This window comes from Mesoplodon densirostris, chromosome 1 (assembly GCF_025265405.1).
Source record: "Mesoplodon densirostris isolate mMesDen1 chromosome 1, mMesDen1 primary haplotype, whole genome shotgun sequence".
NCBI classification, from domain to species: Eukaryota; Metazoa; Chordata; class Mammalia; order Artiodactyla; family Ziphiidae; genus Mesoplodon; species Mesoplodon densirostris.
Genome location: NC_082661.1, coordinates 70903613 through 71025508, shown reverse-complemented (window position 1 = coordinate 71025508; position 121896 = coordinate 70903613). Strand labels below are relative to the sequence as shown.

General features: G+C 42.5%; 3 protein-coding genes across 3 annotated transcripts; 1 reads left to right on the top strand and 2 right to left on the bottom strand.

Annotated features, from left to right (window-relative positions):
* Nucleotides 1–1051: 1051 nt before the first annotated feature.
* Nucleotides 1052–50831, top strand: SLC9B1 (solute carrier family 9 member B1). Its single transcript, XM_060087954.1, has 11 exons — nucleotides 1052–1129; nucleotides 3470–3608; nucleotides 16093–16245; nucleotides 17440–17582; nucleotides 18648–18775; nucleotides 32240–32415; nucleotides 36443–36549; nucleotides 37435–37584; nucleotides 47493–47601; nucleotides 48379–48515; nucleotides 50619–50831. Exons 1-11 carry the CDS (start codon nucleotides 1061–1063, stop codon nucleotides 50829–50831), a joined length of 1524 nt encoding a protein of 507 aa, XP_059943937.1. The 5' UTR covers nucleotides 1052–1060.
* On the bottom strand, nucleotides 11664–12246 carry LOC132482525 (microtubule-associated proteins 1A/1B light chain 3B). Its single transcript, XM_060087873.1, has one exon. The coding sequence runs from the start codon at nucleotides 12107–12109 to the stop codon at nucleotides 11732–11734; it is 378 nt and encodes a 125-aa protein (XP_059943856.1). The 5' UTR covers nucleotides 12110–12246; the 3' UTR covers nucleotides 11664–11731.
* Nucleotides 50832–55758: 4927 nt separating the features above from the next.
* On the bottom strand, nucleotides 55759–69227 carry LOC132488211 (uncharacterized). The gene is made up of 7 exons (XM_060096154.1): nucleotides 68701–69227; nucleotides 65925–66033; nucleotides 62903–63106; nucleotides 62121–62212; nucleotides 59302–59418; nucleotides 56830–57004; nucleotides 55759–55763 (listed from the first exon to the last, which is right to left on the bottom strand). The coding sequence occupies exons 1-7, from the start codon at nucleotides 68848–68850 to the stop codon at nucleotides 55759–55761; spliced, it is 852 nt and encodes a 283-aa protein (XP_059952137.1). The 5' UTR covers nucleotides 68851–69227.
* Nucleotides 69228–121896: the final 52669 nt, after the last annotated feature.

Sequence of the window (121896 nt, the reverse complement as noted above, 5' to 3'; positions counted from 1 at the left end):
GGTCTAACAGCTAACAGGTAGTCATTCTAATAATTCTGATATTTCCTTTAACTAAAATGGAGTTTTACTTTAAAAGGACTTAGAGATCTAATTTTTTCATCAAATTAAAAAAAAATAAATGTTATTTTCTGTTTTAATATCATAAATTCAGTTATGATTCCTTATAGGATTTTACACACTAATATTTTACTTCATAAAGTGAGACAATATATGTAAGCACCCAGCATATGGTAGGTACTCAGCTGTTAATGTACCTTTTCATTAAAAACTTTCATTATTAAAATTGCTTGTCTTTTAAAAAAATATAGATACTTGAAGCACATTATTATCAAGTACTTAAAAATTAAAACTTGAAATCTTTAATTTTGTCCTCAACAGTAACTCAAGAATTGAAAGATATTTTTAAGGCAAAGATACTCTCCCTCTACTCAAAGGCAGCAAAGATCACAGAGAAGGTAGAAACAACAGATATTTTAAAATAAATGTTTCCAGAACTAATTCTCCTCTTGATATGGTTCTAGTTCACTGTTTTTTCCTAGTTCATTCTTATTCAAAATAAAACCTATTTTATTTTACTTAAGTGTTGAACCCACAGACCTTTCTAATGGACCATGTATAAAGACAGCATGCTTATAGATGTAGTTTTAATGTAGTTGATCGCATTTCATTTAAAATTTTTTTGAAGTCTCTTATGCAGGAGTTGACTGACTAGAGTAAATCAGTGATGGAAATTAGCTCAAACATATTAATTCAGTGCATGAAATAAAGAACTAAGTTTTCTGATATATGCTTTTAGGATATGGCCCAGGAGTATGAACTACTGAGAAGTATTAAATTGTTTTGTGATAATGATTTTTAAAATTTATGCACATGACTTTGGTTAATAACTTTAAAATGAATATTTGGACTGTTTTTACTATAAAGATATCTGACTTGACTGTGGTGAAACTTTATGCTAAAAAATTATTTAAAAATTAATCCCACCTAACCGTGTTTGTTTTCAGATGGACTTATCGTCCTTTTTTTTTTTCTTTCTTTCAAATTACTTTTAAACATTAGTATGTACACCACAGATCCAAAAAATGAACATTTGGAGGATAAAAACATCCAATCATCTACAACTCCTCAGGTAAAAAATTAAAACTATATTGTAACATATGACATGAAAACAATCTGATGCTAAAATTTATTTTTAAAGTTTACTTAATAGTTTTTTTATATGTTTGGTTTAAAAGTGAGAAGTGGTCATTTTATACTATGAAACCATAGAAAATGAATTCATAGCCCTATACTTATTGTATGTGAAAGATATCCATAACATATTGTTAAGTAAAAAAGCAGGTTATGGAACACTAGTATATTTACATTTTTATTAATAAATAACACACATACTCTCTCTCCCTTTCTCAGTCACCCTCTCTCTTTTACATACATGCACACATTTCTAGATAAATATATATCAATATGTTAGCAATGGTTAACTCTGAATAGTGGGATTTGGAATGACTTTATTTTTTCCTGCTTATCTATATTTTTTGTTTTTCTAACATGATCATGTGTTATCTGGGTATTTAAAAAATAAATGATTCATGCTAAAAAAAAGTGATTATTTTAAAATAGCTAGTTTTAATATGGCCCAAGAAATGGGCAAAAGGAATGAAAACATGGAAGGGGCGACTATAGATTATTTTGGAACCAAAGAGGCAGATTTTAGGAATAATGAAAATTTGGCTTACTATTTCTTGCCATGTCCAGAATAAAGTTAGTAGTTTAGAGTATAAGAGGTAAAGAAAAATCTAAATTAATTAAAATGTTGTGCTGTACATTCAAAGGAGACCCAGGTTTTTATTTTTGCAAGTATGTAGAGTAAGTCATTAGACCTTTTGTTGACCTAGTTTTACTAAATATTAATCGCTCATAATTAGAATTATAAATTGTTTATTTTTATTTTGTTCCTCTCTTTTTTTTTTTTTTTTTTTTTTTTTTTTTTTTGCGGTACGCGGGCCTCTCACTGCTGTGGCCTCTCCCGCTGCGGAGCACAGGCTCTGGACGCGCAGGCCCAGTGGCCACGGTTCACGGACCCAGCCGCTCCGCGGCATGTGGGATCCTTCCGGACCGAGGCACGAACCCGCGCCCCCTGCATCGGCAGGTGGACTCCCAAGCACTGCGCCACCAGGGAAGCCCCTAAATTGTTTATTTTTTAAATAGAGGTTTCTACAGTTCTTAAGGGCCAAAAAAGTCCTTTTTAAAAAATGTTTAAAATATTCACCATTGATTCTAATTACTTTATCTGTAAAGACTTCATCTTACTCTATGTAAATTTATTATAAATTCTGAAATAATAAAACTTAAAATAATATGGTTTTATTGTATATGACCTTTCACCCACCCTAATCAAAACTCACCTTTGTGTCTTTACCCTGGACCTTTTGTATAGTGACAGACTTTCCAGAAAAAGGTCTCTATATCAGAACTCCAAAAGATTAATCATGATCCAGTTTAAAGAACTTTGATTTTAAAGAGCTACATAATTCGTTTACACCAGCTGCTATGGCGCCTCTGTCTCCCTAGTCATTAAATGCTTCCTCTTCCTTTCCTTAATCTATCCAAGCTCTCTAGCCTTTGTTACCATTTCTTGTGACAATGGGATGTTCTCTCTCCACTGCACTCAAAAATATTATCAATACACTCAAAGCGTTGGCCTGCATGTCCACACACGTACCTGCATGTGCGCACACACACATGCATCATGATAACAGCAAGGATGTTTGAATATCGCTATTCCATGGTTAACTATTCTGTTCTGTTTCTTTTTAATCTTTTGTTTTGGTTTGGTTTTTACCTTGGGAGAAGCCTTTCAATATTCTCACAAACTAAGGGTGTCTTTTTTCCCCCTAAATCAGCAGTTTCATTATTAGACTAACTACCATTAAATACTGGAAGACTGAGGTATACCCATAAACCATCTAAATATGTTAACTATAAATAGTAGTGGAAAAAGCATGAACCTTGAATTTCTGAAAGCTTGATCTGTTTTTTTCTCATTTTTCTTTGTTATATAATTTTTCAAATGAAATGAATCCAAGTTAAATTATATTTCACCTCCTTTCCAATTTAGTTGCATTTTAATTCTACAAAAGTTTTGTTGAATGATCTTTGGGAGTTAGACTAAGTAGGGACAGTTTTAATTATTCTGCCTGCACTATAGGCGCACTTATTCAGTATACATAAATCACAACTGAATATGGCAGGGAGGCAGGTCTACAAAAGGCTAAATCAAGGTGCCCTACAAAATACACTGTTGTTACCTCCCCAAATACCTATTGATATAGAGCATGAATATTATTTTGTATGTATAATTCTCCATGTTCACAGTAATAATATGAATTTAATTATGAAATTTGGTTGTCTTTTACATTCATAAAATTGTACAAGTATATTTCTTAAAAGACTCTTGTTTTTCCTTCAGATCCTCAAAGCTAGTGATACTAATGAACATGAAGAAACTAAGGAAACTGTCTTGTCAAAAACAGAGGAAACAAAACCACAGATGGAAAAGAAGTGTTCTTGTCCTCCACAAGGAGTGCTGAATAAAACTATTACAAATGGTATGTGAAATAAGATATGTAAATGGATAGAAAATGAGAAATATATTTGATAAGTATTAAAATACAAGCCAACAAAAACACTGCTTAATCTATACACTCTAGATCAGATGAGCAGCCCTATTTACAAGCAATATGTGGACAAAGAAGAAATAGTTCCTTAAATCTGTCAAAAATAATAATTGCTTAACAGATCTATATTTTAATGTTTTTCATGACTTTTTATGTTAAATTTTGGAAATTAGAAACAGAAGTGATAGAAAGATTTTTATTTAAAACCTACTTTTGACATTTAGTTTTAAGTAGCTAGAAGGAACATTATACTTCTGCCAATATTAAGGTTCTTATTTAAATTAAGCCCCAAATTTTATGCTGTCTTAAAGAGTTGTGTAGAACTTGCTTTCCCACTAAAATTTTAAAGCATCTCATTGTCACCAAATATTTATAGAAGGTTTTTTTCCCCTAGATTTCTATATGATTAAACTTGAGAGTGAGAATGACCTTTAGAAGTACAGATCTCACAGAGAACAAAAATTAGATTAAAATATGATGAAGGATTAGTATTTAAAGTTTACATTGTTTTTCTTTGCTGCTTGCTAACTTTAAACTGAAAATTTTATTAATTGATGTAGTAAATTCATTTAGCAAAAGTTGCTTTTTAATTAAAATCAGTATTTTTAAGGCCCTGAATCTAAAGTAAACTTGAACATCTGCCAATGTAAGTGACTGGACTCCTTTGTAAATATAACTTCTGCACATAGGTCTCACATACACATCCCCATGACCTTATTTTGGGGGCAGTTTCTATACAGCAGTTGTTAGAAGTAGGGCCAGTGCATGTGGAAGAGAGGGAAATGTATTGGTCACCAAAGATTATCCATTGAGGTTGAGGACTGTGGTTTGCTCAGGAACTATTTGAGGAGTTTTATAACAACAAACTTTGATACTTGTAACTGGTTTCCCCCTTTGTTTTCCTTCATTTTTGATTTTGCGAATTTAGAGAAATTCATAGGAAAAGGAGCTTCATGTTTCTATCTTGAGGGTCTATATTCTTGTACTCTCTTTTTCAATCTGTCTCTCTGTCTCTCTCCCTCTCACATACACACCCTATTTTCAAAATAAACAAACTCTTAAAAGAGTGTATACTCTGGATAATACAAAGAAATAGAGCTGCAGTTTGTCAACAAGTCATGTTTAATTCAGCAATCCTGCAGTGTACACAGGTTAAATTAAATAAGAAATCTAAACTTTCAACCACATGTAGAAATCAGTCTCATCACTTTTTTTTTTTGTGGTATGTGGACCTCTCACTGTTGTGGCCTCTCCCGTTGCGGAGCACAGGCTCCGGACACACAGGCTCAATGGCCATGGCTCATGGGCCAAGCTGCTCCGCAGCATATGGGATCCTCCCAGACCGGGGCACGAACCGGTGTTCCCTTCATCGGCAGATGGACTCTCAACCACTGCGCCACCAGGGAAGCCCAGTCTCATCACTTTTAATCACACTGTTTATATCTTACTTGGAGGTTGGCTTCCCTAAATGCAAAGAAATGGATACTCTAGGGCAATAAGTTTAGGTTTTAGGCTATTACTCCTTTTTTGTTTCTTTTTAGTTTACTTTGAATAAAGGTACTAACTTATTTCCATTAAGTTATTTTTCCTTTAAATAAATGAAAGGGAAGCTTTATTATACATCCAACTAAGATTTTCAAATAATCTTGGAAGCAAATTTCTGCATTAAAGTCTTACCACTAGTTTCATAAAGTAAGCAGTCTTGGAAGTTTAGAGCTCAAAAATTATATCCCAGGCAATTCCAGTTTCTGGTCCAGCATCATCACTCCATCCTTACAACAAATAAAGAGCTGAACAAACTGAAAAATCACCAACTCTCCTTAGTTCCATCAAAGAAGTGAGGTCACAGGGCAAATTACCACCCCCCAAATTAGAGACAGGTTGATACAAAGGATCATAAGTTAGAGCAGAAACCTCTGCGGGAACCAGTAGTGAGGGTAGAAGATTTGTCAATTAGCTGGAAGCTCAGTGTGGGCAAGTCTGAGAGTTAAAAACTATAGGAAGAGCCCAGTCATGGTGTTGGGGGACATCCTTCTGTGAGTTGTACCTCCAAGAGCCATCTGTCAGGGAGAGAGAAATGGTAACCACTGTGAAATACACCAGAGATCCTGTTCTTAATAAAACCTGCCCTCAAGAGAAACTGTTTTATCAGAGTATAACCTTTGAGGACTTTATTAGCTAACCAACTAAGGAGAAGAGAAATACCCAACTCCAGCCCTCTCTAGCCATACCATACAACCTAAGGGGGTGAAAAAAGAAAAAAGAAAAAGAAACCCTGAAAAGAAGTTGTGAAATTTACAGCCCAGGGCACACAGCCTCACTAAAAGACTGAGGCCTAACCATAGGACTATAGAACTCTTCTTCTCCCCCTACAACTTACCGTCACACTACCATAGGTCCTTTTACCAGAACATCATGTTCCCCTTTAAACAAAAATATATAAAATGTATTAAAAGGCACAAAACACATTTTGAAGAGACAGAGAAAGCATCAGAACCAGACCCAGATATGGCAAGGGAGTTGGAATTATCAGACCATGAATTTAAAACAGCTCTGGCTAATATACTAAAGACTCCAGTGGAAAGGTAGACAACATGTAAGAACAGATGGGTAATGTAAACAGAGAGATGGAAATGCTAGAAATCAAAAACACTGTAACAGAAATGAATGCCTTCAATGGGTTCATTAGGAGACTATGCACAGCTGAGGAAAGAATCTGATCTTGGGGATTTGTCAACATAAACTTTCAGACCACAATGGACTTAAAAGTATAATTTATTAACAGAAAGGCAGCTAGAAAACCAAAAAATACTTGGAGATTAAACAATATACTTGTAAATAACACATGGGTCAAAAAAGAAACCTCAAGAGACACTTTTAAACATTTTGAATCAAATGAAAATGAAAATACAAGCTATCAAAGTTTGTGAGATGCACTGAAAGCAGCACTTAGAGGGAAAATTATAACATTGAATACATATTTTAGAAAAGAAGAAAGGTATAAAATCAGTTATCTAAGCTTCCACCTTAGGAAACTAGAAAAAGAAGTAAAATAAATTCAAAGTAAGCAAAGGAAAAGAAATAATAAAAATTAGAGCAGATATCAATAAAATTGAAAACAAGAAATAGAGAAAATCAATGAAACCAAAGCTTGTTCTTTGAAAAGATCAGTAAAATTGATTGCCTCCAGCTAGGCTAACTAAGAAAAAAGAAAACATAAATCACTAATATCAGAAATGAGAGAGGGAACATCACTACAGATTCCATGGGCATTAAAATGATAATAAAGGAACATCATAAACAACTCTAGTTCCACAAATCTGATAATTTAGACGAAGTGGACCAATTCCTTGAAAGACCCAATCTACCAAAAGGCACACAAGAAGAAATAGATAACCTGAATAAGACTATACCAGTAAAACAGATTGAATCAACCATTAATAACCTTCCAAAACAGAAAGTATCAGACTCAGATGATTTCACTTATGAATTCTACTAACTATTTAAGAAAGAAATTATACCAATTTTCTACAATCTCTTCCAGAAGACAGAAGCAGAGGTAAGCTTGCCAACTCATTTTATGAGTCTAGTATTACTTTCATACCAAAACTAAAGACATTAGAAGGGGAAAAAACCCAATATCTCTGATGAACATAGATGCAGAAATTCTCAATTTGTTGTAATTCTCTATATTAGCAAATAGAACTCAACAACATATAAAAAGAAGTATACTTTACAACCTTGTGGGATTTATCCTTGGTATGCAAGGTTGGTTCACATTTGAAAATGAATTAATGTAATCCATCACATCAACGAGCTAAAGAAGAAAAATCACATGATTATATCAATAGATGCAGGAAAAGCATTTGACAAAATCCAATACTCATTCATGATAAAAACTTCAGCAAATTACAAGTTCTTTGTCAACTTGACAAAGAACATCAATTAAAAATCTATAGTTGCCATCATACTTAATTGTGAGGAAATAGCTTTCCCAGTAAGATCAGGAACAAGAAAATGATGCCCTCTCTCACCACTCCTTTTCAATATTGTACTGGAAGTCCTAGCTAATATAGTAAGACAAGAAAAGGGTATAAAAGGCATACAGACTGGGAAAGAAGAAATAAAACTGCCTTTGTTCACAGATGACATGATTGTCTATGTAAAAAATCCAAAGAATCTAGGGGAAAAAAATCTCCTGCAACAACTAAAAAGTGAGTATAATAAGGTTGCAGGATACAAAGTTAGTATACAAAAGTCAGGTTTTCTTTCCTTTTTACCAACAATGAACAAATGGAATTTGAAATGAAAAATGTATCACCATTTACACTAGTACTCCCAAAATGAAATACCTACATATAAATCTAACAAAATATGTACAATATCTACATGAGGAAAACTGCAAAATTCTGAAGAAAGAAATTTAAAAACTAAATAAATGTATAGATTTTACACGTTCATGGAAGACTCAGTATTGTCAAGAAATTAGTTTATCTCAACTTGATCTATAGACTCAATGCAACTCCAAATAAAATCCCCACATGTTGTTTCATGGTGTTGACAAATTCATTCTAAAGTTTATATAGATATCACAAAAGAACAAGAATAACTAACACAATATTGAAGGAGAAAAATTAAAACGTGAAGAACTGACACTACTCCCCTACAAGACTAACTATAAACCTATAATAATCAAGAGAGTATAATTTGGTGAACAGGATGTAAATATATTAGTGGAACAGAATAGAGAGCTCAGAAATAGATACACATAAACATAGTCAGCTGACCTTTGACAAAGGAGCAAAGGCAACCCAATGGAAGAAAGGTAGTCTGGTGCTAGATCTACCGGATATACACATGCAAAACAAATTAATCTAGATCAGACCTTATGCCCTTCATAAAAATTAACTCAAAGTGGGACATAGACCTAAGTGTAAAATGCAAAACTGTGAAACTCATAGAAGTTAACATAGGAGAAAATCTAGATGACCTTAGTTATGGTGATTACTTAAAAACAAAACAAAACAGGAAAGGCACAATCCATGAAAGAAATAATTGATTAGCTGAACTTATTTAACATTAAAAACTTCCACTCTGTGAAAGACAATGTCAAAAGAATGAGCACACAAGCCACAAACTGGGAGAAACTATTTACAAAACACACAACTGATAAAGAACTATACAAAATATACCAAGAACTTTTAGAACTCAACAATAAGAAAACAGGCAACCTGATTAAAAATGGGCAAAAGACCTTAAAAGGCACCTCACTGAAGAAAATATACAGATGGCAAATAAGCATATAAAAATGTTCTCAACATCATATGTCATTAGGGAATTGCAAATTAAAACAACAAAGTACCACTGCATATCCATTAGAATGGCCAGAAGTCCCAAACACTGACACCAGATGCTGGTGAGGATATGGAGCAACAGGAACTCATTCATTGCTGCTAAGAATACAAAATAGTACAGCCAATTTGGAAGACAGTTTGGCAGTTTCTTACAAAACTAAGTGCACTCTAACCATATGATTCAGTAGTCACTCTCCTTGGTATTATTTACACAAATGGGCTAAAAATTTATGCCCACAAAAACCTGCACACAAATGTTTATAGCAGCTTTGTCCACTGCCAAAATTTGGGGGCAGGAGGTGCTTACACTGTTTGTTGTATCATACTCCTGTTTTTCTTCCAAACTCTCCATCATCTCCTAAAATTTTTGTTAACAGTACTTTATTGAATTATAGTCAACATACCACAAAGTGCACAGATCTTAAGTGTACACAGCTCAATGAATGTAGACAAATGTATACATTTGTTGAAAGCCATCGCTCATATCAAGGTAACATAGAAAAGTCTTGCAACAGTATGACTTTATTTATCCCTCTTCTGCCCTTGTGCTAGATTTATCATATATTTTACTTCTACATTCTTATTATTTTTGCTTTAAAAAACCAAAAGTCTTTAAGTTTAAAAAAAATTCCCTTATATTTGTTCACATGTTTATATTCTCTAGTTCTCTACATTTCTTTCTGGCAATCTGGGCTTCCATGTGGGATTCTTTCCCTTCAGCCTAAAAAACTTCCTTAAATGTTTCTTGTTGTGTAATTGTGCTAGTAATTAATTCTCTCAGCTTTTATTTGTCTGAAAATGTCTAATTTGGCCTTTTTAAAAATTGAAGTACATTTGACATATAACAGTTTCAAGTGCATAACATAATGATTTGATATTTGTAAATATTGCAAAATGATCACCACAGTAAGTCTATCATTCATGGTTAAAATTTTTTTTTTAAATTGAGAGCTTTTAAGATCTACTCTTAGCCTATTTTCAAATATGCAATACAGTGTTCCTAACTATAGTCACCATGCTGTATATTACCTCCTCATGACTTATTTTGTAACTGGAAGTTTGAACCTTTTGACTCCCTTCACCCATTTACCCACCCTCTTACCCTATGCCTCTGGCAACTGTCAGTGTGTTCTCTACATCCATAAACTTGATTGTATTTTTTTTTAATTCCACATATAAGAGAGATTATATGGTATTTGTCTTTCTCTGTCTGACTTATTTCTCTTAGCATAGTGCCCTCAAGGTCGGTCCATCTATGTTGTAGCAAATGTCAAGATTTTCCTCCTTTTCTATGGCTGAATAATATTTCATTATATATACATATATATACTATATATAGTACTATATATATGTATATGTATCTACCATTTTTAATCCATTTATTCATTGATGAACATTTAAGGTGTTTCCATATCTTGGCTGTTGTAAATAATGTTGCTATGAACATGGGGATGCTTACATCTTTTTGAATTAGTGTTTTCTTTGGAAAAATACCCAGAAGTAGAATTACTGGATCATATGGTAGTTCTAGTTTTAATTTTTTAAGGAACCTCCATTCTGTTTTCCATAGTGGCTACATCCATATACATTCCCACTGACAGAGCATGAGGGTTCCTTTTTCTCCACATCCTTGCCAACCTTTATTACTTGTGGTCTTTTTGACTATAGCCTTTCTAACAAGTGTGAGGTGTTATCTCATTGGGTTTTGGGTTTTTTTGTTTTTTTTGCGGTACGCGGGCCTCTCACTGTTGTGGCCTCTCTCCCATTGCGGAGCACGGACTCCGGACGCGCAGGCTCAGCGGCCATGGCTCACGGGCCTAGCCGCTCGACGGCATGTGGGATCTTCCCAGATCGGGGTATGAACCCATGTCCCCTGCATCGGCAGGCGGACTCTCAACTACTGCGCCACCAGGGAAGCCCTAGGATTGACAGGTGGTTTTTGTTTTTTTTTTTTTTTGTACTTCTGAAATGTCACTTCACTGCCTCTGGCCTCCTTTTTTTCTGATGAAAATGTTGCTATTAATTGTATTATTGTCCCCATATGTAACGAGTCATTTCTCTCTTGCCACTCCCGAGATTTTTGCTTTGTCTTTGGCTGTCTTTGGTTTCATTAAATTTGGAAATTTGGACATTATATTTTCAAATATTTTCTCCCCCTTTATCTCTCTCTCTTCTCCTCCTGGGACTCCCCTTATGCATATGTTAATACTCTTGATGGTATTCCATTGCTATCTGAGGCTCTGTTTATGTTTTTCTTCATTCCTTTTTTCTTGTTGTTCTTCAGATTGATTAATCTCTATTGATCTATTTTCAAGTTTGTTGATATTTTCTTTCACAAGCTCAAATATGCTGTTGAACCTCTCCAGTGAATTTTTCATTTCAGTTGTTGTATGTTTCTTTTTTTTTTTTTTTTTTTTTTTTTTTAGAATGCAAAGTATTTTATTTTTAAACTTCTAAATTTGAAAACAAGACAGCCTAGGTTAAATAATGAAGTTTCCCAAAGCTGAACGTGCTCATTTGGAGCTCAGTTTTTCTGCCTGAAGTACAAAAAAACAACTTCCTAAAAACTCCTAGGCAGGAACACTACTACTGTTTTGATGATCTGTGATTAGGTGAACTGATCAATCTCAGCTGGTAACATCCCTTTTTTATTCCTTGGTAAGGGTTTAAATTCTAGAACAGACACATATTTTTTTAGTCTTACACAGACAGTTTCATTCCAAAAGTCTCCTGAGAGGCGTATACCATATACAGGAATCCATCTTCATCCTTCTCGCTTTCATACACTTCACAAATTGGCGTGGACACACTCACCATGCTATGTCCATTCACTAACAGGAAGAAGGCTTGATTAGCGTTGAGCTGTAAGCGCCTTCTAATTATCTTGATGAGCTCACTCATGTTGACATGATCAGGCACCAGGAACTTTGTTTTATCCAGGACTGGAAGCTGCTTCTCACCTTTGTATCGTTCTATTATTACCGGGATTTTGGTGGGATGCTGCTCTCGGATAAGTCGGACATCTTCTACTCTTTGTTCGAAGGTTCGGCGCTGTTTGAAGGTCTTCTCCGACGGCATGGCGCGGCAGGCTGGGCGGGGGCGGCGAGGTGGAGAGTCCCGGCGGCTCCAGGCGGTGGCTGAGACGGCTCCGACTGTGGCGACAGCGACGGCTCTTGTGTCTTCTCAGCCCGCAGCCGCGTCAGGTGACCGGCGCGGCGTCCCGGGAGGCGGGGCCAGGAGCGGGCCACCGCCGCCGCCATGGCGGGCGTGGCGGCCTGTATGTTTCAATTCTAGATTTTCTTTTATTAAAAAAATGGAAGTTGGCCTGCCTAAAGTTATGGATCTGCATTAGATAATCTCTTATAATTTTTTAAATTTAATTTATTTAAACTAAAAACAAAAACAGTTCACCCATTTCTCCCATGCCCATTTTCATTTTAAAGTAAATTTTATCTCTTTATTGATATTCTCTATTAAATGGCACATTTTTATCATATTTTAATTATTTTTACATATTTATAATAGCTGTTTTGAACACTTTGTAAATCCAACACCTGGACTCACTCAATGTCTCTTGCTGTTTTCCTGAGTATGTATCATACTTTCATGTTTCTTTGCACATCTAGTAAGTTTGGTTGAAAATTAAACATTTTAATTACACATTATTGCAACTTTGAATTCAGTTTTATTTTTTAGGGTTTTTGTTGTTATTATTATTGTTGTTTTGGTAATTCACATGTACTTAAACTGTGGATTTTAACCTGCCCCATGGTTTGCAGCAGCCAATGGTTCTTATCAGTTTTTTCTTTGTTTATTTTTTTGTTGTTAGCCTATCTTCCTAGTGGTTTCCCTTTTGTCTGCATAACTTAGTAATCACCTAATGATTTGGGAGAGACATTGTGTTCAGGCCAATAAGTCTTCCACCCTCTGCCAGGTGATCTGTAGGTGGGTTGAAGAATGCATTTAAAGTTGCTGCTAGTACTCAGATCTCACATCGTTTTTCACTTTTTGCCGTACTCCTTGAGTCTTCCCTGCATTTGCATACTTGCCCAACTAGCCATGGATATGTAGAGAACTTATTTCAACTATTTGATACCTTTTCATATCCAATATCTCCCAGTCACATTTTTGGCTGGTCTGCCACTTGCCTCAACTTGGACTTCAAACTCAAACTAGCAAAACTGCATGTTTTCTCTGTCCATTCCCAAACCAGTCTGCCACTTCTAGCCAGCAAGGTCATGGGTTTTCTGCCTCCACTCCATATCAAATCCACTCCACCTCCTCTGGCAGGAAAGCTGCTGGTTTTTACTTCCAACTCTGTTCTGGTATAACTAGTTTTTCCCAACTGAGCTGAAGCTGGGGAGAAGGGTGAGAGGAATGGTAGCAATACCAAGCAGGAAGGCCTCAGACTCTCAGTGATCCTACCCAAAACTCCAGCATTTTTTTCAAGAATAAATGCTTCTCAATTTGATAACTGCCTTTGGTCAGTTTCCAAGGTCCTGAAATGGGTGCTTTTATTATTTTATACAGTTTTATATGTAGACTTTTTTATTGAAATAAACTGTCAACTTCTTCATGTTATCATTGTTGGAAATCCCATATCCAACTTATTTTTATATCCCCTGATTTAGCAACTTTGATTGGGTATTTGTTATATAATCAAACACTTGTTTAGACCAACCTACATGTTTACAATTTTTTTTGTTCATTTTTCCTTCCTTAATAGTACTATGTCCTTATTCCTAAAGCATATCTTCTAATAGTTTTTCTGCCAGTAAAAATGGAATATATTCTTAGGTATGTTTGCTTGACAATATCTTTCATTTGTCCTTTTCTTGAATGATAGTTTAACTTGCTGCAGAATTCAACATTGGATATTTTACTTCTGTACTTTGAAGACCTTATTTCATTATCTTCCAGCTTCTGTTGTTGCTATTGAGAATTGAGAATCTGATCTAATGTTTATTTCTTTATGACTAATCTGTATTTTTCCCTCTAGATTCTTTAAGACATTATTTTTGTTTGTGGTGATCTGTAGTTTCTCAACATTGTGTCTAAGTATTTTTATTTAATCCCGGTGAGAATTTATTTTACTTCCTGTGTCCAAATCAATACAGAATTGATTATGGTTTTAATCAATTCTATAAATTTGTTAAGCCAATTTTCTTCTCAAATATTGTATCTTTTTCACTCTTTCTATTCTGTTTCTGAAATTACTATTAGATATATTTTATATCTTTTCCAAAATCTAAATATCTCATATTTTTCTTGTTATGCTACACTCTAGGTAATTTCCTCATATCTACCAGTTTACCATATTTCTCTTTTCAGCTGTATCTAGCCTGCTGTTTAAGGTATCTAATGATTTTTTAAATTTCAGTAATTATTTATGGTTTCTTTCTAAATGTTGTATTTGAGTCTTTTACAATGCTTTCAGGTATTTCTTTTCTTATGTCTTAAGTATTTTTTTAATTGTCTTGAGTTTCTTTGAAAATACATATTTTATATTGTCTATCTACTGGTTCTTTTAGCTAAAGTTTTTGGATATCTAAGCCCATTCTTTGTTGTATCTATCAACTTTTGTTCATGGGGATTACTTCTTATTTTGTAAGTTTTTATTATAAATTCAGATTCAGTGGGGTTTTGTCTTTGAGACTTTATGCAGTCTGGAATCAGTAGTGTCTATTAGGGATATTTTGAACTAGCATCTGCCAAGTGCCCTAGGGATAGTTCTATGGGAAGATACAGTTTATGCCAAATTCAGGGTTTGGGGGTTCCTAAACCATACAAATCATGTAAATTTGAGCCCAAAACATAAGTTAGTTGAGGCCTGTATGAATTCTCAGAAGTGATTTTGCCACCCAGAGACTAGCTAAGACAAACAATCTGGTTTGTCTTCTCTCTTTGTCAGTAGAATGATAATTTCTGGTTCATTCTTTTAGTAAGAGTTCAGTCCTTTAAGTACTCCAATTTTGTGGAGTGGTTTTAGTCAGAGAGGAGAGGACAAGAATCTTATTTCTAACTTCCTGCCTTGAGTTTGTCAAAATTCTCCTCTTTTACCCTTGACAGATTGGTGCCACCAAAAAGGAGTCACAGCTAAAGAATACACTTATGCTGTTTCAAGGACCTGAAAAAAAAATTAGAAATTATGATTCATAGTAAATGAAGGTAGCTATTTAATTTGCAGATGGCAGTTTGCAGTATCACCTTCTGTCCTTTACAGAAATCTATGAATTCTCTCTGTGAGTAGGGACTTTCCTTAGTATGTAGTTGACAGAAATAATATGTATACTACCTTATCATTACTCATCCTGTCCACCTTTACTTCCTATACATAATCTAAGATACTTTACATTCTCCCAAAGACCAGGTTTACTTTTTTCTCAGCCTTTGTCCCCTTTAATAATTTACACCCAAACATCAACTGAGTTATCCTTTCAATACAAATACTTAGTCTGCTGCCATTAAAAAATGTGGCACACTGTTTGTGACCACCTAGAGGGGTGGGATAGGGAGGGTAGGAGGGAGGGAGACGCAAGAGGGAAGAGATATGGGGACATATGTATATGTATAACCGATTCACTTTGTTATAAAGCAGAAACTAACACACCATTGTAAAGCAATTATACTCCAATAAAGATGTTAAAAAAAATGTGGTACACTGCCACTGTGAACTTCAATAAGTTTGAGAACTCTTATCACAACAAATCATCTTATTCCTGGTGAAAAACTACTTTAAAATATAAAATGAAGTAAATCTCTTCATATTGCCATGACATTTAAAAAATGTCATATATTATGAGAAAGCTTAGCACTTTAAAGGATTCACATATAGTTTAAAACTATTTTTTAATAAAATAGTTTTTCTTAGGTTGACAAAGACTTTGGAATATATGTTAAACAGACATTTCTTTAACCACACTAGCAAGCAACATTAGTGTACATTATGTATCATTATATAGGATTGGCTATTAATATATTCAATGAAATCAAATTCCTGTCTTATATGTATATATCTATGTCTATGTAGATATATAGACATGCACCTTTTTATATTTCAGGAGCTATACTTTTTATGATATGGTGTGTAACCTGGTCATTCTCTGATGGAAGTTTATTTGGACTGTTAATTATCTTTTATGGTGCTGTTATTGGTGGGAAACTTTTGGAAATCATTAGAATACCTTCAGTGCCTCAACTTCCCCCTCTTCTTGGTAAGTGAATAATTAGCTCTCATTTTTTTGTCATTGACCACATGTAAATTATGACTATATTCTAGTCAGAGTGGATATAATTTAGAACTATTTCAATGTAATATGATCTATATAGCTTTTTTATATGTGTACTTATTATATATGTGTATATATAGCTTGTTTATAGAAGTATGTATTCTCTATACACACACATATTTTTCCTGAAATATATTTTTAAATACTTTAAATATACTCAGTATATGATTCTTGTTGCTTTATCATTTAATAGGACATTTTTTACTTAACTTTACATATATTGTAGAAAAGGAAAATTTTGAAAAAAACTGAATTTTTCTGTAGATAACCTAATTCAAATACAATTAAAAGATTCAAATGTTATAGTGACTAGGGCACCAAAGGTTTTATAGTTTTTGGGTGAGCTGTTTGAGCATCTCCACTATGTATATTCATCGATGCATCATCTGCCTAAACAATGGTACCCCCTATTTCTTCATCACCATTATTATAATTCTCCAGGTAGAGGAAAATTAGTGGAAGACCTTCTATCAGAGGTGTATTATATCTTCTAAGTATTCAATACATTCAAATATTTAGTTACTGTCAATAGAGGTAATCACTCTCGCTTATCTCTAACACCCTTTCTGTGTTCATAACACCCATTCAGCAACTCTTAAGTATTTACTGAATCTTTTTCCCTCCTCTCCAAAATTTCCGCTTTTGTCCTAGCTCAGCCTCTTTGTTTCTAACCATTCCATGGACTAAGGCAGAGCCTTCTATCTGGTCTCTCCTTCAGTTTTATGTCTATCTAATTTGTCAAGACCATCACATAGAAAATACAAGACTCATTATCTCACTTCCTGCCTAAAACTTTCCCATGGTGCCTTACTCTGCCAAAACAGGGGAGGGTAGAGGGTAGGGGTAGCTTTCCATGATCTGGCCCCTCCAGCCCATTCCCCACTCCCATCCTAGTCCTTTATGTTCCGCAATACTGAATTGCTTGTTGCACCCCATTGACATATATCATTTCTTATATCCAATCCTTCATTTATGCTGTTTCCTCTACCTGCATGTAACCTGCCCTTCACCAAAGTAGCGAGAGACATAGTGTGTTTGAAGAAGAGAAATTAAACATTTCTGTTTTCTCTCTTGGGAAAATGAACTGAATCAGACATGGTTTATTTTCTTTCTTCTAAGGGATGTTACTGGCTGGTTTTACCGTTAGGAATGTTCCATTCCTCAGTGATCATGTCTATATTAGTAACACAATGTCTTCAACTTTAAGAAACACTGCCCTTACCATTATTCTAGTGCAAGCTGGACTTGGACTCGATCCACAGGTAGATTTCCAATTATACCTTGAGTATAGTTATTTTCAATATTAGAGGCTGGTGGAAAAGAAAAAGAGGCAGAATTTTTCTTACAGCTGTTCCAGGTAGAGCAAAACTAAGACGAAGAACAAAGATTTTACTGAAACATTGACACCTTAATTTCTACTTCTGGTTATATTACTGATATGAAAATAAATCTCTGTGATATAAGATCTCTATTGGAGGTAATCTTTAATTATTTACATAGAGATAAATGTCCCTTATGCAACATTTGTATCATTTGAGAGTTGTGGCTCTTCTGTGGAGAACTATTTACTTTTCTGTTAACAAAGGATAAGCTCATCCTATAAAAGGTTATTGCTTTTGTTTTGTTTTCTCAGAATGATTAAGAATTTCAATAATATTATTGTTTCACGAATTTTTCCCACAGAACTTGTTCCTGATTATCTTTACATTTTTGTAAAAGCTAATCTTTTCAAATATTTCTTAAAATATTACTGTCTAAGGATCATAAATCTACTGGGGTTTTTAAAGATGGATATTCATGAATATACCAGCTATTCAGGATATAACAAATGTGGCAAATATATGACTGGTGGAAGTATCTTAAGAGCATAAATAATTATAGACAGTGATAATTTATTGTATTATCCAGTAGAAAATTTGAACCAATAAGAAAATTTAAAAGTTTTCCCTTTCAGTTAATTACACAGTTTTTAAGTGATTTTCTCTTTTGGCATAATTACTACTGCTAATCAAACAGTTCATCCCTACAAGTTAACTGATGGAGGTAAACCTACAGGATACTTTCATTATACTGTTTACTAAGAAGGTTAAGGGAGGTAGAAATAGTTATTTAATCACAGAGAAATGGGTCTTTTTTAATAATTAAAATACAAGTGTTTTATAAACTATGAAATAGTTTATAATCCAATATATGACGACATATAAAATGAGCTGCATTAGCATTTAAAGCCCAATGGGACATCTGGAATGTATTTCAATATTTGCTTAAAATAATTTTCTTATTGGCCAGTATAGGTTTGTCTAAATGTTACTATGTTTATATTTCAGTCTTTGAAGCATTTGAAAGGAGTTTGTTTAAGACTGTCTATGGGTCCATGCCTCATAGAGGCATGTTCAACTGCTGTTGTTTCCCACTTCCTTATGAACTTTCCCTGGCAATGGGGATTTCTATTAGGGTAACTTTTTCTCATTTTTCTCTATGAAAATATTCAGTTAAAATTCTTGGTTTTAAATTATTGAAATATTCAGAATATTGTATAGACAAGCTTATCATTAGAATTATTTTCACAATGATAGAAAATCTTGGGAATCAGTTGGTCAGAAACAGAGCCATGTCCTAAATCTACTATATCCTTAACAAATATTCATAGTCTCTAAATGCTTAATGCCAAGATAATTCATGTCATCAATTTATTTTTTCCTCCTATACTGTAATCTATCTTTATTTTTAACCTATCTAATGACTTCTTCCTTATATACCATATGTACATAGATATAAAATCTGTATCTATTATATGTGATATATGTATTATATATGAAAGATATTTTGTATAAATATAGATATTAAAATAAAAAACAGCAAACACTATTTTCCTACTTCCAATGTCCCATCTATTTTTATCCACCATCCATTTCCCTTCATGTCCAAATTCCTCAGAATAATAGTCTATAATCATTATCTCTATATCCTGAGCTTCTTTTCATTTTTCAATCCATTTAACTTTTGCCTCCACTTATCCATTCCAGTGGATGCCATGTGCATTTCTAAAAGATAAGGGCATTTTCTAACTAAATTAACAATAATTTCTTATTATCCTTAGGTGATTTTTTAAAAAATTTTGATTTACTCAATATTTGGTGGAATCTTTGAATCAATCAAAGGATTGTGTATCCCTTTTTTGTCCAGGTCTTTAATATATCTTTTATCTCTCCTCAGTTTTCTTTTATTATGTCCTTTTGTAACTCCCTCCTCCATATCTATTAAGTTTTTCTTTATACTTCTCATCTGCTTGCCTTTGCAGTACACACTGGAAAATTTTCTCTGCTCAGTTCTCTAGCTTATTAACTCACTCTACAGTTATGTCCCTATCACCTATTTATTTATTTAACTTTGGCAATTAATTGTTAATTTCTAAGAACAATAGTTAAATGTTATGAACAGATAGAGTATACTTTCATGATTCTGAGGATATTTAGTTATTCTGAAGTCTTGTTCTTGTTGTTCTCTTTTTAGTATATCTCTTTCCTTGGGTATAAATTATTCCATTTAATGAACATGGTGCCTCAATTCAAAGTGTTGGCTTTCCCCAAATATTTGGTGATACTTTAATGGATACTCATTTTTTTAATTGAAACTTCCTATTAACCTGTGTTTTGTTTTATCTGTTTGCTATTGCCTTCTTGCAGGAAGTAGGCCAGTCATGCTACCAAGCAAGTTTCCTTAGAAGCTCAGGCTGAGATTAAGTTTTTTCTTTGGCCACACCTCGTGGCTTGTGGGATCTTAGTTCCCCACCCAGAGATTGAACCTGGGCCACAGCAGTGAAAGTGCCAAGTCCTAACCACTGGACTCCCAGGGAATTCCCTAAGATTCTTATGCAAATGATTTATTAAGGGAGCTCTCAGTAGAAACCTCTGAGTGAAGAAAGCCAGATAGGAGTGTGGGAAAAGTCAGTGGTTCCAAAACTTTGCTACCCGTTAAAATCACCTGGGGAGTTTTTGAAAATCCCAGAAATTAGAGGAGTGATGTCAGCAAGATGGCAGAATAGGAAACTCCAGGCTCACTTTCCCACATGGAGACACTCTCATAACAATATGAGGACAAGATTACCTTTATGGTAACTCCAGAAACCATTGAGAGGTTATATATAGCATTCCATGCAGGCACAATGCCAAGAAGAGGCACAATGGAGCAATTAGAACATTCCATTGCACTTACCCACCATACCCCACATCCCTCCTAGAGAGCAAGGGCAATCAGGAGGAAACTCCCAACTTTTGAGTTCTCCCTCAGGAGGAAAAGAAAAAGCTGGAACATGTGTCTTATATTCTGGCTTTTAAAGAGGCTGCCCAAGGCACTGATTTCTGTCTCATCTGACTTGGAACATTGACAGAAAAGAGAGTGGCACATTTTAGATGCCCGAGGTCCACTGAGAACAAAGGTGAGTCTTGTGCATTGTTATACTACAGAGATATCGATTGCAGTACTGCTGATAGATACCTGGGGTTACTCTGGAGTAGGAAAAAGCCAAAGTCCAGCTGGAGATAATGCACCAAAGCCTGGAGAAGGCACATTTCAGAAAGGTTTGAGAGACTCCCAGAATCTTTAGCTGGGATGATTGGTGAAGGTCTTTCCCTAGTGAAGAATTTCATAAAGACCAGGAGAGGTGGCTGTTTTTTCAAATATCCAATTTCCAACAAAAGATAACAAGGCATACAAAGAAACAGGGACTCAGGGCTCAATCAAAGGAACAAAATAAAATTCCAGAAACCAACCCTAAACAAATGGAAATGTATTACTCAACAAAGAATTCAAAGTAACCATCATAAAAATGCTCAGTGAGCTCAAAGATGTTGCAGACATCTAAAAAAACCAGGAAAATGATGCATGAACAAAGTGAGAATACCAACAAGGATATAGAAACTATGAAAAAAAGAACCAAAAATAAATGCTGGAGCTGTAGAATATGATAAATTGAAAAATTGACTAGAGGGGATCAATAGCAGACTGGATCGGATGAAAAAAAAGAATCAGTGAACTTGAAGACAGGTTATATGAAATAATAGAACCAGTGGGGCAAAAAGAAAAACAAGGAAAGTGAAGACATCCTAAGGGACTTGTGGGATGCCATTTAACGGGCCAACCTATGCATTATGGGAGTTTCAGAAAGAGAAGAGAGAAATAAATGGTCAGAAAGCCTATTTGAAGAAATAATGAGCCAAAACCTCCAAATTTGAGGAAGGAAATGGACATACAAATTCAAGGTGATCAAAAAACTCCCATTAAGATAAAACCAAAGAAACCTACACTGAAACACATTGTACTCAAGCCGTCAAAAGTCATAGAAAGTGAGAATCTTAAAAACAACAAGAGAAAAGCAAGAGCTCCCATAAGATAATAGTTGAATTTCTCAGTGGAAACCTTGCAGGCCAGAAAGGAATGGGATGATACATCCAAAATGCTGAAAGGAAAACAAATGGCCAACCAAGAATACTATATCTAGAAAACCACATTTAAAAACTTCATGATGTTGAATTTGACAATGATTTCTTGGATATGACACTAAAAGCACAGGCAACAAAAGCAAAACTAGGTGGGACTGCATAAAACTTTAAAACTTCTGCACAGCAAAGGAAACAATTAACAAAGTGAAAAGTCAACACACAGAATGGGAGAAAATAATTGCAAACCATATATCTGAAAAGAGATTAATATTCAGAGTATGTAAAGAACTCCTACAACTCAACAAATTTTAAAAAAATAACTAAATAATGGGCAAAGGATTTGAATAGACATTTCTATAAAGGACATATACAAATGGCCAACAAGCATCTGAAAGTACTCAACATTTATAATCATTAGAAAAATGCAAATCAAAACCACAATGAGATAACACCTCATACCCATTAGGACGGTTACAATTTTTTTAAAAGCTAGAAAATAACAAGTGTTGACACAGACGTGGAGAAATTGGAACATTCGTACACTACTTTTGGGAATATAAAATGGGCAGCTGCTATGGAAAATAGTTTGGAGTTTCCTCAAAAAACTGGAAGTAAAATTACCATTTAATCCAATAATGCCACTTCTGGGTATATATCCAAAACAACTGAAAGTAGGATCTCAAAGAGATATTTGCACACCCATGTTCATTACAACATAATTCACAATAGCCAAGAGGTAGAGGCAGCCCAAATATCCATGGACAGATGAATGGATAAAGAAAATGAGGGATACACACGCACACACACACATACACACACACACAGAGGAATATTATTCAGCTGTAAAAAAGAAGGAAATCCTGTGTCATTCTACAGCATGGATAAACCTTGAGGACATTATGTCGAGTGAAATAAGCCAGGACAAATACTGTATGATTCCACTGATATATCTAGAGTAGTCAAAATCATGTTAACAGAAAGTAGAATGGTGGTTGTCAGGGGCTTGGGTGAGGGGGAAAAGGGTGTTGTTCAATGAGTATAGAGTTTTGGTTTTGCAAGATGAAAAAGTTCTAAGTATATGTTACACAACAATGTGAATATCATTAGCACTACTGAACTGTACACTTAAAAATAAAGAAAGTTAATTTTATATCATGTATTTTTTATAACAATTAAAAAACTTTACAGTATCCCAGTATTTAGGTCAAACTTCATCCTAGATCAGATCAGAATGTCTTGGAATGTGAATCCAGGCATCAGTATTTTTAAAAAATCCCAAGTACATGGTAAGATCAGTGTCAGTGATCCCTGCTTTCTGATATTTAAACTTTTGTTTAAATGTGGGCTGGACTTACTGACTTGCTTCTAGTGGACAGAATACCGCAGAAGTGATAGGATATTTCTTCTAAGAAGATGAGGTCATAAGAATACAATGGCTTCTGTCTTCCTTGTTCTCTCTTGCACTCTCTTTAATTGCTTGTCTTGGGGGAAGACAGCTGCCATGTTGCGAGCAGCCTTGCAGAGAAGCCCTCATGGCAAGAGGCTGAACCTATCAACGGCCATGTGAGTAAACTTGAAAGCAGATCTTCTCCCATCCACCTCATGAGAGACCTTGGATAGGAAGAGGCATACAGCTAAGCCATATCCAGACTCCTGACCCACAGAAGTTGTGAGATAATAAATGCGTTTTGTTTTAAGCTTCTAAGTTTGGGCATGATTTGTTAAGCAGCAACAGATAAATAGGTGGTTCCAAAGTGCAGTAAAGTTCAGGAACCACTGAACTGGGCAAATATGTGTTTTCAGAGAATTCTAGGTTCTTCTTGAGTCCCTAGGGAAATCTTGATTGTAAACTGCACCAGAGAGGTTGTACAGCCAGAGGCAAAGAAGCTAAACTGTTAGACACTCACATCAGTCAGTCACTGGCAGGAGCTGTCTGGAAGGGGGAAGTGGTGAACCTCCTTAGCATCCACGGGTAAGCTCTTGTTATCAGGGCAAGGCTCCCAGAAAGCTGCAGTTGTCAGTGGTTAGCAGGCAACAAGCAGCAGATGGTGCACATGTACACTGGCCTGGCAAATGGGTTCTGGTGGGGACCACGCGCATCACTACTGCAGCATTTAGAAGGTGAATGTGGAAGAGACAAGACAAGGTTCTGGATGGGATATACGAACAGAAGGTATTCTGAGCAGGAATTTCCCTATTCCTCAGGGGTGTCATCAACCACCCCAGAAATTTTCTCATTTGCCTTTGTGACTTAGGTGCCTACACTCATTGTTCCTTCTTTTGGGCAGATGTCTTCCTTGCTGACTTGTTCAAGAGGTAGGAATAGTGTGGAGACTACATCTGACTGACCATTCTTATGGCGGTACTCTAAGTAATTACCATTTGATTTCCTCAGAGGTACCTTCTACTCCCAGCATCTGCCATTTCTGGGCTTGGGACATTTTTAGAAGTACACCATATCTTCTGTAGCAATCTTATATGCTTTTTGGCTTGTGGTTTCCTTTCTCAATCCTAAACTCTCTGTCTCTAATCTTCCTGTATAAACTTAGTTTCTTGTTCATTGTGGATTCCCCTTCTGTCTTCTAGCTAGGTTATGGATTTTCCTATTATTTTCTTTTTTAAAAATAATATATATTTAATAAAATTAGGGTTATATCATATATGCTGGGTTTTTTGTTTGAATTTCAAAATTATATTAAATATCACAATTCTAATAATTAAAGATTAAAAATGACAAAATTAAATGGGAAATAATTTTGAATCTTAAATAGTAGTCCACGTTTACTTAGAGGAGGATGAGGAGGTAGTTTGAATTTTTCTTCCCACCCCCCCACAGCTTTCCCCCCTTGGTGTCCATACGTTTGTTCTCTACATCTGTGTCTCAACTTCTGCCCTGCAAACCGGTTCATCTGTACAATTTTTCTAAGTTCCACATACATACGTTAATCTACGATATTTGTTTTTCTCTTTCTGACTTACTTCACTCTGTATGACAGTCTCTAGATCAATCCATGTCTCAACAAATGACCCAATTTCATTCCTTTTTATGGCTGAGTAATACTCCATTTTATATATGTACCACATCTTCTTTATCCATTCATCTGTCGATGGGCATTTAGGTTGCTTCCATGACCTGACTATTGTAAATACTGCTTCAATGAACATTGGGGTGCATGTGTCTTTTTGAATTATGGTTTTCTCTGGGTATATGCCCCGTAGTGGGATTGCTGGATCATATGGTAATTCTATTTTTAGTTTTTTAAGGAACCTCCATACTGTTCTCCATAGTGGCTGTATCAATTTACATTCCCACCAACAGTGCAAGAGGGTTCCCTTTTCTCCACACCCTCTCCAGCATTTGTTGTTTGTAGATTTTCTGATGATGCCTATTCTAACTGGTGTGAAGTGATACCTCATTGTAGTACTGATTTGCATTTCTCTAATAATTAGTGATGTTGAGCAGCTTTTCATGTGCTTCTTGGCCATCTGTATGTCTTCCTTGGAGAAATGTCTATTTAAGTCTTCTGCCCATTTTTGGATTGGGTTGTTTGTTTCTTTAATATTGAGCTGCATGAGCTGTTTATATATTTTGCAGATTAATCCTTTGTCCATTGATTCGTTTGCAAATATTTTCTCCCATCCTGAGGGTTGTCTTTTTTTTTTTAATATCTTTATTGGAGTATAATTGCTTTACAATGGCGTGTTAGTTTCTGCTTTATAACAAAGTGAATCAGTTATACATATACATATGTTCCCATATCTCTTCCCTCTTGGGTCTCCCTCCCTCCCACCTTCCCTATCCCACCCCTCTAGGTGGTCATAAACCACCTAGCTGATCTCCCTGTGCTATGCAGCTACTTCCCACTAGCTATCTATTTTACATTTGGTAGTGTATATATGTCCATGTCACTCTCTCACTTTGTCACAGCTTACCCTTCTCCCTCCCCATATCCTCAAGTCCATGTTCTAGTAGGTCTGTGTCTTTATTCCCATCTTTCCCCTAGGTTCCTCATGACCTTTTTTTTTCTTTCTTTCTTACATTCCATATATATGTGTTAGCATACGGTATTTGTTTTTCTCTTTCTGACTTACTTCAGTCTGTATGACAGACTCTAGGTCCATCCACCTCACTACAAATAATTCAATTTCATTTCTTTTTATGGCTGAGTAATATTCCATTGTATATATGTGTCACATTTTCTTTATCCATTCATCTGTTGATGGACACTTAGGTTACTTCCATGTCCTGGCTATTGTAAATAGAGCTGCAATGAACATTTTGGTACATGACTCTTTTTTAATTACGGTTTTCCCAGGGTATATGCCCAGTAGTGGGATTGCTGGGTCGTATGGTATTTCTATGTGTAGTTTTTTAAGGAACCTCCATACTGTTCTCAATAGTGGCTGTATCAATTTACATTCCCACCAACAGTGCAAGAGGGTTCCCTTTTCTCCACACCCTCTCCAGCATTTATTTTTTCTAGATTTCTTGATGATGGCCATTCTGACCAGTGTGAGATGATATCTCATTGTAGTTTTGATTTGCATTTCTCTAATGATTAATGATGTTGAGCATTCTTTCATGTGGTTGTTGGCAATCTGTATATCTTCTTTGGAGAAATTTCTATTTAGGTCTTCTGCCCATTTTTGGATTGGGTTGTTTGTTTTTTTGTTATTGAGCTGCATGAGCTGCTTGTAAATTTTGGAGATTAATCCTTTGTCAGTTGCTTCATTTGCAAATATTTTCTCCCATTCTGAGGGTTGTCTTTTCGTCTTGTTTATGGTTTCCTTTGCTGTGCAAAAGCTTTTAAGTTTCATTAGGTCCCATTTGTTAATTTTTGTTTTAATTTCTATTTCTCTAGGAAGTGGGTCAAAAAGGATTTTGCTGTGTTTTATGTCATAGAGTGTTCTGCCTATGTTTTCCTCTAAGACTTTGATAGTGTCTGGCCTTCCATTTAGGTCTTTAATCCATTTTGAGTTTATTTTTTTGTATGTTGTTAGGGAGTGTTCTAATTTCAGCCTTTTACATGTAGCTGTCCAGTTTTCCCAGCACCACTTATTGAAGAGCCTGTCTTTTCTCCATTGTATATCCTTGCCTGGGCTTTCTCTGGACTTTCTATCTTGTTCCATTGATCTCTGTTTCTGTTTTTGTGCCAATACCATATTGTCTTGATTACTGTAGCTTTGTAGTATAGTCTGAAGTCAGGGAGTCTGATTCCTCCAGCTCCATTTTTTTCCCTCAAGACTGCTTTGCCTATTCAGGGTCTTTTGTGTCTCCATACCAATTTTAAGATTTTTTTGCTCTAGTTCCGTAAAAACTGCCATTGGTAATTTGATAAGGATTGCATTAAATCTGTAGATTGCTTTGTGCAATATAGTCATTTTCACAATATTGATTCTTCCAATCCAAGAACATGGTATATCTCTCCATCTGTTGGTATCATCTTTAATTTCTTTCATCAGTGTCTTATACTTTTCTGCATACAGGTCTTTTGTCTCCCTAGGTAGGTCTATTCCTAGGTATTTTATTCTATTTGTTGCAATGGTAAATGGAAGTGTTTCCTTAATTTCTCTTTCAGACTTTTCATCATTAGTGTATAGGAATGCAAGAGATTTCTGTGCATTAATTTGTATTCTGCAACTTTACCAAATTCATTGATTAGCTCTAGTAGTTTTCTGGTGGCATCTTTAGGATTCTCTACGTATAGTATCATGTCATCTGCAAACAGTGACAGTTTTACTTCTTCTTTTCCAATTTGTATTCCTTTTATTTCTTTTTCTTCTCTGATTGCCATGGCTAGGACTTCCAAAACTATGTTGAATAATAGTGGTGAGAGTGGACATCCTTGTCTTGTTCCTGATCTTAGAGGAAATGCTTTCAGTTTTTCGCCATTGAGAATGATCTTTGCTGTGGGTTTGTCATATATGGCCTTTATTATGTTGAGGTAGGTTCCCTCTATGCCCATTTTCTGGAGAGTTTTTATCATAAATGGGTGTTGAATTTTGTCAAAAGCTTTTTATGCATCTATTGAGATGATCATATGGTTTTTATTCTTCAATTTGTTAATATGGTGTATCACATTGATTGATTTGCGTATATTGAAGAATCCTTGCATCCCTGGGATAAATCCCACTTGATCATGGTGTATGATCCTTTTAATGTGTTGTTGGATTCTGTTTGCTAGTATTCTGTTGAGGATTTTTGCATCTATATTCATCAGTGATATTGGTCTGTAATTTTCTTTCTTTGTAGTATCTTTGTCTGGTTTTGGTATCAGTGTGATGGTGGCCTCATAGAATGAGTTTGGGAGTGTTCCTTCCTCTGCAATTTTTTGGAAGAGTTTGAGAAGGATGGGTGTTAGCTCTTCTCTAAATGTTTGATAGAATTCACCTGTGAAGCCATCTGGTCCTGGACTTCTGTTTGTTGGAAGATTTTTAATCACAGTTTCAATTTCATTACTTGTGATTGGTCTGTTTATATTTTCCATTTCTTCCTGGTTCAGTCTTGGAATGTTATACCTTTCTAAGAATTTGTCCATTTCTTCCAGGTTGTCCATTTTATTGGCATAGAGTTGCTTGTAGTAATCTCTTAGGATGCTTTGTATTTCTGCGGTGTCTGTTGTAACTTCTCCTTTTTCATTTCTAATTTTATTGATTTGGGTCTCTCCCTCTTATTCTTGATGATTCTGGCTAATGATTTATCAACTTCGTTTATCTTCTCAAAGAACCAGCTTTTAGTTTTATTGATCTTTGCTATTGTTTTCTTTGTTTCTATTTCATTTATTTCTGCTCTGATCTTTATGATTTCTTTCCTTCTGGTAACTTTGGGTTTTGTTTGTTCTTTTTTCTCTAGTTCCTTTAGGTGTAAGTTTAGATTGTTTATTTGAGATTTTTCTTCTTTCTTGAGGTAGGCTTGTATTGCTATAAACTTCCCTCTTAGAACTGCTTTTGCTGCATCCCATAGGTTTTGGATCATCGTGTTTTCATTGTCATTTTTCTCTAGGTATTTTTTGATTTCCTCTTTGATTTCTTCAGTGATCTCTTGGTTATTTAGTAACATATTGTTTAGTCTCCATGTGTTCATGGTTTTTTACATTTTTTTCCCTGTAATTCATTTCTAATCTCATAGCGTTGTGGTCAGAAAAGATGCTTGATATGATTTCAATTTTCTTAAATTTACTGAGGCTTGATTTGTGACCCAAGATGTGATCTATCCTGGAGAATGTTTCATGTGCAGTTAAGAAGAAAGTGTAATCTGCTGTTTTGGGATGGAATGTCCTATAAATATCAATTAAATCTATCTGGTCTATTGTGTCATTTAAAGCTTGTGTTTCCTTATTTATTTTCATTTAGGATGATCTGTCCATTAGTGTAAGTGAGGTGTTAAATTCCCCCCTATTATTTTGTTATTGTCGATTTCCTCTTTTATAGCTGTTAGCAGTTGCCTTATGTATTGAGTTGCTCCTATGTTGGGTGCATGTATATTTATAATTGTTATATCTTCTTCTTGGATTGATCCCTTGATCATTATGTAGTGTCCTTCCTTGTCTCTTGTAACATTCTTTATTTTAAAGTCTATTTTATCTGATATGAGTATTGCTACTCCAGCTTTTCTTTTGATTTCCATTTGCATGGAATATCTTTCCATCCCCTCACTTTCAGTCTGTATGTGTCCCTCAGTCTGAAGTGGGTCTCTTGTAGACAGCATATATATGGGTCCTGTTTTTGTATCCATTCAGCAAGCCTGTGTCTTTTGGTTGGAGCATTTAATCCATTCACGTTAAAGGTAATTATCGATATGTATGTTCCTATGACCATTTTCTTAATTGTTTTGGGTTTGTTTTTGAAGGTCCTTTTCTTTTCTTGTGTTTCCCACTTAGAGAAGTTCCTTATCATTTGTTGTAGAGCTGGTTTGATGGTGCTGAATTCTCTTAACTTTTGCTTGTCTGTTAAGCTTTTGATTTCTCCATCGAATCTGAATGAGATCCTTGCCAGGTAGAGTAATCTTGGTTGTAGGTTCTTCCCTTTCATCACTTTAAGTATATCATGCCACTCCCTTCTGGCTTGTAGAGTTTCTGCTGAGAAATCAGCTGTTAACCTTGTGGGAGTTCCCTTGTATGTTATTTGTCGTTTTTCCCTTGCTGCTTTCAATAATTTTTCTTTGTCTTTAATTTTTGCCAATTTGATTACTGTGTGTCTCGGCGTGCTTCTCCTTAGGTTTATCCTGTATGGGACTCACCGTGCTTCCTGGACTTGGGTGGCTATTTCCTTTCCCATGTTACTGAAGTTTTCTAATATAATCTCTTCAAATATTTTCTCTGGTCCTTTCTCTGTCACTTCTCCTTCTGGGACCCCTATAATGCGAATGTTGTTGTGTTTAAAGTTGTCCCAGATGTCTCTTAGTCTGTCTTCATTTCTTTTCATTCTTTTTTCTTGATTCTGTTCCACAGCAGTGAATTCCACCATTCTGCCTTCTAGGTCACTTATCCGTTCTTCTGCCTCAGTTATTCTGCTATTGATTCCTTCTAATGTAGTTTTCATTTCAGTTACTGTATTGTTCATCTCTGTTTGTTTGTTCTTTAATTCTTCTAGGTCTTTGTTAAACATTTCTTGCATCTTCTCAATCTTTGCCTCCATTCTTTTTCCGAGGTCCTGGATCATCTTCGCTATCATTATTCTGAATTCTTTTTCTGGAAGGTTGCCTATCTCCACTCCATTTAGTTGTTTTTCTGGGGTTTTATCTTGTTCCTTCATCTGGTACATAGCCCTCTGCCTTTTCATCTTGTCTATCTTTCTGTGAATGTGGTTTTTGTTCCACAGGCTGCAGGATTGTAGTTCTTCTTGCTTCTGCTCTCTGCCCTCTGGTGGATGAGGCTATCTAAGAGGCTTGTATAAGTTTCCTGATGGAAGGGACTGGTGGTGAGTAGAGCTGACTGTTACTGTGGTAGGCAGAGCTTAGTGAAACATTAATCCGCTTGATTGCTGATTGGTGGGGCTGGGTTCCCTCCCTGTTGGTTGTTTGGCCTGAGGCAACCCAACACTGGAGCCTACCTGGGCTCTTTGCTGGTGCTAATAACAGAGTCTGGGAGGGCTCACACCAAGGAGTACTTCCCATAACTTCTGCTGCCAGTGTCCTTGTCCCCACGGTGAGCCACAGCCACTGCCCACCTCTGCAGGAGACCCTCCAACACTAGCAGGTAGGTTTGATTCAGTCTCCCCTGGGGTCACTGCTCCTTCCCCTGGGTCCCGATGCACACACTACTTTGTGTGTGCCCTCCAAGAGTGGAGTCTCTGTTTCCCCCAGTCCTGTCTAAGTCCTGCAATCAAATCCCACTAGGCTTCAAAATCTGATTCTCTAGGAATTCCTCCTCCTGTTGCCAGACCCCCAGGTTGGGCAGCCTGATGTGGGGCTCAGAACCTTCACTCCAGTGGGTGGACTTCTGTGGTATAAGTGTTCTCCAGTCTGTGAGTCACCCACCCAGCAGTTATGGGATTTGATTTTACTGTGATTGCACCCCTGCTACCATCTCATTGTGGCTTCCCCTTTGTATTTGGATGTGGGGTGCCTTTTTTGGTGAGTTCCAGTGTCTTCCTGTCGATGATTGTCCAGCAGCTAGTTGTGATTCTGGTGTTCTCACAAGAGGGCGTGAGAGCTTGTCCTTCTGCTCCATCATCTTGGTTCCTCCCTCTCCCATTATTTTCATGTCTTCATTTCAAATGGTTTTGAGATGGAGGTAAAGGCTGCAATTTGTGCTTGACCCAACATCTTGAATGAAATTTCTATAGAATTTTAACCAGCACTAAAGAATGTGTGAACATTTTTACCACCATTAAATGACATTCACTCAAAAGCAGAATTTTTACATTCAAAGTCATTGTAAAGAGAAGATGTGGTACATATATATAATGGAATATTACTCAGCCATAAAAAGGAATGAAATTGGGTCATTTGTAGAGATGTGGATGGACCTAGAATCTGTCATACAGAGTGAAGTAAGTCAGAAAGAGAAAAATATCATATATTAACACATATATGCGGGATCTAGAAAAATGGTACAGATGAACCTATTTCCAGGGTAGGAATAGAGACACAGGTATAGAGAACAGATGTGTGGACATAGAGGGGGAAAACGAGGGTGGAACAAATTGGGAGATTAGGATTGACATATATACACTACCATGTGTAATATAGATAGCTAGTGAGAACCTGCTGTGTAGCACAGGGAGCTCAGCTTGGTGCTCTTTGATGACCTAGATGGGTGGGAAGGGGGGTGAGGGAGGTCCAAGAGGGAGGGAATATATGTATACATATAGCTGATTCACTTTGCTGTACAGCAGAAACTAACACAACATTGTAAAGCAATTATACTCCAATAAAAAGTCATTGTAAATTTTAATATATTTGTTGTACAATTTACTATAAAACACTTTTGTTAAAAGGATGTTTTTAAGTTGGTTTTCAAAGATTTTTCTCTCAGTTTTGTAGTTGGTGCAGTCTCTCGTGCTGTTGTTGTCCCTTCCATGCTACATTTGCAAGAAAAGGGGTATGGTTTTGAGAAAGGCATTCCAACCTTATTAATAGCTGCCAGCAGTTTGGATGACATCGTGGCTATCACTGGATTCAATACATGCTTGAGCATAGTCTTCTCCTCAGGTAAACAAAAAAGTACAACAGCTACCATATAATTTATTGCTTTTTTTGTTCTTTAAACAAGGTTTGTGGCTTTGCCACTGCATTTATTAATGAAGACTTTTCTATGTAACATCTTTTTATTCTTCATAGACAGCTCATTCTAGACCAGAGAAGGAATTTCAATGGGTTAAGATACCACTACTTAACACAAATGGTTTCCTTTTAATAACTAAATATTCCAATTAATTTGATAACCCATATTATTACCATTTATCTGCTCTTATTGCTTTGGAATTTTATCACAGATTTCAATAGAAAAATTTAGGCAACAATATTATTAGTACTACTAATATATCGAATAGATATTTTGGAGATGTACCTTTCTGGCCATCATAATAAATAACTGGTTGCTCTGTTACTAAGCCAACTTAAATATATAGAATGTGGAAAAGTGTGTGTCTTTTTGGTAGTGATGGGACAAGATTCTACAACAATTCTAAATCCCAAGGTGATATTTGGTCTTGAATGTCACTTGGCAGAAATTGTGAAAGTAAACATTCCACATTTAATAATGCATTAATTATCTGCCAGTGTTCGAAGTTCAATATTCTGTATTATTAAAGCACCAAAACATTTTAAAGTTGAAAAGTTATATATATAGTTTCTCTTAAAATCATAAGATATAAATGAATAAGAAAGAAAAAAGGGAAAATATAGAAATAAAGTCTGTAATAGTTATACCCCCAGGAATAATAATTGTGAATCTTTTGATGTAAATTCACCCAGACTTCTCCTTTTCTCCCCCATCCCCATCTATCTCTAGCTCTTTCTCTCCCTCCCAATATTCTTATAAAATTATTGAACGGTAACCATGCTTTCTTATAACCTGAGATGTTTTGCATTTACCTGTGTATTGCAAACATGGTCGTTTTCAGTAAATATTTCTATGACGTTTGTAACGGTTGCATAGTATTCGATTGGCTGCATCATGATTACTTAATATGTTGAAAATTGAAGTTGACACCAATATTTACTATTAAAATAATACTTGGTTGAACATCTTACAGCTAAATAGTTGTACCTAATCTTAATATTTTCTTAATCTTTTTTAATACTTTTAAAAAATTTTTTATTTTTTGCCGTGTTGGGTCGTTTTTGTGCACAAGCTTTTCTCTAGTTGTGGCAAGCGGGGGCTACTCTTCATTGCGGTGCGTGGGCTTCTCATTGAGGTGCCTTCTCTTGTTGCAGAGCATGGGCTCTAGGCACCTGGGCTTCAGTAGTTGTGGCTCTCAGGCCCAGTAGTTGTGGCACACAGGCTTAGTTGCTCCGCGGCATGTGGGATCTTCCCGGACCAGGGACTGAACGTGTGTCCCCTGCATTAGCAGGCAGATTCTTAACCACTGCACCACCAGTGAAGTCCCAATATTTTCTTAATCTTAAAAGAGAAATTATTGAGTTAAAAAGTATATAACATTCTAAGATTTTTGAAATATATTGCCACAATATCTTGTCCTACCAGGGCGCACAAGCGTGCCACTTTCTCTTCACCTTCTTCAAAATTAGGTATTTACTAGTCCTTTTTAGCTTAGCTAATTTGACAGGCGAAGAGTGAGGTCTCTTTAAATGAAGTACTTTGAATACTAGTGATGTTAAACAAATATTCGTGTTTATTGGCCATTAGCATTTTGGAATGTTTAATAGATTGCTTTTCTTGAAATATTTTGCCTATATCCTATAGGTGTGTTCATCATTTGTTCTTTTGATTTGTTAAGATTCTGCACAAAATTAAAAATGATAACCATTTGTTTTATATGCTATGGTTTTTGTAATTTAACTTTTAACTTTATCTCTTTTCTGCCATTCAGAAGTCCTAAATTTTTTATTGTCAGATCTGGCCATCTTTTCCTTCATGACTGGTATCAGTCATTCTTTCAAAAAATATTTTTTGTGCTCCTCTTCCATTGTACCAGCTACAATGGATCAACAGTGAACAACAATGTTAGTTTTTATTGAGTAATTGCTTTGTACTTGCTGTAAGTTCTGTAGATGTTTTGACTCAAGAGTCACAATAGTGCTATGCTCATTTTTCAGATAAGGAAACTAAGGAACAGAGGTTAAGTAATGTGCTCAAAGTCACAGATCTAATAAGTAGGGGAACCAAGATGCAAACCTAGCAGTCTGACCCCAGACCCACACTTTTAACTACTATTCTATCCTGCCTCCCGACACAGCAGACAGAGAAGGCCACGTGGCCAATGGTCTCAAGGGGTTTATATTAAACAAATAATTACAGATGTAATAAATATTACATAGCATAAGATGCTAGGGGAACATGCTACAGGAGACCAAACCTAATTTGAGGAGGACCGAAAAAGTGGAAACCAAGCAGGTACATGTTTAAAAATCCTCTTCTACCACATAACTATGTAAACTGTCTCTTAAGATTTTAAGGACTTTTAAAGTTTTATTTTACACATTAGATCTTCAAAGCATCTATATTTTGGAATATAGTAGATGTTGAGATCTAACCTTACCTTCCAGGTCAATTGGCCCTTTTACCATTATGTAATGTCCTTCCTTACCTCTTGTGACAGTATTTGACCTAAAGTCTATTTGTCTGATATAAGTATGACCACCCCTGCTCTCTTTGGGGTACCATTTGCATGGAATATCTTTTTCCATCCTTAAAGTTTACGGCAATCTGTTTTAAAATGATAACAACTTCAATTGCATACAAAAGCTCTACTTCTCTACTCCTTTACCTCTCAGCCTCCTCACTTTATGTTATCAGTGTCACAAATTACATTTTTTATATTATGTATCCATTAACATAGTTTTACAGTTATCTTTTGTGCTTTTATCTTAAATTCCAAAACAGAATTAAAAGTGATTTCCTTACCACCATTAAGGTATTACAGGATTCTGAATTCATCAATTTACCTTTACTGGAGGTTTATATTTAATGCTTTTGTGTTGCTGTCTAACATCCTTTTATTTCCACTTTAAGGATTCCCTTTAACATTTCTTGTTAGGCAGGTCTAGTGGTGATGGACTCCATCAGCCTTTGTTTATCTGAGGAAGTCTTAATTTTGCCTTCACTTTGAAGGACAATTTTGTGGGATAGTATTCTTGGGTGGCATTTTTTTTCTTTCAACATTTTGAGTATATCATCCTACCATCTTATAAGGTTCCTGCTGTGTAAGCCTCTGATAATTTTATGGGCGCTCTCTTATATATGATGTGTTGCTTTTCTCTTGCTGTAATTTTTTAAATGAGCAGAAAGCCTTTTGGACTGTATATTGTTGTTAAATGGGTGTCTCTGTAGGGGATCAAGGTTCTGGGGTTCCCATTCTACCTTCTTACTATTGTCACCTTCCATTTCTATTATTTTGAATGGGAAAATAGTTCTAAAATATGTATATTTACATACCTTATTGAGTTGAATACACAGAGCATAGCTGAACTTTTTTGTGTGACTCTGGATATTTTTTAAAACGTATTACAATAAACTACATGTATCCATGAGACATTATATTGAAAAATCAGTTGATCCTTGAATATTCCTAGGATTGACCCTGGGTTAAATCTTTTTTTTTTATGTTGTTGTTGTTATTAAATTGTCCTTTTTATGTTTAAATCATTCGTTTATCATAATAGAATATCAGAGGAAAACATTACCAACCATGTGCTAAGTGCCAGAGGTTCTCCTTTGCCAGTCTCTGTGCATTGTTCTACCTCACCTGGTCTTTTAGGTTGGGTGTGTAAAGGGAGCACATTGTGGCTTATTACTGCTTTGTTTTCTGGCCTATTTATTCAATGAACATTTCTGAGTTGTGTATATGTATTAAATCATTGGAGAGTACATATTCAATTTATCAAGTAGATGTACATATGTTTTCATGTGTTTGAACACTTAAGGTCCATTTTTGTATATTTATTCTATGATACATACCTTTCTTTATGAATCACCTACATTTGATTTTCTGATGTGTTGGGTATGTGAAAATACTTCTCTATGAAATGTTTTTCTTATTGTGTGCCCTTACAGGTTGTGTACTTAGCAACCTCCTGTCTGCTTTTCGGGATGTACTTGTTGGTGTGCTGGTACGAATTGTTTGGGGAATGTTTACTCGATATTTTCCAAGTAGAGATCAGGTAAATAAAAAATAATCTATTGTTTGGAAGTACAGTATTTCTTTCAAAAGACATTTCTTTCAAAAATTTGAACTTTTAGAAGATCCATGAAATAATAAATTTAATATTTAGTTCTCTTTCTCCAAAAGAGGCCTCCAATGCCTACTCTGCTTAAAACTGAGCACAGTTGTGATTGATCCAGGTCAGTGGCCCTAACTGAAGTCCATGCTTCCTGATTAGGCAAATAAGGAATATCAGAAAAATGTACTTAATTCAGAGTATCTTCTCCATTCCATCCCACTCCTTTCTTCATTAAATTGCCTGTTGACTCCTGACATTTTTTTAAAAATCTTTTTCCCTCAAACTTTATGTTGAACGTTTTTGGAGAAATATATTCCCATTTATCTCTGCATATTTTCTGACTTAAATTCACTCCCTCTCCCTTTGACCAAGGAAACACTATCAAACTCAACCCTTTCCTGCCCTAAAGGATATGCCATTACTCTTAGATTTCTGTAACTTCCATCTTAATTTCCCTGCAATTATTGTCTTAGCTAAAAAGATATTCAGACATTTATTTTTAAGAATTCTTTGTATATGTTATATGGAACTACAGGTTTTATGGGTCTCTTTTCTTTCCTTCTTCTCTTACAGTTAAAGTATTATAACCATTTTACTGACGTTAGTATCAGAGATATGGCAGAAGATGAAACTCAGTAATTGCAAATTTTGTCACTTGATACCAAGTTTGCTAAAATATGTGGTGAGAAAGTCAAAATTTTAGACATTATTTTATGCAACATATGAAGACATGGTATCAAAGAGTCAATAATAAATTATAGATAATATGATAATTGTATTATATATTTAACATATATTAATTTCCAAATATCTATCAAATTCTAGGGACAACTTGCAGTGAAGAGATCATTTCTTATTTTGAGTATGTGTGTTTCTGCTGTCTTAGGCAGCCATCGAATTGGTTTGCATGCAGCTGGAGGATTATGCACACTAGTATTGAGTTTCATTGCAGGGACAAGTTGGTCCAAAGAAAAGGTGAATAGTTTTAATACACCATTTTTTAAAAGATAAAATAACTGCATTTTTTTTACATCTATAATGGACATTTTAGGAAATCGCACTCCAGTTGGAAGATGTTCCATAAGTTTGTATCTTCAAGGAAGTGAATGAATCAGTCAAGGAAATAAAATATTTAGAAGAAGGACTAACACGCAATCAGAAGTTGAGTTAAACATCAGGCCTCTCTATTTTTCCCAAGTTTAATGCAATATGATTATATAACTTTTCTTGATTTAATTATTTTATTTATTAAAATTTTAGTTATACAATTAATACATGCAAATATGCTCATAAAATATTAAAACAGTAAGAAAGGGACTTCCCTGGTGGCGCAGTGGTTAAGAATCTGTCTGCTAATGCAGGGGACATGGATTCAAGCCCTGGTCCTGGAAGATCCCACATGCCGTGGAGCAACAAAACCCATGCGCCACAACTACGGAGCCTGCGCTCTAGAGCCCGCGAGCCACAACTACTGAGCTTGCGTGCCACAACTACTGAAGCCCATGCACCTAGAGTCTGTGCTCCGTAACAGGAGAAGCCACCGCAATGAGAAGCCTGCTCACTGCAACGAAGAGTAGCCCCCGCTCACCTCAACTAAAAGAAAGCCCGCACGCAGCAAGGAAGACCCAATGCAGCCAAATATAAATAAATAAATAAATAAATTAATTTCAACAATAATAATAAATAAATAAATAAACCAGTAAGAAGGCCCACATATGGAATACAATGTAAAAGACTCCCTTTCCCCCACCATTGCCAAATATCAAATCCCCTTCCCAGATCATTTCCTCTAATCACTCTTCTATCTGTAGACATTTAGATCACTTCCATGTTTTGTTATTACAAACAGTACTTCCATGAACAATCTTATTCATGTGTGGTTTTACAAATGTATGAGTACTTCTGAAGGAATAGATTTCTAAAAGTGGAATGGCTGGATTTAGAAATTGTACATTTCTATTTTGATGGGTACTGCCAAATTATCCCTTAAAAGGATTTTATTTACACTGTTTACTACCAGCGGTGTAGGAGAGTCTCTAATACCTAAACCCATCAACAATCTTAGGTATTATCAATTGTGGTTTTTTTTAACAATCTGATGGGTAAGAAACTATATTACATTGTTATTCTTTATTTATATTTCTCTGATTAGTAGTGGAGTAAGCTTCTATTCATATATTCTTTTATAACTACTTATTCATATTCTTTGCCCATTTTTTAATTAGTTTATTAGCCTTTTTGTTCCTAATTTATAGAGTTTCTTTATATGCTAGGGCTACTAATTCTTTGTTATCTACATGTTGCATGTAATTTTTGCTTATCTTCAACTTTTTTTATGATGTCTTTTGTATGGCAGTAAAATTTCCTATAGTCAAATCTGTCAGTTTTTCCTTTTTGGTTTTGGGTTCGGCATCTTGTTTAAGAAAGTTTTTTCACCCAAGATTATGAGATTATGAACATTATAACATCTTATATATTATCATCTAATACTTTGGTAGTTTGTTTTGTTTTGCATTTAGTTATTTAATCCATCTGGAATCTATTTTTGTGAATGATGTGAGGTAAGGATATACATGTGTGTTTATATATATGTATTCATAGACATACATATATACATACATATAATATATATATGCATATGAATTGTATAGTCTATTTTTGCCAAAGTATTTATTGATTAAACCATTAATTATTCAATGACTTTTTTTTTTAATTTTATTTTACAAATTAAATCATTATACATATACATATGTTCCCATATCCCCTCCCTTTTGCGTCTCCCTCCCACCCTCCCTATCCCACCCCTCCAGGCGGTCACAAAGAACCGAGCTGATCTCCCTGTGCTATGCGGCTGCTTCCCACTAGCTATCTACCTTACGTTTGGTAGTGTATATATGTCCATGCCGCTCTTTCACTTTGTCACAGCTTACCCTTCCCCCTCCCCATATCCTCAAGTCCATGCTCTAGTAGGTCTGTGTCTTTATTCCTGTCTTACCCCTATGTTCTTGATGACATTTTTTTCTTAAATTCCATATATATGTGTCAGCATACAGTATTTGTCTTTCTCTTTCTGACTTACTTCACTCTGTATGACAGACTCTAGGTCCATCCACCTCATTACAAATAGCTCAATTTCATTTCTTTTTATGGCTGAGTAATATTCCATTGTATATATGTGCCACATCTTCTTTATCCATTCATCTGTTGATGGACACTTAGGTTGCTTCCATGTCCTGGCTATTGTAAATAGAGCTGCAATGAACATTTTGGTACATGACTCTTTTTGAATTATGGTTTTCTCAGGGTATATGCCCAGTAGTGGGATTGCTGGGTCATATGGTAGTTCTATTTGTAGTTTTTTAAGGAACCTCCATACTGTTCTCCATAGTGGCTGTACCAATTCACATTCCCACCAGCAGTGCAAGAGTGTTCCCTTTTTTCCACACCCTCTCCAGCATTTATTGTTTCTAGATTTTTTGATGATGGCCATTCTGACTGGTGTGAGATGATATCTCATTGTAGTTTTGATTTGCATTTCTCTAATGAGTAAAGATGTTGAGCATCGTTTCATGTGTTTGTTGGCAGTCTGTATATCTTCTGTGGAGAAATGTCTATTTAGGTCTTCTGCCCATTTTTGGATTGGGTTGTTTGTTGTTTTGCTATTGAGCTGCATGAGCTGCTTATACATTTTGGAGATTAATCCTTTGTCAGTTGCTTCATTTGCAAATATTTTCTCCCATTCTGAGGGTTGTCTTTTCGTCTTGTTTATGGTTTCCTTTGCTGTGCAAAAGCTTTGGAGTTTCATTAGGTCCCATGTGTTTATTTTTGTCTTTATTTCCATTTCTCTAGGAGGTGGGTCCAAAAGGATCTTGCTGTGATTTATGTCATAGAGTGTTCTGCCTATGTTTTCCTCTAGGAGTTTGATAGTGTCTGGCCTTACATTTAGGTCTTTAATCCATTTTGAGCTTATTTTTGTGTATGGTGTTAGGGAGTGATCTAATCTCATACTTTTACATGTCCCTGTCCAGTTTTCCCAGCACCACTTATTGAAGAGACTGTCCTTTCTCCACTGTACATTCCTGCCTCCTTTATCAAAGATAAGGTGACCATATGTCCGTGGGTTTATCTCTGGGCTTTCTATCCTGTTCCATTGATCTATCTTTCTGTTTTTGTGCCAGTACCATACTGTCTTGATTACTGTAGCTTTGTAGTATAGTCTGAAGTCAGGGAGCCTGATTCCTCCAGCTCCGTTTTTCGTTCTCAAGATTGCTTTGGCTATTCGGGGTCTTTTGTGTTTCCATACAAATTGTGAAATTTTTTGTTCTAGTTCTGTGAAAAATGCCATTGGTAGTTTGATAGGGATTGCATTGAATCTGTAGATTGCTTTGGGTAGTAGAGTCATTTTCACAATGTTGATTCTTCCAATCCAAGAACATGGTACATCTCTCCATCTATTTGTATCATCTTTAATTTCTTTCATCAGTGTCTTATAATTTTCTGCATACAGGTCTTTTGTCTCCTTAGGTAGGTTTATTCCTAGATATTTTATTCTTTTTGTTGCAATGGTAAATGGGAGTGTTTCCTTGATTTCACTTTCAGATTTTTCATCATTAGTATATAGGAATGCCAGAGATTTCTGTGCATTAATTTTGTATCCTGCAACTTTACCAAATTCATTGATTAGCTCTAGTAGTTTTCTGGTAGCATCTTTAGGATTCTCTATGTATAGTATCATGTCATCTGCAAACAGTGACAGCTTTACTTCTTCTTTTCCCATTTGGATTCCTTTTATTTCCTTTTTTTCTCTGATTGCTGTGGCTAAAACTTCCAAAACTATGTTGAATAAGAGTGGTGAGAGTGGGCAACCTTGTCTTGTTCCTGATCTTAGTGGAAATGGTTTCAGTTTTTCACCATTGAGAATGATGCTGGCTGTGGGTTTGTCATATATGGCCTTTATTATGTTGAGGAAAGTTCCCTCTATGCCTACTTTCTGCAGGGTTTTTATCATAAATGGGTGTTGAATTTTGTCAAAAGCTTTCTCTGCATCTATTGAGATGATCATATGGTTTTTCTCCTTCAGTTTGTTAATATGGTGTATCACGTTGATTGATTTGCGTATATTGAAGAATCCTTGCATTCCTGGAATAAACCCCACTTGATCATGGTGTATGATCCTTTTAATGTGCTGTTGGATTCTGTTTGCTAGTATTTTGTTGAGGATTTTTGCATCTATGTTCATCAGTGATATTGGCCTGTAGTTTTCTTTCTTTGTGACATCCTTGTCTGGTTTTGGTATCAAGGTGATGGTGGCCTCGTAGAATGAGTTTGGGAGTGTTCCTCCCTCTGCTATATTTTGGAAGAGTTTGAGAAGGATAAGTGTTAGCTCTTCTCTAAATGCTTGATAGAATTCCCCTGTGAAGCCATCTGGTCCTGGGCTTTTGTTTGATGGAAGATTTTTAATCACAGTTTCAATTTCAGTGCTTGTGATTGGTCTATTCATATTTTCTATTTCTTCCTGATTCAGTCTTGGCAGGTTGTGCATTTCTAAGAATTTGTCCATTTCTTCCAGGTTGTCCATTTTATTGGCATAGAGTTGCTTATAGTAATCTCTCATGATCTTTTGTATTTCTGCAGTGTCAGTTGTTACTTCTCCTTTTTCATTTCTAATTCTATTGATTCGAGTCTTCTCCCTTTTTTTCTTGATGAGTCTGGCTAATGGTTTATCAATTTTGTTTATCTTCTCAAAGAACCAGCTTTTAGTTTTATTGATCTTTGCTATCGTTTCCTTCATTTCTTTTTCATTTATTTCTGATCTGATTTTTATGATTTCTTTCCTTCTGCTAACTTTGGGATGTTTTTGTTCTTCTTTCTCTAATTGCTTTAGGTGCAAGGTTAGGTTGTTTATTCGAGATATTTCCTGTTTCTTAAGGTGGGATTGTATTGCCATAAACTTCCCTCTTAGAACTGCTTTTGCTGCATCCCATAGGTTTTGGGTCGTCGTGTCTCCATTGTCATTTGTTTCTAGGTATTTTTTAATTTCCTCTTTGATTTCTTCAGTGATCACTTCGTTATTAAGTAGTGTATTGTTTAGCCTCCATGTGTTTGTATGTTTTACAGCTCTTTTCCTGTAATTGATATCTAGTCTCATAGCATTGTGGTCGGAAAAGATACTTGATACAATTTCAATTTTCTTAAATTTACCAAGGCTTGATTTGTGACCCAAGATATGATCTATCCTGGAGAATGTTCCATGAGCACTTGAGAAAAATGTGTATTCTGATGTTTTTGGATGGAATGTCCTATAAATATCAATTAAGTCCATCTTGTTTAATGTATCATTTAAAGCTTGTGTTTCCTTATTTATTTTCATTTTGGATGACCTGTCCATTGGTGAAAGTGGGGTGTTAAAGTCCCCTACTATGATTGTGTTACTGTCGATTTCTCCTTTTATGGCTGTTAATATTTCCCTTATGTATTGAGGTGCTCCTATGTTTGGTGCATAAATATTTACAATTGTTATATCTTCTTCTTGGATTGATCCCTTGATCATTATGTAGTGTCCTTCTTTGTCTCTTCTAGTAGTCTTTATTTTAAAGTCTATTTTGTCTGATATGAGAATTGCTACTCCAGCTTTCTTTTGGTTTCCATTTGCATGGAATATCTTTTTCCATCCCCTTACTTTCAGTCTGTATGTGTCTCTAGGTCTGAAGTGGGTCTCTTGTAGACAGCATATATATGGGTCTTGTTTTTGTATCCATTCAGCCAGTCTGTTTCTTTTGGTGGGAGCATTTAGTCCATTTACATTTAAGGTAATTATTGATATGTATGTTCCTATTCCCATTTCCTTAATTGCTTTGGGTTCGTTATTGTAGGTATATTCCTTCTGTTGTGTTTCTTGCCTAGAGAAGTTCCTTTAGCATTTGTTGTAAAGCTGGTTTGGTGGTGCTGAACTCTCTCAGCTTTTGCTTGTCTGTAAACGTTTTAATTTCTCCATCAAATCTGAATGAGATCCTTGCTGGGTAGAGTAATCTTGGTTGCAGGTTTTTCTCCTTCATCACTTTAATTATGTCCTGCCACTCCCTTCTGGCTTGTAGAGTTTCTGCTGAGAGATCAGCTGTTATCCTGATGGGGATTCCCTTGTGTGTTATTTGTTGTTTTTGCCTTGCTGCTTTTAATATGATTTCTTTGTGTTTAATTTTTGACAGTTTGATTAATATGTGTCTTGGTGTATTTCTCCTTGGATTTATTCTGTATGGGACTCTCTGTGCCTCCTGGACTTGATTAACTATTTCCTTTCCCATATTAGGGAAGTTTTCAACTATAATCTCTTCAAATATTTTCTCAGTCCCTTTCTTTTTCTCTTCTTCTTCTGGAACCCCTATAATTCGAATGTTGGTGCGTTTAATGTTGTCCCAGAGGTCTCTGAGACTGTCCTCTGTTCTTTTCATTCTTTTTTCTTTATTTTGCTGTGCAGCAGTTATTTCCACTATTTTATCTTCCACCTCACTTATCCGTTCTTCTGCCTCAGTTATTCTGCTATTGATCCCATCTAGAGTAATTTTTATTTCATTTATTGTGCTTTTAATCGATGCTTGATTCGTCTTTAGTTCTTCTAGGTCCTTGTTAACTGTTTCTTGCATTTTGTCTATTCTATTTCCAAGATTTTGGATCATCTTTACCATCATTATTCTGAATTCTTTTTCAGATAGACTGCCTATTACCTCTTCATTTGTTAGGTCTGGTGGGTTTTTATCTTGCTCCTTCTGCTGTGTGTTTTTCTGTCTTCTCATTTTGCTTATGTTACTGTGTTTGGGGTCTCCTTTTTGCAGGCTGCAGGTTCGTAGTTCCCGTTGTTTTTGGTGTCTGTCCCCAGTGGCTAAGGTTGGTTTAGTGGGTTGTGTAGGCTTCTTGGTGGAGGGGACTACTGCCTGTGTTCTGGTGGATGAGGCTGGATCTTGTCTTTCTGGTGGGCAGGTCCATGTCTGGTGGTGTGTTTTGGGGTGTTTGCGGACTTTTTATGATTTGAGGCAGCCTCTCTGCTAATGGGTGGCGTTGTGTTCCTGTCTTGCTAGTTGTTTGGCATAGGGTGTCCAGCACTGTAGCTTGCTGGTCGTTGAGTGAAGCTGGGTGCTGGTGTTGAGATGGAGATACCTGGAAGATTTTCGCCGTTTGATATTATGTGGAGCTGGGAGGTCTCTTGTGGACCAGTGTCCTGAAGTTCGCTCTCCCACCTCAGAGGCACAGCACTGACTCCTGGCTCCTCAATTTGGGATGATTTGTTGTCTATTCATGTATTCCACAGATGCAGGGTACATGAAGTTGATTGTGGAGCTTTAATCCGCTGCTTCTGAGGCTGCTGGGAGAGGTTTCCCTTTCTCTTTGTTCTCACAGCTCCTGGGTCTCAGCTTTGGATTTGGCCCCGCCTCTGTGTGTAGGTCGCCGGAGGGCGTCTGTTCTTCGCTCAGACAGGACAGGGTTAAAGGAGCAGCCTCTTCGGGGACTCTGGCTCACTCAGGCCGGGCGGGAGGGAGGGGCACGGAGTGCAGGGCGAGCCTGCAGCGGCAGAGGTAGGCGTGACGTTGCACCAGCCTGAGGCGCGCCGTGCGTTCTCCCAGGGAAGCCGCCCCTGGATCTCGGGACCCCGGCAGTGGCAGGCTGCACAGGCTCCCGGAAGGGCGGTGTGGACAGTGACCTGCGCTCGCACGCAGGCTTCTTGGCGGCGGCAGCAGCAGCCCCAGCGTCCCACGCCCGTCTTTGGGCTCCGCGCTTTCAGCCGCGACTCGCGCCCGTCTCTGGAGCTCCTTTACGCGGCGCTCTTAATCCCCTCTCCTCGCGCACCAGGAAACCAAGAGGGAAGAAAAAGTCTCCTGCCTCTTCTGCAGCTCCAGAGTTTTCCCGGACTCCCTCCCGGCTAGCTGTGGCACATTAGCCCCCTTCAGGCTGAGTTCTCGCCGCCAGCCCCAGTCCTCTCCCTGCGCTCTGACCGAAGCCCGAGCCTCAGCTCCAGCGCCGCCCGCCCCGGCGGGGGAGCAGACAAGCCTCTCGGGCTGGTGAGTGCCGCTCGGCACCGCTCTTCTGTGCGGGAATCTCTCTGCTTTGCCCTACCCAGGTATGTGGGGAGTTTCTTGCCTTTTGGGAGGTCTGGGGTCTTCTGCCAGCGTTCAGTAGGTGTTCTGTAGGAGTTGTTCCACGTGTAGCTGTATTTCTGGTGTATCTGTGGGGAGGAAGGTGATCTCCGCGTCTTAGTCTTCCGCCATCTTACCCGGAAGTCTCAATGACTTTTTAAGTGTCTCTTTTAACATGTGCTAAACTCCTATATATATATATATATATATATATATATATATATATATATATATATATATATATATACACATATATATATATATAAATTTACTTCTGGGGTCTATTTAAACTTATCTATTTCTATGCCAATACCACTATTTTTTTTTTTTTTTTTGCAGTACTCGGGCCTCTCACTGTTGTGGCCTCTCCCGTTGCAGAGCACAGGCTCCGGACGTGCAGGCTCAGTGGCCATTGCTCACGGGCCCAGCCGCTCTGCGGCATGTGGGATCTTCCCGGACCGGGGCACAAACCCGTGTCCCCTGCATTGGCAGGCAGACTCTCAACCACTGCACCACCAGGGAAGCCCAATACCACTCTATTTTAAATCACTGTAGTTTTATGTCTCAAAATCTATATAGAAGATTCCCTCTTGTTATACCTATTTTTAAATTATTTCTTGGCTGTTCCTGCCCATATTCTTTCTTAGATAAATTTTAGAATCAGCTTGAGAACTTCCCTATCCAAAAATCATATGGGCATTTTGTTTAGTATTCTGATAAATTCATAATTATAAGAGAAATTAAATCACTAATAATAAATTACAAATAAATGAAAACTAGTTTTTTTACATGATAAAGGAAATCAAAAAGTAAAGAATAAATAGATTTTAGAGATTAAAAGTAACAACTAGGATAATGTGCTACAGAGAAGAAAGAGTAATATTGGTTTTCCTTTGTTACTTCCTTTTTTAAACTTACTTTTATAAACGGCAACCAGAAAACCTAGTCATAGGGGGAGTAGTTATGAAGATAGTTTATGCCACAAACAAAGGATATTAAAGTTTTATGTATCTCCACCTGTAAAAAAAGATAAACCCAGACTGAGATTAAAATCTCTTCATCCAAATTCCTGGAAAAGAGCCAGAGTACTGTTATGTCACTAGGGGCATTTCCTATAACCATGTAATTGTGGAAGCAGCACTGGGGGGATTCATTCCCAGAAAGGGAAGCCAGGCAGGCAATCAAGTTAGAATCTATTAAATGTTTTGGTTTGGTTTTAAGGAGAAAATAACTTTGATGTTTTCAAAATGGCTCCTTTGGAAGCAGGCCTAACAGATTACCAGAATTTTTTTCCTAGCTGTTTAGGACCTATCAGGATACACTTTCATGGGATTTGGTCCCAGGATAATTTTTAGTGGAGGTCTTCCCAACTCATTTTTGAGAGCTGAAATGTCTGAATGATCTTGAGTATGTTCTCATCAGGCATGCTGTAGTTCTATCTCTGTTCAGTTGCCTTACAAACAAAAGGTAGAACTCTTACTGTACCATCAAAACATGTGTGGAACTTCAAAGACCTTACTTGTTCCATGACAGAATTACCAAATAATATTTTTATTTTATTGCTTTGTAGATTTCTTTTAATCAAATTCTGCCTAAGTGTTTGTATAAAAAACCTACTCATTTAATTTTTATTGTTTTAACATTTCTTCTACAAATAAAATATCTTAAGTTTATTAAATATTAAGAGACTTTAAACTTCTGAAATGCAAATACTTATATGTGTCACAATAACTGAAAATTTATTACCCTTTTCTACAGATTAGAGTCCAAAAAATTATTGGAACTGCATGGAATATTTTTCAACCTCTTCATTTCGGTTTGGTTGGAGCGGGAGTATCTGTCACATCTCTTAAATCAAATGCTATTGGTAAGAATGATTAGAGACACAAAAATATAAGATTTGGGGCCTCCCTGGTGGCGCAGTGGTTGAGAGTCCGCCTGCCGATGCAGGGGACACGGGTTCGTGCCCCGGTCCGGGAGGATCACACATGCCGCGGAGCGGCTGGACCCGTGAGCCATGGCCGCTGAGCCTGCGCGTCCGGAGCCTGTGCTCCACAACGGGAGAGGCCACAACAGTGAGAGGCCCGCGTACCGCCAAAAAAAAAATATATATATATGATTTGAAAATACTTAAGAAAACTTTGAATAATTTTTATTTTTATTTACAACATGTCTTTGAATGCTACAAGGACCTTCTTCAGAAGCACATGTTGTAACATACATTTGTTCTTCCTTTATCCTGTACGCTCTTTGTAACCAAAGACAACCCTGAATAACTTCCCTGAGTGATCTGAGGAAATGGAGATTAGAAATTTTTCTGAGGGGAAATATTGGATACCATTAGCACCTTTTGAGTACTTTCATTTATAGTAAAAGTTCAACGTCTGTTAGCTCAGAATTAAATAAATGTAATTTATATTATTTTTCATCATACCTCCACCATCATATTATCTCTTGCACTTTACATAGAAGCCTCAATCATATTTGTATTTTTATGATTATTGTTTTTACTTAAAAAAATAAAGATATACAGAGACACTAGCCCTAAAATGCTTTCAACCCATTTACAAATCATATCTCTAGTCATAAAGAACCACTACTTCCCAAATATTGTGTTATTTATGTTTGTTTTTATCTGTTGTAGGCATTTGTGTTGCTACACTGAGTTTGGCATTATTGGTTCGAATTTCTTTTACATTTGTATTGATGTCTTTTGCTGGTTTTAATTTTAAGGAGAAAATATTTATTGCTTTATCGTGGATGCCCAAAGCTACAGTCCAAGTAAGAACATATTAAGTCATTCTAATTATTTTAATGTTGATTTTTTTAAAAAAATTCTAAATGAAAAAACATCTAGCCACAAAATACGGGCCACTAATCTTACTTTTAAAATGTTTGATTGATCGTAACTACTCATTAAAATGAATGTAATCTTTAAGGAACTCAGTTTTAAAAGCAATTTTTCTGAAATTGAAAACTGTGCTTTTAATGACAAATACCTACTAAACTTACAAAAACATTTTTCTATTTTCCCAAGATATAAAATAAGAGTATATCTGAATGCGCTGAAAAGGGCACATCATTACTTCTGGGTGTTCCTGCCAAATACACATAACGTCAATCTTATCATGAGAAAACATTAGACAAAAGCAAAGCGAGAGACAGTGTGCAAAATAATTGACCAGTACTCTTCAAAAGTGTCAAGGTCATGTAAGACAAAGACAGACTAAGGATCTGTCTCCCATAAAAGGAGACCAAGGAAATACTTACTAAATGCAGTGGATTTAGTTCAGGCATTGGCTCCTGGTCCAAAAAAAAGGACATTAGTTGGACAGTTGTTGAAATTTGAATGAGATCTCTAGATTAGTATATGTGTGTGTGTATATATATAATATATATTATATCAGTGTTAATTTTCTGATTTTTGGTTATTGTACTGTGGTCATACAAGAGTTAACATTTGGGAAATCTGGATGAAGGGTATATAGAAAGTCTTTGTATTTCTTTTACAACTTATTTGTGAGTCCAAAATCACATGAGAAGCCCCTGAAGGTGAATGAACTTGGGGGTTGGGGGGAGGGAGCAGCAACTTTTTGCATGGGGAGGGGCTGGTTGTGGAGCTGCAGGATGCTCTGAGGAGCACTTTTCCTTTAGGTATCAGAGTGTGAGGTGGCAGATTTGCATTATATTTAAAACATTGTTTAAATCTTAAAAAAACCCCACCTTTTTTCATTATAAAAAAAGAGTATATGTGAAAATTGGAATTTTTACATTTTGCTGAATATTGTAGAGCTAAGTGTTATGATTTTAAACTAAAGACACGTTGATTCTTTTTAAAATATATCTTTCCTATGCCTGCCACCCACTCTACCATACATGAATGCACATATATTATTTTTAATTATATATTTAATTTGTATGACTATTTGGTTGATGACTGAATCTCCCCACTAGATTATATAGGAAGGATAGGAACAGTGCTTGTTTTTTCTGTTATTCTTTTTCCCTACACTTAACACAGTGCCTAACATGCAGGAGGTACACAATAAATAAGCATTGCTTGCCTACAAGAATGAATGATGAATGAATGAAAGAGAGAGAGAAAAGCAAGACCTTGCAGTTTTGCTCTCTGGTTCAGTGATAAGGTTTTGCTACTTATTGTCAGACTGTTTAACCTGGCAACATAATGTCTTGATTTCCTGAGATTTTCTCCATTGTTATTCCAAAACAGAAGCTTGTGAGTTTCCCTGCAACAAAACTCTCTATATGTCATGGTTAGAAAAGCAGGTCCTTGGGACCAGGCTGCCTATTTTGAATACCATGTTACTTGCCTATAACCTTAGGCAAGTTACTTTGTAACGTCTCAGTGCTCAGTGTATAGATTCCAAACCTCTTGTCAGTTTTACTGTATCACACTGCCTCCCAGTAGTAAGAAGAAGAAGATAGACAACAAAATCCTAAAGAACCATAAAAAACCTTAGCATTTTGTGTTGTCTCATTGTAGCCAGGAACCTAGTGGTACATGGTAAAGGCAAATATGCAAAGCTCTGGTTTTAGGTTAACTCCTAAGGTTTTGAAAATAATGTGAGCACTCAAAAAATATATTTAAACAGGAGAAAGCTGAGATGACAAGAAAACAAAAACAGCCCCCAAATGTCTGCACACTGGTTTGTCACCTTTTCACTCTCTTTCCAGATATATTTGCTAGGAAGAACATAGGATTGATGAGTAATTTATGAAAATTCTTCAACACTTTGTCTTGTCTTTTTTCTAGGAGTCTAGTGCCAGGTGTTATTTGTTTTAACAGGGCTATTTACTTTTACTATATGTTAACTCCATTTAGCATTTGTCTTTATGCCTCCTCTTTTTCGCCTCTAAATGTAGGCTGTTTTAGGTCCTCTGGCTCTAGAAAGAGCAAGAATCAGTGCCCCCCATTTGGAACTATATTCGAAGGATGTGATGACAATAGCTTTTCTAGCCATCTTGATCACAGCTCCAAATGGAGCTCTAATTACTGGCATTCTGGGACCTAAAGTACTTACTCGTCATGATCCAAACAAAATGAATGTGGAATTAGCAGGATTAGAACTTCATTAAAAAGTTGATTTGCCATCACCTGCCTGCTTCTCTGAATGAATTCTCTTACATGAGAGAAAAATTAAAAAGTACAAATATGTGGAGACTACACAGAACCAAGGAGTTAATAAATATATGATTTCACTACAGATGTTTCCTATGACTTTTTATTCCAAAGTTAATTTAATAAAAATAATATAAAATAGAATGTCTTGTTAGTATTTATGTATTTCAAGAACAAAGTAAATTTATAAATACCCTAGGAAAGTTTAAAGAACTCTATCAGGTTGGATTTACTGTCATAATACAAACTAAGTATAATAAAAAATTAAATGAACCTAATGACAGAAAGATAAGATAGTATAAGTCTCTAAATAGGAGTAGAACTCTCCATCAGGCTAGTAATTCAGTTAAAAAGATTACCAGAAAAAAGGAAAAAAATGACAAGAATAAAACACACCAAATTTAAGTGGGTCAACTAAATGCATTTTAAATTCTGGTTTTAATACAGTTTATACAGTGCTTTTCACCTGCATTCCCATCACTTGGCTACATAATTTGTGGGACCCAGTGGAAAATAAAAATGTGGGGCCCCTTGTTTCAAAAACAGGAAAAAAGTGCAGTTAAGAGAATTAAAGTGTTTCCCTTTAGACTATTTTATTATGCACACAATATCATAAGAACAATAGTGACTCATGAGGAACAACATACACTTACAAATTGTAAAAATAAACTTTTGGTGTCATAATTTATATAATACAACAAATAATACCTTATTAACATGATAGCTTGGTGATAAGATTTTCCTGGCTGCTTCTGTGCAAATTTGTGTATTAGGTACATCAAAATTTATACTTTTAGCAACTCATTTTCAATCGATATAATGGAAAGTGACATCAGTTGCTCTTGACAAATGCACGATCACATTTTTGATAATTTATCATTTTGAGAAGGAATTTTCTGCTGATACAACCATTATTGGAGCTGTTAAGAGTATTTTACAAGCTGTGATCACATCGGGTCACAATAATCTGATAAATTATTTTGAAATACAAATTCTAGTACATCTAGGGCTGATGATTCTCTCAGAACGCTTTTTTCTAAAAAGATTTAACTCTTCATACAAATCAGTTTCATGTAAGCCTGAATTTAGTTTTAAATGTAAATGTATACACTGATACATTGTAAATGTATCAGTGTATACAATGATATTTTAATGTTTACTGTCTGACATTTCCTGTAACTTGTGGAGGTTATACCAGAAACCAAAAGTGGCTTCACGACTTGTATATAGTTCAATCACCTATTTATGCATTCTTTCACTATACCTTGAATTACAAGGGAAATTTATTTTAAAATTGTCTTCCTCTTTAATCATTGGTTCATCAAAGCTTGATAAGGATATAGTGTTTTTTACCGTCAAATGTGACAACCTTTACATTTAATTTCTATTTATAAGCCTTTGGATATTTGCAGCATTACAATAGCTTTCAAAACCAGAGATTCTAAGTTCACTGAAGAGTTCTAATAACTCCTGGCATGCTGTATTGCAATGTCCATGTGTGCACTTCAATTCTGTAATAATTTACTGACAAAGTTTACTGCCTGAGCCCCTGCAGTTCCTACCCCGGCCCTCAGGCTTGAGAGTTAATGTTTATGTAGGTCCCCTCAGGACAGGCTCCAGGGATAGAGTTCCTCATCTCTCCTAGTGTCTCTCACTGCTGCCACCATCACCACCAGCAACCCAGGCCTAGGTCCCAGCCACGGCCACCTCCTATCCAGGACCCCACAGTGCCCCAGGCCACCCCAGGCATATGTGTATGTGTGTAGCCCAGCAACCAAGCTAACTGCTTGGAGCACTGCCCACTGTGCCTGTGTGCACTGCAACCTGGCACATCCCATGTGCATACTCTGTTGTCCTGTCAGACGTCAATTACAAAGCACAAGTTCAAAGAAAAAATTACTGACTTTCAAGATGGCGACAGCAAAGCATTAAACGAACTTCTTCTGAGAGTGGGACTCTGTGAGACTCGAGAGGTTGCACACCTGTGAAGCCAGCCATGATGACCATCCTGGCTAATATTTACTGAACTCCCCACATGCCAGACCTGGTGTAGGAACCCATGTAATCCTCACAACGATCAGATGAGGTCCTGCTATCATCCCCATTTTACAGATGGGGAAACTGAGCATCCTGAAGGTAAAATGACTTACCCAGGGTCACACAGCTAGCACGTGGCAGTGTCTGCACACCCAGTCTGGCTCCAGAGCCAGTGCTCCTAACAGCTCAGTTGTACACTCTACTTCATTCTACAGCAGGAGGATTATCAACCACCTCTACTCTCAGAGTTCTCAGTGTCTCACCCACCACAGCCCATCCCTGCAGGCAGGCAGAGCTAGATGCCCAGCCCAGGTTTCTTGCCTCCCAGAGTGAACAGAGAAAAGAGTTCAGGCCAGAACTCCAACCTGCTCAGTCATAGATTCCGGTAATCATACCTAAGGGGCCTGCAGTGAGGATGCCCAAGAAAGATTTATTTAACTGTAGCCATGACCTATTAGGAAGTTCTGAAATCAATTTGGTGGGCTGTGCCCAACAGTTTTAAAATATGAAATAGAAAAGAAGACAAAGTGTCAGAGTGTACCCCTGAAGTAGCGTGACTATTGTTTTGCATGGGTTCGGTTTTAACTCTATTTGTATGTGCTGGGTCACACATCAATTCTATTTCTTTCTGTGCCTCCTTGAACACAAGTCCAGCTCAGTTAATTACGTTTCAGCTCTGCTGGCCAGGGGGCATACGCAGTACAGTTGTCACTCCTGCAGTCCAAGGGCACCGTGGTCTCGTTGTGAGCCCCATCACCCCCAGTGATTTGGTTTCCCCGGGGTACTTCATGCAGAGGCTGGGCCTGGAGCTGTGGAGGTACCCCTCCTGGAGGGCCTCAGTGACTGGATCTGGAGGGAGTCAGATTTCTGGGCCAAGACTTGGGTTGAGGAGGGTGGGTCAACTAGAAGGAGGCACCACTGAGCTCCTGCATCTGGACCACCCCAATAGCATCATCCCCCACCGCAGCCCCATATCCCACCTAGGACAGTGGCATGGGGTCCTGCACTGCCAGCGCCCTGGAGGGGCGTGAGAAACCTAAACCCAAGCCAGAACCCATGGTGCCTGGTGAATGGAGTCACTTCAGCAAAGAGGCTCGGTCGTGGGGACGAGCATGAGACAGACGACACACTCAGCACCTGTCAGGTGGTCGATCAAGGTCTTATTGCCACCATGAGTCCCAGGACGGATCCTGGCAGAGCGGTTGTCAGGGACAACAGGCACATCCACATTCAGATCCCCTGCAGCTTGCAGGCCCTGTGCAGGATGCCTTATAAGGCACAGCTCCTTGGTCCTGGCAGTGACCCCACCAGGTGTTGACATCCCCATTTTACAGAGCAGAAAACTGAGGCTCAAGGAGGAAACGGCTTGCTCAGAATCCCACAGCTGCTAAGTGGAGATAATATACGTCAGGGTGTGTTTGGGCATTCAGACTTGAAGTGTTAGACCCGGGCTAGTCCAGCTCCCTTGCAGCAAGTGGGGAAACAGAAATGAAAGGATGGGCTCCAGGCCCCGCAGGGTTTTGGAAGCAGAGCTGAGGCTAGAATCAACCTTGCCCACCATCCATGGGTAAAGTTTCCACCTGCACCCGAGGAGGGCCACCCTGCCTCTTTTAGGACCTGCCATTGCCTGCTTCTCTTGGTTTGATGAAAAAGTCAGGGCCTCAGATCCTGGGACCTGGATATAGTTCAGGGGCCACCATCAATGTGCTGTGCAGCCTCCTGGGAGAAATCCACGTTTTCCTGCTGATAAAATGAAGGGGCGGAGCTTGGTGAGTTACACAGCCAGTGAGGCATGCGTGTTAGGGCTGTCAGATAAAATATGAGTGTCCAGTTAAAATTTCTTGAATGATTTTTCAGTATGTCCTCAATATTGCATGGGACATACTTATACTAAAAGTCATTGTTTGTCTGAATTCAAATTTAACTAGTGTCCTGTATTTTTATTTGCTAAATCTGTCAGTCCTTTTCGTGGTCTAATTTGGATAATCTGGGTGTTCTTATTCAGCACAATTCAGGGAGTGTGACTTTGAGCTGTAGGTAAATGTGGGACAGGGTAACTAGGGAGGGGGGGACTGAGTTGTTTGGAAAGAGGCAGATGACCTTCCTCCTGCAAAGCAGCTACCAGTCCTGTAGGCCAATGCGGTTAAAGCAAAGAGCTGAATTTCCATAGGATACAGTTGTGATGGAAACCAAATCTGGCCCCCTTGCCAACAGCATCTCATCTCGGGCCAATTACTGGGCTCCTGTCTTTCCATAAGTAAGTAAGTGGCTCAAGCAGAGCTGCCTTGCAAGGGCATTGGGTGCATTAAGTGAAATGTGTACAAAGCGCCAGGTACAGAGCCAGGCTTTCAACAGCGCTAGAGTAGCGGCTATCACCCCAGCTGAATGCTGCCATAAACAGGCTCGGAGACACTCCATCATCATCTGATGAGCAGAGAGACGCTGGGCTCCTCCACAAGGACACCGGCCAGACTGCACACAAACCTCCACAGGGTCACAACAAGCTGGCTTCCTCCTCTAGAAATGGTGTCCACTAGGGCTTGCCCTCTGCCCTCCCATTTCTTCTCTAACTCCTTTTTCCTCACTAACCCAAACCAACTTTGCTCTGGGTGGTCCTGTTTTCACCTAAGATACATTTCCCAGCCTCCCTTGCAGCTGTCTTGGCCAAATGCCGCCATCTTGGTCCCTGAGATACAAGTGGAAGTTCCTTTCTGAAAACTCTTCTAGAAAGTGGGGCTTTCTGGAAGCTCTTTGTAAAAGGAGGCTGACCAGCTGGAGCCTCCCTTTTGCCCTTCCCTTTGCCCCCACCATGCCTGGAGTGCAGAAGCAATGCTGGAGGTTGGAGAGCTACCCTGGGGGCAATGGATATACGCACAAGAGCCAGTGCTGGAGGGAACTGAGTAGAAAGAGGTGCCTGGGCCCCTCTGGGCAGCTGCTGTCCCTGTCCCTGCTGCTCACTGCTGGACCTTTTGTTATGTGGTGAAGCCACTGTGGTCAGGTCTTTGCTTTAGGCAGGGAGACCTTGTCCCTGATGTCTACACCCATGTGTGTACAGGACCCACCATGACCCCTGCCCCCATTTTGTAGCTGTATATCAATTAATAGCCTATAAAGCCCTACAATAGCCCCATAACAGACACTGTTTGTGCCCTACCCACATCCCTTGTCCTTGCCACTCCAGGGGGCACACTGGCCAGCCTTCCAACTGCAGCATACATTTCCCTGCTCAAGGGTCTTCTGGCCTCCTGTGCCCCACCCCCTTTGTCACCTGCACAGCAGGCTGGAAGGAAAAGGAATTGACCCTTCCTGGAAGCCATCCTCCAGCACTGATGGAAGGGAGTTGGTGGATAAATACCCCACCTTCCAGGCCACTGGGTGGGATGCTCTCAGGTATGGGTCCTACCCTGGTTCCCAGAATTTCCCTGGGGGTTCAGCCACAGTTTCTTGCTGATACCCTCTCACGTCTGTCCTCCCCTCCCTGTTTCATTTCCCCACTCCCCTACTTGGGATCGCCTCCCAAACTACCTGTGTCATACAGGTCCTGATCTCAAGGTCAGCTTCCAGGGGACCTAAATTCATACAAGTTGATGGTGTTACTCCATCTTCATCCCATCCCTTGAGGGTGATGAGCAGCAGTACTGTCTTTATAATTCAGTAGAGGAAACCAAAGTGTCCAAGACACTGAGCAGGAGAAGGACTGCTCAAAGTGTGCCAGAGACTCAGGGCTGCCAGGCACAGTGTGCTCTGCGAGCAGGTATGCACTGCACTCACTCTCTGTGCTTGCAGAGGCAGACACACTCCACCAACATGTTCCCAGATTAAAGCTGCTCAACTTTTAGTCCATAGAAGGAACACTTACAGGGCAGACACTGCCAAGCCCCAGACAAAAGACAGATTGAGTCTGTTGTGCAAACACACATGCACAATTTATTTTTTCCTGGGTCAGCAGAGCCGTCCTGGCTGTCCCATCCACAGGACCCCAGGATCTTCCACTCCTCCTCCACTGAGGGTAATGAATCTTTGGAAGCTGACTCCCGTGTGTCCAGAATGCGTCCTGGGTTTCCATCGGTGCAGGGGTGGGCACTGCTTTATGCTGCAGAGTTGGAAAGGGAGAGCAGACAGTTTACTGCCAGGAAAAAAGCTATGGAGCCCAAGGGCTCCTTCAGATGAAGCATGATCCATGCTTGCTCTGCTCATCTCAGACACTCCTGCAGAGACAACTGTACACTGGTCCCGGACAGAGAACTCGGACAGGGTCCTGGAGAAGGGGGTCTGAGAGGAGGGCCCACCTGGTGCTCCACTGCACACAACTCAGGCTTAGGCAGGATGGCTGGGTCACATCATCAGCCCCAATTTATTCCCCAGTGTCACCATCTGAGACTTGGAGCTCAGTGAGATCATAAAAATGTCTCCTGGAATTTCTGGCTTCCCAGCACCGAGCCCAGGGCTCAGAGGATGTCTTTGGATGGAGTGAACCAAGTGAGTGGGCTGAGGGGAACCACAGGAAACAGAGGGTGGTGGGAGCAGAGAAGGAGCTGAACCCGCCAAACCACTTTCTGGACAATACTTGCCACCAGATGCATTGATAAATTTGGAGCCAGTGATCAGTAAATGTTTTCTAAAAGCCGGGTTTCCTTTACATTATACTGTCCAGGCACCACATCCAATGGCTTCCATCATGCCTTCCCTGGGAAGGACACCCACGTGAAAACACGTGGACATTAACCAACCCCCATAGCATCCTTCATCTGCTCCCCAGAGCTGCCGCTGTCATGACTGCAGTAAATGGATCCAATTCACAAGAAAAGAAAAAGGCCACAGGGAGGGAGAGAGAGCTGGGGCCCATGGGCTTATCAACACTGGAGAACACACCTCCTACCTGCTTCCCACATCCAGTAGGAACCTGAGCCTGTGTAATCCTCCTTTCTTGGGAGCGCTCAAGCCTAGCCACCTCTCCCTAATCTCACTTAACACTATGTAAGTATAAAAATTCACATGGAATCTGCCAGGGCAAATGCTCTCAAGCGAGGATGGTGAGGAGAGGGCACGGGATGGAAAGAGGCCAAGTCTCCAAATTTCCAAAGCAGCAGGACCTGCTCCATCCGTCTCACTGCCAGGGCCCTTGGCCTTGAGGCTTCGCTATTTATAGAGCAGGGATGCTCCACCCTGTGCCCAGATGTGATGTGTTCTGGAGTCACTGCTTCACCGTGATGTGAAACCCCAGGTATCCCACCCAGCGTGAATCAGCAGGCGACTGGGGTGCTGTCCCATTCGTAGCAAACAGACAAGCTGTCAGTGAACAAATCCATCTGATTCTCGCCTGCACAGTGCTGGTGGCCAGCCAGTAACGCACCAGTGAGGCTACACCAGGTCTGAAAGTACTGGCTCCTGCCAGACTGATTGGTAAACAGCCACTGCCCAAGGGCCCCTAACTGCCCAGGAGCTGCCAAATCCAGCAACCAAGGGGGTTAAGGCCTGGTCCAGCAGGGGCCCCAAGGACCCTGCTCTCAGCTCATGGCCAGCCATGTCTCAAGAAATTCCCGTTGTTAATGACTTTTGACACTACCCCATTCATAAACAGATAGAAAATGGCTGGAAGGAAGTAGATGCAGGAAGATGCCAACAGTAAAAGCTTCTAGGGAGGGCAGGGAAGGGATCGGGCAGGGGAGTGGGGAGTGAAGGGGAATGCTCACATTTTATGTTTCTCCAAAAGGTCACGTTTAAATATTTTACAAGGAAATGGTATTCATGACTTTTTCTTCAAAGAGGAGTGTTTGCACCAGGCCTGCACAGGACGCAGCCACGTATGCACTCTATGCCCTCCCTCACCTCCTTGGCACATGCGGGGCTCCCTGCCTGCTGTGCCTCTGGCCCCTTCTTTGGCTCAGGAGTTTGGGACTGTCCTCTTGGGTCCTTCCTCTGTCAGTCCTTCTAGAAGCCCACCTCCCATAGACAGAGAACTGCCTCCCAACTGAGCGCCCACAGCATCTTGTCCATGGAGGGCAGCTCTCTGCTGGGACACTGCACCCCGACAATCTAGTGACTGAGGACCTGTCCACCTGATTAGAGCTTGAGGCCAGGGGCTTCTCCACCTCTTCATCCCCTGGCGGTGCCCAGCTCAGGGCCTGGCACCCAGTGGGTGCTGGATTTAGGATCACAGTATCATCGTTCATCTCCGTACCTCCCCCAGCACCAAACCTGGACGCACTGGCCATGCGGGAAGCATGCTGAGTAAAGAAGTGAGGAACGCAGGCATGGATAAGTGAATGGACAGGAACCTCTGGGCCTCGGTTTTATAGACCAGCGAGGACCTGGAGGGAGCATGCGTGTGGCATGGGGAGACGGGGGAAAGGGACTGCCCTGGACGGCAGGCTCACTCGTGTCTATTACTCGCAGGCCGAAGTGGGACAGCATCAGGACCATGTTCAGGTTCTCAAACTCCTTCTCCAGGACGACCCCGTAGGTCTTCAGGCCGGCCAGCTCCACCTCCAGCCTCTGCTGCCGGTTCTAAAGGAACACCAAAGTGTTCAGGCAGCTAGCTCCAAGACTTTCCAATGGAATGAATGAATGAATGAACAAACGAACAAGTGAATAAATAAGTATATACATATGTATATAAGTAAATGAGAAAGTAAATAGTAGATGAACAAGTAAATAAATAGTTAAAAGTAAATAAGTATATAAGTAAATAGGTCCCAAGTAGATAAGTAATCAAGTAAATAAACAATTAAACAAAGAGGGTCTTGCAGCTGCTCTTGTACGGCACACACAGAATCCATGAACATAGTCAATATCCCTTCCCCACCTCCAATAAGTAAAAGAGCTACCCCACTGACACAGCCCCCACTTGTTAAAAATCCTATTACTTCGTGATGGACCCTTTATATCACTTAGTATCTCACCCTCCTGCTGAGGATGTGTCCCCACCTGGGAAGCGAGGTTCTGGGGTGTCAGTGGCCTGTACCAGCCCCATGACCACGGAGGGGAGCCCAGACCCAGAGCTGGGCCTGATTTCTGAGCCAGCCCTTCTCATGCTGCCATCTGCAGGGCCCTGGGGGCCAGGATGACATGGGGCAGCCCCAGGGCAAGGGCTGTGTGTGCAGTGGGTGGGCTCCCACCCTGGAGAAGGCTTGACTGTGTGCCCCGCCCTCGGCCCCTCCCAGCATCCCTGGGAGGCAGGCGTGGTTGTCCTCCTCTAAGATGTGGGCTGGGAGCTCGGTGAGATGCTTTGCTAAGAAGGTCCAGGACAGTAAGGGACACCCCTCCCCACCCCGGCACACACTCTCCCTGCCGCCCAGGCTGCTAAGTGAGGAGCCCTGGCAGGGCTGATTTCCAGGGACCTATGTCAGGGGGGTCATTGCACGATGGCTTCAGATAACTGGGGTATTTCCTTTTTTTTTTTTTTTTTTTTGAAACATTCACTGTTCTTCAAAGTTCTTTAACAAAACTACACTCAAAGGAAACAGGAATTGCAGTGGAACTTTGGAGTGCACAGAAGTGTGGGAGGAAGAGTCTGCTGGAGGCATTGGAGGGGACAGCCCCAGAGGGCGATGCCGTGACGCCCACTGGTACCCTGCCAGGTGGATCAGCTCATTTAATCGCTCATAACCACCCCATGGGGCAGACCTACTGTTCCCCCCAGTGGTGCATGGAGAGGCTGACAACCGGGGAGGTGAAGAAATGAAGAGGGGAGCCCGAGGCACACAGCTGGGGGCAGAGCCTGGATTCCAACCCCGAGAGCCTGTGCTCAGAACCACAGCGGATGCCACGTCCTTTCTGGACCTCTTTAAGGCTTGTGCTTGTTAAGTAAGCATCAGACTTCTAGGAATCCCTCCCCAGGGAGCTCAAGGATGAGTGTAAAGACTGACAAGAGTGTTCACAGTGTTATTATAATATAATGATTGGATGTAGCCAAAATGCCCACCAACTGGGAAACGGGAATCCATTATGGTTCATCCACATAATGACGTATTTTGCAACCATGAGAGGCAATTCATACAAGGACATCGGAGGAGACGTGAAAATGCTTACTTACCATGGAATGGAATGGCAACCGGAGGAATCAAATTGTGTGGTTTTTATTCCAATTTTTCCTTTGTCTCTGTCTCTCTTCCTACCTACCTACCTATCTCTACCTATTTAGATAAATACAGAGATACATAAATACATAGATAATATACAAATATATTTATCTATGTAAACAGATTTAGATATTTGTGGAAAACAAGACTAGAAGATGCTACACAAATGTTAATGATGCTTCTCTAATGATTGGATTTCATTTTTCTGAAAAATTTCAAAATTGCTTTTGAAATTTCAAAATTTTCTTCAAGGAATATAGCTTAATTTCATAATCAGAATAAAATAACACATTCAAAAATTGTGACTTTTTGCACGGTTTCACCTCATCTTCTCTTTGCTTTCATCAAAACAGGTACCACCCATCAATGCATAAATGTGCACACACTTGCCAACTGAAAATTATTCACAATCCACACCAGGCAACCCTCCTTGTGGTATGTGGTCCAGACCACCTCTCATGGAACAGGATGTGAGCAGGGATGCTCATCACACCCTAAGCTGTGGTCACGGAAGCTGGTGCAAACTGGGGCCCCCAACGGGGGGAGTGGGCCAGGGACATGCAGTGGGTAGAGAAGTAACAGGCCAAATGCCACGGGGCAGCGTGGATGAACACAGAGCCTTGAGTGAAGCAAGCACACAGCACAAGAAGGCTCACAGCACAATTTCTCTACATTGAAAACACAAACACTCTGTATTTTACAAGAATATATGGGCTTCCCTGGTGGTGCAGTGGTTGAGAATCCACCTGCCAATGCAGGGGACACGGGTTCGTGCTCCAGTCTGGGAAGATCCCACATGCCGTGGAGAGGCTGGGCCCGTGAGCCATGGCTGCTGAGCCTGTGCGTCCGGAGCCTGTGCTCCGCAACGGGAGAGGCCACAACAGTGAGAGGCCCGCGTACCACAAAAAAAAAAATAATAATAAATAAATAAATAAATAAAAGAATATATAACAAGTATGCTCTAGCAGGAATGGTGGGGAGGCGAGTGGCACCTTGGTTTGTGATGCGTTATTTCAATCGGACCACACGGTCTTCTTCCCCTGCTTCCCGACCCCCCCAGGTAGGGCCCTGAGCTGAGCAATGGGGCTACAGAAGTGGGACTGGGCGCTTCCCTCCCGAGAGCCTCACCTGGAACTCCAGCAGCTGCCTCTGCAGGGCCTCCTGCTCTGCTTGAGCTCTTTCTAAAGTCTTCCTCAGCTCTCTGAACTCAAATTCTTTGACTGGGAGGAAAGGGGAGAGAAGGCGTCTTTATCTGTTCTTTCCATCAAAAACCTCCCCTTCTGTTTGCACTGCACCTCACACAGGCAACAGCTGGGACCCTGATGTGTACAGGGCGTCCTCAAAACCCTTTTTAATATTGCCTATTTCATTCTCTGATAATATAAAGGACACCTATCCATTGGGGGAAATAAGAAAGGAATAAAGAAAGGAATAGAGAAAAACAGCACCTTCCTCTTGCCTGCCAGAGGTAACCACTGTTAACATTTGCACAGATTCACATATGTATAATTTTATAAATATAGTTGAGATCGTAGGGAAGTTATGAAGAACATGGGTCTTGGAACCCATCCCATCTCAGCTCACTATCTATACAACCATGGGCAAGTTACTTAACCTCTCCATGCTGCACTTTTCTCATCTTTAAAAGGAGGTGATACTATAACCGACCTCACAATTAAAAGGTAATTTGTATAAACTTCTTAGACCTGTGCCTGGCTTACCGGAAGCCCTCAGTTATTTCCCATCTGTTTATTATCTTTACTTATTGTTATTCTCGTAGTTGCAACCTTTCCTTTTTTTGTTGTTGTTCCACTTAATATTATAACCTATTATGTAGGTCGCTCTTACTAGGATTATAAAACCCTATAGTCACCAAAGTTACTAGGGAGTTGTAGAACTTGACTACTCACTTTTCAGAAGTTTAAAGATGAACTCTTGCAAGAAACGTAAGTCAAGTGAAGCAAAACTTGTCTCTGGAATCAGGCCTCTGAGTGGAAGTGGATCAGGGCACTCAGCTTCCTCCTCTGAGTCCCCTTTGTTCAAATTCTGACCTACCTCTCCCTCCAGAGGCTCCAGATGCTTCAAGCACTCAGCAGAATCTTTTTCAAATTCCCCTAAAAAGCAAAGAAATCCCGTGTCAAAGGTCAGCCCCTTGAGCATAAGATGAGTGGCTCCTCTGGGTCTGGCCCTCTGTCCAGATATGGGCAAGCCCGTCCCTTCCGAACCCCAGTCCCTGCGCCAGGTCCCCAGATGTACAAGAAGAATGTACTGGGACCAGTGCCAGATGGAGGGCAGCAAGAGAGGCTTCCTGGAAGAGGGGGTCCTTGACTGAGATGGGTATCTTTTTTCCAAACCACTTCGTTGAGATCTAAATCACATACTATACAATTTACCCATTAAAAGTATATAATTAAGTGGTTTTTAGTATATTCAGATATGTGTAGTCACCACCACAATCATTTTTAGAACATATTCATCACCTCCCCAAGAAAACCCTGGTTCCATTTAGCCATCACCCCCATCCCCCACCCTCCCTCAGCCTTAGGCAACCACTAACCTGCTTTCTGTCTCTCCAGATTTCCCTATTCTGGACATTTCATATACAGGAAATCATACAATCTGTGGTCCTTTGTGACTGGACTTTTAACTTACCATGTTTGTTTTCAAGGTTCACCTACATTATAGTACATATCAGTACCTCACTCCTCTTCAGGCTGAATAATATTCCACTGCACGAATGGGCCGTATTTTGTTTATCTATTTATCAGTTGATGGATGTTTGGGTTGTTTCCACTTTGGGGCTACTATGAATAGTGTTGTCATGTACATTCATAATATTGTGTGAACATATATATTTCGTTCTCTTGGGTACATACCTAGGAGTGGAATTGCTGGGTCATATAGTAACTTTAAATTTTTGAGGAACTGCCAGACTGTTTTCCAAAGTGGCTGCCCCATTTGACATTCCCACCAGCAGTGAATCAGGTTGTGATTCCTCCATATCCTCCCCAGCACTTGCTATTATTCACCTTTTTGATAGGGTTTTGAAGGATGAATAGGAGTGAGACCCAGTACACAGAGGTGGGAAGGCCATTCCTGGAGAAGGGCAGCCTGAGGGGAGATGAAAAGAAATTGCAGAGCAGGGAGCTACAGGGAACCATTAGCAGTTTGAGATTCCTGGAAAGTAAGGGGGGAGGTAGGGAGTTGCTTATCCTCTACAGCCCCCAAGCTCATAATAATAACACAGTGGACACCCAGAGTGTGCCAGGCATCACAGGATTAACTCATTTCCTTACGACCGCCCTGTGAGGTCAGTATTATTATCATTATTCCCAATTTTGCACTTGAAAAAATGAAGGCAGTGGGCAGACAGTTCACCCAAGGTGATAAAGGCAGTAAGTGGCAGAGCAGGGATTCAAACTCAGGGCCTTAATGGTGACAGGCTGCTGCCCACCTACGCTGTCACCAAGGCGGGGATGACTGTTGTCACCACAGAAAGGAGACATCAAGTATTAAACTGCCAGAGCCTCCTATGGAGGCAGAAGGCACCCTAGTGGCTGCCCAGGAATGGGGAGTGACTGCTCACGGGGATGGGTTCCATTGCGGTGATGAAAATGCTCTAAACTTAATTGCAGTGGTGGTTGCACATATCTGTGAATATACTGAAAACTACTTTCCGTGGGTGAATTTTATGGTGTGTGAATTAGATCCCAATAACACTGTAAAAACAAAGAGATCTGGGACCTTGCCCCATACCTGCTCCGCACCCTGGTTTTGCTGAGAGGGAGTGGAGAGCTGGGGAGGGGACCGCTCAGGTTCTTCTGGGGCGGTGACAGCAGAAGCAGGCGATCCCGGGGCTCACTCTCATCTCGAGGGGTTGGGGGGACCCCAGGCAACGAGAGCCCCATGAGATCCTGCTCTGAAAGGATGAGTGGCTAATGCCCCCTCCCATCGGGACCGAGACTCAGAGACCCAGAGATTCAGATACTGCAGCTGCTCAAAGCCCTGCTTTCCAATAATATCACAGCAATTAAGGCAGATATGGAAACGCTCTTGAGAGCCTGACTATTAACATAAAACTGGTAGGCGGTTTAGGGAGAAGACGAAGCAAGGTGTGCCCATGTCTGTTTCCCTTTAAATAACTGCAAAGGCCCTCAGAGAGTTACATGGAATCAGAGCCACATGTATCTACAGCCTCATGGTCTCCTAGTACATGATTTTATAGATTTTGAAATGAGCTGTAATCCTCTCCAGCGGGTAATTTACACAGTATAAGTCTAGGCATATGGAGTGCACACATTATACTCGATTTCAGGTAATGAGATTCATTTTTACTTTCATTGCCATTATTCACCTTCAACAAGACATTACTGAAGACAGTTTATTTCCTTACAAACCCCAGACAAAGGTGAGCCTCCTGTACATTTGTGCATTCCCTCATCAAATGTTTATTGCGACTCTACTATGGGCAAGAGATATGTCCTAAACCACATGGCTCCTTCCTTCCAGGACAGCAGACGTGTGTGTGTGTGTGTGTGTGTGTGCGCGCGCACACGCGTGTGCACGCACGCAGTCATGACTGTGTGTGAGCGTGTCGTGTCTGCATGGATGTGCACACACACGTGCTGCAGGGTGATGGTGACAGTAGCAGGGGATGATAATTACTAAGCAGAGGGTACATGTCACACCCTCAGGAGCCCCCCACCCCATGTCTGAAACCAGGAAAGACTTCCTGGGGGAGGTGACATCTCAGCTGAATCAGGCCTGCACACGGCTCTGATCTCCGTCTTCAGAAGAGCCCTGTGAGGCGGGCGATTTCAACCTTACTTTACAGATGAGGTAGTGGAAGCACAGAGAGGTTAAGTAACTGGCCCCAGACCACTCAGCAAGCACGGTGCTGAGAAGGGGCTGCATTGACCAGAGGCTGGTTACCTGTGAGGTTCTGCAGGTGCTGCTTCCCCAGCAGGTGCTCCCGCTTGTTATGCAGGGAACTGAAGAACTGCCTGCAGGTCCGACAGTACAGGTCATCATTCTCATCCCCCTGTGGACGGAGACGGTTTCTGGTGAGCAGGGAGGAGGCGGGGTCCCGCCTTCTCTGAGCATAAAATTAGCTTAAAAAGGCAGATGGGCTTCAGGTGGGCCAGGCTGGGGGGTCTTGCTGGTCCTTTTTTCACCTGTGAGATCGCTGGCCGGGTTGAGGCTTTTCTGAGCACAGCTGAGAATTTCAACTCATCCCAAGGCTGCTGTCACCGAGTGAGAAAGTGTTAGGAGTGTGGCAAAGAGGGTACGACAGGGAGGTTTTGAGAATTGGCGGTGTTGTCTGAGTCCACAATCAATTCTGAGTTTTTCACATTTTCAAAGAGTTTGCTTTGAAAACATGAACAAAATGAACTCTGTGACTAAATGACAAAGATGTGTCCTTTTATCAAAATACATATGTACTAACCTGTAGGTGCTCATATATCCATGGACTATTCTGGAAGATGCACTAGAAACTGGTCATAGTGGATGCCTTGGGATGCAGGGATGGGGCGGGGGAGTGAGGGACTGGGGTTCTGGGCACAGAACCCACCTCTCATTGTACACTTTTGTGCACTGTTTGCATTTATTTTTTTTTACCATGCACGTATATTATTTTTAAAAGAAAAACAGTTAATTAAAAAAAACATAGAGCTGTATTTGCTTACATTTAGTTCAGAGACGTAAAAACTCCCCAAGCTCTGACAAGAGATGGTTCCTGTCACAGATTCGAAGTGTCCCCTGCTGCCCCAAGAGCTGGCGGGGAACTGACCATGCTCAGGACACTCTGCCACTCACTCTGCTTCTCAGGAATCCTCTCCCACATCAGAGGGGCACTCCTTCAGCCCAAAGATGTGCCCCCAACTGGAAGAGTGTCTGTAGGGTGTCTTCTGCACCCTCTGTGAGGCTTGCCTCTGCCTCTCACTAAATGAGCAGAAAGACCAGCTAAGAGAGGCCGGGAGCGAGGGGGGCCCAGGGAGCTCCACAGCGGGAAGATGGGGAGGGCTGGCAGAGGGAGGGGGCTCGTCAGGAGGGAACTTCACGGAGGAGAGAGAGGCCACTGCCGAGAAAGGGCCCCAAATGCTCATCAAGGCCGGTGCCAAGACATCAGAGCAAACATCCAAGCTGCACGTACACCTCAACAAAAAATTCCATCCTCTCACTTTTGCCTACAGAAATATATCATTATTGTAAAATTAATCGCACATAGCCCAGGGTGGTGGGGCTGAGCCTATTAGGTTTGGTGACCTTTTGAACAATTATGGGAGGGACCCAAAACTCATTCAGGTAATCCCTAGTACAAATCCTTTCACAACCTGAAGCCAAGACTAGCAACCACGGTCAAGAGAAAATGAATCACAAGGCACCCAGGAAAAAGTGTCCAAGAAAAACAATAGCCAGGAACCATTTATCCTATTGCTCCATTAAAGTGTGAGGTCTTCATCTATGAGAAATCAGTGCACGTTTCCCTTCAAATTCAACTAGAGCAACTGCACTTTCATTGGGTACCAGGCACTGAGCTACTGGCCCTTGGCCTCTTGGCTTCATGCCCCTGCATTACCAGGTATCAACAGGGCAGCCCCATAAAGAGTGTGACAGACGGTCCCACCTACACTGGTGGACAGAGATATGAGACATGAAACAATACCAGTGACTAATATTTTCAACCCAGGCATGGACACTGCATGACTGTCGGCTCTTGTATCATTCACAGTCATGTTCTGAGCTATATTTTGTTATGAGGAAGGCCAGCCTCAGACTTAAAGGTGCTTGACTAAGGTCACAGAATGGGTGAGGAAGAAAGGCAAGGATCTAAAAAAGCATGGTGCCTGCTGGCAGCCCTCCATGGTGGATGGGGGACATGGTGGGTAGGGAGATGGACGCCAGGTCATAGAAGGCAATGGGGAGCCAGCGCAGGCTCCAGGGACAGGATGGCTGGGTTGGTGGGAGAGTAGCTGGCTGCGCAGAGCAGACCCCTTCAGGGGGAGGGGCTGCCGGCAGGAATTCCACTCATGTGGCTCCTTTCATAGCGGCTCCAGCCTGGGCCACAGAGGGCTGACCTTTCATGTGGACAATGGATTCAGGAAGTCCTTTGCCCTCTGTCTCAAATCATTTTCTAATGATAAAAGGTGGTGTACATCAAACAATGTTTAAAGCTGTTATAAATGCATGTTGAAAGTAACAGAAAACGGGGGGGGGGGGAGTGTAAAGTGAAAAGTAAAAGGTACCCAACTCCCATTTCTACTCACTGTACTACAAGAGCTCCTTGTGTAGCCTTCCAGAACGTTTCAATGTAAACACATCTGCCCCTTAAGATTCACTTTCAATTGTTCTTCATTTGTTAAATATATATATTTCATCATCAATTAAATTCAAAGGGAAACACCTACAAATTACACCTTAGCTCAGACCACCTGACCACCCTGGTCCCCACTGCCCTGTCCTCGATCCCATATGCATACTGTCTGCTCCAGGCCTCCTGAACTGCTCAGAGCCCCACTCACACACTAGGCTGCTTCCCATCCCCGGGCCTTTGCAATTCTTTTTCCCCCAGCCTAGAGCTCCCTCTGTGCTTCATTTCCATCCGGCCAGCATTTCCTCTAGGAATTTCCCATTTCTTCTTCACGAGCATCATCTCAGAATCACCTGCCTTGAGACTGACTCGCCCAGAGTCAGGGGCCGCTCTCACCGTGCACGTGTCTCCATCACAGCAGATCCTGGTGTGAAGTGTTGCACACTTGCCAGTTTCCCCTGCACAGGAACCGGGAGGCTGTGCTTCACCCACCTCTGCATCCTCAGCCTGGTCTCCCACCTCCCACTGAGCTGGGCTCAAGTACATACTTGTCCAAGGAACACACAGAGAAAGGCCTCCATAAGGGACTGATGTGTGAGCCACACTTCAGCAATGCATGAAATCCTGTGCCCGGATGCTGTGGTTTCCTGGGGCTGCCATAACCAACTACCACTAACTGGATGGCTTAAAACAACAGAGGTTTATTCTCTCATAGTTCCGGAGGCCAGAAGTCTGAAATCAGCCTTACTGGACCAAAATTAAGGTGTGGGCAGGGCTTCGTTCCCTCTGGAGGTTCTGGGGACAATCTGTTCTTGCCTCTTCCAGCCTCTTCTGGTGGCTGATGGCTTCCTTAGCTCGTGGCAGCAGCACTCCAATCTCTGCCAGTGGTCACACGCTTCCTCCTCTTCTGTGTCAAGTGTCCCTCTCCCTCCCTCTTGTAGGGACACTTGTGACTGCATAATTCCCCTCCCTCAAGATCTTAACTTAGATCACAACTTCAAAGACCGACCCGTTTTTTGCCATATAAGGTAGCATTCACAGGCCCCAAGGATTAGGACGCAGATATCCTTTGGGAGGGACCATTTCTCAGCCGTCCACACCAAATGAGGGTGATTATTTTAAAACCACATCCCCCTGCCCCCCCACAGCGAATACTTACATCAATTGCTGAGAAGTCAAGGCCCTCGCTCTCAAATTCACATCCTAGTGTACCTGTTCCTGATGGAGAAAAAAACAGCATCATTTTACAAAACATCTATCTCAGAAAAGGCCTCAGCCTTATTGCAGAAGCATCAACTCAAGGGTCAGAAGCGCCTTCTGAGGCTGAAAAGATTTATCCTAAGAGGTCTCCATGCTTCCTGCTGGAGGATCAGTGCTTGAGTTCAGCTGCTCAATTTCAATAGAGGTCTGAAAATCCCTTATTATAAACCAAGAGGAAAAAGCAGATACCTCTGACTTCAGTTTAAACCCCTGGCCAGGTACGGAATGAAGATGAGAGAGAAACAAGGAAAAACTTAAACAATTCATTTTTTATTAGCATGGCAGAATCTAGTGGTATTTTTTAAATTATTATATTTTTATATAGTAAACTTTTAAAATTTACTGTGTTTTAAATAAGACAGAAATACATCTTATTTAAAAACCAAGCTCTCTTGGAGTGGCCTTTCTTTGTAACACGCCAGCTTGTCATGTGATGACGATCTACAAATAATCACAAAAATAAGAAGGCAGCAGAACTCCAGCATGGCTGAAGGATTAAGCACGATGCAGTGTTCTCTGCGAAGTCTGACACAGCATTCTTAGGGAGAAAAATATGAACAGGGAATGACAGCTGCTCATGGGGAGACCCTTAGCCAGAGGTCTCAGGGCACAATCAGCTTAGCTTTGACGTTCACATGAGGACCAGAGCCCTCACAGCTCCCTCAGAACCATCCGACACCCCACTCTGCTAATACTAATTATATGCTAGACCAGTGGTTTTCAATGGATTATTTTTATCTGCAGGTGCTTGACTGAAAACAAATGTTAAGTGGAAACCCAAGAAATACAATGGGCCGGAGTGGAGCTGCCTGTGGACCAACTCAGCCCTCTGCTTGTTTTTTTGTTTTGTTTTGTTTTTGTTTTTTTGTGGTACGCGGGCCTCTCACTGTTGTGGCCTCTCCCGTTGTGGAGCACAGGCTCCGGACGCGCAGGCTCAGTGGCCATGGCTCACGGGCCCAGCCACTCCGCAGCATGTGGGATCTTCCCAGACCAGGGCACGAACCCGTGTCCCCTGCATTGGCAGGCGGACTCTCAACCACTGCGCCACCAGGGAAGCCCCCCTCTGCTTGTTTTTGTAATTAAGTTTTACTGGCATACAGCCTCACCCATTCATTAACATATCGTCTATGGCTGCTTTCCTGCTAAAACCATAGAGTTGAGTGGTTGCAACATAGACTACAGGGTCCACAGAGAGTAAAGTATTATCTAGTCCTTTACAGAAGTTTGCAGATCCTCTCTCTGGATGAAGCTGTGGCGGAGGGGGGAGGCTCATGCCCCAGTGCAAAGGGTATGAAGCACGAATACTTACTGAACTTGCTGTGTGCCAGGCACTGAGCACCAAGCTCCTATGGTTTAACTCGTTTGATCAGCACCAGGCCCTGTGCAGGAGGTCCTATTACAGCCCGACTTTCTATATGAGTAAACTGAGGCACTAAATGCTTTAGTGATTTGTGCAAGGTGGCAGAGCCAGAATTTGGACCCAGGCATTTGGACCGCTGAGCCCACACCTGACCACTATGGAGGCAGCGCTCAGCCAGGCCCAGGCGGGAGTGAGAAGTGGCAAAGTGGAGAGCTGATGGGCTCTGCCGGGATGCTAGTCAGCCCCCAGCATGGGGAGTACAGGATGAACCCTCAGGATGGACAGTGACGGACCCCGCACCACTGGTGAGGACAACCCACACTGCCCTGAGGCCATGTGCCCATTGGAGGGGAACGTGCCACGGGTGGGGTGGCAGCCCTAAGTCTGAACGTAAACTGGGCCTCTGGTGGGCACTGCAGTTGATACAGCTTCCAGTAAGGATGGTAAAGACGGTGAACGAGAAGCGACCTCCATGGTGAAGGCAGGGTCAGCAGATAATAAATGGAGTTCGCGTCTCTGCCTTAGGCCTGCACCCCCAGAGGCACACTCTGAGACAAGGATTTTGGTGCAAGCGAGGGTTTTTTTGGACAGTGATCTCAGGAAATGCTGGTAGAGGAGTGGGGAAGTGGGTTGGGAAGGGGAGAAAGCCAGTATGCGGGGCCTTGCTGAGCAGAGGCCACTGCAGTCAATAGGGCGCAGTCCCACCAGGAGCCTCGAGGGGGCGCATGGGACACATCTCAGCATGGCGGGTTGCGGGAGTTGGGGTGTTTACCTGCCATTCTTGCCATTCCTGTGAGCACTGGTTTAGGGATGCTCAGTGTGTTGATTCCTGACACATCAGGCCTGACTCCAGTTGGGCAATGCCGGGGCCTGCAGTAGGATGCTGTTGGCACGTGGGGACGGTAGACGCTATGGGGATGTGGACCCCCAGCGTAATCAGAGTGTGGTCCCTGCACCAGCAGCCTTGGAAGCACCAGGGGCGTGTTGGAAAAGCAGACCCCAGACCTGCTGGGTCAGAACCTGCATTTTAACAAGACTCCCGGTGATCCTGGGTACTTTCGAGTTTGAGAAGCAGTGAGTTCCATAACTGCGGGTTCCTTTCCTCTTTCTAAGGACTAAAATGTAATCACTGGCCCAGCACTACCTGACCGTTCTCTGACGTTCCTGAGAAGGAGGGAATGAGATGCCTCCTCTTTAATCAGGTACAAGATGTGTCTCAACCCGGCCAGAAGAGCTGCAAAGGGAGACCGTGATGGCAGCGGCTTTGTTGGGGGCGTGGCTCGTCCCCCTCCCCCAGCTTTGCGGAGGTATAATTGACACGTTTAAAAAGGTATATACTTAAAGTGTTCAAAGAGGATCTACTCAGTGAATTCAATGGCGAAAGGATAGTCTCTTCAATAAATGATGTTGGGAAAACTGGATAATCACATGCAAAAGAATGAAGTTGAACACTTATTTTACACCATACACAAAAATGAACTTGAAATGGATTAAGGACTTAAATATAAGACCTGAAACGGAAAAAACTCCTAGAAGAAAATATAAGGAAAAAGCTCCTAGATACCAGTTTTGGCAATAGTGCTTTGGATATGACACCAAAAGCACAGCAACAAAAGCAAAAATAAACAAGTGGGACTACGTCAAACTAAAAAGCTTCTGCGTAGCAGTCAGCAAAATGAAAAGGCAACCTACAAAACGGGAGGAGATACCTGCACACAGTATATCTGACAAGGGGTTAATATCCATAATATATAAGGATGTGAATGCTGACCAAGGCTGAGACTAACACAGAGCATTTTTCAAATGTGCCTTCTGCTGCAAAACATCCCATAGCCTCAGGCCTGGGAGGCAGAAGCTGCAGCCCACCCCAGCCAGGCCCCACTCACCACACAGTGCCTGCACTTTGTGTGCTGCCCGCCTCTGCAGGAAGGCTCGGTAGGCCTTGGAGCTCTGGTAGGCCTGCAGCTCTCGGATGTAGCGCTGCTTGTCCTCAACTGCCTCATAAACATACCTCTGGAAGAAGGAGCACAGAGATTCTGAGACTCTCCTAATCCGGGGGAGGGGGGCAGCTGGAGATGTCCTCTTGTCCAACTTGCCTCAGTCTTTCTAGGATGGTCCCAAGAAGCTATTGCTCATCTTCTACTTGCACACCTGCTGGGATGGGAGCCTCACTACCTAACAGCAAGTTCCTTACTTGAATGATACAGACCACAGGAAGTTTCCCTTCCAATCAGTTGGAATCTGCCTCTCTGTGGCTTTTACCATTCTTCTAGGTGTGGTCTGACGACTGCAGAGGAGGGTAGCCCTCAGCTCCCCTCCCCGCCTTGAGGGACCTTACACTTCTATTCAATTATCACACAAGCAAACATCAGTGCTTAACTCTGTGCAGGGTCCTGGGTGGGACACTAGTGATAGAGACGAATCAGACCCAGCCCCAAGCTACCCCATCTGCTACTGTTTTCCCTCCATCAGTAACACCTGTCTCAACATTCCTCCTCTGACCAAATCTTACTAACCCTTCAAGATCTATCACAGAACATTTACCTCCTTGAGCATCTTTCTCTGATGCCCCCAGGTTGACTCAGGGCACTCCACACTGGTTTAGTGCCTCCTGGAGACCCCCTGCCCCTGGTACAGACCTCTGTCCCAGGCACCCCTCACCATGGATTGTATGCGTCCACTTCGGAGGTCCCGACAGCCTAGACTGTGGGTTCCTTGAAGGCAGGGACTTGGATTCATCTCCAGCCACAGGCTGGCACCAGCTGGTGTAACCCAGGGACAACTAGTGTGTGTGTGTGTGTGTGTGTGCGTGTGTGTCTGTGTAGCCAAAGGTCACTCTAAGAATACTCATCAACTAATTATTATTCACAGTGATTATTTACTTTATGCACTTGGTAATCTGAAATAAATTATCACATTAAGTAAAAATCTTTTAAAGCATTGATGTGTTGAACTGGTCCTAATAAAGTATGGAACTGACAGTCTCTTAAGAGATGGCCTCTTTCCTCAGGCTTCTGGACCCTCTTTCCACCTGGCATGTGGTGCACGGCCTCTGTCTCATTCCTGCAGGGACTTGAGTCTCACTGAGGGGACAACTGACAACGCTGTAAGGCAGGGCTTTTAAAAGATTTGAAGGAGCTCCAGGCATGGCAGCTGGGGTGCAGAGAGAGTAAAGGATTTCTGAAATTATGAAAATAGCTTAGAGACTCCCTAAAACCTTGGATTGGAGGTTCTGCCCCTTACTGCCCCATGAGAGCTACCCTATGCTTTGCAATCACTATGCTTATTTCAAAGCCAATTGTAATTTTTGCTCAGCCCCTCAGACTGGCATGTTAGCGGTTTAAGCCATTGTAGCAGGTGGGGACTAAACCTAACCATCCTCACCCAACTAAACCAAGGTAGTTTTGCTTTGATCTCTTTTACATTTCAGCAGGTATGTGTGGTGGGAACATTTCTTCCCCACTCCCAATGTTTCCTTCTGTAAGGCGGGAGCGTAATCCTTCTGGCCTCTCCTGCACCGCCCTCTCCTCCATGTGGGAGGAGGGGTTTATCTAAGGGTAAATTGGGAGCCAGAACCAGAGATGCTTGGTGGAGCCCCGCCTCTCTCCTCCCCTGAGACCTGCCTCCAGCAGAGAGCCAGGGCCCCAGTCTGCGCTTAGCCAGAGTCCGGGGGCCTGCCTGGACTGGGACAGCCAGGGCTCTTCCAGTTGTCTGACTGGCTACTGGATCTACTTCCTGAGTGGTTGCAAACCTGAGTAGCAAGGAGAGGAATGTTATTAGTTGATACCACCTCCCCAAATTACGATTTCTCTGAAACACGGGGCTGGCGAAAAAGTTCGTTCGTGTTTTTCCATAAGATGTTATGGAAAAACCGAAATGAACTTTTTGGCCAAGCCAATAGTTAATTTGAAGCAAGGGTTTTCTACAGCAAAAAAGTTGCAAGTGTAGGGGTTTAAAGAAGCTCATCTCAGAGTCTTTGCATTTAACCCAAAGAAATGACACTCCAGAGGCAGCGGGCAGTTCTGGGAAAAGTATGGGCTCTGGGGTCAGACATACTTAGAAGGAATTTGGGAGGAATTTTGTAGGAAGTGATGCTGAAGCAGGCGTGTCTTGACCAGTGTGATGAGAATGTGGGGTGGGGTGGTGGCAGAAGTTGACATTGGACATGAATGCCACGATAAAGGCATGACTGTATCCCCTATGTCAGTGTTTCTTCCCCTGGGACCCCAGAACATACTTCCCTAGGAGGCTAACAGGTGCTCTGTGTATAAGGGGTTCCATGGTGGAATTAGTTTGAGAAAGCCTCACAGGAGAGATGACAGAGGTTCTCACACCCCTGGAGGGCTCTGCTCCGTCTCTCCTTCCACATCTCTCTCCAGGAGAGAGATTTTTTGATATTGAATTACTTTTCAATCAATAAATAATTAATTAAATAAGTTTAATATTAAAATAAATAATATTTATTATTAAGTATATAAATTATAAATTAACATATTAATATATAATTAAAATATTTTAATTAAATAATAATTAAATATTTAATATTAAATAATATTAAAATATTTATAAAAATAAATATTTGTTTATTTAAAATATTTATTTATATTTATATTATTTTATATATTATATAATATATATTTATATAATATTATATAATATAATATATATTATATATTTATATTATACTATATATTAAATATTTATTTATAATAAAATAAAATATTTATTAAAACAAATGTTAATTATTAATAATTAAATAATTAAATAAAATAAATTAAAATATATAAATTAATAATTAAATAATAAATAAATAAATAATCTTCAATAAAAATATTGAATTTTTTTTTTTTTTTTTTTTATGGTACGCGAACCTCTCACGGCTGTGGCCTCTCCCGTTGCGGAGCACAGGCTCCGGACGCGCAGGCCCAGCGGCCATGGCTCACGGGCCCAGCCGCTCCGCGGCACGTGGGATCCTCCCGGACCGGGGCACGAACCCGCGTCCCCTGCATCGGCAGGCGGACTCTCAACAACTGCGCCACCAGGGAAGCCCTGAAATATTTTTAAGTGAATAAAATGATATTAAAATGCTCCAAAACAAATTCCTGCAGGGGGAAAAAAGATCTGTTTCACTTGATTTACTCCAGAATTTCCTAAACTTATTGGACCATTTAGCCACGTTTCATGGGTTCTCCCTTCCTCCTGACACAGTTTGGGAGATGGTGGACGCCAAAGCCACAGAGACCAGTAATTGCTTTTAAGGGGTGGGGTGAGAGGCACCTCCCACCTGCCTTCTGCCAAGTTCCCTCTGGCTCCAGTGTGAAAAGACGGACCAGGAGGGAACAGCCCCTAATCAAGGCTGCAGACAGCTAGGCCCACTCCTCTGCTCATTCCACGCAGAAAAGGACTTACTTGCTTTTTCTCTTGGGGCAGCCGAGCCCACTGAGCGGCCAGCATCTTCGTGATTTCCGTGAAAGGCAGATCTGGGTGCCTGGCCCTCAGGGGGCTCCTCTGCTCATTTAGGAATATCACGTACCTGCACCAGGAACGGAACAAACACAACAGCTCTGAGCTACCGGCTGGAGGGGAGGCCGCAGGGCCTGCTGCAGCTACTTCCACTTTCAGGTTTTCATAAAAATAAACAGTCATGGGTTTGCCCATATTTTTCAATCTAACCAGTGAAATGGAGGTTAATCAAAAAGGGGAAAATATTTGAATGGTTGGCTTATCCAGAGACTGATGGAAGACCTAAGGGGGACGCCCCCAATGGGAGGGGCATGAAGACTGAGTGGGCAACTCACTCAACCCACCTGAGCCTCAGTTTTCCCCTCTGTGTAATGGATATAACACCACCTGCTCATGAGGTTCTTGTGCGGTCCAAATGCTCCAGGTACAGGCCACCCTCCTGATCAGGGATTCGGGTCGAGGGAGAGGGAGAGAGGCTGTGGGCATTGGGGTGAGACAAACCAGTCTTTGGAACAAAAGCCACGTCCACAGGAATTACAGGAAAACTGAGAAAAGACCTGCACCCTTAGAAATGTGCGGACCCTGAGGATAAAAGAGAAAAGCGCACTTCCAGAGGAGCAAAGTGACCCTCAGAGCAGTGGGAAGTGACTGGCCTGGGACCTCTCTTCTGCAGCCTCCGATGGCAGGGGACAAGGGACGGATGGTCTCAGTGCACTTGGTGGTGGGGGTATGCATTTTGAGCCTTGATGAAGGTTAACTAGCTCGCCTGAGGCCGTGGAGCATCCACATCTGCAAGCCTGAAAGGGAAACCAGACCTGCTGGCCTCACAGCCACCCCTTTCCTGTCTGTGAGCCAAGCCCAGCTCTCCTTTGAGCATCAGAACCTTATTCTAGCTTAAAGAACTAAGCAACCCTCCCTCACTCCCTGGGGTGTGAGATCCCATAACGATCAAGGGCCCTGAAAAACAGCTAAAGGCTGAGATGGGATAAGAGGCCATCCAGGCCTGGCACACAGCAGAGGCCACATGGTGAGCCCAAAATGTTACCTTAACATCTGTCAGGTAATCTCCCCATCTTACCCTGTCCTAGGAGCGCGGGGAACAGGAGGATCCCTTGGGGGTTTCCTTTTCTTGCCTTTAGGCCAGCCCCCTTTCCTTTTCTGAAAGAGTAATACATAGAGGAAAACCTCAGGATTGTCAACAATGATTTACCATATTAGAATCACAGCCTACAATACGGCAACATACTAAAGTGTCCTCGTCACACTTTACCCACGCAGCTTCTGACCTCCTGGCAGCTCTGCAGCGTAGCAATAATCGTGCCCTGAAGATGAGAGAACCGAGGCTTGGAGGACATCATCACTGCCCTGGTGTCCCTAGAAGGCGGGGGAGCCGGGGACATTCCCTCCCATTGTGTTATGACTGCATGCGCACATTGGGCGCAATCAAGAAGGCAACATGAGGTTTCAGTAACTCGGTTCACAGTGGGTGGGGCCCGGCCTCAGCACTGGGGACAGGGCGTAAACATCTGAGCTTGCCTGGTGCTCAGCCTGGGCTCCCATCTCAGCTCTGCCACTTACCTGTTATGCGGCCTCAGGTAAATTAGTAACATACACGTGCCTCCGTTTCCCCACTTGTAAAATGGGGATCACAAAAGTCTGAACCTTGGGGGTTGCAGTGAGGATTAAACGTGGAAATACTCACGTATTTCTTAGAACAGAGCCAGGCACCTAGTAAGTGCTCACTAAATGCAGGCTGCCACAATCGAATGCAGACCCCACCTGTGGCAGCCAGCTCTCAGGAGGGAGACCCAAGCTGCCCCTCTCTCTTCTGTTCACTGTGTTTCTTGGGTCATCAACAGTGCCTGTGCCCTTGCTGCCACTGAGGCCCTGTGCCATGTTCAGAGGCTAGAGGGCTGAGTAAGACGCAGACCTGGCCCTCAAGCAGCCCAGTCTGATGCAGGAGGTCTGATGCATGTAAATAATGGCAACAATTCATTACAGGGATAGCAGTTACAGAATGACAGCCTGAACATCCTTCCATTCACGTCTCAGTTTCAGATTTTCCTAAACCAAACACACACACACACACATGCCACTAATGGTGGAGAGTAATCAAAATGTGGCCTTAAAACCCTCTGTTTCAACTGTTTCAGCTTTCCAGTTTTCAAAACTCCCTCCCAGACATTCCCATTTTGGCCTTTCCAGGGCCAGGAGACATGAAGTTGGTCAGTGGCCCAGTAGGCTGGCTGGGTGAGGATCTGGCGCTGCCACAGCCAGGCCACATGTGCTGGGGACCAAAGGACAGAGGAGGACAGGGCAGCACCTGGCATGGGGACTTGAGGAACAGGAGGGTAGAGCTCGGGCCAGGCAGAGGCAAAGAGCCAGGCTAGTAGCCACGTGTGTTAGAGGGAGAATGCTGAAGAGCACCTAGCAAGGTGCTGGGCATGCTGTAGGTGCATGACAGAAATGACAAGGTATGACACTCTCCCTTGTTCACTTCCTTGCTGATCCCTGGAGTCTGAAAGTGAAGGACAAGCCTTTCAGGACCCTGGACAGCTCCTGGGTCCTGAGGTCAGCTCTGATTCCATGTAAGAAAAACTCAAACCGTTTCTACAGTCCAGTTCACTGGGAGCTTTCCAACACACATGTTCCTGAATTTGAGTCTCACATTCCCCACCAGAAGCAAATCTTTCAACTTCCCCACCAGAAGCAAATATCTCAATCATCCCACGCCACAGGAAGACACTCGGAAAGATGAATGACGGCGGCTTCTGTTAGAGCCCTGCCTTCTGAGGGAGACCCCACAGCTGCCTGGTGTCACGTGGGATGTGGATCAGCTCCCCCAGCCGTGCATCACAGCAGCCACCTCCTGTCTGCCTGCCCAGTTCCTCTGCCGTAGCACACAGGGGAAGTTGTTTGGTTTTAATTGGAGGAAACACTTTCATTTATTGATATTTATTGTACTGCTCTATATTCTAGTTTCATAAGTCAAAACTAAAACTAAAAATGCTTATCATTTTACTGCCATCTTTGGTCCTTTGTTTCAGTTTCTTTATTAAAAGAAAATCCTTCCTGAGCGTTTTCTTCGTTTGCCAGGAAACCATAGTTACAGAGACAAAGGCACTTGGGAAGGCTGCAGGGATACTTTTCGCTGAAGCTTCTTGTTCTCGCTGAATTTCTCACACAAGATTTATACCAAATTGACTCTGCCCTAAATAGAGCCACGTACACAGTGAGCTGATCATTAGCACAAGGTGTTACTACATGGAGAGCATTTCCCACACACTGGAGAACATTAGTTTAAAAGGAAAAGCAGAAGTAGAACATGATTGAGCAAGGAAAGACTGATTACAAAAAAGTGCAGTCAGCAGGAGAGCAGAAAATCAGTGGATCAGCAAAATTCAAGGGGAAAAGATCCATTGCAGTCGGACTCTTGACCAGCACAGAACTTTCATGTTCGGACTGTAACAGACAGTGAATTTTGGATATTTGGTTTTATACACAGAATTTTCTTTTACAAAGAATATGTCCATTGGGAGTCAGCAGGGTGTAGCGGAAGGTATGAGGGGCTTGAGTGACAGATATGGGCTCACTCCCTGGCTCTGACACACTGTAAGTCTGAGCCCCCCTTACCTCTGCAGCTCCTAACTGTGACACAACAAAACACAGCACTGGGGTGGGTTTGTAGAGGGCCAGCACAATCCCAGCACATAGCAAGGCTCAATGCATGTATGTTCCTTCTCTTTATTGATAAAGTAAAAAAACTCAAGAACATACCAATGAACAGGATTCTACAAGGCAACTGAGCAGATCTCAAGGAGAAAAAATATTTCAGTTTATGCAACTAATCACGTTAATCATTTGGGAACCAGATCAAAGCTCAGATGATGATTATAATCATGGTTGGGAAAAGGATCTTGGCCCCAGTGGTTTTACAATCAACTCCCCCAGCAAAGTCCAGGTCCTGGTTATTTTCCCACTTAGCCACACTATGCACTCCACTCTACTCCTCACCAGCTGCTTTTCCTGCACAGAGAATGAACGGGGGTCATCTCCCAGGTGAGAACTGCTCACTTCACCCCAGAACCTTCACCAGAAACCCTAAGTTTCCTGGAATAGTTAGGCTCAGGAGCCAAGCTCTTTGAGATCGAATCCTGCTCTGCCATTTACTGTGTGACCCTGGGCAAGTTCCTTGACTTCTCTGTGCCTCACAGGGTTGAGAGGGTTTGAAGAGACAATGCCCAGGAGTGCCAGCCTAGAGCTCGGAGCACAGAACACACTAAACACGCGGGTGTTATCACTCATGTCACGATGCCAATGCAGCACGTGAGGCCCTCTGTGCCTGCCCTGGACCACACTTGCCTTTCGCTCCTCTGCGTCCCGCTCCTTCGGGTCCCCCGGTTCAGCCAGCACAATGTGCTGAGTGGGCAGAGACACCAGGTCTTGGCAGTGCGTCTGGATCATGGAGCTCCCAGGTAGTAGGCTTCCTGTCCCACTTGGAGATGGGAGAAGGAATTCGATGGGCACTAGAACAACAAGAAACGGCACATAAGGTCAGAGACATTGAAATCACCACCACCCCTGGAGTTCATCCAACACAGGCACTCTGTGATATGCCATTTGCGTTTTCAAATGCCCACAAGTGACAGCAAATGCCTAAAACCTGAGTTGGTGGTCATTTCTCCGGGGCACAGGTGGTAAGGACAGGGGAGGTGCTACACAGAAACAAGTCACTCCCTGTGAGCAGGACAACCGAGCTGGCCCTCAGGTCCTGCTCTGTTGGACCTGCCTCACGGACCCTCGCCCAGGGGAGCATCACAGTTGGAAGTGTGGGCTCTGGACCCAGACCGCTGGGGTTCAGCCCCCAGGTCCCATGAGTCAGCTTCACGCCAGCAGAAACACACTTCACCTGCCAGGACCGTGGCTTCCTCTTCACAGTGTTAGGGCAAACTTCAGACCAACTTCATGGAGTTGTTGAAACGCCTATTCACACCCCAGGTATTTACAGGATGCCTGCAATATGCTGGGCACAGCAGACAACAGCGCATAGAACAGAAGACAGATATCCAGTCCCCCCGGAGTTTACATTCTGAGGGTGGGGGGTTAAACTAAAACTTGTAGGGTCCTCAGAGCAGCACACAGCCCTCAGTAGGTTCTCAGTAATGTCACTCTTATTTTAGTGGCATTTTAAATTGGTGCATTTACAGAAAACTATCCTTTGAGAATGTCAAGAAGGTTATCTGCGGTCAAGTTATCCCCTGATCCCCTATGAAGTAGGCAGATGGTAATTATGATCCCATTTTACAGATGGGAGAGAGGTGGGAATGGGACACTACATAGCTCAGATCTATTAAATGTATGCATGACCTACACACACACACACACACACACACACACACCTGTTTGTAGATGGAGAAACTGAGGTGCCTGGAAGCAAAGTGATTCCAGAGAGAAGCCTAGACTCACACAGGTGGGAAAAGTCAGGTGAGATCTTGAACCCAGGTCTCCTGGTTGCCAGCCCAGCAGTCTGTCCTCCTCCTCCAACCTGCACCCCCTATGGTTCCTCGTGCGGAGGGGAAGGTAATAACTTTCAAGTGACCATGTTCAAGAGTGACCCCATCAGTATCCCATTAAGTACTACTTAACAACCACAGTGCAGGCCCCCTGCCAAACAGCTCCAGACACTGACTTGTCTTAGAGTGAGGAAAGACAGGAAGGAATCCACTGACTCCCCTCTCAGCTTCCTGGGAAGGGGAAGTGTGGCAAATAGTGATAACAAAACCCAGCATTCTGGAATTTTCTTTGGCTTGTATCCACATGGCCAAGCCTGGTCCAGGCCTTGTAATCCATCACTAGGACTGTTCTTGTTTTTTTTTAATGGTATTTATGTTTTGAATCATAACACGTGGGTATGGCTCAGAAATGGGGGGAGGGTACCCACGGGGGATGGTAAAGGGTAGACAGTGCCCCTCCCTGGGCCTCCAGCACCAAGTCCCCTCCCTGGAGGCTACCAGTTAGGGGGCTCTTCACATGCCCTTCCAGAGCTAGTCTGTTCATTTACAAACACTTCTGTCCCCCACACAATGGCAGACTAGTTGCACTGCACTAAATTTACTTCTTTCACTTACTATGTCTTTGAGTTCTTCCTGCACCAGCCCATTTACAGCCGCTGCATTTTCTGGTGAATGGGCCACAGAGCAGTTAGCGGCCCCTAGTAACAGATGCAGGTTACTCCTGGTTTGCACACATAGCATTTCAGGCATGCAGTGGGCTCTCTAGAAATCGGGTTGCTGGGTCAAAGGGCACGTATGTTTGTAATTCAGATGGACCCTGGCTGGCACATACCCCTCCACAGGCTGGACCCACTTCATGCCCACCAGCAGCGTAGGACCTGGCTTCCTCCTGAGGATCCCTGCCTCTGGGTCCACAGGTGAAAATCTCACCACCTCCCTCTCTGCTCATATCACTCTATGGCTCCCCCTGACTTCGGCATGGAGTCCAGGCCCCCTAGCCTGGTATCTGAAGCTCCAGGAGGCTGGGCCCTAATGACTCATCCAGCTGCACGCTCATCCAACTGATACAACTGACTCCAAAAGGTGGTGATGAAAATGTACGATAAGCAGACCCTTTATGCATATTATCCCATTTAATCTTCAGCATGACTCTGATTACCACGGCAATATCCACAGATGGAGAAAGAAGTTCAGAGAGGTCAGTGACCTTCCCAAGTGTCCACAGCAGGGTAGGGCAGATGGGACCCTCCACCTTGGGTTGCCTGCTCTTCCCATCTCCCCAGCCATCTCACCAACAAGCAGAAATCCTCTCCCATCTACTACAGCCCGACTGCTGATGCCCTGATCCCACTGAGCGCAGCCCCAAATCTCCCCTGCCTTGCCTTCACCCTTTTCCAAGGATCCAGGAACAGCAGGAAGGAACCCATTTGGAGGACAGCTCTCGGTCGATTCATTCACTCAGTGGACAGACATTAGGACCGGTGCCAGGCCGCAGGCAGCGGCTGCAGAAACAGCAGTGGCTGACAATGCAGAGTGCAGGGAGCTCTAGGTCAATACCAAGTCCTAGTTCCTTGGAGGGCAAAAGCCATGGTGATTACTTTGCCTAATGCTGAGACTGTGGAACAGTCTATGACTTGCTCAAGCTCTTCAATCCAGAGACAAGCAGTGCCTGCCCTGGGGCACTGGCCTCCCCACTTACTGGACAGTGCAGTGGTCACCCCTATGCCTCAGCCAAAACATCTGGCCTCAGAGCCAGCTCTGCCACCTATTAGGCACATCATCTCTCGTTCCTCAGTTTTCTCAACTGTAAGCTGGGACTACTGAGAGGTGGCATAGTTATTACAGTGCCTGGCTCCCAGATAGCAGGCTATAGCCAAGAACTGGTAGTATTCTAACGTCGTCAGAGTCTGCGTCGGAACGTGAGAATACAGTCTTCAGAGTTCAACTTTAGGCTCGAATGCCACCTGCCCGCAGGTGACAGAAACACATCAGCCAGGAGCAAATTACGGGATTTTCACTAAATTATCATACAAGGTCGGGAAACGGGATTTTCTGCATAAAGGGAAGATTCTGGACAGAGACCTGAATCTTTCCAACGTCAGTTTCGACATTTGCACGGTAGACGCTGAAGCTCTGACACCCACCGACCTGTACTCGAATCCTGGTTACTCCCCTAACGACCCGAGGGGCTCGTTCAAGTCACTGAAAGCCCTCTGTTTCTCACTGTGGAGCACAGTCCCCGCCCCCAGGTCGCCAGGGCGTTACACGGGACAGGTGAGTACAGGTTCTCTGAGCCGAGCGCGGCCCAAGCGCCGTACAACGCAACAGCTCTCCTGACCAGAGTCGCCCCCTGACGCGCACGCGCCCGCCCCCAGCAGCGACTGGTGACCGTGGCGGCGGGCCGGGATCGCAGGCCGGTTCCGGAGCCAGGGCCGCCCCTGCTTCAGCACTGGCGGCCGCGGACGGCGCCGGACCCGCTCTCGGGCGGTGGTGGGGGGGTCTCAGGGGCGGGGAAGAGGTCACCAGAGCGGGGACGGGGGCGGCGGGGTAACAGACGGGCACCGGCGCCGAGGGACGCGCGGGGAACGGACCGGCCCGGCGCAGGCCCCAGTCACGTGCCAGGGCCTGGGCACCGCCCCAGGCATTCACACCCGCGCCGTTGAGCTGGGCTGCACCGGGACGCGCCCACCCCGTCCCGGGGACAACCCCCCACACACACTCCCGGGGAGCGGGGCGCGCGCGGCAGAGGGGAGGGGCCGCAAGTCCAGCCACTGACCCGCAGCCTGGCCGCTGTCCCGCTGCATGTCGCCCGCCCGCCGGGGCCACCACCCCACGCCGGCGGCTCCGGGCTCGGCCCACCCGGTGCGCCAGCCCAGCGACTGCCACTCCGCCCCGCGCCCTCGGCTCCGTTTCCGCCCCGCCCCGCACGCCGTGGGCGGGCTCTCTGGAGCCGTCGTTCCCCGCGCTGCTGCCCGTCCCAGGCGCGCGGGCTTTGTCCGCCTTGGACCGCGCCTGGCCGCTGAGACGTGGGCGGGCGCGTGGGTCGAGAGTCCCAGCCACGCGGGGAAGCTCCGGGCTCCAGGCTTTCGGAGTAACCGGGGTCTGGGCGGGGCCAGAGCGGGAGGGGAGGGGGACAGGGCAGCCCCGCCCCGCGGCCGAAACCCCGCTTTGAGGCTGCGGGTCCCTCCACCCGCCCCGTCAGTTACGTAAGTGCCCCGATTTATACGTCTCAATATTTTCAAGGCACACAAGAATGCATAATACATTAGCACTGTGGCGAAATTAGAAATCCAGAGCAGCCAGCCTCTCTCGTGGAATCCAGCACCTCAAAGCCAACCACCTGTAAACCCATTGTAGGGTCTCCTTTACGTTAAAAAAAAACTTCAAAATACAGTTTAAAAGATAATTCTAAACATTTAGAGATAGCCACAAGCTCCACCCGCCTTCCAGTGACAACGCTTCCACGTTCGCGTATCTCCGTCCAATTTGTGGCAGGTGACCCGAAGGCAGTCATGGGCTCCACACACTCTCTGTGTGTAATTTAGAGATTTCCTATAGGAAGGAACAGTCCCTGGAGCCACACGGTCTGAGTCCACCAGCCTACCTCTGCTGGGTGACCTTGGGCTGGTTACTTCACCTCTCTGGGCCTCACTCTCTTCATCTGAGAAGTGAGGATAATACTAGTGCCCATTAGATAGGACAGTTGTAGGATCAGTGACCTAATATTCCTAAAGTACATCAGAGGCAGTCAAGAAATGTGTCAGTTATTGTTTCTGAGGTTTTCTGCATGTATCAAGGGTAATGAGTAATAATTATGTAAATACATAATTTGGTCTTTTCATACTCCCCACAGCTCCCCACTCTTTCCCTTGTTTTTATTTTTAACCAACCAATGGCTTCAACAAATAAGCCACTAAAGGTCTCTGTTCCTCAGTTTCTTCCTCTGTAGAATAAAGATAGTATTAATAGCATCACAGGTATGTTTGAGGATTAAATGAGATGCTGTGAGAGGTGAATGTATAGAACTGTTGAGTACAACGCCTGGTACCTGGTGTGTATTTCGTGGCTAATGACATAAATAGCTGCTTTTACCGCTGGTGTTGTCCATGCCCACAGGGAAGCCCCAAGGCTGAGTCAACCTGGACTGGGGCTCCAGAGAAGGAAAGGAGCCCAGGAATCCTGAGTCCCAGCCCTTTTTTTGGCCAGTGGAGGAAACTGAGTCCTGGAGAGGGAGAGTGGCTTGCCCAAATGAAGCTCCTTCTACCTCCCCATGCAGCTTCTCAATTCAGTCTAATTAAATGCAGCAAATACTGGAGGAGATCTCCTCCTCCTTGCAAAACTGAGTAAAAAATATTCTCTTAAAATAAATCCTTGAGATTAGCTAGGAAAATTGTGAAAGAGAAGATTCAAGTGAGACTTGTATTTTCATACATCAGCCTGTACACAAAGCCACTGGAATCTAATCAGTAAGGTGCTGATAGAGGAATGGATGAATATGTGAGTGTAACAGAAGATGGAACCAAAATTAAATCCCAGAATATGTGTTAGTTAATTTATGACAAACATAATAGCTTAATTCAGAAAAAAAAAGAGAATGAATTATTAATCAATACTGCTAACTGGCTAGCCACCTGAGAAGAAAAAGGATGGACTCCAATCTAATTTCAAATACAAAAGTAAATTCTAGATGGATTACACACCTAAACTAATAAAGGAAACAATAAAAATAATACAAGACATTGGGATCCCAATATCATGCTCAGCTAGATAGCTCAGCTGGAACACCCTCTCAGATGAAAGTACAGAGATGGGGGATTGTTTACAACAAACTTAAAATGCCCTGCTGAACCCACGGGGAAATATCCCACACATAAAAAGAATAATCACACCTCCCACACACAAAAAAGAATAATCAGCCCAAAACAGAGTGGGTATTAACACAGAAATCTGAGCTCCACAGGATTCAACCACCTATAACATGAACTTCAAGTTTTAGGGACTCACGCTGGTTCAGTGGACCAATGAAGAAAACCTGCTTATACCTGCTGCCTCTGGGTGGAAAAACCACAAACAATATAAATAAATAGTCTCTCCTGAGAATTTGTACCCAGAGGACTACTCCCATGTGTGTCTGAGGTTCAAATTTGCACTGCCCCCGAAGTAAACTCACCCATCAAACTGAATTAAAATAGTTGCAGGTTAGTATCGCCCCCTGGAGCCCAGAATAAGCAGATGCAAATGCTCTCTGGAGAAAAAGCATCTTCAATCCAGGCCCATCACCGAATACCATATATGAGCTCATAATAAAAATTACCACAGGCACGAAGAAATAATGCAATATAAGTGAGATTCTGAAGAGTAACATTAATTTAAATACTGAAGTATTTCTGATAGTAGACACATAATCCACAGACTAAAATTAATCATGTATAAACAAAAAATGTTAAAAGAAATAAAAATGGAATAAAAAGAGTTCAAAGAACAAAAGTCAAACAAAATAACCAGGAACATTTGAAAAAGGATCAACTGAAACATCTTGAAATAAGAAATAGAATCACTGAAATAAAAACCTCAGTTGATGGGTCATATAGCAGGTCAATTGTCTGAAGAGAAAATTAGTTAACTGAAGGACAGATTTGAGGATATTACCCAAATGCAACTCAAAGTGACAAGGAAATAACAAATAGGAGAGAGAGCTTTGGAGACACACATGATAGAATATGAAAGTCTAACGTCTGTCTAGTTAGAGGTCCACAAGATGAAAATAGAGAAAGTGGAGGAGAAGCAATACTTAGATGATGACTGAGAATTTTTCACAATAGTTCGAAGTTGCCAAATTTCAGATCTAGGAAAAACAATGTATAGTAAGCAGCATAAATAAAAAGAATCACAAATAAACATATCAGATGAAACAAGAAGACATCAAAGATAAATCAGAGAAGTAAAAGACAGATATTCAACAGTTACCATATTTCATCAATTCTAAGTTGCATATTTTCTCACCATTTAACATGCATGACTTTGGGACCAATCTTATTGATAGAGTATTACAATTCTAATTGACAAATTGACAGAGTATTTCTTACTCATAATAAAATATTGGTGGATCATATACTCAGTGATGTCTTAGAGTGAGTAAAATATGGTAGACTGCCTGCAGACATATCAACAGCAACAATGGAAACCCAAAGACAGAAACATGGTAAATTCAAGGTTCTGAGAGAAAATAAAAATAAAAACAGAGCATTTAGATTGCTGTTTCTGTCCTTGGGGAAAACTGGACAAACTCTATGAAAAAATTGTTTTCAGATTTTGGACAACAGACAGAGCAGAACTCTGATCCCTGAAGGAAAAGAAGCAAATAAGGAAACTCTATAACCTGGCTTCCTGTCTGGAGGCACTTCCTCAAGTGCAGTGCAAGGAAGAGGAATCAAAGCAGAGCACGCATTTGCTGAGTTGAGGAGAGAGAGAAGGGAGGGAAGCCAAGGCAGCTGGGACTTCAGAGGCAGAGAACCAGACATGAGAGGACTATGGGGAGAAAGATCTAGGACTCTACAGAGGGCTTCTCTTGTGTCCATGGATGAATACTAAGCCAAGAATATATCAGATGAAACTTCTTGAGCTAAAAATCAAATAACTACTAGATCTCTCAAAGGGCTGGGAGACATTTGAAGTTTAATCAGTCAGAGTGGAAAGACTTTGTTGAGTATCCCAGGGCATTCAATAGAGACCCCAGAATGGCCATGCCTTAGGAATAGGGCCCATCTAGCACTAATGTGAAAGCAAGCCTGGGACCCGATCTAACAGACAGTAAAACTAAACTTCAAAAGTATCAGACTGATCTGCAAGTAAATTAACTGTCTGACAGAAGAAAGCCAAACATTCTTTAAAGGAAGAAAACAAAAACTAAACACTCAGCAACATAACATTCACAATGTTCAGCATCTAGACAATGAAGACCCATGAAGATGTGAACATAACTAGAAAAAAAAAGTCAATAGAAAAAGATCCAGATATGACAGATGATGGAACTGGCCTTCAAGGGCTTACAAGAAGCTATTATTAATATGCTTAAGGATGTAGAGAAAAACATGAAACCAATTAAGAGATAAAGTAAGATAAAACAGAGAACCAAATGAAACTTCTAGAACTGAAACATGCAATGTCAGAAATAAAAATTCATTGGATTAGTTTCAGAGAAGATTATACCCTACAGAAAATGAATAGTGAATATGGAAACATAGTAATAGAAGTGATTCAAACTAAAGTACAGGAAAAAAAGTTGAAAAATGAATAATCCTCAGTGACTTGTGGGATATCAAATGGCTATATAATTAGAGTGTTGGGAGAAGTATAGCAGGAGCTAATATTTAAAGAAATAATGACCAAAAAATCAAAATTTGATGAAAATTATAAACGCAAAAATCTCAACAAATCCCAAGCAGCATACACACACACACACACACACACACACACACACACACCCCAATGCATGTCTGAAATTGCTGAAATACAGTAATAAAAGAGAGAATCTTAAGAGCAGCCAGAGAAAATAGCACATCAAAAGAAGAGCAAAGGTCTAAGACCTACACTACCTGGCTTTTCAAGATTCAGTATGAAGTCTTATAACTGTGGTATTGGCATCAAAGATAGACAAATAGGTCAATGGAACAGAATAGACTCCAGAGATAGACCCACACATTTTGTGGTCAATTGATTTTTGACAAAGGTGTAAAGAAAATTCTGTAGAGAAAGGACAGTCTTTTCAACAAATGGTGCTAGAACAATTGGCTATCTATATAAAAATAAATTTTGATCCATACCTTGAACCATATATGGCAATTATCTCAAAATGGGTCATAGACCTAAATAAAAATAAAAAATATAAAAATTCCAGGAGAAAACATAGGAGAAAATTGTTGTGATTTTGGGTTGGACCTAGATCTTAGGTACAGTACCAAAAGCATAAGACATTGATAAAACAGTGAAAAGGCAAACTATGGACTGGGAGAAATTATATGATTATATAAATAAATGTGAATGTGTGTGTGTGTATCAACTCCCACAATAAAACAAACAAACCCATTTAAAATTGTCAAAAGATTTGAATAGACACTTTACTAAGAAGATATACAGATAGCAAATAGGTACATGAAAAGATGTCAGAGCATTAATCATGTAAATAAAAATGAAAGTTAGAAGTACAATGACTTACCACTACATACTTATGAGAACGTCTAAAATTAAAAAGATAGACCATACGAGGTTTTGGTGAGGATGTGCAGGAACTGGAGCTCTCATATGTACTGCTGGTGGGAATGTAAAATGGTACGACCACTTTGGCAAAGTTTGTCAGTTCTTAAAATGTTAAACGTACATTTGCTACCTGACCTGGATTTTACACTCTTAGGTATATACCCAAAAGAAATGAGGGTATATGTCCACACAAAGACTTATATACAAGTGTTTACAGCAGCTTTATTTGTAATAGCTGAAAACTGGAAGCAATCCAAATGTCCATTAACATGTGAACGGACAAGCAAATGGTGGTATATCAATCCAATAGTATACTTCTGACCAAGAAAAGGAGTGAACTATTGACCGGTGCAACAACCTGGATGAATCTCAAAGTAACTGTCTAGTGAAACAAGACCAGGAAAGCGCCAGGGATGAGAGGTAGGTGTTGGAGAAGGGCAGAGGCAAGAAGGAGGCCTCACAAAGCAGCTCCAGGAAGCCTTCGAAGGATGATAGGTTCATTGTCTTGATTTGTGGTGATGGCTACACAGGTGTCTACACATGTCAAGATTTATCTTCACTTTATATACATGCAGCTTATTCTGTACTAATTTTCCTTCAATAAAGTTGTTGCAAAAAGAAAAATTATAATTGACAGTTTTAAGCAAAAATAATTACACCACACTTTTCAATTTATAAGAAGTATAGAAGTAAAATAATGGACAATAGCACAAAGGAAAGGATGGGAGAAGATTGAAGTATAAGGTTAAAAGTTCACACATTACATGGGAAGTGGTATGTGTTATTTGAACTAGACTGTGATAAAGATGCATATTATAAATACTAAAATCAGCCAGTAAAAAAGTAAAATAGAGGTATGGTTAATAAGTTAATAGAGGATAGAAAATGGAATACTAAAAACACTTAATTTAAAATAAAGAAGCAAAGGGGGAAAGGGGAATAAATAACAAGTGGGAAAAATAAAAAGCAAATACCAAGATGGCAGACTTCAGCCCACCCGTATTCACAATTACATTAAAAATGGATGGATTAACAACTCCATAGAAGAGGCAGATTGTCAACTAAATAAATAAGAAGACCCAATGATATTCTGTTTATAAGAAACCCTCTTTAAACATGAAGAAAGATGGGCTGAAACTAAAAGGCTGGAAAACAATAGACCATTCAATATTCTTTAGGATAAGGAATTTCACAAAGCTATATAAATAACAAAAAAAAACCCAGACTTTACAACAAGGAATGTTACCAGAAAGGTTTCATAATGATAGAAGGGTTAGTTCATGAAGAAGACACGACAACCTTAATTATGGATATATGTAATAATAAAGCTTCAAAAAATAAATGGATCAAAAAGTGACAGAACTGAAAGGAGAAATGGACAAATTCACAATTATAGTTGTAGATTTTTTTGACCCCACTCACTCTCTTGATAATTGACAAAAATCAGTTGATACATAAGAAGATCTGAACAGCCTTATCAACCAACTTGACCTCACTGACATTCATAGAATCCTCTACCCAATAAAAACAGATATTGCCTCTCTCCAAGTGCAGATGGAAAATTCACCAAGATAGATCCTGTGCTAGACCATAAAATACGTCTCAATAAATTTAAAAGGGCCAAAACCATACAGAGTATCATCTTTGACAATAGTAGTATTAAAGCAGAATTCAGTAGCAAGAAGATGTATATAAAATCCCCCAAATATTAAGAAATTAAGCAATACATTTCTAATTAATACACAGGTCAAAAAAGAAATCAAGGGATTGACTGGAAACCAGGGGAAACAGAAAATATTTAAAACTGGATGATAATACATACTGTGTATATAAAATTAGTGATCTACTTAATAGGGTTAAAAAAATAGAAGCCAGAATTAAAATACTGGACAAAAACTGTATAACCTGAGAGAGAAATGACTCAGGTTAAAGTACTATTGTTTGAGATGATGATTTAAGATTTTGATTAATTTAGGCTTCACAAAATAAATATGGTAAAACTTCCAGGTTAATCACTGAAAAGATGGAAATAAATGATAACTTTCAAACAGAAGAAAATGGAATAAGTAAAAAGCTCATGTAATCTAAAGAAGAAACAAAGAGAGAAAAGGGAGAAGAAAAAAAAAAGCAAGACAAAATCAGTTGGGTAGAAATAGTTCCAAAGAGACCTATACTCACGGTCTGCCTAGATGAAGAAGCTGGCTGGGTAAGGATGGAGTGTTATGTTGTAAAAATTCAAAACCCAAGTATACAAGACACACCTAAAGTATGAGAAGGACACAGGAAGGTTGGAAGTCAAAGGATGAAATAAAATCCATGAAGTAAAAGAAAGCTGCAGTAGATTTTACTATTGGACAAAATAAACATTAGAGTAAATCACCATTAGGATAAAGAGGATTACTACCAAATAATGAATTCGCCAGCAAGAGATCACAATCTAGAATTGCATGCATGGTATAAGAAACAAAAATACATGAAAAATGACAGAGAGAACTGGAAGGGGATATTGACAATTCCACAATCTTAGTGGGGCAGTTCAACATACCACTTTTAAAAATTTAATTTATTGTGGTGAAATATACATAACATAAAGTTTGCCATTTTAACAGTACAGTTCAGTGATATTAAGAACATTCACATTGACATTGTGCAGCCATCACCACCATCCACGTCCAGAACTTTTTCGTCACCCCAAACTGAAGATTTGTCCCCATTAAACAATAACTTCCCATTTTTCATTCTCCCCCAGTCCCTGATAACCACCATTCTACTTTCCATCTCTATGAATTTGACTACTGTAGGGACCACATATAAGTGCAATCACATGGTATTTGTCCTTTCATGACTGGCTTACCTCACTTAGCATAATGTCATCCACGTTGTAGCATATGTCAAAATTTCCTTCTTTTATTGAGAGTCAATACTATTCTGGGATGTGTGTGTATTGCACATTATTTAACCATTTATCTGTTGATGGATACTGGGGTTGCTTCCACTATTTGGCTATTGTGATTAATGCAGCTATGAACATGAGTGTACAAATATCTGTTCAAGGTCCTGCTTTCACTTTGTGAAGTTACTGAATTATGTGGTAATTCTGTGTTTAATTTTTTGAGGAATCAGCATACCATTTCCCACATGGCTGCACCATTTTACATTCCCAGCAACAGTGCACAAGGGTTCCAGTTTCTTCACATCTTCTCCAACACCTGTTATTTTCTGTTTTTTTATAGTAGCCATCCAAATGAGCGTGAAGTGTCAACATACCACTTAATAATTTATAAGCCAAAGAGTTAAAAGCTGATAAGGATAGAGAAGATCTGAACAACACAACTATAGTCAGCTTTATTTAATGAACACATAGAGAATCCTCAACTTATCATATAAAGAACATTTATCATTTTAAGATACCATTTACAAGGACTTGCCTGGTTATCCAGTGGATAAGACTGCACACTCCCAATGCAGGGGGCCCGGGTTCGATCCCTGGGTGGGGAACTAGATCCCACATGCATGCCGCAACTAACAGTCAGCATGCTGCAACTAAGAGCACGCATGCCGCAACTAAAAGGATCCCTCATGCCACAACTAAACATGCCGCAACGAAGATCGCACGTGCCACAACTAAGACCCAGAGCAGCCAAAATGAATAAATAAATAAATGCTTTTTTAAAAAAAGATACCATTTACAATAGCAAAACAAAATGAGAAATACATTTATTGACAGATATGCAAGACTTTAACAGAGCAAATTACAATTCCATATTGCAAGATGTTTAAGAAGACCCAAATAAATAGTGGGATTCATCAACAGAAGGACTTGATATAAGATGTCATATCTCTCCAAATTGTGTGATAGATTTAATGCAGCTCCGAATAAAATCCCCATAAGGTTCTTCGCAAAATTTGCAAAGCTAATTCCAAAATGTATATGGAAGAGCAAAGGGCTAAGAATAGCTTAAATGCTCCTGAAAAAGATGAACAAGTGAGGGGGGGGGAAGTGACAGATATTAAGACAGAACAAGTGACAGATATTAAGACTTACTATAAAGTTAAAGTAATTATGACTGTGTGATATTGACACAAAGTTAGACAGATAGACAAATGGGACAAAATAAGCAGACCATGAATACATGGAAACTTGATATATATCACAGGTGGCATTGCAGTTCACTGTGAGGAAGGATGGAGTTTTAAATAAGTGATGATGGGACAATTGGCTCTTCCCATGAGGGAAGACAATGAAATAGGACCTCTAGCTCACAGTGCACACAAAACCCAATTCCAGGGGCATTAATTCTTAAAACTAAAAATTAAAACTTTAAAACATTTAGAAGGGAATATGGGAGAATATTTTGAGTGCTTCAAGATATGGAAGAACTTCTTAAACAAAATGGAAAAAGCAGAAATCGTAAATGAAAATATTGAAAAACAACTATATTACAATTAATATTTTTATTCACCCAAAGGAAACCAAAATAATGAGAAATGACAAGCCCTTAACTGAAAGAAAGTATGTGCAAAACACAGGCCCAGCAAAACATTAGAATATAGAAAATATATACAATCCCTGAAAATAATATGAAAAAGACAACCCAATAGAAAAATAGGCAAGATACATGGAAAGGCACGTTCATTGATACAAAATATGAGTAGCCAGAAATACGCAAAGAGTTGCTGTCAGAGAAATTCACAATTCATTAACTCTGAGACACCACTTTACTCTCACCAGATTGGCAACAACTTAACATCCAGCCAACAGTACATGTTGGCAACGATGAGGAGGAACTGGATTTCTTGCAGACTGTTGGTTGGAAAATTAATTAGCATGAACATTTTGGAAAACTATTTGGCAGTATCTTGTTAAGGTGAAGATATTCATGACCTAGCAATTCCGTTCCTATGGTATATACTCTGGAATAGAGGTTCTGTCTGTGAAACCAAGTTTTTTGTACATGCAAGAAAATCTAGGAAACTGCCTATGGAGTCTAGGTGTCTTGGAGACTTCCTAACCACAAAACAAACTCAGAAACTATATAAAGAAAGAGAAAGTGAGAGCCGTTTACATGGTTGACTATATAAAAAGTTCGTTGTTGTGTGGCAAAGATGCCACAGGTGAAGAACTTGAGAGATGAAGCCTGGACCTGGAAAAAGTGCCTGAACAGTCATGACAGACAGAGAGATAACTGCTCTACTGAGCAATCTTAAAAACTGACAAAGGAAAAAACCCCAACTATAAATGGGCAAAGAGTATGAACAGTTATCAAAACAGCAAATCTAAAGTTATGTATATATTCAAATTCTGCCAAATTTCCCAATAGACAGAGAAACGCAAACTAGGATAAGAAGGACATATCACTTTACATCCATCAGAATGGCAACAATTACAGCACGCTGTAGCATCAGCATTGGTTGATGATGGGAAATAAATACATTGAGGTAGAAGCATGAGGTGTCACAGAGTCTTGGGAAGTTGACCTCTCAACCTCTACTAAAATAAAGTTTAAACCTTCAAACCAGCAATTCCATGCCTGGGAATCCATTTGTAGAATGATATGTGAGGACATGCTTGCAAGAGTATTTACTGTCCACTGTCCTAAGCTGACAAGGACAAAGAGGATGCCTACATCATGGAAGCCATTAGCCTTTCAACCTTTCAAAAGGATGAATCTAGTTCCCTCTAGATGCTAGTAGGGATTTTCGCCAGGTGTTGATGAGCATGAAAAGTAAGAAGCAGATAAATATGATTAGGATGGATTCATTTTGTAAAACAATGACCCCCCCAAACCCCTGTATGTGTGTGTGTATGTAGGCCTGTATGTGTGTATGTATATAGTATATACTTTCAAGCATCCATAATAAAAATGTGGTGCATAAAAGGAGTCCATTCATGTAAGTCATTTGTATGTATCTGCACTGGAGGAGATGCATGAAGGCCTGGTCACCCGAGGGCCCATGGGGGTTACCCTGTGTAGCAAGATTCAAGGTGACCTTTGTTTTCCTTTTTATATCTGCCTGTACTGTTTGAATTCTTTACAATGAGCATGTATTATTCATAGAACCAGAAATAGCCCACAGAAAACCGTTTTCATTGGAAGGTGGACAGGAGATGAAAGAAGCCTGTCCTGGCACAGGGACCTTGCTGCTGAGAAGGCTGGATGCCTCCACGCTGGAGGTGGTAGAGAACTTGGGCATTCTGCCTGCCCCACCCGCGTCAAGGCTGCTCCACCCTGTTTCTGGAGGACAATCCCCCCCATGCCATCTCCCTGTCCCAGGGAAGAACGCTGTCTGGTGCAAGAGCCTTAGTCAGCTATCTTAACGGTCACCACTGTCTTTTAAAAAAACTTTTTATTTTGAGATAATTGTAAATTCACATGCAGTTGTAAGAAAAAATACACAGCAACTCATTATACTCATCACCCAATTACCCCCACTGGTAACATTTTGCCAAACTATAGCACAACATCTCAAACCAGCCATCCACCTTATTCAGATTTCCCTGGGTTTATATGGACTCATGTGTGTGCATGTGCATGTGCGTGTGCATGTTTAGTCCTATGCAACTTTATCACATGTGTGTAGCTCTGTGTGCCACGACCACGGTCAAGATACAGAACAGTTCCAGACAAGGACCCCTCCTGCTAACCCTTTATAGTCACAGCCCCCTCCCCGACTCCTGGCAACCACTAATCAGTTCTCTATTTCTAGAGTTTTGTCATTTTGATAAAGTTATATAAATGGAATCATACAACTGTTCTCACTCCCTGTCATCCCCATCCTTTGCATTTGAAAGTGAATTGATGGAGAGCATGGCCTTGGGGTCATAGAGACCTGGCTGTAATTTCCAGATCCTTTTTGTCAGAGTGACTTGGCCTCTCTGAGTTTCCACTGTCTCATCTAGAAAATGGGAATCACAGCACCTGCCCTGCAGGGATGGAAGGAGGTAAGCTTTTCAGCTATGTTTACCAGCAGTGTTACCAGCTGAGTACATTTAATAGCCCCGACCCTCTTTTAGGTGTGTCTTGGTCGGAATCTATTTAAATAGCCAAAGCAGCCTGTGAAATTGGTTCTGTTCCCATTACTCAGATGAGGGAACTGAGGTTCAAGGTAACCTAGGGACCAGATGGTGGACCCAGGATTCACATCCCAGACCATCTGGCAGGTGTGCGGTATGGCAGCCCTAGGAAACCAATAGAGATTCATATATATTAACTCATTTAATCCCCACCCAAAGCTAGGAGGTTATTACCATTATAAGCTCCACTTTACAGATGGGGAAACTGAGGAAAGTAAGAGGGCAATAACTTGCCTAAGGTCACCAGCTAGTAAGTGACAGAGTCGGGATCCAATGCAGGCAGCCAGGCTCCTGCGGTGGTGGGCACGAGCCTCAGGTTCACCCCGGCAGAATCCTCTCTCCAACGCTCTCATAAGTTCACAGGCTTCACAGCCAAGGGAGCTACAACTTCTTGGAGCAGCATCTCTGATGAGAGCCTTTGTCTTCATGATGCTGAGCTGAAACCTACCTCCCTGTGATGTCCAGGCCTGGGTCACACACCACAAGTCCCATGTGCCAGGGAGGCCGCTTTGGAGGAGAGGGATGGGCTCTTGGCCCCCACATTACTGCTTCCTGTGTCTGGGCCCTGGGGCCCCCTCATCCCTAGTGAGGATGTAGTGATGGTACCTGACTTGTAGGCTTGTCCTGAGGGTGTGCAGTGAGCACACAGTGGCAGTAGGCGTGGATTCCCTGCAAAGTAAGGAGGGTAAAGCTTCAGGCTCCTCCAAGACTGGGGAGGGCCTGAGCTATGGGTTCAGGTGGACACATAGTTTTGACAATTTTGCAAATGTGAGATATTTTAGCCACAGTTGGTCAAGCCCACCGCTAGGGCTGCCATAACAAAGTACCATAGACTATATGGCACAGAACTTATTTTCTCATGATTCTGGAGGCTATAAGTCCATGATCAAGGTGTGGGCAAGGTTGGTTTCCTCTGAGGCCTCTCTCCTTGGCTTGCAGATGGCCGCCCCCTCCCTGTGTCCTCACGTGGCCTTCCTGTTGTGTGTGTCTGTGTCTTAATCTCCTCTTCTTACAAGGACACCAGTCATGTCGGATTAGGAAACAGCCTAAAGACCTCATTTACCTTAATTAGCTCATTAAAGACTTTGTCTTTAAATACAGCCAGAGTTCGAGGTGCTGGGGCCTAGGACTACAACATATGAATTTGGGGGACACAGTTCAGCCCATAATACCCACCGTCTCTTTCCCACTGGTTTCCCATCATCATACTCCTCATGTTGGGAGGTGCTGGAGTGGCTGAAGGCATTTTGGGGTTGTAGCTGAAGGGAAGTTGAGTGGAGGATGTCTTGATGTGAGTTTAGTGGGCTATGTTTATATGGTCCTCAGCCAATCTGTGTAGGTTGAGTTATTGCTCCCTGAGCAGGTACGATGGCTTCCAGGTGTGCCCTTCTCCACACTGTGCCAATCCAGGGCCACCTGATGCCTGAGTAAATGGGTAAAGGAGGAACGAGGTTTAAAAGGTAATTTTTCCAATGGGGAGACCTGGATTTGCAAACCTTCAGAGTAGGAAAGCAACCTTGGAATCACCTAATCCAGGGCCTCTCAGGCCTCAGCAGACATTGGAATCATGGGGGCACTTAGTAAAATACCTATTCCTGGGCCCTGCTATTCCAAGGCCCCACTTCAGCGAGATGCAGAGGAGCCTGGGCATCTGCACTTTTTATATGTTTCCTCATGTGCTTGTGAGGGGCACCAAGGTTTTGGAACTGCTGGCAGAGTCATCATCTAGAAGATTTGTACAATTTCCAGAAGACTTATTTGAATCTGTACAATTGCCTTTTGTCCCCAAAATTAATAAAATCACAATGAGGAAACTGAAAAAAAAGCAAGTCTTCCAAACCCTAGTGTTCATTTATGAAACAATGATAGAGGTCTTCCCAAATTTGACAACAATCCCAACAATGTACATGACTACTAATAATGAGTTATGAAGCTGAAAGAAAGTTTTTTAATTAACGTTTTATAAAAATCCATCATTAGGGACTTCCCTGGTGGTCCAGTGGTTAAGACTCCGTGCTGCCAATGCAGGGGGCCTGGGTTCAGTCCCTGGTAAGGGAACTAGATCCTGCATGCTGCAACTAAAAGATCTCACATGCTGCAACGAAGATCCCATGTGCTGCAAATAAGACCCGGAGCAGCCAAATAAATAAATATTCTTTCCTGGTGGCTCAGTGGTTGAGAGTCCGCCTGCCAATGCAGGGGACACGGGTTCGTGCCCCGGTCCGGGAAGATCCCACATGCCGCGGAGCAGCTGGGCCCGTGAGCCTGCACGTCTGGAGCCTGTGCTCCGCAATGGGAGAGGCCACAACAGTGAGAGGCCCACGTACTGCAAAAAAAAAAAAAAAAAAAAGAAAAATCCGTCATTAGAGGAGTACTCTGAATTACTTTCTATTTTCTCCATAGAAAAAAATCTTGCGAAATTATTGTCCTATGAAGAGACAATCCAAAAAGATGAAAAAGTCAAAAAAAATGTAGAGAAAGATATTATAAAGGTAGATATCAGTTAATTAAAAGTTATATTATTTTTCTGGATTTTTTAAATGCTTGTGATATCTGACAACTTGAAACGTTTAAACATTTGTTGTGATGTTTAAAAGTATTCTAAATACATATTCACTTTTGTACTTAGTTTTGTATTGTAATTTTAAAATTTCTTTTCCTTAAAGAGGACCTCCAAAATTGCGGAAGCTCCAGGTCCTGTGAAACCTGGTCCACCCCTGCTAGTTGCCAGCTCAAAATCCATTCTCCCCTCTTCCTCGCCAACAGAACCCTGATTTTGTTTCAGGCAAAAGTGAACCCTTCTTACTTTTTTGTTTTTTAAATTTCTATGAAGCTAGGGGTGGCCATGTGACACTGACTTGGTTCAAGAACAGAGGTCTCTGGGAAGAGTTTCCAGGAAAGTGGTTAAAGGGAGCCAACTCAGTTGAGTTATGCCTTTTGCCCTTCCCTTTCTTTTTTTTCCTTAAAGATTATTTATTTATTTATTTATTTTTGGCTGCATCAGGTCTTCGTTGCGGCATGCAGGATCTTTTGTTGTGGCACGCGGACTCTTCCTTGCAGCGTGCAGACTTCTCTCTAATTGTGGCATGCGGTTTTTCTCTTCTCTAGTTGTGGCGTGCAGGCTCCAGGGCAGGTGGGCTCTGTAGTTGTGGCTCGCGGGTTCCAGAGTGTGTGTGCTCTGTAGTTTGTGGCACACAGGCTCTCTTGTTGAGGCGCGTGAGCTCAGTAGTTGTGGCACACGGGCTTAATTGCCCCCTGGCATGTGGGATCTTAGTTCCCTGACCAGGGATCGAGTCCATGTCCCCTGAATTAGAAGGCGGATTCTTTACCACTGGACCACCAGGGAAGTCCCTTCCCTTTCTTCTTGACTGGAATCGTGATGAGATGCTGGGGTAAGGGCGACCATCTTGCCACCATGAGGATATAATGAGGAAGAAAATTGTATGCTGAGGATGAAGCAGTGCAAACGGATAAAAGAAGGGATGGCTTACCTTTGGGTTTCTTGTTGAGTGAGAAAAAATAATTTGTTTAGGCCACTGTATAGTTGACATTTTGATTACTCACAGCCAAATATAATCCCTAACTATTGAAATATGCATGTATCAACGTACCCCAAACTGAGTGGCTTAAACAAGAGAAATTTATTGTTTTTCAGTTCTGGAAGCTAGAAGTCTGAGATCAAGGTATCAGCATGGCCATGCACCCTCTGAAGGTGCCAGGGAAAGGTCTGTTCCAGGGCTCTCTCCTAGCTTCTGGGGGTTTGCTGACAATCTTTGGCATTCATTGGCTTACTGATGGATCACTCTGATTTCTGCCTTCATGTTCACATAGCATTCTCCCTGTGTGTGTCTCTGTGTCTAAATCTCCCCGTTTTATAAGGACACCAGACATATTAGATTAAGGCCCACCTCACTCCAGTACAACCTCATCTTAACTAATTAATATGCAATGACCCTATTTCCAAAAAAGGTCACATTCTGAGATATGGGAGTTAAGACCTCAAGGTTTGATTTTTTTTGGAATGCAAGTCAACCCATAACACCAGGGCCATCCCTGATGCCTCTTCTCTCTGGGTGCCTCCCGTCTAAGCCTTGAGCAAGTCTTGCCAATTTGATGCTTGACCCTCTCTGATGCTCCTCTTCCCTTGCCACCAAAGCCATGCCCACCCACCTCTCTGATCCACACTTGCCTTCTTCTTCAGTCCACAGTCCATAGGCAGCCAGTGCATCTGTTAATGAGAGTCTCAGATCTGTTCACAGATATTCCAGTTCTTCCCATCTACTGGGAACACAGGAGGTCTGCACTTCTCACCCTGATTCAAGTCAGGAATGGCCATATGACTTGCTTTAGCCAATGAGCCATGAGGGGAAGTGATGTGTCTCTTCCAAGTGGAAACTTTAAAAGCCGGTACAATTTGCCACCTTTCATTCAAACTGCCAAAAATATTGTGGGTACAATGCACAGTTTCATATAGAGCCTCCATCAGCTTGGGCTCCTGATTCACTAGAGCAACCAGAGCCCCCTGTTGGCCCAGGTGGGATGTGTAGCATGAGCAAGATGGTTTGTTTGTTACTGGGGCTTTACATAGCTTATCCTGACATGTACATTTTAAAAATATGAATCTGACAGTGCTCCTACAGCCCACCTTCCCTGGTGAGACAGTCTCAGGATAAATTCCAATTTTTTTCCCATAGCCTATGAGAGCTTACATGTGCTGGCCTCTGGCCACCTTCCCATCCTCAACTTTCCCCACTCTCCTGCTAACATCTTTGTGGCACAGAGACACCCACTTTTTTTTTTTTAGATTCTCAAATATGCCACATTTTCCTCCAGTCAAGGGGTTTACACGTGCTGTTCCCTTTATGTGGATGCTCTTTCCTCCCTTCTCTTTGCTAGAATGTCAGCTTCAGGAGGGCAGCTGTTTGCTTTCTGTTTTTTCACTGCAGTATCTCTAGATTTTAATGGCTATCTGGTACATAGGACACATACCGGTACATAGGATATGTACCTGGTACAATAAATATTTGTGAAACGAAACTGATGAATGAATCTTTGCCTAGCTAAATGCTACCCTTCCTTCAAGCCTCAGCTGGACATCACATCGTTCGTTTTACTATTGTTTGGTGATGCTGTTTTGCCTAGTAGTGAAGCCTCTGGGCTCAGGAGTAAGACTCCTGGCTCTGCCACTTGCTGGTTGTGTTACCTTCAACATTTTCCTTTAACCTCTGACTTTCAGATTGTTATCTATACAAAGGGGGAAACATAGTACCATGGTGGTTGTGTCTTCTGGACCACGGATGGCCCAGGATGGCCACAGTCTCAGGTTATAAATATCAATACACTCTCTCCAAACTGGGTGTGAGCCCCCTGAGGGCAGGAACGAGCTTCCTGGGGCCCTTAGCTCTAGATGGAGCCGCCAGAGTCAGCTTCGACCCAGCGCTGGGCCGAGCGGCTAGTCTGGTGGAGCTCAGCAGTAGGTCCCCCGGCCCCTCCCTGGCACGAGCCGCTGGGCCCACTGCGCACGCTCAGGCCTCCCCGAAACTCCGCTCGCAGCAGCAGAACAGCTCCCGGCCTCGGCCCCTGGCGGGGGCGGGGCAAACGCCGGGCCCACCCCTCTGACTGGCAGTAGGACGGACCAACCGGAAGGGCGCCCCTGGTGAGGGGCGGGGCCGCGCTGCGAGCCGGGCGCCGGGCTGCCGCGGGAGCTGCAGCCGGGAGTGTGCGGCACGCGCCGACCGGGTGCCCTAAGCACGGTCACCCGCGTCGCTGCATCTCAACCCCCGCCCCGCCGGGCCGCGCGCGCACATCAGCCCGTCTTCCTCATTTGCTTCTTACGATTTTTTTTTTTTGCATGCATCCTTTTTCTGTTCCGTTTTGTCCTTTTTAAGGCGGGGGCGGCGGCAGCGTAAGCTCTGGGCGGGGAGGGGGGCGGCCGGAGGATGCGGTGCGGGGCTGCGCTCGCTACGCCCGCTGCTGCTGCTGCCCGGCTCGGGCCTGAGCACCGAGCAGGTGGGTACAGGTGCGCCGGGGGGCGGGAGGCGCGCGATGGCCAAAGGGGAGCCGCGGACTCCACGACCGATGGGCTGACCCATTGGCAAGGGACGCAGTGACCAGTGCCGCCCCGCCCCGTCTCCCACCTTCCCCGCCCCTCCTCCAGCCTTCGCGCTCCCATTTGATCCCACTGCCACTCTTGCATCTCACCTCCGAGGTCCCGCACCTTTCCGTTCCCATCCCCCAATCCCCTCCAAATCCCCCTGCAGTCTCCCAGCCGGAGGACTCTGCGTCGCCTTCCTACATACACCCTCTCCTTCTCCCGCCCCCAGCCCTCTCTTTCTTATGCCACCCCCATTTCCACTCCTCTCCCCATTCCGTTTCCAAGCTAAGGAGGGGGAGGGGGATCCACCGGGTGCCTCCCGGGAGTGGCGCGGGGGGCGTGGCCGGCCGGTTCTCTCTGGGTCCCACCCACTGAGTAGGTCTGGGTACCACGGATCTCTGCCGAGGTGGTACAGAGGATGGAGCCCCGGGCCGCGCCGTGGAGGCAGGGGGCCGGGAGGGCGAGGCCGCCCCACCCCACGCACAGCACACGCTGCCGCGGCCCCTGCCACGCACACCCCCACGCTGCTCCGCCCACGTGGGCGCCGGGGAGGAGGCTGGAGAAATGCGAAGAAAGGCTGGTACCCACCCTCCTGCCTGGCCGGCGCGCCCTGGGCGTACTCTGCCTCCAGAGATGGCGCACAGAGATTGGCTCCCGCGGGGCCGGGCACCTTGTCGGACGCCCTGCTTTCAGGCTAGCGGCCGCTCGGGCCTGCCGCGCCTTCGCCCCCAGCCGCCTGACTCCATCGCTCCATCACTCCACCCTCCTGGCTTCGGGCTCCTGAACCGGCCTCGTCATCCCTGATAGAGGCTGCCTCCCAGGCTGGAGCCTTTCGCCTAAAAACACACCTCTCGCCCCCGCACACACATACACCACCACCACCACCTCCCGTCGCCACACACTCTAGTCTACCCTTCTTCTGAAGTCTTGGCCGGCCTGGTCTCTCCGCCAGCCTCTGCCCAGCTCTCTAAGCTCCAGAGATACTGTATCTAACCCTGGTCCTCCTCCGCCCCCCACACCCCTTCCATGCACACTCACAGGCACACTCTCCTTGGCCTTTGCTCGTGCTCTTCCCTCTCCGGGAACAACCCTCCTTTAACTGGACAGCTCCTTCTAGAACAAGGCAGGGAGAGCCCCTGGCCCCGCCTGAGCTTTCCTGTATGGCAGAGCTGGACATACTGCTTCCCTATCTGATGGCCTCCGCCTCCCAGACCAGACTAAGTGGTTCTGGCAGAGGGCGGAGGAGCCTAAGCCCCTCGCAGAGGGATCCACCCAGAGTAAATATCCGACCTAAGTGGGGGGGCCTTCCCCCAGCTCAGGGTGACCTGGTATGGGGCGAGGCTGTGGAAGGAGTTGGCTTCTTCTCCAGGGCTTTGGGCAGGTGGGTGGCTCTTCCATGAGCCCGGAAGAGGGACAGGTTTGGGGATGGGGTGGGATGGTCAGGACTCCCCCACTTCCCGCCCCCAGGATGCTTGCCCAGCAGGGCATTGTCAACTCCCAGAGACCTGCTGGTCTGAGCAAACTTTTCGTTTTGTACAACTTGATGGAGTTTTATGGATGGTTGCACGGTTTTTGTGGTTGAGACGCCTGCATGTGGTCTGTAATGCTGAGCATCTCTGCTCAGAGTCTGGGGGCAACTCTTGCCTTGAGTCTTATCACAGCAAGAAGCCCCTCAAAGGGTCAGAGTGTGGGTCCCACAAATGAGCTCATTGCCATTTTCATCCTTCACAAACCATCCATGGCTCCCACTGCCTCCATTACCTCACAAGTTCCTCACATCCCGGCTTCCCCAGCCCACCTCTTCCTCTCCCCACCACAGTCTCAGCCACACATGCCAACTCTGTGTCCCCATATGCATCTTCCCACTTAGGTTTTCCCCACATGCTGTGTTTTCTCCCAGAAATGATTCCCTCCTTTGTCTGTCTGGAGAACTCCTATTCATATGACAAGGCCCAGCTCTTGTTACTTCTCTGTGGTGTTCCTTGACTCTGCCAAACAGATTGTGTAGTTCTCTCCCAGAACCTTATATCTGTACGTTGTATAGTATTTGTGTCATTTTTCCTTAAGCAGACCTTGCCCACTAGAGACTAGGGGCACAGTGAAGTCTGAGAGGCAGCCCCTCTTTGATGGGGCTCCATCTTCCTGGGGAGGCCTTCACACTGGCACCGGTACTGCTAGCGCTGGAAGAGAGACATGCACAGAGGGAGAGAGCATGACAGCTGCCTTCCCCCGACCTGAAGCCTTCATGAGCAGGAGGCACGATGGAGCCCGCTGTCTTAGCACAGAGCAAGTTGGGGCTGGAGAGGAGCGGCAGAAGGAACAGTTTCTGAGGAAGGCATAAACCAGCAGTGATTGCCGCTGTGTGCTATGGCTATTTGTTTACCTCCCTGAGGACGGGCTCTCCCTCTCTCCAGGCTGTAGAGCCAAACTGCCTGGGTTCCCCTTCGGGCCCTGCCCCTTACTCATCTGTGACTGGGCAAGTGCTTCCCACCTGGGCTTTCTAACTAAAATGGGGTGCCTTCCTCAGAAAGATTGGGAGTGACTGTGGTGTATCCTGGTTCTTCTGTGTCGGCCTCCTTCCCCACTGTGGTTGGGTCAACCTGCAGGGCTTCTGAAGCTGGGCTCACCTGTGCCTGTTCCTTACGGCTGTGTGATCTTGGGCAAGAGGATTAACCTCTCTGAACCTCCATATCCTGTACAAATGAGGGCAGTGGTCTGTCTTTGGCTGAGTTGGTGTGAGATCAGAAGTGTAGTCTCTGGGCATTGGAGGCACTTAAATAAGTGGTCATGACAAGGAAAGAGGGTGTCATAAGTGATTTGAAAAAAATTAATCCTTTAGCTTTGTCACAGAGCAAATGGCCTGGTTAGAGGCCCTCTTTGTCCTTTGCAAGCTAACAACGTCACGCCAATAAGCTAAATATTCAATAAGCAGGATTGAAAGATGAAAGGGGCGGGTGCCATGTTGACTAATCCCAGCTGTGCAGACTTGTGTGAGAAGGTGCTGAGAGTTACATGCAGGAATCCTGAACTCAGAGTCCACTCGTCCCAGAACAGTTCCTTCGATGCCTCTTTCATCTAGACTTTCTCCCTGCTCAGTGTTGGGGTGCAGCAGTTATAATACTTTCCACCCAATTCTTAGGAAAACTCGTTAAAAAATTTTTTTATTGAAAGACGGTTGATTTACAATGTCGTGTTAGTTTCAGGTGTACAGCAAAGTGATTCAGTTATATATATATTTCAGATTCTTTTCTATTATAGGTTATTACATATTATTGAGTGTAGTTCCCTGTGCTATGCAGTAGGTCCTTGTTGGTTATCTATTTTAAGGAAAACTCTTAATGGAACTAGTGATCATGAGCAGTGGCCACCAGCTAGGTGAGGTGGGCTGGGAGGGAACAGGGCTGGGTTAGAGGAGCTGCATTGAGAACCACCTCACACCTACTGGCTGTGTGACTTTGGTCAAGTCACTTAACCTCTCTGTGCCCAGTTCCTTTTCCTGTGATGTTCACGTAGGGAAAATAGCTCTCTATTGTTGCTTAAACTCCCACTCCTGCCATGAATTATCTCATTTAAACTGCACAGCACCAGGCAGGGTAAGGATTATGTGAGGTCCTGACAAGCAGGGGCTGTGTCTGGAGGTGGAGGCAGAGGTGGAATTAAGCAGTGTGTGTGTGTGTGTGGGGGGGGGTGTCTCTCACTCCGGAACTTAGATGTTGCTCCATGAAGCATGCTGATTCCAGTAATGGAGGGAAAACCTTCCTACAGGGCTAGTGTGAGAAATCAATCAGAGGAGCCTTCTCAGTGCTTTTAATAGAAACATGTTACCTTAAAGGCAGTAGTAGCTATTAGTGTTGCTGTAGCCTGAGGCTCAGAAAAAAAACCCAAGGCTGGCTAGCAGTGGGATCTTGGCTTGCCACTGTAGCCCTGAATACCTTCTGAAAATGTTTTCTTTGCTTATGCCTTTCCAAAGCCAGATGGACAGCCCAGCGACCATGGGCCAGCAGGGAGGGGCAAGGACAAGGAAGGGGGCCCTGGGGGCCTCATGGTGTGAAGGGCAGGGGTCAGGAGCCCCTCCTGTGGGAGGTGGGAAGGGCAAGAGTGCTTGCAGAGAGTAGCCCAGGAGGTAATTAACATACTGGTTCTGAATCAACCTGAAAGCAGTAGAGAGAGGGCGCAGGGGTGCTCAGAGTGAGGGAGGGGCCAGCTCCCCAGTGGGGACAGTGGCTCTGTTCTTGTCTTTGGTGATAGTATTTATTTTCAGAACCGCAACAAGGAGTACTGTGCCTTTCATTGGTCTACAGAAATGAATTGAGATAAATGCTGTTTTTCTTAATTGTAACAGTTAACATTGGCTGAGCACTTACCAAGTGCCAGGGTGTCTGCAAGCTACTGCTCATCCTCCCGCTGCTTGATTTTGTAAAGAAAGTCTTAGTGGTACACGGCCATGTCCATTTGTGTACCTACTGTCTATGGCTGCTTCGGCCCTGTATTGGCAGAGTTGGGCAGTTGGAGAAGACACCAGTAAAGCCAGAAACATTTACTACCTGGCCCTTTACAGAAGTTTGCCACCCTCTGGTCTGTGCTCTCTCCCTGGTTTGAGTTCATTCAATCCTGAACACAACCCCAGAGGGAGAAGCCCTGCATTTCCCATTTTGCAGGTGGACACAGAGAGGCTGTGAAGCCTACGCAGGATCACAGAACTGGTAACTGGGGAAGCAGGGATTTTTTCCAGCAGGGGAAGAATTTATATTTTTTATTAGCTTCTAACAGAATCTTACCATGTTCAGAGAATGTGGTCTGTATGATATCTATTTTTTAAAATTTGTTGACAGTTTCTTTATGTCCTAGTACCTGACCAGTTCTTAAAATATCTTTGTTTCAAATACATATAGTATTTAATGTCAACCATTTCTAAGGGTATCATTCAGCGGCATTAAGTACATTCGCATTGTTGTGCAACCATCACCACTCTCCATCTCCAGAACTTTTCCGTCATCCCAAACTGGCGGCCCATGTTCTTAACCATGACTCCATCCTGCCTTGTGGGGATTTTGTAGAAAAGAGTAAACATCAGCAGCATCATCATTTAGCACAGGAGGCGATGATGGCAGCCTTGGATTTGAACGCCAGCTCTGCCATATGTTGACCGTGGGTGATCGTCTGTACCCTTTGAACCCTCCACAGCTCAGTGTCCTCATTTGTGAAATGGCAATAACCCCAATCCCCATCCTTGCCGTCCACGTGGGTGTAAGGATGAAATAAAGAACAGAGGTGAAGGCCCAGCCTTGTGGGGTGGACAGTCGCTGTGATGCTGTTCCCTGGAACAGCCACACCCTTAATCAGTCATTAGGTCAGTCTGTCCTCTCTTTGTGGCTCGTGGTGTCCCCTTTATCCTTTCCAGGTCTTGGAATCATCCTCAGGACCCGTCATGTGTCCTAAAGCCCCCAACTGGACCTCAGAGGACCCATGTGCTGTGTGGAGGCAGGTTTCCTGCTGTACTTTCTCCCCTGTGGCCCAGAGTTGGCTGAAGGGCCACTTTAGGGAATGAAAGGAGGTTCTGTTGTGGCCATCCCGGGGCTGCCAAGGGCTGCCCATTGTGGCAGTAATGCCCTTGTGTGTGCCAGGTCAGGGGAGGCGCTGGCTCAGCCTGCTGGCCCCCAAGCCTCCATCTCGGCTGCATTTTGATTCAGGAGCCCTGGACTGGCCCCTCGTCCCTTCCTTAGGGCTGGTAGGGGTGGGACACGCCACTGAGGAGAGTCCTGCTTCCTGTGGAGGACAGGAAGACCGTGAGTGTCACAGGCGTCGATGGTGGAGGGGACAGTGATCTGGTAAAGTAGCAATAGCTTTCTGCTGCTTTTAACATTGGAAAGTCCGTCTTCTCTCTTTTCCTTTTCTATTCTGGTACTTCTGGAGGCTGATCCCTCCTATCTGCTTTCTGAGACATGGGGTTTTATTTTATTCAACAGGATCATGACCTGACCCTTCTGTTGAAACAATTCTTTTTTCCTCCCCTTCCCCTTTTTTTTAAAAATGCGGTGAAATTCACACAACGTAAGATTAACCATTTTAAAGTATACAATTCAGTGGCATTTAGTACATGCACAGTGTTGTACAGCCAACACCTCTGTCTAGCTTTAAAACACTTTCATCATCCCCAAGGAAAACTCCCTCCTCGTGGAGCACTCACTCCCCCTCCCCCTCCCTCAGCCCCTGGCAACCACCCATCTGCCTTCTGTCTCTATGATTTCCCTATTCTGGAATTTCATATACATGGGCTTATATAATATGTGGCCTTTTGTGTCTGGCTTCTTTCATTCAGCATAATATCCTCAAGGGTCATCCAGGTCGTAGCATGTATCCGTACTTCAGTCCTTTTTTTTTTTTTTTTTTTTTTTTTTGCAGTACGTGGGCCTCTCACTGTTGTGGCCTCTCCCGCTGCGGAGCACAGGCTCCAGACGCACAGGCTCAGCGGCCATGGCTCACGGGCCCAGCCGCTCCGCGGCATGTGGGATCTTCCTGGACCAGGGCACAAACCCGTGTCCCCTGCATCGGCAGGGGGACTCTCAACCACTGCGCCACCAGGGGAGCCCCTTCAGTCCTTTTTGAGGCTGAATAATATTCCATTGTAAGGATGGACCACATTTTGTTATCCATTCATTTGTTGATGGACTCTTGGGTGGTTTCTGCCTTTTGGCTATTGTACAGAGTGTTTGAAGCATAGCTTAAAGTGTTAAAGCTCTCTTCTTGGGGCCTTGGCCACCAGGCTTCTGTTGTGGTGCTTCCACTCTCTCCTACCACTGCTCACTGATTCATCCGTTCAGCCACTCATCAGATAGCTATAAATGTGCCCTCCATGCCAGGCTCTGTGCTGGGAACCTCCAGCCTTGACTTGCTCTTGACATCCGGAGAATGGTTTGTAGATTTCTCGTTTTCCAAGCCAGAGTGTGGGAGCACCTTGAGGCAGGTGGTGTGGCCAGGGGCCAACCCAGTGGCCCAGAGAGGCAGCTGGCACAGCATAGGGAGCCTTTCTGATGGTTCCTGGAATGTACTGGACTCTCCTGCCCAGAGTGTTGTGTCTGCTGCTTGCTGCCTGGCCTGTTCATCTCCTGCCCTCGCCAGAACTGGCTTCTTCTCACCCTTCATGTCTCAGCTTAAATTTCCCCTCTTTAGAGAGGTCTTCCCTGCCCTTCTCAGGTAGATGCCCGCCTTCCCCCTCCACTGTTATTCTTCCCTTTGGCACCCCGTTTCTTCTGAAATCATCATGATCTGCAATGCATTTTGTTTCCCCATTTGTGATCATTCCCCTGGTCCTCCTGAGCTAGAATGAAAGCACCGTGAGGGCAGGAACCTCGACTGGCATGTTTCCTATCTCTCAGCACAAGATGTTGGCATGCAGTAGGTGCCCAAGAAATAATTGTTGTTATTGCTTAGAGTCAGATGTGAGTTAATTTCCTAACTCCACCTCGATAGCTCGGTGATCTGGAGCGTGTTACTTAATCTTTCCAAGCTTCACTTTTTTCTACCGTTCAGTATGGAGAAAGTTCAGTGTCCCTAGCTCTTGGGGTTGGTGTGGAGGTCAGAAATAACTGTGCAGATGTCCCAGAGCATGTTGGTGTACAGGAGGTATTTGTCGGCTGGTGCTGCCGTCACTAGTGGTTCCAGAAGTGCTGGTCATAATGATTATGAATGGGCCTCCTAAGTCATATGCTCACTTGCCCTGGGGAATGGAAAACACGCACTGGATTTCAAAGACTTTGTAGGAAAAAGAGAATGAGAAAGATCTCAGTAATAACTTTAACACTGATGACTTGTTGAAACAAAACTGTTTTGGATATGTCGGGCTAAATGAAATTTATCATTGAAATTAGTTTCGCTGGTTTCTTTTTACTTTTTTTTAATGTGGCTGCTAGAAAATTTAAATTTTTACCTGGGATTCACATTTTATTTGGGGGGGGCAGTGCTGCTCTAGATACTATGCTCCTCAGGGGCAGGGACCAGGCCCAGAGGATGGTGGCTCTGCCTTCTGTGAAGTATGTGGCCCTGGGTAAGTGAGTTACATTTTTCCATGCTTCAGTTTCCTCCTCTGTAAACAAGGTGCTCAGTCTGATAACAAAGAGTGACAGTGCACATTTGAGGACCTCCTGTGTGCCCCCGGAAGGAACTAGAGCCCCAGGAAGACCAGGCGTGGCAAGGTCCCTGCCTGTGGCAGCTTTCATTCTGAGAGAGGGGAGACCCACAAATAAAACACAAACCCCATCACTAAGACTGTGACTGTTACCTGGAGAATATGAGTAAAGAGACTTGGTAAACAATCACAGGGCGATGAGAGCTGGGTCTCTAGCTGGGAGCCCTGAGGGCAGACCTTGTGAGGGGAACAGGCGTGGATCCACATACAGCCTGGTGCGTGGTAGGCTCTCTGGCGGCCACATGATTAGGATGAAGAGCGATGGGACACTCTTCTGAGTCGCCTCCACTCAGTGGCTCTAGCCTTTTTACTCCCTCTGCATAGAATAACCGCACCAGAATTTTTCTGTCCTCTGAAGAGTTTGCATGTTCATTTCCCATGGTCTCTGAAGCCGGAGATCTCTCCATGCTTCTCAGAGCAGTGGGCAGGGCTGCCCAATGGCCAGAGCTGATTGGTCGAGGGAAGCTGATTCTCAGGGCGTGGCAAGGCCACCTCCCTGTTTTGCGCATCTCCTCTGCTCTAGACCATATCCCCACTGCTTTCTGCCAGACCTGGGAGGGAGTCTGGGTTGAACTCCACTCCCCACCCAGCCAGGAGCCTCGAGGGAAACAAAGCACATCACCCCTGGGAGTTCTGGTGTCCTGGGGGGGTCACACGCCTCTCCCCAACCCAGGGTGCCGTGTGTTCCACGTGGAGAGATGCCCGTGAAGGGCTTTGTCCAGGTTTTGCAGGGGTCAGCGAATGTTGTCCTCCTCATCTTCCCCATGCACACCTGCCTGCGAGTTGCTGGCCTTCTGCTGCTGCTCAGGTGGGGACTGAGGAGTGGATCGTGCTGACATGTAAGTGGAAATGGGTTATTGAGGGCAACAGCAAGTCTTCCTCTCCAGCCCCTGTTGGGCCCGTACCACCTCACTGGTGAAGAATGAGTGACTTACCTGAGATTGCCCAGGTAGAAATGGCAGTGATGGGGGTCAGACCTCTGGCTACTCCAGTTGCTGATTACTTATGAAAAGAGTTCAGCCAGCTTCGCCTGTGTTCAGGGCCCCCATGGCCTGCTCCCAACTCAATTCCCATGTTTCCCTTGGTGAACTGTACCCCCCTCCTAAGCACTGTCCCTTCTTCCAGACCCTTGCTTGCCAGCTCCCTCTGCCTGGAATACCTCGCTCCCTCACCCCCCACCTGTGAAACCCTGCAGGTTCCATGGCCCGGCTTGGATGGTGGAGCCCTAGGAGAGACCTGTTTGCTTACTCTACAAGTGAAGATACAGTGGATGAAGTCACCAGGGCTGGATTCAGATAGGAACAGCCTGGAGGCAGAGAGGCGGACTAAAGAGGCTTCCGGTGCTCTCCTGATCTGGCCAGGGTGGCGTGGCCTGCCCCTGACTCTCTCCTCCCAGGCCTTCGGTAGAGCATGCTTCCAGCTGTACCATCTGCCTGCCATTCCTGACTGAGCCAGGCCTTTGCACATGCTGTTCCCTCTGGCAGATCTGCCCATTAGCCTTTCCTGCCCCCATTCACCCAGCTGAACATCCTCCACGTGTGCTTAAGATCCATCATCAGCCTTATTTCCTCCAGAAAACCTTCCTTGACAGTCCTTCCGCGTTCGCAGGCCAGGTCAGCTATGTCCCCAGGTTTTCCCGTTGCTCTGAGCATCCCTCTGTCATTGCCCTGGATTCTGTATTCCAGCTGCCAGTGACTTGTCCTACTCTCCCACTAGACAGAAGTTTGCGGGAAAGTAGGGATGCTGCCTGGTTCACAGTGGGATTCCCAGAACCCAGCACAGGGTGAGGGGCACAGTAGGTGGTCAATCGCTTTTGGCCTTTAACCTTAAGATTTGCTGTTTGTAGTATTAGGACTGAATTGTTTTCACTTCTGGGCTAAGAAAGGAAAAATGAATATGTTTCATATTCCTATAATGTTAGTGTTGGGAGGGGCCGTAACCGGGTGTCGTAGGTTCTTCTCTCTGTTGTTTGCATCAGGTCCACTTTGCCCTCAATAAGCCCCACGCCTTTCTCTGTAGCAGCCTCCTCTAGTGACATCAATTCTCCAAACCTCCGACCCTTCAGTACTCGTGGTTGAAACTCCCCTGGTGGTTCTGTCAGGCCAGAGATGACATTTGTGAAGTTTCTGTAGAACTCAGTAAAGATACCCTTCCCCTGCACACGGGGATTTCACGGCCTTGCAGTGCAGCCTGCTTTTAATTAAGGGTAAAAAAAAAAATATATATATATATATATATATATATATATATATATATATGTTAGACAGCTGTTCTTCAGAATCCAAGCCATGTTCTTGTGTTCACAGGTCATATTTTCTTGTTAAAGTGGTCTGATGTTTCCATTTCTCCCAAGCCGCACCTCAGAATACGCTTTGGAAGACACATCTTCTTTTTGGAAGTTGGCGGGGCTGCTTTGTGGGCCAGGGCAGCTGGGTGAGTGAGCTCATTAAGCCTGGCGGTAATTGAGTTTCTGCGGCAAGTCTTGGAGCCTTTCAGGATCAGGGCTGGAAGAGGTTCTTTTGCCAACCAGACACCTTATTTTAAACAAGGGTCCGGATGCCCCCAAATTGTGCCTAATCTGTTTAAACAATTGGGCAATTGGGCACTTTACTTTTAGTATCTATCTCTCCCTGGAAGTGTACCAGATACCCAGGATGAGCCCAGTTTATGAGCACCTGGGCATTACAGATCCCCTGAGTTTTCTATAGGCATGGCTAAAGGTGAATGCAAGACACTTCATACCAAATATGCAAACAAGTCCTCTTGCTGGATAGGATATCAGAAATTGGGAGTGCTCCAGTCAGAAGGTGGGGGGGGGGGCGGTGCTGGGTGCCCCAAACCTCAGGTCTTCACAGCATAAATTGTGAATTTGGGATTTCACAATTCACAAGCTCCCGGATTGTAGTTTCCCTTCATATTCGTTGATGAACTGAGGGCTTTGTAGGTAAACTAAGAGGTCAAGTGACAAGGAGATTGGGGGCGGGTATTAAATCACTCCCTGGAAGGGATGTGGGCTGATCAGTTTGTGGTGTCTCACCTGTTCATCGTAGCTGGTATAGAAAGGCCCTCTGCTCACCAGATCTTTGTTAGCATCTGTGCCAGGTGTCTGTGAAAGCAGTGCCACAGCACTTGAAAATATCCATGCTATGGACTCTGTTGTGAATTCCAACCATCCTTTCCCACCTTGGTCTGAAGCACTGAACTGTTATGACACTTCGTATCATCACATGTCATGAAGGTGAACCTAAAAACACCATGAGTGGCCCCATGCCTCCTCTTTGTGGGAAGGTCAAATTCTAGCCTCAAATTCTCCAACCCAGGGATCTGGTAATGGACATTATTATAGATGATGTTCTATGACTATTGGGTGAATAATTCATTTGCTCCTGTTTACTGGAACCAGAGAGAAAAAAATCATGGTTGATTAGAAAATGAACCATTTAAGAAACTAAAAATTGCTGGAGAGGTGATTTTGTTATCTGAATTAAAAAGAATAAGCTCTTTGAAGTTCTTGCTGTGACATACGCCTGATTCATTTAATGCAAAAGAACACAGTAAAGGAGGAATAGAGGAAGTAAACTGACATGAGACATGTAGAAAACAAAAAGTAAAATGGCAGATGTAAACTCAACTATATAAATAATAACATTAAATGTGAATGGATTAAACAACCCAATCAGGGACTTCCCTGGTCGTCCAGTGGTTAAGAACCTGCCTTCCAATGCAGGGGATGCAGTTTCGACCCCTGGACGGGGAACTGAGATCCCACATGCCGCGGGGCAACTAAACCTGCATGCTGCAACTACTGAGCCTGCACACCGCAACTACAGAGCCCACGTGCTCTGGAGCCCGTGTGCTACAACTAAAGAGAAGCCTGTGTGCCGCAACGAAGATCCCACGTACCGCAACTAAGACACAATGCAGCCAAAAATAAATAAATAAATATTTTTAAAAACACCAACCCAATCAAAAGGCAGAGATTGTTAGAGTATATTAAAAATGATCTAACTATATGCTGTCTACAGGTGACATACTTCTTTAGGCTCAAAGATACAAATAGATTGAAAGTAAAAGGATGGAAAAAGATACATCATGCAAAGAGCAGCCATAAGAAAGCTAGAGTGACTATACTGATATCATACCAGATAGATCTAAAATAAAAAATAGAGATAAAGAAGGACATTTTATAATGACATTTAATAACATTTTACAATGATAAAAGGGTCAATCCATTAGGAAGATATAACAATTATAAACACACATACATCTAACAACAGAACACCAAAATATCAATATTTGAAGCAAAAACTGATCTAAAAGAAGGGAGAAGTAAATAATTCAGCAGTAATATTTGGATACTTCAATACCCTACTTTCAATAATGGATAGAACAACTAGACAGAAGATCAGCAAGGAAATAGAAAACTTGAAGGGCACTATAAACCAACCAGACTTAACAGACACCTATAGAATACTCCACCAACATAAGAATATATATATACATATATATATGTAGAATTGAGGTATAATTGATATAAACCATTATATTAGTTTCAGGTGTATACATAATAATTTAATATTTGTATACATTGTGAAATGATCACCAAAATAAGTCTAGTTAACATCCATTGCCACATATAGTTACCAAAAATTTTTTCTTGTGATGAAAACTTTTAAGATCTACTCTCTTAGCAAGTTTCAACTATACAATATGGTATTATTAACTATAGTCACCATGCTGTATATTGCATCCCCATGAATTGTGTATTTTATAACTGGAAGTTTGCGCTTGATGACCTCCTTAACCCATTTTGCCCACTCTCCTGTTCCCCACCTCTGACAGCCACCAATCTGTTCTCTGTATCTATGAGTTTGGTTTTTGTTGTTGTTTTCTAGGATTCCAGATATAAGTGAGATCATGTGGTATTTTTCTTTCTCTGTCTGATTTATTTCACTTGGCATAATGCCCTCAAGGTCCATCCATGTCTCACGAATAGCAAGATTTCATTCTTCTTTTGTGGCTGAATAATACTCCATTTTATATTTATCTATTTCATATTTTTTTATCCATTCATCACTGATGGACACTTAGGTTCTTTTAATTTCTTGGCCATTGTAAATAATGCTGCAGTGATCACAGTGGTGTGTTTATCTTTTCAAGTTAGTGTTTTCATTTTCTCTGGGTAAATACCCAGAAGTGCTGGATCATGTGGTAGTTCTATTTTTAATTTTTTGAGGAACCTCCATACGATTTTCCATAGTGGCTACACCAATTTACATTCCCACCCAACAGTGCACAGAGGTTCCCTTTTCTCCATGTCCTCACCAAGAATATATGTTCTTCTCAAGGGCACGTGGATCGTTCTCCAGGATAGACCATATGCACAGCCATAAAACAACCTCGATAAACTTGAAAGGATAGAAATAATACAAAGTATGTTCTCTGACCACAATGCAATGACATGAGAAATCAATAGCAGCAAAGACAGGGCCTGGTCTATAGCTGATGTTCAGTTCCACCTTTGTAAGCCTGATATCTACAGCCCCCACTTTTTCCTCCCACCTCATCCTGCACCTCATTACTCGTAGCCACCCCTTTGACCCCAGTGAACTACTGACTTCCTTACCCACTGTTTCCAGATTCCGTGTGTTTGCATATGCTGCCCCACTCCCTGGAATGCCTGTTCCTCTGCCTTCCCCATCCTTGCTGTCTTAGGAGGACCTACCTATCCGGGCTTATGGGACCACCTGCCCTAACGAGTCACAATAAGCAGAGTTTGTAACGAGCAGATTAGAGCAGTGGTTCTCCAAGTAGGGTCCTGGACCAGCAGCATCAACATCACCTGGGAACATTTTAGTAGTGCACATTCTCAGGCCCCACCCTGAGCTGCTGAGTCAGAAATACTGGGTCAGGGTGTAGCAGTCTGGCAATAGTTTATTGTCACATTTATTTTATGACTCTAAACTTATAATGCTTCATGTCATGTCAGTCCATGAGAACAGTGAGGTTGCCCTGATGAATGTAACTTTCAAAATGAAAAGTTTGGGGTGACGGTAGTATTTCTTAACAGCCATGGCACCCTGAGTGTTAATTGGGCTTTGTTGTGGTTGTGAAAATACTCCGTTCTGAGAAGCTTTACCTACCACATTTGCAATCGGCAAAATTGTTGTCAACAACTTGTCTTCTAGTTTCAGGATCCATTTTGCTGGAGATGACAGGAGAGTCTCAACCCCAAGACCTGTATAAAGCTGAGTATTCACCTGGCAACCCAGGTCCATGTGGTGGTGTCTACAGAGGGTTGACATTTCATGTGCAGCTCATTTGAGCTTGTATGCCGTGTTTGTAGTTTAAAATGATTCTACCTATAAAAAATAGAACGAAACATTTGTTGCTCCAGAGCCCTGATCTCTGATACCCCTGAGCATCTTCAGGGAGGACCAGGGCTCCATGGAATGTGGTTTGAAATCCAGGCCTGGTCACCATCTCCCAGTGCCCCAAAGTTCTGATGGTTCTGCTCTGTTTGAGGTACTGGCCACCATCCCTTCGCAGACACCTGTGTCTCTGTGTTGTCATCTGCCCATCAGTATCACATTGGTTCTGTCTCAACCTCCAAGTGTCCTCACGTTCCTAAGACTGGGCCCTGGGAAGGAGGAGCCTCCAGGACTGTCACTGACTGAGCTGAGCTGGGCTGGAGAAAGAGCTGCATTAGGACCAGCACTTGCTTCACCCCAGGTCTCTGTGAACAGACCTTGAGGGTCCAGTGCTCTCCGAGGACAGTCTGAAGGTTCTGCCCACCCACTCCTTCCTCACAATGGCTCTTGAGAGTTATTGGGAGTATTTGGGAAGACAGTCATACCAAGAAAGGCTGATATCTTTCAGAAACCACACCTGGCTGTGTCACCCCTCTGCTCGATGGGCTCCACCTGTCCTGGGATGAAGCACACACTCTTGTCACCACATCTGTGACCTCATCTCTCGATGCTCTTGCTTTTACCAATTATCTTAGTCTGCTTTGGCTGCTAGAACAAAAAATACCATAGACTGGGCAGCTTACGTAACAGAAATTTATTTCTCACAGTTCTAGAGCTGAGAAGTATAAAATCAAGGTGGTGGCTGATTCTGTTTCTGGTGAGAGTTCTCTTCCTGGCTTGCAGATGGCTGCCTTCTCACCGTGTGCTCATGCGGTGGACAGAGAGAGGAAGTAAGCTGTCTTGTGTGTCTTCTTATAAGGATGCTAACCCCGTCATGAGGGCGTAATCACCTCCCGAAAGCCTCATCTCCAGATACCATCACACTGGGGATTGGGGTTTCAACATATGAATTTGGGGGGGGGGTGGACACAGACATTCAGTCCATAACACTGTCCCCTACCATATGGAAGAGTCTGCCTTCCTTGAACTTGCCCTCCGTTCCGCCTGTCTTTGCACATCTGTACCCTGTCTCTAGCACGCCCTTTCTGCCGCCTCTAGAGGTGGCTTAGGCTCATATCCTCGGGTACCTGCCTGACTCCCCAGGCCTTGCACATCTTTCTGTCCCAGGTTTGGCCATACTGTGGGGCTGTTGTCTTTCACAGTTTTTCTTCCCTACTGGCTGGAGCTCAGGGCCTGGCTGGGATTTGTGTCTGAAACCCCTGTGCACAGCACAGGGTCTGGTACGGGCAGGCACCGGGATGTTGATTGAATGTGCTTCTCTACTGCTCTCCCTGCCTAAATGCCATTCAACCTTCCTTAGACCCCTATTCCCTTGTCTGCATGTCCACATTTCACCCCTGCCAGGGCCCACTTCAGATGTCTCTTTTTTCACACCCTACTGGGACCCACAGCCCTGGTCTGCACTTATCACCTGGGTTTGCTGCACTCTGTTTCCTTGCCTGCCTCCCTGACTTGACGGGAACTCCTCACGCATGTGGGGGAACCATTGGGACACCCAGCCCTGGTCCAGCACATTCGAGGGATTTGGCAAATGTCTGCACCTGATGAAGTCATCCTTAACCATCTTCCTGCCCGATGGTGGTAGTAACCTGGTAGTAAATAACCTGGCAGTAAGTTCTTCTTGGTCCGAGCACCCGAGCCCTGTAATCAGTGTTCCGATTTGAGCCCCTTGTCTCTCCCTGCTTGCTTCAGCCTTGCCACCCTTTCCCCTGTCCTCCAGTTCTGGAGTCATTCGTAAGTGTCTGTTGAGGAGTGCCCTAGGCATATCGGACGACATTGAGTGGCTGGTGTAGAAAGGATGTGGAAACCACAAAAGAAGTTGCTCTTGGCTTGAAAGTCACGAGTCACACTGCTTGTTCTCAGTGGTGTGATTATGTGACTCATTTCAGGAGAGGTGGGACAGAAACAACCTAATGGCTGAGACCTTTTCTGGGACTTCTTAAAGGGGCCCTTGCACATCAATAAAGGGGAGATTACAAAATGCTACAGGGGGTTTGTGAAGAGTTAGCAGGTAGTAGCAGAAAGCAAAGGCTTTGTATGCAGGTGGGGACTCGAGCAAGTCCTTTACTTACTTTCAGCTGAAATTTTGTCCCTATAAAATGAGGAAAATAACGTGCCTCTCCAGGACCTCGTGAGCACCAGGATTATGTGTGTAAGGACCTGATGCGTTTTGGCTGCCTAAGGGGTAGCAGCCATCTAACCCCAGGTATGCAGAATGGCTGAGGCTTAGTTAGTCTTATAAATGTATTTACTTTGGCATTTTGTGGATGAGGCAGTGCCTGGGCCACCCTGGTGGCTCTATCTTCACATCCTAGCATAATAGCTGGCACCTGGAAGCTACATAGCAGAGCAGGTAAGAACATGGACATTGAAGCCAGACCACCTGGTGGGAACCAGACAACCTCCCACCCCTACTTGCTATCTGGGTCACCTTGGCCAAGGTACTTTTTCCTGCCTGAACACTAAAATGGGGCATTAATGATACCCATGTCATAGGGCTGTGGAATAATGGAGAATCTGAAAAGTTTGGAACAGTTTCTAGTACAGAGAGACTGCTATATAAGCAGGGACTGTTATTACTGTTAACTTGGTGCATGTTTGTTGGATTGTATTGAATTCTGTCTGATGGAAGAGGAGTATGGGTGCTGCCACGATGCTTTGTTTTTCTTGCAGCACAGTTATTGTTCCCATTGCTCATCCCCACCTCAAAGTTTCTCTCCTGTTCAGTACCTGGTAAGATTTTACAGTGAAAAGCTAAAGAAAAAAGAAGACTTCACATGCACAGAATATTCCAAAGGAAGTTTCATCATGTTCTTGTAACTGTTGATAAACAACTATCATTCCTCTATTTGATGAGAATTTTGTTATGTGGGTCCTGCATACGAGTAGCAATTTTATCAGATTGTGTTTGTGGGTGTGTTTGGTGGGGAGTTGAAGTAGGTGGTTTTCTGATGATATTGGAAGTTTTTCATGATTGAAAAAGTTTTACTGTTTTATATGTCTTACTGTTTTATAAAAGTTCTACTGTTTTTTTTTTGTTTTTTTTTTTTAAAGAAGATGTTGGGGGTAGGAGTTTATTAATTAATTTATTTATTTTTGCTGTGTTGTGTCTTCATTTCTGTGCAAGGGCTTTCTCCAGTTGTGGCAAGCGGGGGCCACTCTTCATCACGGTGCGCGGGCCTCTCACTATGGAGACCTCTCTTGTTGCAGAGCACAGGCTCCAGACGTGCAGGCTCAGTAGTTGTGGCTCACGGGCCTAGTTGCTCCGTGGCATGTGGGATCCTCCCAGACCAGGGCTCGAACCAGTGTCCCCTGCATTAGCAGGCAGATTCTCAACCACTGCGCCACCAGGGAAGCCCTGTTTTACTGTTTTATATATGCCACTCATTCAGTGACATTTGATTTGCTGTCAATATGCCTAGTTCTTGGAAGGTGATGGCATGATGTGCAGGAAGGAGCCTGGCTGTTCATTCCTAAAAATGTTCTTGGGTGCCTTCTAAGAGCATTCCAGGCATGGTGCTGGGTCCTGAGGATAGAAAACAAAATTGACAGTTCTTTGGGCACCTGGGAAGTGGCCTTAGAGTCAGACATACCTGGGTTCAGTCCTGGCTTTGACACTTACAAACCACGGACCTTGGGCAGGTGACTTCACCTTTTTGAGCCTCAGTTTCCTTATCTGTCAAATGGGGATAATACTGTTACTTGTTTCACAAGGACAGATGGACTGAGGATGGATTGAGATGGGTAGGCCCAGCACATTGCCTGGCATAGAGTAGGCTCTTATGAGTGGCAGCTCTTGGTTTAACTGCTGCTTTTAGGGCCCAGAGGAAGGAGTCCTGCCCCAAGAGTCCCATGCAGCCTGACTCGGGGCCACCCTGGGCCACTTCCTTTCTCTTGTTCTCTGGCTGGCAGAATGGGTAGGGTCACCTTTTGCAGAGGAGGTGTCTGTGTGTGT

Coding starts and splice junctions, on each gene's coding strand:
- SLC9B1 (XM_060087954.1), top strand. CDS start 1,061: ATGTACACCACAGATCCAAAAAATGAACATTTGGAGGATAAAAACATC. Junction 1,130..3,469: donor AATCATCTACAACTCCTCAG/GTAAAAAATTAA, acceptor TTTTTCCTTCAG/ATCCTCAAAGCTAGTGATAC. Junction 37,585..47,492: donor CAAGTTGGTCCAAAGAAAAG/GTGAATAGTTTT, acceptor CCTTTTCTACAG/ATTAGAGTCCAAAAAATTAT.
- LOC132482525 (XM_060087873.1), bottom strand. CDS start 12,109: ATGCCGTCGGAGAAGACCTTCAAACAGCGCCGAACCTTCGAACAAAGA.
- LOC132488211 (XM_060096154.1), bottom strand. CDS start 68,850: ATGTACTTGAGCCCAGCTCAGTGGGAGGTGGGAGACCAGGCTGAGGAT. Junction 62,213..62,902: donor CATCTTTAAACTTCTGAAAA/GTGAGTAGTCAA, acceptor CTTTCCTCCCAG/TCAAAGAATTTGAGTTCAGA. Junction 59,419..62,120: donor GGCAGCTGCTGGAGTTCCAG/GTGAGGCTCTCG, acceptor GTGTTCCTTTAG/AACCGGCAGCAGAGGCTGGA.